The sequence below is a fragment of the Cryptomeria japonica genome, chromosome 5 (assembly GCF_030272615.1).
Source record: "Cryptomeria japonica chromosome 5, Sugi_1.0, whole genome shotgun sequence".
NCBI classification, from domain to species: domain Eukaryota; kingdom Viridiplantae; phylum Streptophyta; class Pinopsida; order Cupressales; family Cupressaceae; genus Cryptomeria; species Cryptomeria japonica.
In genome coordinates, this window is record NC_081409.1 from 775,232,992 (window position 1) to 775,377,170 (window position 144,179).

The following is a 144,179-nucleotide window of genomic DNA, read 5'->3' on the forward strand; positions in this document are numbered from 1 at the left end:
ATTAAGACCCTAGGTACCATATATGATCTCTTGTTGATTGAGTAAAGGTATTATTCAAAAGAATTGTTGTAGAAGAGGAGATACAGAGCTTCTTGTCTTCAGATACAAAGCAAGTCAATTCAGTTGTAGAGAAGATTCCTTCGAGCTAAAATCAAGTTTTCTTGTACTCCTATGCGATAATTGCTTTGTAGTGTTTTAATTAAGGTCTTGAGTTATTGCTGAACCATTTGAGGGTAGTATTTTGATTGCTTGCATTTTCAAAATGGCGCCTAAAAGGGAGTTTTCCAGGAAGGTTAATTATCAGGAGAGAGCCATTTGTGATGACTTTCTTGAGCAGTTGATGTTGTCAACTAACTAGGCATCAAAAGTAAAAGAGTTAGTGCCTAGAGCTCCTCGTTTGAAGATAGGAGAAGGGCTATATGACAAGGGCAACTGGTTGAGAGATCCGTAGGTTGGCTTGTCTAGGTTGGGGTTATTCAAGGTTGGATTTGGAATGAGGAATTCTCCGACCCCACAAAATAGCATCTGGGAATTAGATGTAGGGAAGCTGGTAGTTCCAGGGGTATTCATGGACATGGATCTGTTAACTCAAATTGCACTTAATTATGATCCAGTTACAAGAAGCATTAAGGATATAAATGAAAAAGCCCTTATTGAAATTAATACTGAAGAGTTCAGAAGTGCCTTTGGACTCAATGGGTTTACAAATTTTCTGGAACCCATAAACTTTAAATCATTAGCTCAAATATACAGTGCACAGAGAAATCACCTTAGGAGTGGGCCTCTTAAGGAATTTTTTATGAAGATAGGTGGGTTGATAGTTGTAGGACCCAACACAGAAGAGCCCTTCTTATTAAATTTGTTCACCCTTAGGGCTAAGGGAATGTATTGGTCACTTTGCCAAGTTTTGGGAGAAGATGCTGAAGCAAATATGCCCAATCGTTACTTGCTAATGATTGCTCAGATTTTAAATCCTTCCCTTGCAGTAACATTTGATTATGCTTCTTTCATTGTTGATGCTATCCATGGAGGGTTAGTAGGAATAAAAAATGGGAAGGTGGATAGGCATTTCAGATGGTACTCACTCTTGATGCATCTATTTTTGTTTAAAGGAGGTGATTACTTTGCCAGTGGATTAGACCTCATCAAAGAGAAGGAAGGAGAAAAGATGCCAGTACAACTATGGAGTACTGTGTTGTCATGGGATAGAGAGGATGCTAGCTTTTTAAAATTTGATAAATATTTTGCATCCAAGATTAGGACTCTCCTCTGCTCAAAGAACCCAAGAATCCCCAAGGTTGTTTTGGAATTTATTAGACCAAAAAAATTTGTAGAGAATATAAAGATTGTTCATAATTGGGGTGACATTTATTTGTACCCAGTCTCAACTGATTTCAGAGTTTTTGGTTTTAAAGGCACTCCATTCTTGTTGCCCTATCAGGTCCTCTCAAAGTGGGAATTGCAGAAGTCCTCAGACAGATTGGTAGTGTACAAGAGGCAGAGTTGATAGGCAGGGTTAAAGGGACTATTTTCCCTACGGTTACCATAGCCCATCAATTTATAATAACCAAGGGAGGTTGGAATTGTTTTGAAGACTTTCTCAAACCCTATCATTTGTCAACTGCAATATCCAGGTGTGCAGATCCTGAAGACTTCTTCAATGGCATATTCAGAAAGAGGGCAGTGTGCAGAGGAAGACCCCATCAATTTCAGTTTCCTGAGGACCTCATTAGAGATGAGTTTGATTTGGATGATTAAGAACTGAGAAAAGAGAAATGGGTGGCTTATAAGAAAGCCTTAGACTTTGTGCATCAGTTTGATGCCAGCTATGACCCATTGTCTAGCTTTTTCCCTCTGGAGGAGAAAATAAAGTTTTTAATTGTTTGTTTTGAGGATGTGATGCAGACCTTGAAGGAGAAGAGGGAAGCTGTGATTAAAAGCAACCCTGAAAAAGAAAGAATGACTCTAAGAAGGTCTACCTCCACCAAAGCAATTCCTCCTGGTGATTACACACTACATAAGAAATCTAGTTATAGTGTGCTGATACCTACAACAGGGGAGCCCTCTACCTCCAAAGGAAAGAGGAAGACACAAGATGTCATTGACATCCAAGAGAGCCCTAAAAAGAAAAGAGTAGGAAAAGAAGTACAATCTGATACACCTTTGTACTCTCCATCCCAATCCCCTATCCACATAGGAGATGAGCAAGCAGTAGCTGAGCAACTTTTACAGTTGGGTGGTTTAGGGGAAATTATCTACACATATGATGAGGTAGAGGAAGGAATGCTAGAAGAACCCCTTGCTGCTGAAATGAATATTACTACCACTGAACTTAAAGGCCAGGAGTTGGATCCTAAGATAAAGCAAGCTAGTGATGACTTCTTGGCTGACAACAATTTTGTTACTTCAGGAGCATTTATGCAGTTTGTATGGAAACAAAACATAGATAAATACAATGAAAGATGCAAGAAGAGAAAAGGTGAATAGCCTAGCAAAGATCTAGCTCTGGTAGAGGAAGAAATAAAATAGGAAATGATGGAAGAATTTAAAACCATCACTCCTGAGCAAGGAAGAGATATGGTGGCACAAGCTAGAGTGCTTATTCTCACTGAGTGGGATATAGCAGATGCCCTGGTTCTAGAGGCACTGAGGAAATAGACTAAGCCCTTGGAGGGAATCACTTTCAGCAAGGATAATGCTGCACTCATCATGTGGTCTCTCAAGAGAGATGAAAACAAGAAAATCAAAGATACCCAAGGGTCAAGCTACCTTGGTGGAATGATAGTAAAGAGAGTGCTGAGCATAGGGGTGGTAGAAGCTACTAGTACTATATTAAAGACTACAAAATTCAGTGTTGCAGTAGCAGAAAAGGAGGCCAAGGAGAAAGCAGACCTCCAAGTCAAGTTGGAGACAATTCTGAAGGCCTATAACAATGTTAAGGAAGAGGTAAGAGGTAGAGATAGCATCATTGCTAAGCTGCAAAGCCAGTTGATAGGACAGTACCATCAAGGTGAGTCTTCAACACTAATTATCTCCTCTTCTCCTACAAGACCTCCACCTAGCAGTCCTATCATTGAGTTCCCACCATCTCCAGCACCCTCCAGCTCCTAGATGATTGAAATTACTCCTCGAGAGCTAGAGAATTTGAAATAGGCTCAGGCCCTGTACGCTAAGAAATATGAAGATAAAGTAAGAGCTACTATTTCAAGTTTTGTGGATACAATGAGTGCCTCATTGCTATATAATAACATAAGCAAGATTTTGGATATGAGGAATGAGCTCAATGGAGATAAAGCCATTTTGACACCTATTTTTGACAAATGGAGGCCTAGAGAGCAGGACTTGGAGTTTATTTGTGCATCTTATGATGAAGCAGGGGCCAATCCTATCATCAAATCCACTTGTGATACCACCAAGGATCTAGTGAAATTAGCAGAAGGGGTGGATAATGCTGATAGGAAAATTAATTTGTACAAAAAGGAGTATACTGATCAGGTTTTTGAGTTGCTCCCAAGAGTTTTTGCTAGCCTAGATCAATTGAAGGACAAACAAGTGTGGCTCAAGGAATTAGAGGCCAAATTGTCAGCCAGGATTAAAAGAATTGTTGATCTAGATGATGCTTCCTTCTTTGTTGTGACAATTCAGGAGATTGAGAAAATCAAGTCTCATTATGGTTTTCTCAACTCAGAAGTCGACAAGATGAGAAATTCCTGGAAAAGGTTGACCAAGGCTAAGTTAAAAGTGATTAATTTCACATGGCCCACTGATGATGTGTACAATGAATGGACAACAAAATATGCCATCCAGGATGCATAGCAGTTAGAGGGGGCTCCTGAACAGTTAGAAGAGGTTGCAACTGAACAACAAGTAGAAGAAGCTGCAGAGGTCGAAAAGGATTTGTAACCGTTTTGCAAAAGGTTTTGTAACTTCTTCTTGAGAAGCAACAATTGTAACAAAATTTTCCTAGGAAAGTCTGAAGCTATGTGCATCCATATTGTTATAAATGGATACCAGGACTAAGAGAAAAAGCATTGCAAAGAATTGTAAGAAAACACTGCAGAAATTTATCTGAGCTTTTCTAAGTGTAATGGAGAATACTCAAAAAAAATTTGTAATACTTTCTTGAAAATATATCAATATATAGACCATTGGTTTTGAGTAAAACTTTGTGTCATTTTCGAATGTGTTTGCAGTTGTTTATTGATTCATTCTGAATAACCCAAGGTTATTTTGTTTGAATGGGGATTGTAAGGCAATTTTCAGTAGATGTGCTTGCTAGATTTTCTCTTTAGGAGGGAAATTAAATATGCAGGGATCACCTCTACCAGTAAATTCTTCATAGGATATTTTGAATCTTGATGAGCATAGTTTGATTTGGTGTGCATAAATTCTCATGTATGTCAGGCATATATAGGGATTAATAGAAGCCGAGCCAATGGGATGTGTAGAGATATTCTGTTTGGGGAGTATTGTTTGAATTTTGATGACTCTGTGACCCTGGATAAGGCACTGGTATAAATCAAGGTTGTCTATTGCATGTTTTGTAGATCAAAATACTGAATATGAGTATAATTCTCATTCATTTGTTTCAATTGGTTTCAAGGTGATTAGATCCACTGGTTTTTTGGACTAGTTTGCTGTGGATTTATCTTTTGAAAGTGTGAATTTAGTTCACAAAGGTATACCCGCCTAGACTCTGAGTAAGTCCAAAGTGTAGAAGGTTAAATCAAACCTTGTCATATGTTGTCCTAAGAGTTTCCTTCCCTTTACTATCTCCTCTGCACAGAGTTTAAATCATTTTATTATAAGGATGTTGAGGTGAATCGGATTTTCAAGACAACACCCTATTTATGGCACATGGTAGCTGGAGAGGGGCATTTGTAAGACAAGTAAACTGCAGAAGCAACAATGGTTGAAACCATCAAGCAAATGGCAATTGTTGTAGTCTCTTATTCCTCACGTGGTTGTTTGGAGGCCACGTTAAAACACAAGCAAATGCAGATTTGGTGGGTGTTGAAGAGACTACAAAATGTTTTTTAAAAAAAGCAAATGCAATTTGACTCATGTCTTATGCCTCTTTTCCTCTGAATTGAATTAAAACCATCAAACAAATGCAACTTGTAGCTAACTCACTCCTGTGTAGTGATTGAAAAGTTCAAACAACAAAACCTACAGACTTTGCTGAATTTCCCTACATGGAGTTTGGAGGGCAATAGAAAATTCTTCACTTCTAATGCAAATCGATGTTATCCCCTCCTCCCTCCATGGTGCTGGTTGAGTGTTGGAATTTACAGAAGGCAGCAAGTTTTTTTAGGAAACACAACAATAGAAACCTCCCTCCCACATGACTGGTGAAAGAGGCCATTAAAAATTGCAAATACACTCCTCCTAGTATGGCGTGGTTGAAAAGGCCATCGAATTTCGGTCAAATGCAGAAAAAATCGCCATTAAAGCTCAGGCAAAGCTCCAAAATGCAGTGCCAGGCTTAATGTTTTAATCCCACATTGGCTGGGCGGAGGTCTTTTTGGGTATTTAAATGCAAATTCACACCCATCTATAATGTCAAAGCCATCTGGGCTTTTGATGGACGGTGTTGTTGGGCAACCAAGCTAGACCCCACGTGTGTGGGCATAGATCCCAAGGCAACCAGAGGATGTGACTGAGTGGTGACCAGGTGGACCCCACGTAGGCACACTTCCTGAGGAAAATAGCTGAATTTTGCAGAGAAGGGTCGGCTTAACCGGTGAGCAGGTTCGAGATGATCTGGCAAAGCGCGTTGATTCACAAGCTGAAGATGCACGCGAGTTAAGCCCTATGAAATGGCGAAATGGTTTGGTGAAAATGCAGCATGGTAAAGGTCAAGCAAGTTCAGAGGATCCGATGGCCTGCGCGATTTCGTGACCTAAAGATGCTCACCTGTTAGAGGCCACGGAATGGCGAAATGAGAAATGCAAAAATGGCGAAGTCCAGGTGGCGGTGATGTGGCAGGTATAGTCAGTGTCCAGTAGGTAGGTCCCATCTAGGTGGCGATGATGTGGCACAGAGGTGTTACCTAGGTGGTGATGATATGGTGTTGAGGTGGTGTACACGTGGCGGCCAAGTGGTAGTGACAAAGAGGATGACATGGCAGTGATGAGGTGTCATCCTAGGTGGCGTCCAGTCAACCCCATCAGCCAATCAAGTCCCACCACGTGGCAAGGCGTCAGGCCAAAAGGGAGGCAAAAATCAAATTTAAAATTAGTTAGTGATATAGTTCTGACTATAGAGAAAATTCAAAAATTTAAATGATTGTGCACGTTGGAAGGATTAATTCGCCCAGAGTTGTTTTTTTGCCAAAATATAAAGTATTATATGTTTCCGGAAAGCTCTCAGAGTGAAGAATCCAACTATGTAATCAATTTTGACAAAGATAAGATATTTTGGGAGAAGTTTTGATGGGAATTAATTTCAGTTAGAGAGGAGACACTTGGCAATTTTGGTTGCAGATTTGATTTTCTTCCCTCCTTGTTTTATTCTCAATTCTTCTCAGTTGTAAGGGCTCCAGAAATTTGGAGAATAGCTCCAGTTTTCATGGCTTCCAATTTTGAGTATTCTTGAAGATTGTACAGGACAAGGCTTTCCTTTTAGTAATGGAGTTCAATTCTTTTCTATAGGTGTTCTTAGTTGCAGGTTCTTGTGTATGTATGGCATGCACAAATTCGTACAAAATTTGTCTTTGAAATGTAATCTCATTTTATTCAAATCTAATTCTTAAGGAGGATCATGTTGGTCATGAGCAGCTGTGTCTGTGAGTGTAATGTTGGTTTGTGGGTAGTCTTCAAGGAAGATTTTAAACTCTGTGAGAAAATATTAATAAAATAGGGATTATGTCTCTGGATCTAATATTTTCTGTGGATGAGCTGAGTAATGCATTTATGCAAGGCATTAAATGCAGGAATACTTGAGAATTGAGATGAATCTGTAGTATAAGTTTTCACCTATAGTTTGATTTGTGACTCTGTTGCCCTTGGATAAGGCACTGATTTTGCAATTAAGGGGGTTCTCAAACCAATTTAATATCCAATCAGAATATCTTAAGTGTATGTTATGTTTTGAAATGTTTCATCTATCTCATGCTCAAGCATAGTTGAGTTTTATGTGTAGATCTAGCCCATCTGCAATAAACTACTTGTTTTGGAGACCTGGTGAGATCTATCTGTTTATGTTGATGCTATCATAGGTGTGTAATAGGTTTAATTTCAAGCATCAAAGGTATACCCGCCTAGGTTTTGCAGAGCCTGAAGAGTAGAAGGATTCATATCCTTGTCATGCTGTCCAAGCCCTGAGGTTCTTCATAGATTGAATTGGGTACTTCGTAGATCAATTGCAAGTGTTCTTGGGTTATCACTTTTGGTGAACAATAGAGCCGACCTACTAAAATTGGTCTTAGGTTATGGTATAAATGTAAGATCTTATTTGTAAGATCGAATGTGGAATGCGAAAAAGAATTGTGTGAAGGTATATACGAGATTAAGAAGAGGTATACACAAAGACATTATTTGAAGGTGAAGCTAGGTTTTTGTAGAAGCATATCAGCAGTACACTGGTATTGAATCCAGCATATGAAGATGCTATTTTGTGTAGTACATTCTTATTGGATTTAACCATCCAACTGTAGTCAGTGTGACTCCCATTTTGTGATTGAGCAGTGAGCTCTAGGCTATTGGCCTTTCTACATGTGTAGACCCCATTTATGTACACTTACTATCTGCAGTAGTATCATCTGATTGTGGGTAAGGTTTCCCACCATGGTTTTTCCCCTTACAGGGTTTCCATGTACAAATATTGGTGTTATGTGTTGTGGATGACTCTATGTTTATGTTTCATGCATTAATCTCTACCGGTATAGCAATTTACTGTTAACACTATCTACCGGCACACTTAATTGGTTTACCGGTATTAAGCATTAAGTTGGTTAATTGGTTTTTGGTTTAAATTTATTAGACAACTGATTCACCCCCCCCCCCGCTCTCAGTTGTCTTTGGGACCTAACAATTGGTATCAGAGCCTAGTCCTCTTTTGCAGAAGTTTAACAACTTGAGGAGATCCAATGTCTACTAATTATCTCAGGAAGGACAGTCCTAAACTTGATGGAACCAACTATGGGATATGGAAGATCAGGATGGAGACACATCTGAATTGCATTAGTAAAGACATCTAGGAAATTACAAAGAATGGTTATATTGTTGCTGTAGTTGGTCAGACTGCTCCAACTACCTTAGCTAAAGATGAAGAGAATGATTGGAAAGCAAGAGAAGCACTTTTGAGCGCATTATCAGATCAACAAATCATGGGATTATCAGATAGGTCTACTGCTAAAGCTATTTGGGATCATTTGGAAACACTAAATGAAGGAGATTCCATAGTCAAGATTGCAAAACTTGAAAGCTTCCGAGTCAGGTATGAACATCTGAAAATGGAAGAAGATGAAAGGATTTCTGCTTTAATGGAAAGAGTAAATGAAATTGTTTTGGGTATTAAATGTTGTGGAGGAACCTTGAGTGAGGATGAAATTGTTTCAAAAATCTTAAGAGGATTGCCACCGGCATATAAAATGAAGGTTACTGCTATAAATGAGTTGAGAACAATGCCTAATACATCAGTAATTAGTGATACATTGATTGGAAAACTTTCAGCCTTTGAAATTGAGGAATTTGGTCCTGTTGCTACTATAAAGACTGATTTGGCCTTTAAAGAATCAACATCATCTGCTCTATCATTTGACAAATCAGACTAGAAGGCCTTTTATGCAAGAGAACTTGAAGAAACCAGGAAGGAAAATGAAGAGCTTGGAGAACTTGAAGCACTATTTGCAAGAAAAATGCCAAAAGGTCCAGTTGGAAGTAAGTATGAAGGTAAACCACCCTTTAAATGTTTCAACAGCAATAAGATTGGTCATATGGCTTCGAGATGCCCTGATAGACATGATAGACTAAGAGAACAAGCTAGAAGAACATACAAGCCTAATCCTGAATATCAAAGATATAGATCTAAGAAGAACAAAGACAAATCCTGTTACATTGTTGATGAAGGTGTGACTAATGATTCTGATGAGGATCTAGCAGACAATGGATGGGTTTTTGTTGCTATAATAGAAGATTAACCGACACCTACTTCTCAACCAGTAGAACAAGCCCTAGCAACTAAAGTTGAAGTAAAGGATGAGTGGATCATTGACTCAGGATGCTCACATCATATGACAGGAGACAAAGGTAAATTCTTGAACTTTCAAGAATACAATGGAGGTTTAGTAAGATCTGGAGATGACAAAGCCTGTTCAATCAAAGGTAAGGGTTCAATCTCTCTTGATGGTAAGCTTAACACTGACTATGTCTACTATGTTGAAGGATTAAAGCATAATCTTTTAAGTGTTGTTCAATTAGTTGAGAAAGGATTTCAGTTAGAATTTAAAAATGGAAAATGTAAAATCATGAATAGAACTAGTTTGGAAATTGCAACCGATAATCAGACTAGAGGTAATATCTTTCATTTGAATAACAGTGAAAAGGCATGCTTGATTGCATATATAGATGAAAGTTGGTTATGGCATAAGAGACTATGTCATGTAAACTTTGATTGCATGGTAAAAATCATTATTTCTAAGGTAGTTAGAGATCTACCTAAAATTGTGAAACCTTAGAATACAATTTGTAAGGAATGTCAATTTGGAAAACAAGTTAGAGCTAGTTTCAAAAGTATTCCAAAAAAATCCAATAATGCTCTTGATTTGATTCACACTGATTTATGTGGTCCACTAGAACTAAAAGCTTACAAGGTGATAGATATTTCATGCTAATTATTGATGATTATTCTAGAATGTGCTGGGTTACTTTTCTCAGAGAAAAATCAGAAGCACTTGGAAAGTTCAAATTGTTCAAAGCAATGGTTGAGAATGAAACCGGTAAGAAAATCAACTGTTTAAGATCAAATCAAGGAGGAGAATTCACATCTAAGGACTTTAATACATTCTATGTAGTGAATGGAATCAGAAGATAGTTATCAGCACCTCGGACACCACAACAGAATGGAGTTGTTGAAAGCAAAAATAGACCTATCTTGGATGCAGCAAGAAGTATGTTATCAGAAGCAAATCTACCACATGTGTATTGGAGAGAAGTAGTTAGCACTATTGTCTATACATTCAACAAAGGTCACATCAAAGGTGAAACTGGTAAGACCCCCCCTCTCAGTTGCCTTTGGGACCTAACAATTGGTATTAGAGCTTAGTCCTCTTTTTGCAAAAGTTTAACAACTTGAGGAGATCCAATGTCTTCTAACTATTTTAGGAAGGACAAACCTAAACTTGATGGAACCAACTATGGCATATGGAAGGTCAGGATGGAGACACATCTGAATTGCATTGGAAAGGACATCTGGGAAGTTACAAAGAATGGCTATACTACTCCTACTCCCGGTCAACCTAATCCACCAACATTAGGAAAAGATGAAGAAAATGATTGCAAAGCAAGAGAAGAACTTTTGAGCGCATTATCAGATCAACAAATCATAGGATTATCAGATAGATCTACTGCTAAAGCTATTTGGGGCCATTTGGAAACATTGAATGAAGGAGATACCACAGTCAAAATTGCAAAACTTGAAGCTTCCGGGTCAGGTATGAAAATCTAAAAATGGAAGAAGATGAAAGAATTTCTACTTTTATGGAAAGAGTAAATAAAATTGTTTTGGGTATTAAATGTTGTGGAGGAACCTTAAGTGAAGATGAAATTGTTTCAAAAATTTTAAGAGGATTGCCACCGGCATACAAAATGAAAGGTACTACTATAAATGAGTTAAGAACAATGCCTAATACATCAATAACTAGGGACACATTGATTGGAAAACTTTCAACTTTTGAAATTGAGGAATTCGGTCCTATTTCTACTGTAAAGACAGATTTAGCTTTTAAGACATCAACATCATCTGCATTATCATTTGACAAGCCTGATTGGAAATCTTTTTCAGCAAGAGAACTTGAAGAAAGTAGGAGAGAAAATGAAGAACTTGAAGAACTTGAAGCACTATTTGCAAGGAAAATGCCTAAAGGTCCATTTGAAAGTAAGTATGAAGGTAAAGCACCCTTTAAATGTTTTAATTGTAATAAGATTGGGCATATGGCTTCAAGATTCTTTGATATCCATGCAATATTGAAAGAAGAAGCTAGAAGAACATACAAGCCTAACTCTGAATATCAGAGATACATATTTAAGAAGAATAAAGACAAGTCTTGTTATCTTGCTGATGAAGGAGGCACTGATGATTATGATGAGGATCCAACAGACAATGGATGGGTCTTTGTTGCTATAATAGAACATCAATCAGCACCTATTGTTCAATCGGTAGAGCAGGCCTTGGCAGCTAAAATTAAAGTTAAGGATGAATGGATCATTGATTCAGGATGTTCACATCATATGACTGGTGATAAAAGTAAATTCTTGACTTTTCAGGAATATAATGGAGGTCTAGTAAGATGTGGAGATGATAAAGCTTGTTTGATCAAAGGAAAAGGTACTATATCTCTTGATGGTAAGCATAATATTGACAATGTTTACTATGTTGAAGGTTTAAAGCATAATCTTTTGAGTGTTGGTCAATTAGTTCAAAAAGGATTTTAGTTACAATTCAAGAATGGGAAATGCAAAATTATGAACAGAACTGGTTTGGAAATTGCAAATGGTAATCAAACTAGAGGTAATATCTTTCATTTGAATAACAATGAAAAGACATGCTTGATTGCACATATTGATGAAAGTTGGCTATGACATAAGAGACTCTGTCATGTAAATTTTAATTGCATTGTGAAAATCAGTACAACTAAAGTAGTTAGAGATTTACCTAAGATTGTTAAACCTCACAATCTGGTATGTAAAGAATGTCAATTTGAAAAACAAGTTAGAGCATCATTTAAAAGTATTCCAGAAAAATCCAATAATTCTCTTGACTTAATTCATACTAATTTATGTGGTCCAACTAGAACTAAAAGCTTACAAGGTGATAGATATTTCATGCTAATCATTGATGACTATTCTAGAATGTGTTGGGTTACTTTTCTCAGAGAAAAATTAGAAGCACTTGGGAAATTCAAGATATTCAAGGTGATGATAGAGAATTAAACCAGTAAGAAAATCAAATGTCTAAGATCAGATCAAGGAGGTGAATTTACATCTAAGGAATTTAATACATTCTGTGAAGTAAATGGAACCAGAAGACAATTATTAGCACCTCAGACACCACAACAGAATGGAGTTGTAGAAAGGAAAAATAGAACTATCATGGATACAGCTAGAAGTATGTTATTAGTAGCGAATCTACCACATGTATATTGGAGAGAGACAGTAAGAACATCAGTCTACACATTCAACAAAGTTCACATGAAAGGTGAAACTGGTAAGACTCCTCATGAACTATGGTTATGGTATTACTCCCACTCTTAAATATTTCAGAATATTTGGAAGTAAATGCTATATTAGAAGAGATGAGTGTATTGGCAAACTTGGAATATTTCTTGGTTATTCATCTAAGAGCAAGGCATATAGATGTTTTAACAAGAGATTGCAGAAAATTATTGAGAGTATAAATGTGAAAATTGATGAACAGTTTAGAGGAACTTCAAGGTATATAGACTCTGAACCGGCAACAGAGATACTGAAAAAATGAACCTACATTAAACACTCCGGTACAAAATGAAGATCCAGTTACATCGGTATCATTTGAAAATTCCACTGTAACTGTGGAACAACAACAAACAAAGACACCCCGGTATGTAAGATTGAACAACTCTGAAGATCTGATAATTGGGAACAAGTATCAAGGAGTTATAACAAGAGGAAGACTGAGAAATGAAGAGGTATGTCTTATTTCTCAAATTGAACTAGTATCAATTAATGAGGCATGTGAAGATAAACACTAGATTAAAGCTATGGAAGAAGAACTAGAACAAATTGAGAAGAATAACACCTGGATATTAGTTCCCCATCCTAAAGACAAAAATGTAATTGGAACAAAATGGGTATTTAGAAACAAACATAATGAAGATGGTAAGGTAATCAGAAATAAAGAAAGACTAGTTTTTAAGGGATATTCACTAAAAGAAGGAATTGATTACAATGAAACCTTTGCATTGGTAGCTTGAGGTAGTCAAATTATTCTTGGCTTTTGCAACACACAAGAACTACAAAGTATATCAAATAGATATTAAATGTGCATTTCTGAATGGAGATCTTGAAGAAGAAGTTTAAATTGAGAAACCTGATGGATTTTCTTTGACAGATAACAAAGATATGGTTTGCAAGTTAAGGAAGGCTTTGTATGGGTTGAAGCAAGCTCCAAGAGCTTGGTATGTTAGACTGGATAAATACCTTTTGAAGATTGGTTTTCTTAAGGTAATGCTGACAACAACTTATGCTATAAAGTGACTAATGATGACATCTTGGTTATAGAAGTTTTTGTTGATGATAGAATCTTTGGAGGAGAAGATGGATTATGTAAAGACTTTTCTATTGAAATGTAGCAAGAATTTGAAATGTCTATGATTGGAGAGATAAAATTCTTTTTAGGATTGCAGATTTCACAAACTGATAAAGGTATATTCTTGAGTCAATCAAAGTACTTGATGGAGTTACTAAAGAAATTTGTGATGGAAAACTCTAAACCGGTAAGCACACCTATGATTGCAAATGACAAATTATCACTAAGGGATGAATCTACACTTGTTAATCTAACTAGGTACAAATCTATGAGAGGAGGTCTACTATATTTGACACAAACAAGACTTGATATTATGAATGCAATATGTATTGTTTCAAGATTTCAGAGTAATCCTAAAGAAAATCATGAATCAACAGTAAAAAGGATTTTCCGGTACTTACAAGGCACTACAAATCTTGGCCTATGGTATCCTAGAGATGATAACTTTGAATTATGTGCATACAAAAATGCAAATTGGGTAGGAGATGTAGATGACAGAAAAAGCACCACCGGTGGAGCATTTTTTCTTAGAAGCAGATTACTTTCTTGGTTGAGTAAGAAACAAAGCTGCACATCTTTATCAATAGCAAAATCAGAGTATGTTGCAACAACAACTAACTGTACATAGGTATTATGGCTTAAGCAAATGTTGAAGGACATAAAAGTGAAATGCAAAGAATGTATAACTATCTATTGTCATAATACAATAGGAATTGATATATCTAAGAACCCAGTACTACATTCTAAAACTAAACATGTCTCTATCAAACTGAATTTTTAAAAGACAATGTTGAAGCAAAAGAAGTCAAACTGGTTTATGTGAATACTAAAGAACAGATTGTGGATATTTTTACTAAGCCTTTGCCTAAGGAGACTTTTGAATATCTCTGAGATCAGCTTGGGGTCATACCCCCACTGGTAGAAACTTAGACACTTGATGTTTGTCATCAACCAGTAGAACCAACAGAGAAATCTTTTACTCCGGGTTTGATGAGGAGAGGTACTTCTCAGGTGGAGTAGCTGGTATACTAAATAAGTTGGTATTTTGTATTTGAACCTTGTTTTTGTATTGGTTTGGAATTTTATGTCAAAGGGGGAGAGATTGTTATTTTGGGAGAGATTGATTACTCTCTGTACCTGAATTTTGATTTCTAGTTTTGACCTCTTTTTTGGGAGATTGTTGGTTTTTGGTATTTGGCATTTCTAATTTGGCAATTTGATGGTTTTCCATCTTGTGTTGCCATCAATGCCAAAGGGGGAGATTGTTGGTATTTTGGATATGTTGATATGGTTTTGTCATTGATGTCAAAACTTATCAACTCTGGCACTTGGAGAATTGACAATGTTCACCGGCAAGCTAGTGACTTATGCACAGTCACCGATATCTTTATTCAACAGCAGGATAGATTATTCACCGGCACTTGGAATGACATGGAAAATACTTGGTTATGTCGAAGACATTGTTTGGACACTTTGTCTTGGAGATTTGTTCATTGGTATATTCGTGTTTGCACATTTGTTGTTACTGGCAAATAGGTCCAGGATAAGCACCGACATGCTTATCTATTCTAGATCAGCACAACATGCTATGGAGATGATTTATTATTGTTGTAAATGCATTAAGCCAACATGTTGAATCAAATATTGCATTGGTTATTGTTTTACTTGTAAATTGTTTTTATTGTAATATCTTTTGTAAAGACGACCTATACATTTTGGTCCTAGGCTTCGGTATATATGTAAGATCTTATTTGTAAGATCGATATGTGATTGGGAAAAAGATTTGTAATAAGGTATATGTGAGAATAAGTAGAGAAATACACACAAACATCATTTGAAGGTTGAAGGAAGGTTTTTGTGAAGACATATCAGAATTGAACCGGTACTGAACCCAACATATGAAGATGCTATTTTGAGCAGTACATCATTTTTGGATTTAACCATCCAATTGTAGTCAGTGTGACTCCTATTTGTGTTTGAATAGTGAGCTCTAGGTGCTTGGCCTTTCTGCATGTGCAGACCCCCTATTGTATACATATACTATCTGTAGTAGTATCATCTTATTGTGGGTAAGGTTTCCCACTATGGTTTTTCCCCTTATAGGGTTTCCATGTACAAATATTGGTGTTATGTGTTGTGGATGATATTGTCTTTTTGTTTCATGCATTAATCTTTACCAGTACTACAATTAACTGATAAACTGTCTACCGACATTAACTTTGGATTACCGGTATTAAGCATTAAGTTTGGTTAAGTTGTTTTGGTTTGAATTTATTTGACAATTGATTCAGCCCCCCTCTCTCAGTTGTCTTTGGGACCTAACAATAACATCTATATGCTTTGCTCTGAATTGAAATATCCCTTCATCACATCTAGGATGAAACTTCCCAATTGAATCATCCCTTTTGATATAACATTTACTTCCAAACATTTTGAAATATTTAAGAGTAGATATATGTCCAAACCATAATTTATAAGGAGTCTTATCGGTTTCACCTTTTATATGAACTCTGTTGAGTGTGTAGACTGTTTTACTCACTACTTCTCTCTAGTAGATGTGAGACAATTTGGCTTCCATCATCATGGTCCTTGTTGCACCCAAAATGGTTCTATTCTTCCATTCCACTACTCCATTCTGCTGAGGAGTCTAGGGTGCAGATAATTGTCTCCTAATTCCATTTGTCTCACAATAACTATTAAATTCATGAGAAGTGAACTCACCACCTTGATATGATCTTAGACATTTGATTTGCAATCCAGTTTCTATTTCCACCATTGCCTTAAAGATCTTGAATTTCTCAAAAGCTTCAAACTTCTCCCTTAGAAAAGTCACCCCATCATTCTAGAATAATCATCAATTATTAGCATGAAGTATCTATCACCTTGAAAGCTTTAGGTCCTTGCTGGACCACATAAGTCGGTATGAATCAAATCAAGCACATCATTGGATTTATCATGTATTCTCTTAAAAGAAGTTCTAGCTTGCTTTCCCAATTGACATTCCTTACATACTAGATTATGAGGCTTTATAATCTTAGGTATATCTCTAACTGTCTTTATTGAACAGATCTTAACAATACAATAAAAATTAACATGACACAAACTCTTATGCCATAACTAGATCTCATCAATATGAGCAATCAAACATGTCTTATCACCAGTGTTCAAGTGAAAGATATTACCTCTAGTTTGAGTACTAGTTGAAATCTCCAAACCAGTTCTATTAATGATTTTGCATTTTCCATCTTTGAACTAAAGTTGGAATTCCTTGTCCACCAATTGACCGATACTTAAAAGATTATGCTTCAAACCTTCTACATAATAAATATTATTAGTATTATGCTTGCCATCCAAAGAAATAATGCCTCTACCTTTGATCATGCATGCTTTGTCATCTCCAAATCTGACTTGACCACCATTGAATTCTCGCAAGCTAATAAATTTTATTTTATCTCTACTCATATGATGTGAGCATCCACTATCAATCACCCATTCATCTGTATCTTCAACTTTCACTTCTAGGGCCTTTTCTTCATTCTTTATAGCTGGTTCTGGTTCATCTTCCTTTAAAGCATAGAACACCCATTCCTTTCCATTGACAGATGCACTAGCAGAGTCTTTTGTTGGTTCATCATCATAATCAGTGATGCCTTCCTCATCTGCTATGTAGCATTGTTTGTTTTTCTTGAATCTCTATTTGTTTTGATTAGGCTTAAACAATTTCTTAACTCTTTCTTCAAATCTTACATTCCTTTCAGGACATCTAGATGCAAAATGACCAATCTTATTACATGCAAAACATTTATAAGATGTTTTTCCTTCATACTTACTTCTTGCCGGTCCTTTAGGTACTCTTCTAGAAAATAAGGCTTCAAGTTTCTCAAATTATTCATCAGCTTTCCTCATATCTTCCAATTCTTTTGCATATAGGACTTTCCAATCACTTTTTCCAGTAGATGATGGTGCATGAAAATAAGGTTCATACTTTGTAGCTCTAGAAGGTCCAAATTCTTTAAGCTCAAAAGCAAATAATTTCCCAATCAGAATGTCTCTATCAACTAAAGTGTTTGCCATTGTTCTCAATTAATTAATTGCAGTAACCTTCATCTTGTAAGTCAGTGGAAGGGCTCTCAAAAATTTAGAAACTATTTCATCTTCACTTAGAGATCCTCCACAACATTGAATTCCCATGACAGTTTTATTCAATCTTTTCATAAATGTAACAATTCTTTCATTGTCTTCCATCTTCAAGTTCTCATATCTTACCCGGTAACCATCAAGTTTAGCAATTTTGACAGTAGGGTCACCCTCATGCAGAGTTTGCAATTTATCCCACATAACCTTTGCAGATGATTTATCAGTCAATCCCATTATTTGTTGATCAATGACTGCACACAAGAGGGCTTCTCTATCTCTGCAATCATTTTCCATATTTTTGTCCAAGTTTACAGGAGAAGGATTGCCAGATGCGAGATCATAAGGTGTGTATCCTTTCTTAGCAATCTCTCAAATATCCTTGCCAAGACATCTAAGATGAGTCTCCATTTGGATTTACCATATCCCATAATTTGTTCCATCAAGCTTAGGGATTTCTCTTCTGAAAATAGTTATCGGTGGATTTGAAGTATTAGTTTCCATAGGATCTACCTCAATCGATTAAGATTCTGCAAAAGAGGACCAAAGATCTAATACCAATTGTTAGAATAACTGGTGGACAACTGAGTGGGGGGGGGGGTGAATCAGTTGTCAATAGATTATATTAATCAAATCACTTTATAACCTTTAATAGGAGCATATAAACAATGAATACCGGTAAGCAATAAAACTTAAGAATGAGATAGATAATTAACATAATGCAACCATACCACATAACACCATGATTTATATGTGAAAAACTTGGTAAAGGGAAAAACCACGGTGAGAAGCCTACCCACAGTCAGCTAATACTTCTACAGAAAGTATGTGATACAATAAGGGGCCTACACATACAGGAAGGCACACTTCCTAGAGCATACTACTCATTACAAAGGAGTCACACTGACTATAGAGAGATTATAACCACCTTAATATAATTCGACAACAATCTAGGAGAATGAACTACCAAAGATATCATCTACCATGCCTAATTACAGTCCCGGTTAAGCTCAATACCGAAGGTCTTTGACCTCCTAAATAAACCCAATTCGATCTTCAATGATCGACCAAATCATCTGCCTTAATGATATTACATTATTCATACATTACATTCCACCACCATGATCTACAGTGAGATCTTACATCAATTTATACAAGCCCTAAGGCCTAAACCAATTAGGTCGACCACCTAAAAGATATTACAATGCAATCATTACATATATCCACATTACAATGATATGCCATGTCATCTTTAGACCAAAACAACATTAACCAATCCATAAATCATCTTGGTAACATATACAGAACATGTTACATGATACCGGTCCATAACCTATACAGGTAACAAACCTAATCTAGGTCCACCATGCCAAAGTGATGTCTCCAATCAGTTGAGGCACAAACAAAGATCATCTTCAGCATCCTGAATTCCATCTAGAAGCCACACAATCACCATTTATGCATCATGTCAAAGATTCTCAGTAAAAGCTTTGCCTGTAAATGTTGAAGTTGAGAAAATACAACACCACATGAGCCCAAATGATCTCTGAAAGCTAAAAAACCTGTTACAAGGAGAAGAAAGGAAGCAAATCATAGAAGAAAGAGATACATAGAAAATATGCTCAAAAAGAGAGCTCAATATTCACAAAATTGTGTAATGTAAAAAACCTTCTTCTTCAGTGAAAAGAATGAACTCAACCTTTAATAGGTCAAGAAACCCTAAAAGGGAAAACCTAGATTTGCCCATAATAATTAATAAAAGAATTAATTATTATGCACCTAAAGTTAGCTTAAGTGTAAAAAAGATAAAGGGAACTTAAATAATTAAACAAATATTGTTTAATTAATCAGGTAAATACCCGAATACTCTAACAGTTAAACTTTAAACCCTTACCGGTATAGGCTTACTAGAGTGTATGGTACTATCCAATCACCAATTCAATACCAACTGACCAAAACATGCTCCAAAAACATGTAACACATCAAACCAAACATATTCCATTGATCCAAACATGTCGGTAGTGTCCAACAGATAGTCCCTTCTACTGGTAACTCTCGATCTTCTATCGATAACCAAAACCCATATGTCGGAAACCAATCATAACAGCTAGTGTTGACATCAATGATCAAACACCAATGCAACACATAATCAATTCCTTCATATTGCCAACATGATGAAGATAGGTTTTCAGAGAACTAGTGAGGATAGTAGCATATATCTCAAATTTGAAGAAGATAAGATACTAGTTAGTGAAGTGTTTGTAGATGATATCATATTTGGAGGAAATGATGACATGAGCAATGACTTTGCAAATGAAATGAAAAGTGAGTTTGAAATGTCTCTTGTAGGAGAGATAAAAAATTTCATAGGTTTGCAAATACAACAAATGAAGAGTGGTATTTTCATTTCACAGTCTAAGTATGTGAAGGAGGTATTAAAGACATTTGGTATGAGTGACTGTAAATTAGTTGGGACACTAATGGTTATAGGTTATAAATTGTCTAAGGAAGACAAGGTCACATCTGTTGATGAGAAGGAGTATAGGTCAATAATTGGAAAATTGCACTATGTTGTTCACAACAGACCGGATATAGCTCATGCAGTTGGTCTAGTTGCTAGAGTCCAGAAGAATCTGAAGGAAACACATTTGATAGAAACCAAGAGGATTTTCAGATATTTGAAAGGTACCGTTGACTGTGGATTATGGTATCCATATGAAGGAAACTTAGACTTGAAGGTGTACACAGATGCAGACTAGGAAGGTAATGTTGATGACTGGAAAAGAACAACTGGGGGAGCATTATTTCTTGGAGGAAGACTTGTTTCATGGAGTAGCAAAAAGAAGAGTTGTATTTCATAGTCTACTATTGAAGCTAAGTATGTTGCTACTTATATAAATTGTACCCAGGCTATCTGGATGAGACACATTTTGGAAGGTTTTAAGATGAAGTTTACATAACATGTAAAGATCTTATGTGACAATACTAGTTCCATAAATATTTAAAATAACCCTGCTTGAACGCATGAACTAAACACATTGAATTGAAGTATCATTTCTTGAGAGAAAAAGTGCAGAGTAAAGATGTGATCTTAGAGTATGTTTCTACCAAGGAGCAACTTGCAAATATCTTTACTAAACCTCTTCCTAAGACTACTTTTGAGTATCTTGGATGTCAGCTAGGGGTTGTACCCCTTCATGATGTAAATTAAGCATGATGTAGATTACATCAGTCCCGAAGCTACTTGCAGAATTTTACAGTAGGATTGATGTAAGAGTGGAGTTATTCCATAGGGGGAGCACCAATTTTTAGGTTGTTGATGCTGAGCAATGAAGTTTTATTTTGCATGTTTTACTTTCAATTTGGCATTGTTGTCAAAGGGGGAGAAGAAATATGTGATTATAGGGAGTAGAACCAAAGACGAGTTGAAGACAATGAGAGTACATGGTGAAATGTAAACCAGGATACATATTCACAATCATAACAATCAATGCTATTGATATTTGTATTGCCATCAATTCCAAAGGGGGAGATTGTTGACATGTGCATGAAGATTGCATTGATGATATGTTATGTTGTCATTGATGTCAATTAACCAGTAATGTTATTGCATAATGTTTTGTAATCAGTAGGAAGAGCTAAGTGAAAGGAAACTGTAACCAATAGGTAAGTTTGTGGAGTGAACCAGTATTGCAAGTTGAACCGGTAAACCCTACCTGTTGTTTTGATAAACCCTAATCGATTAAGTTTGGTGAATTGGTTATATTAGTTTATGATCTGGTAATGAGCGGAAATGATTATGACACGTATTCATAATGTATGAAGAGAGTTTCAAAGAGATTTTGGCATGTTGACTTAATGTTTTTTGTCTTGGGAATGAGCGAGTATATTGTATATAATGCAAAGCGCGTGATCAGTTACAAAGTTTGATGAAGCAGTGAGCAAGGAGCGATCGAGGCTTTCTTGAATGATGTGTAGAGATTGTTATGTAATTTAATGATCATACCTAGAAAAAATTATTTGTAATCTCTATGAGATTTAATTTTTTGTTGTGTTACCAACCTAATTGATTTGTTTATAAGGTCGATGAGTTGTTTTAGTTTAAGTGTTGGCAAAGTTGAGTTGAGTGTGTGATTTTTGAATCGGATGGTGTGTTTGCAGTTTGAGTAAAGGCAGATAGGAGCATGAAAAGCATCTGAACAAGCAAGTGAAGTGCTATACAAATAGATCAACAAACCCCTATTGTTTTCTAACAATTACAACAGTTAAATCCCCTAACCGAGTAAGCTCTAACAAGCTTGGTGTTATTCAAATCCTCTAACCAGGTGATCCATTAGCTTGGATTCTAAATCCTTTATAAAGGTTACTCCTCACAAGGTATTGCTTCTAACAAGGCATTATAGTCAATCCCTTAGCCGGGTGGTCCCTAATAGGATCTATTCTTAACATGAATTTTTGTAAAAGCTTTAACAAGCTTGGCTCCTAACAGGGCCAACTTCAGAAGAGTTCAGATAGTTATCTTGTGAGTTCCATCTCACCATGGTTTTTCCCATTTGGGTTTGTATGTCAAAAATATTTTGTCAAGTGGTGAATGTTTTTGTGGTTATGTTTCTTTGATTGATTTGCTTAACTACTTATTTCACTTTGATAAGTTATGGTAACCAGTAACAATATGAAATGAGGTTTTACTTATGTTACTAAAAGTATTTGGATCTTTATGAGTTACAAGTTGTTTACCGTTATCTATTGTGAACATTCAACAAGTTTATCTTGACAATTTTATTCTAACATAGATATTGCATTGATAGTTCTAAGTTTACTTGAGAGGTTATTTCTGAGATTGGTGAAGTTAATATCAGTTTTTCTATATACTGATTCACTCCCCTTCTCAGTAGATGACCAGATCCTTATTCTTTCATCATACCATCAAGTTCCAGTTTAAGCTGTGTTTGTTCTAGTCTAAAACCCTAAACCCTTTACCAAAATAACCCTTACAATAGTTTCCTCACATACATGATCCCTCTGATATATTTCGCATCATATTACATTCGCATCATGATTCATACCTTCTTTTTTCACATTCAAAATGATCTATCAAACTATCCTATATACCCTATTAAAATTTACATGCCTTATGTCGGCTTACAAAGGTATATACATGTTGGTATTTGGGATATGTTGGTATGGTTTTGTCATTGATGTCAACACTTGTCAACACTTATCAGCATTTGGAGATTCTTGGTTATGTTCACTGGCATGTTCAGTGACTTATGCATAGTCACTGGTATCTGGTTCACTGTCAGGTTATATTGTTCACCGGCACTAGGAATGACTTGAATGTTACTTGGTTATGTCAAAGGCATTGTTTGGACACTTTGTTTTGGTGATTTGGTTAATGATTGGGTTTGCATTTTTGTTGTTACCGGCAAATAGGTCTAGGTTATGCACCGGCAAGCATTATTCATTCCATATCAGCATGACACATTATGAATATGATTTGGCAATATTATAAATGCATTGAGCTGACATGATGCATCACATATTGATTCATTTGTAATTACTTTTATTGTAATATCTTTGGTGAGCCGACCTACACATTTGGTCTTAGGTTTTGGTATATATGTAAGATCTCATTTGTGAGATTGATATGATCATAGGAATGTAATAAGTGGTAGAGCATAAGGTATATGCGAATATAAGTAGAGCTATACACATAGACATCATTCAAGATTCAAGGAGGTCTTTGAAGAAGGCAACTCAGAGCTTAACCGATACTGAATTTAGCATATGAAGATGTTATTTTGAGCAGTACATTATCATTGGATTTAACCATCCAATTGTAGTCAGTGTGACTCCCATTTTATGATTGAGCAGTGAGCTCTAGGTAGTTGGCCTTTTTGCATGTGCAGACTACATATTGTGCACACATACTATCTGCAGTAGTATCATCTGATTGTGGGTAAGGTTTCCCACTGTGGTTTTTCCCTTACAGGGTTTCCACATACAAATATCTGTGTTATGTGTTGTGGATGTTATTTGTCTCTCTATTTCATGCATTAAACCTTATAGGTATTGTAATTAACTATTAAACCTGTTTACCGACATAAACTTTGGTTTACCGGTATTATGCATTAAGTTTGGTTAAGCTAGTTTTGGTTTGAAATTAATAGACAACTGATTCACCCCCCCTCTCAGTTGTCTCCAGGACCTAACAATTGGTATCAGAGCCTAGTCCTCTTTTTGCAGAAGTTTAACAGCTTGAGGAGATCCTATGTCTTCTAACTATTTCAGGAAGGATAGTCCGAAACTTGATGGAACAAACTATGGTATATGGAAGATCAGAATGGAGACACATTTGAATTTCATTGGAAAGGACATATGGGATGTTACAAAGAATGGCTTTGTTGCTCCTACTCAAGGTCAACCTAATCCACCAACCTTGGCTAAAGATGAAGATAATGATTTCAAAGCAAGAGAAGCACTTTTGAGCGCATTGTTAGATCAACAAATCATGAGATTATTAGACAGATCTACTGCTAAAGCTATTTGGGACAAATTTGAGACATTGAATGAAGGTGACACCATAGTCAAAATTGCAAAACTGGAATGCTTCCGGGTTAGGTATAAAAATCTGAAGATGGAAGAAGATGAAAGGATTTTTGCTTTTATGGAAAGAGTAAATGAAATTGTTTTGGGTATACAATGTTGTGGAGGATCCTTAAGTGAAGATGAAATTGTTTCTAAATTTTTAAGAGCATTGCCACCAGCATATAAAATGAAAGTAACTGCTATAAATGAATTGAGAACAATGCCTAATGCATCAGTATCTAGAGATACTTTGGTTGGAAAACTTTCATCTTTTGAATTTGAGGAATTGGGTCCTGTTACTACAATTAAGGCAAATTTAGCTTTCAAGGCATCATCATCATATGCAGCATCATCATCATCATCTTGTAAATCTGATTGGAAATCCTTTTATGCAAGAGAACTTGAAGAAATAAAAAAAGAGAATGAAGAACTGGAAGAACTTGAAGCACTATTTGCAAGGAAAATGCCTAAAGGTCCAATTGGAAGAGTTACTGATGATTCTGATGAAGAATCGATAGACAATGGATGGGTTTTTGTTGCTATAATAGAATATCAATCGACACCTACTATTCAACTAGTAGAGCAGTCCCTGGCAGCTAAAATTGAAGATAAGGATGAATGGATCATTGATTCTGGATTTTCTCATCATATGACTGGTGATAAAAGTAAATTCTTAACTTTTCAAGAATACAATGGAGGTCTAGTAAGATTTGGGGATGATAAAGCTTGTTTGATCAAAGGAAAAGGCACTATATCTTTTGATGGTAAGCACAATACTGATAATGTTTACTATGTCGAAGGTTTGAAGCATAATCTTTTGAGTGTTGGTCAATTAGTTGAAAAAGGATTTCAGTTACAATTCAAGAATGGTAAATGCACAATCATGAATAGAACTGGCTTGGAAATTGCAACCGATAATCAGACTAGAGGTAATATCTTTCATTTGAATTACAATGATAAAGCATGCTTGATTGCACATATTGATGAAAGTTGGTTATGGCATAAGAGACTTTGTCATGTAAATTTTGATTGCATAGTGAAAATCAGTACAACTAAGGCAGTAAGGGATTTACCTAAGATTGTTAAACCTCACAATCCGGTATGTAAGGAATGTCAGTTTGGAAAACAAGTTAAAACAACTTTTAAAAGTATTCCAAAAAAATCCAATAATGCTCTTGACTTAATTCACATTGATTTATGTGGTCCAACAAGAACTAGAAGCTTACAAGGAGATAGATATTTTATGCTAATCATTGATGACTATTCTAGAATGTGTTGGGTTACTTTTCTCGAGGAGAAATCAGAAGCACTTGGGAAATTCAAACTATTCAAGGTAATGTTAGTGAATGAAACTGGTAAGAAAATTAAACGTTTGAGATCAGATCAAGGAGGTGAATTCACATCTAAGGAATTTAATATATTCTATGAAGTGAATGGAATCAGAAGACAACTATTTGCAACTCAGACACCCCAGCAAAATGGAGTTATGGAAAGAAAGAACAGAACTATTCTGGATGCAGCTAGAAGTATGTTATCAGAAGAAAAACTACCTCATGTATATTGGAGAGTGTCGGTATTTTGGTTATGTTGATATGGTTTTTTCATTAATGTCAACACCTATTAACACTTATCAACTCTAGCACTTCATAGAATTGGCAATGTTCACTGGCAAGCAAGTGACTTCATGCACAGTCACTGGTATCTGGTACACTGGTAGGATATATTATTCACCGACACCTGGAATGACATGCAAAACACTTGGTTAAGTCGAAGACATCATTTGGACACTTTGTCTTGGAGATTTGTTCATTGATATATTCGTATTTGCATATTTGTTGTTACCGACAAATAGGTCCAGAATAAGCACTGACAGGCTTATCTATTCCAGATCAGCACGACATGCTTTGGAGATGATTTTGTTGTTATTGTAAATGCATTAAGCTGACATGTTGAATCAGATATAGCATGAGTTATTGATTTACTTGTAATTGATTTTATTGTAATATCTTTTAGAGCCGACCTACTAAAATTGGTCCTAGGTTATGGTATATATGTAAGATCTTATTTGTAAGATCGACATGCGATTGGGAAAAGGAATTGTAAGAAGGTATATGCAAAAATAAGCATAGCTATACATGCAGACATCATTTGAAGGTGAAGCAAGGTTTTTGTGAAGACATATCAGAACTACACTGGTATTGAATCCAACATATGAAGATGCTATTTTGAGCAGTACATCATTTTTGGATTTAACCATCCAATTGTAGTCAGTGTGACTCCTATTTGTGTTTGAGCAGTGAGCTCTAGGTGCTTGGCCTTTCTGCATGTGCGGACCCTATTTGTATACACATACTATCTACAATAGTATCATCTAATTGTGGGTAAGGTTTCCCACCATGGTTTTTCCCCTTATAGGGTTTCCACATAAAAATATTGGTGTTATGTGTTGTGGATGTTATTATGTTTTTGTTTCATGCATTAATCTTTATCGGTACTACAATTAACTGATAAACTGTCTATCGGCATAAAGTTTGGTTTACCGGTATTAAGCATTAAGGTTGGTTAAGTTGTTTTTGTTTAAATTTATTTGACAACTGATTCACCCCTCCCCTCTCATTTGTCTCTGGGACCTAACAATTGGTATCAGAGCTTAGTCCTCTTTTTGCAGAAGTTTAATAGCTTGAGGAGATCCAATGTCTACTAATTATTTCAGGAAGGACAGTCCTAAACTTGATGGAACCAACTATGGCATATGGAAGATCAGAATGGAGACACATCTAAATTGCATTGGAAAGGACATCTGGGATGTTACAAAGAATGGCTATATTGCTCCTGCTCAAAGTCAACCTAATCCACCTACCTTAGGAAAAGATGAGGAAAATAACTGCAAAGCAAGAGAAGCACTTTTGAGCGCATTATCAAATCATCAAATCATGGGATTATTAGATAGGTCTATTGCTAAAGCTATTTGGGATCATTTGGAAACATTGAATGAAGGAGATTCCACAGTCAGAATTGCAAAACTTGAAAGCTTCCGCGTCAGGTATGAAAATCTGAAAATGGAAGAAGATGAAAAGATTTCTACTTTTATGAAAAGAGTTAATGAATTTTTTTTGGGTATTAAATTTTGTGGATGAACCTTAAGTGAAGATGAAATTGTTACAAAAGTTTTAAGAGGATTTCCACTAGCATATAAAATGAAAGTTACTACTATAAATGAGTTAAGAACAATGCCTAATACACCAGTAACTAGGGACACATTGATTGGAAAACTTTTAGCTTTTGAAATTGAGGAATTTGGTCTTGTTGCTACTATAAAGACAAATTTATCTTTTAAGGTATCAACATCATCTGCACCATCATTTGACAAATCTGATTGGAAATCCTTTTATGCAAGAGAACTTGAGGAAAGCAGGAGAGAAATGAAGAACTTGAAGAACTTGAAGCACTATTTGCAAGGAAAATGCCTAAAGGTCCTGTTGGAAGTAAGTATGAAGGTAAAGAACCCTTTAAATTTTTTAACTGTAATAAGATTGGTCATATGGCTTCAAGATGCCCTGATAGACATGCTAGACTAAGAGAAGAAGCTAGAAGAATATACAAGCCTAACCCTGAATATCAGAGATACAAATTTAAGAAGAAGAAAGATAAATCTTGTTATCTTGTTGATGAAGGAGTCACTGATGATTCTGATGAGGATCCAATAGAAAATGGATGGGTTTTTGTTGCTGTAACAGAAGATCAACTGACACCTACTGTTCAACCAGTAGAGCAGGCCCTGGTAGCTAAAGTTGAAGTTAATGATGAATGGATCATTGATTCAGGATGTTCACATCATATGACTGGTGATAAAGATAAAATCTTGACCTTTCAGGAGTATAATGGAGGTCTAGTTAGATTTGGAGATGATAAAGCTTGTTTTATCAAAGGAAAAGGTACTATATCTCTTGATGGTAAGCATAATACTGACAATATTTACTATGTAGAAGGTTTAAAGCATAATCTTTTGAGTGTTGGTCAATTAGTTGAAAAAGGATTTCAGTTACAATTCAAGAATGGAAAATGTAAAATTATGAACAGAACATGTTTGGAAATTGCAACCGGTAATCAAACTAGAGGTAACATATTTCATCTGAATAATAGTGAAAAGACATGCTTGATTGCACATATTGATGAAAGTTGGTTGTGGCATAAGAGACTCTATCATGTAAATTTTCATTGCATGGTAAAATTCAGTACTACTAAGGCAATTAGAGACTTACCTAAGATTGTTAAACCTCACAATCCGGTATGTAAGGAATTTCAATTTGGAAAACAAGTTAGAGAATCTTATAAAAGTATTCTAGAAAAATTCAATAATGCTCTTGACTTAATTCACACTGATTTATGTGGTCCAGCTAGAACTAAAAGCTTACAAGGTGATAGATATTTCATGATAATCATTGATGACTATTCTAGAATGTGCTGGGTTACTTTTCTCAGAGAAAAATCAGAAGCACTCGGGAAGTTCAAACTATTCAAGATGATGGTAGAAAATGAAACCAGTAAGAAAATCAAATGTCTGAGATTAGATCAAGGAGGTGAATTTACATCTAAGGAATTTAATGCATTCTGTCAAGTGAATGGAATCAGAAGACAGTTATCAGCACCCCAGACACCACAACAGAATGGAGTTGTAGAAAGGAAAAACAAAACTATCTTGGATGCAGCTAGAAGTATGTTATCAGAAGAAAATCTACCACATGTATATTGGAGAGAAGCAGTGAGTACAGTGGTCTATACATTCAACAAAGTTCACATCAAAGGTGAAATTGGTAAGACCCCTCATGAACTATGGTTTGGTATTACTCCTACTCTTAAATATTTCAGAATATTTGGAAGTAAATGCTATATTAGAAGAGATGATTACATTGGCAAATTTGATCCTAGAAGTGATGAAGGAATATTTCTTGGTTATTCATCTAAGAGCAAAGCATATAGATGTTTTAACAAGAGATTGCAGAAAATTGTTGAGAGTACAAATGTGAAGATTGATGAACAGTTTAGAGGAACCTCAAGGTATATAGACTCTAAACCGACAATAGAGATACTGACAAATGAACCTACATTGAACTCACTGATACAAAATGAAGATCTAGTTACACCGGTATCATCTGAAAATTCCAGTGTAACTGAGGAACAACATCAAACGAAGACACCCCAGTATGTAAGACTGAATCACTCAGAAAATCAGATGATTGGGAACAAGTATCAAGGAGTTATGACAAGATGAAGACTAGCAAATGAAGAGGTATGTCTTATTTCTCAAATTGAACCATCATCAATTAATGAGGCATGTGAAGATAATTGGGAACACATGGACATTATTTCCCCGACCTAAAGACAAAAATGTGATTGGAACAAAATGGGTATTCAGAAACAAACATAATGAAGATGGTAAGGTAATCAGAAATACAGCAATATTAGTGTGTAAGAGATATTCTCAGAAAGAAGGAATTAATTATAACGAAACCATTGGACCGGTAGTTAGAATTGAGGCAGTCAAATTATTCTTGGCTTTTGCAGCACACAAGATCTACAAAGTATATCAAATGGATATTAAATGTGCATTTTTGAATGGAGATCTTGAAGAAGAAGTTTACATTGAGCAACTTGATGGATTTTCTTTGACAGATCACAAAAATATGGTTTCTAGGTTAAGGAAAGCTTTGTATGGGTTGAAGCAAGCTCCAAGAGCTTGGTATGCTAGATTGGATAAATATCTTTTGAAGATTGGATTTTCTAAAGGTAATGCTGATAGCAACTTATACTATAAAGTGACTAATGATGACATCTTGGTTATAAAAGTTTTTGTTGATGATATAATCTTTGGAGGAGAAAATGGATTATGTAAAGACTTTTCTATTGAAATGCAGGAAAAATTTGAAATGTCTATGATTGGAGAGATAAAATCTTTTTAGGATTGCAGATTTCACAAACTGATAAAGGTATATTCTTGAGTCAATCCAACTACTTGAAGGAGTTACTAAAGAAATTTGGGATGGAAAACTCTAAACGAGTAAGCACACCTATGACTACAAATGACAAATTATCACTAAAGGATGAATCTACACCTATTAATCTGATTAGGTACAAATCTATGATAGGAGGTTTACTGTATTTGACACAAACAAGACCTGATATTATGAATGCAGTATGTATTGTTTGAAGATTTCAGAGTAATCTTAGAGAAAATCATGAATCAACAGTAAAAAGGATTTTCAGGTACTTACAAGGCACTACAAATCTTGGTTTATGGTATCCTAGAGATGAAAACTTTGAAATATGTGCATACACAGATGCAAATTGGGCAAGAGATGTGGATGACAGAAAAAGAATGACCGACGAAGCATTTTTTCTTGGAAGCAGATTAATTTCTTGGTTGAGTAAGAAACAAAGTTGCACATCTTTATCAACAACATAATCAAAATATGTTGCAGCAACAACTAACTGTACACAGGTATTATGGCTTAAGAAAATGTTGAAGGACATAAAGGTAAAATGCAAGGAACCTATAACTATCTATTGTGATAACACTACAGCAATTGATATATCTAAGAATTTGGTACTACATTCTAAAACTAAACATGTTTCTATCATACTGAATTTTCTGAAAGAGAATGTTGAAGCAAAAGAAGTAAAACTGGTTTATGTGAATGCTAAAGAGCAGATTACAGATATTTTCACTAAGCCTTTGCCTAAGGAGACTTTTGAATATCTTAGAGATCAACTTGGGGTCATACCCCCACTGGTAGAGACTTAGACAGTTGATGTTTGTCATCAACCGACAGAATTAACAGAGAAATCTTTTACTACGACTTTGATGAGGAGAGCTACTTCTCAGGGGGAGTAGTTGGTATACTGAATTGGTTGGTATTTTGTATTTGAACTTGGCTTTTGTATTGGCTTTGGGATTTGATGTCAAAGGGGGAGAGATTGATATGGAAAAAACACAAGGAAAACACATGTTACTCTCAGGGGGAGAGATTGTTACTTTGGGAGAGATTGATTACTCTTTGTATCTAAATTTTGATTTCTGGTGATGATCTCTTTTGGGAGATTGTTGGTTTCTGGTATTTGGCATTTCTATTTTGGCACTTTGATGGTCTTTCCATCTTGTGTTACCATCAATGCCAAAGGGGGAGATTGTTGGTATTTTGGTTATGTTGATATGGTTTTTTCATTGATGTCAACACCTATTAACACTTATCAACTCTGGCACTTTGGAGAATTGGCAATTGTCACTGGCAAGCAAGTGACTTCATGCATAGTCACCGGTATCTGGTACACTGGCAGGATATATTGTTTACTGGCACTTGGAATGACATGGAAAACACTTGGTTAAGTTGAAGACATCGTTTGGATACTTTGTCTTAGAGATTTGTTCATTGATATATTTGTATTTGCATATTTGTTGTTACCGACAAATAGTTCTAGAATAAGCACCGATAGACTTATCTACTCCAGATTAGCATGACACACTTTGGAGATGATTTTGTTGCTATTGTAAATGCATTAAGCTGACATGTTGAATCGGATATTGCATCGGTTATTGATTTACTTGTAATTGATTTTATTATATTATCTTTTAGAGCCGACCTACTAAAATTGGTCCTAGGTTATGGTATATATGTAAGATCTTATTTGTAAGATTGACATGCGATTGGGAAAAGGAATTGTAAGAAGGTATATGCGAAAATAAGTAGAGCTATACATGTAGACATCATTTGAAGGTGAAGCAAGGTTTTTGTGAAGACATATCAGAACTACACCGGTACTGAATCCAACATATGAAGATGCTATTTTGAGCTGTACATCATTATTGGATTTAACTATCCAATTGTAGTCAGTGTGACTCCTATTTGTGTTTGAGCAGTGAGCTCTAGGCACTTGGACTTTCGGCATGTGCAGACCCCATTTGTATACACATACTATCTGCAGTAGTATCATCTGATTGTGGGTAAGGTTTCCCACCATGGTTTTTCCCCTTACAGGGTTTCCACGTACAAATATTGGTGTTATATGTTGTGGATGTTATTATCTTTCTGTTTCATGCATTAATCTTTACCACTATTGCAATCAACTGATAAACTGTCTACCGACATAAAGTTTGGTTTACCAATATTAAGCATTAAGGCTGGTTAAGTTGTTTTTGGTTTGAATTTATTTGACAACTTATTCACCCCCCCCCCCTCTCAGTTGTCTCCAGGACCTAACAGAGAGAAGGAGTAAGTACATCGGTTTACACATTCACAAAAGTTCACATCAAAGGTGAAACAGGTAAGACCCCTCATGAACTATGGTTTGGTAATACCCCTACTCTTAAATATTTTAGAATATTTGGAAGCAAATGTTATATTAGAAGAGATGAGTATATTGACAAATTTGATCCTAGAAGTGATGAAGGATTTCTTGGTTATTAATCTAAGAGAAAGGCATATAGATGTTTCAATAAGAGATTGTAGAAATTTGTTGAGTGCAAATGTGAAGATTGATGAACAATTTAGAGATAGTTCAAGGTACATGGACTCTGAATGGGCAATAGAGATAATATAAAATGAACCTATAATAAGTACACCGATACAGAATGTTGATCCATTCACATCGGCATCATTTGAAGATTCCACAGTGACTAAAGATTAGCAGCAACTAAAAACACTCCGGTATGTAAGATTGAACCACTCTGAAAGTCAAATAATTGGGAACAAGTATCAAGGTGTTATGACTAGAGAAAGACTGGCAAATGATGAGGTATGTCTAATTTCTAATATTGAATCAGCATCAGTTAATGAGGCATGTGAAGATGAACATTGGATTAAAGCTATGGAAGATGAATTGGAACAAATTGAAAAGAATAACACATGGACATTAGTTCCCCAACCTATAAACAAAAATGTAATTAGAACTAAATGGGTATTTAGAAATAAACTTAATGAAGATGGTAAGATAATCAGGAACAAAGCAAGACTAGTGTGTAAGGAATATTCATCGAAAGAAGGAGTTGATTATCATGAAACCTTTACACTGATAGCTAGAATTGAGGCAGTCAGATTATTCTTAGCTTTTGTAGTACACAAGAACTATAAAGTATATCAAATGGATGTTAAATGTGCATTTCTGAATGGTGATCTTGAAGAGGAAGCTTACATTGAACAACCTAATGTATTTTCATCGACAAATGACAAAGACATTGTTTGCAGGTTAAGGAAAGCTTTATATGGATTAAAGCAAGCTCATAGAGCTTGGTATGCTACTTTGGACAAATATCTTTTGCATATTGGTTACACTAAAGGTAATGCTGACAACAATCTATATTTTGATGATATAATTTTTGGAGGAGAAGATGAATTATGTAAAGACTTTTCTAATAAGATGTAGGAATAATTTGAAATGTCTATGATTGGGGAGATAGAATTCTTTTTAGGATTGCAGATTTCACAGACTGGCAAAGGTATATTCATATGTCAATCAAAGTACTTAAAGGAATTACTAAAGAAATTTGGCATGGAAAACTCTAAGCCGGTAAGTACACCTATGACTACAACTGATAAACTATCATTGAAGGATGAATCAACACATATTAATCTGACAAGATACAAGTCTATGATAGGAGATTTACTGTATTTGACACAAACAAGACCTGATATTATGAATGCAGTATGTATTGTTTCAATATTTCAGAGTAATCCTAAAGAAAATCATGAATTAGTAGTGAAAAGAATTTTCTGGTATCTACAAGGCACAACAAATCTTGGATTATGGTATCCTAAAGATGAAAATTTTGATTTATGTGCATACACAGATGCAAATTGGGCAGGAGATGTAGATGACAGAAAAAACACCACTGGTGGAGCATTCTTTCTTGGTAGTAGATTAATTTCTTGGTTGAGCAAGAAACAGAGTTGCACATCTTGATCAACAGCAGAATCAGAATATGTTGCAGCAGCAACTAATTGTACTTAGGTACTATGGATTAAGCAAATGTTGGAGGATATAAAGGTAAAATGCAAAGAACCTATAACAATTTACTGTGATAATATGGTAACAATTGATATATCTAAGAATCTAGTATTTCACTCAAAAACTAAACATGTTTCTATCAAATTCAATTTTCTAAAAGAGAATGTTGAAGCAAAATAAATGAATTTGGTTTATGTAAATAATAAAGAGCAAATTGTAGATATTTTTGCTAAACCTTTGCCTAAGGAATCTTTTGAATATCTCACAGAGCAGCTTGGGGTTACCCCCACTGGTAGAAACTTAGACAGTTGATGTTTGTCATCAACTGGCAGAATTAATAGAGAAATCTTTTTCTGGCTTTGATGAGGAGAGATACTTCTCAGGGGGAGTAGTTGGATAAATTGATAAGTTGGTATTTTGTAATAAATGTTTTGAATCTAATTTTTGTATTGCTTTGGCATTTGATGTCAAAGGGGGAGAGATATCTATGGAAAAACACATTATTCTTTGGGGGAGAGATTGTTACTCTCTATCTTTATTTTGACTTCTAGTTAATGATCTCTTTTGGAGATTGTTGGTTTTTGGTTTTTGGCATTTCTATTTTGGCACTTAGATGGTTTTTCCATCTTGTGTTGCCATCAATGCCAAAGGGGGAGATTTTTGGTATTTTGGATATGTTGGTATGGTTTTGTCATTGATGTCAATACCTATCAACACTTATTAGACTTGTGCACAATTACTGGTATCTCATTCATCGACAGGTTATATTGTTCACCGGCACTACGAATGGCTTGAAGATTACTTGGTTATATCAAAAACATTGTTTGGACACTTTGTGTTGGTGATTCAATCATTGATCTAATCGGGTTTGCATATTTTCTATTACTGGCAAATAGGTCTAGGTTATGCACTGACAAGCATTATTCATTCTAGATCAGCACGACACATTATGAAGATGATTTGTTATTATTGTAAATGCATTGAGCTGACATGATGCATCGCATATTGATTCATTTGTTATTTGTTATTGATTTTATTGTAATATCTTTGGTGAGCCGACCTACACATTTGGTCTTAGGTTTTGGTATATATGTAAGATCTCATTTGTGAGATTGATATGATCATGGGAATGTAATAAGTGGTAGAGCATAAGGTATATGCGAATATAAGCAGACCTATACATGCAAACATCATTCAAGATTCAAGGAGGTATTTGAAGAAGGAAAATGAGAGCTTAACCGATACTGAATCCAGCATATGAAGATGCTATTTTGAGCAGTACATTATCATTGGATTTAACCATCCAATTGTAGTCAGTGTGACTCCCATTTTGTGATTGAGCAGTGAGCTCTAGGCAGTTGGCCTTTCTGTATGTGCAGACTCCATATTGTACACACATACTATCTGTAGTAGTATCATTTGATTGTGGGTAAGGTTTCCCATCGCGGTTTTCCCCTTACAGGGTTTCCACGTACAAATATCTGTGTTATGTGCTGTGGATGTTATTTGTCTTTCTGTTTCATGCATTAAACCTTACCGGCATTACAATTAACTATTAAAACTGTTTACCCATATAAAGTTTGGTTTACCAGTATTATGCATTAAGTTTGGTTAAGTTAGTTTTGGTTTGAAATTAATAGACAACTGATTCACCCCGCCTCTCATTTGTCTCTGGGACCTAACAATACAATCTGAAATTACATGTCGGCTAGATAACATAAATGCATAAACATTAAAATCAATTTCCAATGCCAGATCCAAGATATGTCAGCCTCCAATACTAATAACCTTTACTAAACTATGTCGGCCTCCATTGATGGTAACAAAATAAATCCTTCTGCTCTGTCGGTGCCAGTGTCGGTGAAATATCTGTGAAGTGCCTGTTGGTACACCATAGAACCTAAACATAAAGCCAAAACACAAAACCATGTTTCCATCAATGACAACATAGTGAAACCAACTAATTAAGTGTCAATTGCCAACAATCTCCCCCCTTTGGCATTGATGGCAACACTCATGTGAAAAATGGTCAAGGTTTCATCTGTCGGTTTCATCCCGTCCTACTCCCCTTGAGCTGAATATGCAAATTACTCCATATCTTCAAGACTTCATGACTCCATAAATCCCCCTAATGTATACAACTCCTTTTATTCTTTTTCACATCTATACTACTCCCCCTTTGACATCAAAGTCGTCAAACTTTTTTTAGAAGGAATGTCAAAGAATAAGAACTGCATAATTAATATCCCAAAAATGTCTTACTAGTGCTTGACAAATTTCAAATTTTTTGGATAAGCCTTTTCTAGTAACTCCAGATAAGTATTCCAGCCACTTTTCAATGTGCTAAAAATAGATACAAGTCTACTCAATAAATGTGCAAAAGACTCTTTCTCATTTACCTCTACTGATGTGGGCTTTCCCACTATATCCATGCATTCTTTCTTATGTACATTGAGTGAATCCAACCAGGGACTCACCAAGCCTCTCAGACTTGTTGCTCTCCTTATTATTTTGTCTCTTTCCTTCTCAAGAACAAAAAATTGATCTTCTAAAATCAAAATTTGACCATCAATGGATGTAGTCAATGAAATCAGTGTGTCAAAATAATTATCTATACTTGCAATTTTCCCCTGAATTTCTTTTATCTTTTTATCAACATTAGCTATAAGAATTTCACTATTACAACGTACCCTATATATATTTATACATTGCTTCAAAATATTTTCTATTAGTATCAGCTTCTCATTAATCTTTTTCTTCTCAGTTTCAATTATCTGATCAAATGCAACTCTCTTAGCTTGAGTAAACCTTTCTAGTGCTTGTCGGTTTGAAATTCGCTGTAAGGATTGAAAATCCTTTGAAATATGTTGAATGATTATCTGAAGCTTCCTGGATGGGCTTGCTTCATTTTCAATCTTACACTCTGGGACTAGTTGATGTAAAACATTGATTAATTGATCTATAATCCCTTTATCCATGGATCCCTCCTTCATCAGTTCAGTGGGACTCATCTCTATGATGTTTTTCTTTTCAGCCTGTGAAGTGTCAATTAACAACAATGATGGACCAACAGCTGTTTCCCTGCCAGATTCCCCTGTCTTCCTTTATGAAGATTTATCCTTTATAACCTCCTCACTTGCACTAGTGGCTTCACCACTTGGTTCAGTCTGTGTAACTATCAGTTCTTCTATAGGAACTGTAACCTCAACTTGTACATTTGTATCTAGAGGAACATTATCCTCAATATTAATATCATGTACAATATTAGATTGTTCACTCTCTGTATTAACCAGTATCTTAATATTTATTTGTACATTTGTATTTACCGGGGGGTCAATTTCCACTATCTTAATGTTTTTTAAAACTGAGGGTGAAATACCCATAATCCCCTTTCCTTTTCCTTCAACCCAGGTATCTATAGTGTCTGTCTTGGTTTCTGGTGAAGTAAAGAATCCCATGTTTTCATTAAGAAATTTAACCCATTCTTTTTGAGTCTCCTTTATTATTTCATTTACTCTTCCTAGCATCAGACTGGTTATCCTATGTTTGCTATTGAAAACTTTTCTAGTTGCCATCTCAAGTGTCTTTTCCAATTCATCAGGAGCAATAGTAACACATATAGATAATAGCTCTTGAATTTTAATATGTTTATCTTCTTGCATAGCTGATAGTCTTCTAGCATCTAACATGTTATACAACTCAGTCGGTATTTGATTTTGTATTTCTATTAAGACTTTCTTATAAATATCCAAGCATAATAAAACAACTTCCTCTACCTCTCTCTGTTCATCACCCTCTAAGTGTTCATAGTTAAATTGAACATTCTTCAAAATGCCATCTTTAGTGATTTCATCTACTAATTTTGCACAAGATTTAGGTGGTATGATATTAATAGATTCAATGTCACTCTTCTTCTTCCTCTTTGTAGTGCTGGATGCAAATGAAGTTGTATCTTTCAGTGCTTGCTTTTGTACCGGTATTTTTATTGCAACCTTCATGATCGGTTGCTTCTTAGCTTTTGCCTCTGTTTTCTCTGGTTTCTTCCTCAGAACCCTCTTAAATGCCAATGATGTGTCATCCTCATATTTTGATTCTACAGTAACAGGCTCAATATGAACTTCAGGATCCTTCCTCTTCCTGTCTTTCTCTGGGACAACATCAATTAGTGATTTGATGTCCTCTGATACCTTCTCCATAAATTTGCTTTCTTTCGCTTCCTGCTTCTCTCTTTTCTTCCTATTGAAATCTTTTCAACCTCTTGAGTTTTTTGTTGTGCAGTACCATAGGGATTCTCTACCTCATCTATTGGTGCATCAAACAACATTTTTGCATAGGCATCAAGAATTTGTGCATCCACCTCATAGCCTATTTCTTCAATCCAAATCTTTTGGGGCCTAACTGCTTCCATGAGTGTCTCATCCTTCTTTACCATGAAGCATATGTCGGTTTAATATTTTTCTATAATATGCTCAAGTATCCTTACCCTAGACCTAATATCCCCATACCTTATAATCTCTCTCACTTCCGAAAGCAGCAATGGACTGTTTCAATTGTCTTCCTACCAGAATGTAAAAATCCCATTGCCTCTTGCCAAAACCGGGTGTATCATTCATGAAATATAGCATCAGGAAAACTATCAAGTTTCCATATCAGAATGTACCATTCTTTTCACCCTTAATTTTCCCTATATTTATTAACAACTCATCAAGCATCCAACTACATAAATATAATTTTACATTCTCTCTCATCATTTTGTATGCAGCCAAAATGCATGAACTAGAAACAAAATTCAGTCGGTTTGACCGAGTTACCTTATACCCAATGATCATGCTACCAAATTTGATGTTTGTGTTGGTGATAGTGCTCACTTTCATGGATCTTTTATCATATTTTGTATCGGTGATCTTCCTCATGAAATAATTTGAGACCTTCTTGTTTAGATGTTGCCCAATCGATGACAAACTAGTGATTGCTCGGATGGCTTCCTTAGTGATTTTGTAAGGTCTGTCCAACCACATAAACTCCCCATGTACTCTACTCAGAACATATCTAATTATCTCATCCTCAAATTCTGGAATATCCAGAATGTCTATAAACCCTAGGTATTCAATATGTTTGTATGCCATTTTTGATCTTTCTAGATTCTCCCATCATCTCACTCATATACATTTCCTTAATTTCTAAAGTTCCCAAGTCCTCAATGTGATAGTGAATATATGTCATAACATCCTCTACATAGACAACTCCCTCCAGAATGTGAAAAAATACTCCAACGGAATCTTCCAGGGTAGCCACATGTGGATACCACTTGAAAATTATCCTTGGGCGGTCCTTGACCTCTACTACAGTCGGGTTTGCAACAAAAATAGGAATAGATGATGATCCCTCTTCCATGTTTAAAGATAAACACCTTTTGATCATCTTGGTGAAAACCTCCAACAAATTCTTCTAGACGTTGGTGAGATTGCTCAAGAAGAAATCTGATTGCTTTGAATTGCCTTTGATCACACTTAGTCACTTTGAATCGCTCTGAATATAAGGTGAATGCAAGGTGATCGATAATGAAGTGTATTCAACCTTTTAACCTTTGATAAAAACCCTAATCTTCCATTGACATAAATGACTATCAATGAAAGATACTGGATCTTGCTCAGAACATATCTATGCTAGATAATCATCTCCAAAATCTGGAACATCTTCCAGAACCTCTTCCCAGGGCATATGAAACATCTTCATGAATTTTGCCTACCCCTAAGGTATCTGCCTCAGTTACCGGATGAGCTACCTATCACTATAGGAGCTACCTCTTCTATCGGATAAGTAATCGGGACATTCCCATCTGATGATTTTTCTTCAATCTTTCTAACCCATCTCTGAGTATGATCTTGCTGGATTTCACTAACCTTCTCTTTTCCTTTCTCATTTGATCCTCCATTATCAACCTGTGGACTTATGCTTCTACAAAACTTAGCAATATGTCCAACCTCATTACATGCATAACATGTAGCATTCTTCCTTTGAATTGCTTTACTAAAACCGATGAAATTTCTTGACCTACATTGATTAGCCATATGTCCAAATTTTCCACATGCATAGCATTTAACATTCATTTTACAATCTTCTATTTTATAACCAAACTTATTGCATTTAGAACATTTACCGGGAGCAGAATCAGGGTTCTGATTTTCTCTGTTTCTACATTGCCTAGCCATGTGACCAAATCTATTGCAAAAAAAACATCTACCATTGAATTTATAAGCATTAAATTGCCTTACCAGTGCCTTATGGTTTTGATCTTTATTAGCAGTATCAGAACTCTATCCTTGCTCAAATCCAAGTCCACTAGAATCTCCAATCTGCCTTTGTCTCTTTAATAACTCATCTAGCTCTGCTGAGCTAATCTTTAATTTTTCTTCGTACTCACTTGTAGTAGTTAAATATTCTCTCAGAATTATCATTTGTCCTTCAAGATCTTGTTAGTTAAATATTCTCTAAGAATTATCATTTGTCCTTCAAGCTCTTGTTCATTACTCTAGGATTGCACCAAATTAGTTCTCAACATATCATTTTCATGAACCAACCTATCATATTCTTCAAATTTGTTCTTCAGGGATATAGCAATATTTTCTTCCTTCTTCTTTCTATCTTCAATCTCCTTAGACATACTCATAGTGATAACTTGCATTTCACTTTTCATAACCATGTTCTCCTGACTCAATTTATTACATTGTTCCTTAAGTGCATCTTTCTCTTCATCATCCTGACTTTGAAAAAGTTCCTTCCTCCTATCTTGAACATATGATAGTCTCTTTTGTAGGACAAGAATGAATTCCTTAGCAGAATTCAATTCATCTTATAGATTTAAGTTCTTCAACCTTTCAGCATCATAACCTTCAAGTGCCATCTCAAGTTGCTTCTCCAAAGCCATATCCATGGATTCCAATTTCAGTATCTTCATCAAGATGTTAAACTTCCTCCGAGGCACAAGGCTCTGATACCAATTGTTGGAAACCAATAACACTAAGAGGGGGGGGGGGGGGTGACTTAGTTTTATATTGGAATGATTAATTTTAGCCTTATTAAAACATGTATACACTAGCCGGTATACCGGTACATACATAATTGAAATAAGTAAAGAAACCAATAAGCCAATAACATAAATGAGAACCATAACACATAGATTTATATGTGGAAAACCTCAAAGAGGAAAAACTACCATGGGATTTGTGATGCACAATATCAATTCACTAGACATATGAAGAGATATTACAAAATATGATGGGCTTGCACATGCAGGGAGGCTTATAGCCTAGAGCACACTGCTCAATCACAAAAGGAGTCTCACTGACGACATAAAATTCTATACTACAATCCAAAGCAGTGTGAACTGCTAAGATAGAATCTTCTATGCAAGAATACATTTCCAGTTTAAGCTCTATCTATTCCGATCTTAAACCCTAAACCCTTTACCAGAATAAAGCTTACAATAATTTCCTCACATACATGATCCATCTGATATATTTCTCATCATATTACATTCACATCATGATTCATATCTTTTTTTTTTCACATTCAAAATGATATATCAAACTGTCATATATACCCTATACAAATTTACATGCCTTATGTCGGCTTACACAGGTATATACAATATCAAATTACATGTCAACCAGATAACATAAATGCGTAAACAATAAAATCAATTGCCAATGCCGGATCCAAGCTATGTCAGCCTCCAATACTAATAACCTTTACTTAACCATGCCGACCTGCATTACCAGTAACCAAAGAAATCCTTTTGCCCTATCGGTGTCGGTGTCGATGAAGTATTTGTGAAATGCATGCTGGTAAACCATAGGACCTAAACATGAAGCTGAAACAAAACACCATTTTTCCATCAATGACAACATAGTGAAAGAAACCAATTGAGTGTTAATTGCCAACAGGTTTTCATTAATTTTAACATATTGGAGTTGGTCATCTAGAAGAAATGTTCCCAAAATTTTTGGTGCTCCAGAAGATGTGTCCGAGTTAATATTCTATTTGCTTGTGTTAATAGGTAATCTAGATTTCTTTGTTTACTAGATATGGTATTGATCAATTGTATTCATGAGTTTATTGGTTCCATTCTTATCTATATTGTGTTGGGTAGAGAATTTTGGGTCCAGATTAAGTCCAGAATTCGAGGATGAGTAATAGTATTTTGTAGTGTATGAGTCATGATTTGGGTCTGAAATTTGTGATGGATGTAATGTATTGATTTGATTGATGATGTGTTGTGGTATGATCTAATTCTCATTCCTTCCCACCACCAAAATTTTTAGTTTGGCCCAACTCCAACAATAATAAATAACCAAGTGGATTCAATCAACTATGACTTGCAACCTATAAGGTTTATTAACCTTCTCCCTTCTCTAGGCTTCACCAAGGTGCCCAAATAGATCTCTCAACTCCACCAACTTGTTCCAACCCTTCCTAGGTTCTTAATATACCCTATTCTATTTGTTCCAATAGGCTTCACCCACCCAATAAACTGGTTCACTCACAAACCCTTATTTGAGTAACTAAATAGACCAATTCCTAGTAGCCCTATTCAGTGGGTAATTTTCCCTTTACTCAAAAATTTTCCAAAGAACTTTCCTCCAAAAATAAATTCTCATACACCCTTTTGGAAGTTGTTTAACATATGTCAAAATATGATATCACTCATTTTGACTAGTGCCCTGCAACCTTCCAACTAGGCCTAATTAGCCCACTTTTCCAAAGGAACCCTATTGTATACTTGAATCAAAATTTCCAAACCCTCAAAAAGTCTTGGGAAATGTTTCAAAAAAAAGGGTTTTTGGGGTTTCCACACTCATCTACCGATTGAAACACCAAACCCTCACTTGTAGGTCTTAAAAACTAGGGCTCCTTCAAAATATCCTCTCTGGTCACTTCCTGAATCAAAAAAAGGTTCTCACACCTTACATTAAACCCCAACAAACATTTTCCAACATAAAATTACCACCTTCTTAAGGAATTTGTTTCACACAATATCAATTCACTAGACATATGAAGAGATATTACAAAATATGATGGGCTTGCACTTGCAGGGAGGCTTACAGCCTAGAGCACACTGCTCAATCACAAAAGGAGTCTCACTGACTACATAAAATTCTATACTACAATCCAAAGCAGTGTGAACTGCTAAGATAGCATCTTCTATGCAAGAATACAATTCTAGTTTAAGCTCTATCTATTCCAATCTGAAACCCTAAACTCTTTACCAAAATAAAGCTTACAATAATTTCCTCACATACATGATTCCTCTGATATATTTCTCATCATATTACATTCACATCATGATTCATATCTTTTTTTTTTCACATTCAAAATGATATATCAAACTGTCATATATACCCTATACAAATTTACATAACTTATGTCGGCTTACAAAGGTATATACAATATCAAATTACATGTCCACCAGATAACATAAATGCGTAAACAATAAAATCAATTGCCGATGCCGTATCCAAGCTATGTCAGCCTCCAATATTGATAACCTTTACTTAACCATGCCGACCTGCATTACCGGTAACCAAAGAAATCCTTTTGCCCTATCGGTGTGGGTGCCGATGAAGTATCTATGAAATGCATGCTCGTACACCATAGGACCTAAACATGAAGCCGAAACAAAAAACCATTTTTCCATCAATGACAACATAGTGAAAGAAACCAATTGAGTGTTAATTACCAATAGGTTTTTAGTAATTTTAACATATTGGAGTTGGTGATCTAGAAGAAATGTTCCCAAAATTTTTGGTGCTCCAGAAGATGTGTCCGAGTTAATATTCTATTTGCTTGTGTTACTAGGTAATCTAGATTTCTCTGTTTACTAGATATGGTATTGATCAATTGTATTCATGAGTTTATTGGTTCCATTCTTATTTATATTGTGTTGGGTAGACAATTTTGGGTCCAGATTAAGTCCAGAATTCGAGGATGAGTAATGGTATTTTTGTAGAGTATGAGTCATGATTTGGGTCTGAAATATGTGATGGATGTAATGTATTGATTTGATTGATGATGTGTTGTGGTATGATCTAATTCTCATTCCTTCCCACCACCAAAATTTTTAGTTTGGCCCAACTCCAACAATAATAAATAACCAAGTGGATTCAATCAACTATGACTTGCAACCTATAAGGTTTATTAACCTTCTCCCTTCTCTAGGCTTCACCAAGGTGCCCAAATAGATCTCTCAACTCCACCAACTTGTTCCAACCCTTCCTAGGTTCTTAATATACCCTACTCTATTTGTTCCAATAGGCTTCAGCCACCCAATAAACTGGTTCACTCACAAACCCTTACTTGAGTAACTAAATAGACTAATTCCTAGTAGCCCTATTGAGTGGGTAATTTTCCCTTTACTCAAAACTTTTCCAAAGAAATTTCCTACAAAAATACATTCTCATACACCCTTTTGGATGTTTTTTAACATATGTCAAAATACGATATCACTCATTTTGACTAGTGCCCTGCAACCTTCCAACTAGGCCTAATTAGCCCACTTTTCCAAAGGAACCCTATTGTATACTTGACTCAAAATTTCCAAACCCTCAAAAAGTCTTGCGAAATGTTTCAAAAAAAAGGGTTTTCGGGGTTTTCACACTCATCTACCCCTTGAAACACCAAACCCTCACTTCTAGGTCCTAAAAACTAGGGCTCCTTCAAAATACCCTCTCCGGTCACTTCCTGAGTCAAAAAAAGGTTCTCACACCTTACATTAAACCCCCACAAACATTTTCCAACATAAAATTACCACCTTCTTAAGGAATTTGTTTTGCACAATATCAATTCACTAGACATATGAAGAGATATTACAAAATATGATGGGCTTGCACTTGCAGGGAGGCTTACAGCCTAGAGCACACTGCTCAATCACAAAAGGAGTCTCACTGACTACATAAAATTCTATACTACAATCCAAAGTAGTGTGAACTGCTAAGATAACATCTTCTATGCAAGAATACAGTTCCAGTTTAAGCTCTATCTATTTCGACCTGAAACCTTAAACGCTTTATCGGAATAAAGCTTACAATAATTTCCTCACATACATGATCCCTCTGATATATTTCTCATCGTATTACATTCACATCATGATTCATATCTTTTTTTTTTCACATTCAAAATGATATATCAAACTGTCATATATACCCTATACAAATTTACATGCCTTGTGTTGGCTTACAAAGGTATATACAATATCAAATTACATGTCCACCAGATAACATAAATGCGTAAACAATAAAATCAATTGCCAATGCTGGATCCAAGCTATGCCGGCCTCCAATACTGATAACCTTTACTTAACCATGCCGACTTGCATTACCGGTAACCAAAGAAATCCTTTTTCCCTATCAGTGTCGGTGCCGATGAAATATCTGTGAAATGCATGCTGGTACACCATAGGACCTAAACATGAAGCCGAAACAAAAAACTATTTTTCCATCAATGACAACATAGTGAAAGAAACCAATTGAGTGTTAATTGCCAACAGGTTTTCATTAATTTTAACATATTGGAGTTGGTGAGCTAGAAGAAATGTTCCCAAAATTTTTGGTGCTCCAGAAGATGTGTCCGAGTTAATATTCTATTTGCTTGTGTTAATAGGTAATCTAGATTTCTCTGTTTACTAGATATGGTATTGATCAATTGTATTCATGAGTTTATTGGTTCCATTCTTATCTATATTGTGTTGGGTAGAGAATTTTGGGTCCAGATTAAGTCCAGAATTCGAGGATGAGTAATGGTATTTTTGTAGTGTATGAGTCATGATTTGGGTCTAAAATTTGTGATGGATGTAATGTATTGATTTGATTGATGATGTGTTATGGTATGATCTAATTCTCATTCCTTCCCACCACCAAAATGTTTAGTCTGGCCCAACTCCAACAATAATAAATAACCAAGTGGATTCAATCAACTATGACTTGCAACCTATAAGGTTTATTAACCTTCTCCCTTCTCTAGGCTTCACCAAGGTGCCCAAATAGATCTCTCAACTCCACCAACTTGTTCCATCCCTTCCTAGGTTCTTAATGTACCCTATTCTATTTGTTCCAATAGGCTTCACCCACCCAATAAACTAGTTCACTCACAAACCCTTACTTGAATAACTAAATAGACCAATTCCTAGTAGCCCTATTCAATGGGTAATTTTCCCTTTACTCAAAACTTTTCCAAAGAACTTTCCTACAAAAATACATTCTCATACACCCTTTTGGAAGTTGTTTAACATATGTCAAAATACAATATCACTCATTTTGACTAGTGCCCTGCAACCTTCCAACTAGGCCTAATTAGCCCACTTTTCCAAAGGAACCCTATTGTATACTTGACTCAAAATTTCCAAACCCTCAAAAATTCTTGGGAAATGTTTCAAGAAAAAGGGTTTTCGGGGTTTCCACACTCACCTACCCCTTGAAACACCAAACCCTCACTTCTAGGTCCTAAAAACTAGGGCTCCTTCAAAATACGCTCTCCAGTCACTTCCTGAATCAAAAGAAGGTTCTCACACCTTACATTAAACCCCCACAAACATTTTCCAACATAAAATTACCACCTTGTTAAGGAATTTGTTTCGGACCATCACCATGGCACCATCTATGCTCCCTTTTTGCAAACAACTCTTCTCCCTAGGGCATCAAACTTCCATCTCATGATCTTTCTTGTACATTCATTTATTAGTTATGTCTATGGTACATTAACCTTGGCCCATTATACAATGAACAATGGTGACAAAAAGTAGGATGGGTCAACTTATATTAAAGACTGTCAAAACTATTTTGACTATTATAGAACACTATATAGGACAATCAATAAAAGACCAATGAAATGGTCCCAATAGACCTGGAAAAAAATTCCTTATATTCTTGGAATACTATGTTATCATAAGCAGAGGAAACCCAAATCAATTTTTAACTTTAAGAAATGGTAACACTCAAATTTTGAATCAGATTTGCAATCAAAATCATAGTTTTTATTGCTTCAAACTTATTGTCCATACAATAGATGTCTTCAAACTTCAACAACCCATTCCAGGGCATGTAACATGAATTATAAACAAATAAAAACCTTCCCAAATGGACCATAACTACCTATTACCTTAACAAACACTTAAATCCCTTGGTTTGCTAACTAACCGTTGGGGTTTGAGTTCAAATTATGAATTTTCCCTCCAAAGCAAATTTAACTATTTCCACCTATGGGAAAGGCTTGAAAATGACTTGATTAGGAAATTTGTGATTGAAAACAACTATTATATGAATCCTAAGCCCCAAATAACCACATTACAACTATTGGGTTACTTGACCCTTATTACATCATTTAGGACATTTTAGGTCCTTTGACTCTAACATCAATACTCATTACATTTTATGCCTCAAAGGCTTCATTGTTGGTATTATGGATGTGTTGAATTCATTTTGTCATTGATGTCAAAACGTATTCTTCTAGATATCTACATTGTTGATTTAGCATTATGGTTATATTGGTTTACTGTTGAACCAACACATTGTGTTCACTGGCAAGGTCAATGACTTATGCACAATCATCGATATATGCTCACTGACAGGTTATATGGTTCACCGAAATTGATGATGACTTGTTATCATCTAGAGATCACTTGATTATGTCAAAGACATGGTTTGAACACTTGGTTTTGGTTTTTTAGTTATTGGTATAATCGAGATGACATATTTGTTGTTACCAGTAGATTGGTCTAGGTTATGAACTGGTATACGTTATCTATTCCAAATCAACACGACACATTATGGAGATGATTTATTGATTGAATATTGTTGTAAATGTATTGAGCCGACATGATGCATTGTATCAGGACACATTTGGTCTTAGGTTTTGAATATATGTAAGATCTCATTTGTGAGATGATAGGAAGGGATATGGTCATGGTATGGTATTGTAACATGGTATATGTGAATATTCAAGATCATATGAGAAGACCATAGAGAAGGTTCAAGGAAGGTTTGAAGGTGTTTATCAAAGCTTAACCAGTACTGAATCCAAGATTGGAGATGCTATTTTGAGCAGTACATTATTCTAGGATTTAACCATCCTACTGTAGTCATTGTGACTCCCATTTGAGCAGTGTGCTCTAGGTGGTTGGCCTTTCTGCATGTGCAGACCCCATTTGTATACACATACTATCTACAGTAGTATCATATGTTTGTTGGTAAGGTTTCCCACCATAGTTTTTCCCCTTATAGGGTTTCCACATCAAAATCGCTATGTTATGTGTCATAGATGTTGTTTCTCTTTCTGTTTCATGCATTAAGTTTCACCGATATTGATATTAACTGCTAATCTGTTAACCATCAATACGTTTGGTTTACTGGCATTAAGTATCAATTTTGATTAAGTTATAATTGGGTTGAAATTAATTGACAACTGATTCACCCCCCTCTCAGTTGCTCTTTTGGTTCCTAACAATTGGTATCAGAGCTAAGTCCTCTTTTTGTAAAAGCCTAGCAACTTGAGGAGATCCTATGGCAACTAACATTTTTAGGAAGGACAGTCCTAAACTTGATGGAACTAACTATGGTATATGGAAGATTAAATGGAGACAAATCTGAATTTCATTGGAAGAGACATATGGAAAGCTACAAAGAATGGCTATGTTGGTCCTACTCTGAATCAACCTAATCCACCAACATTGGGTAAAGATCAAGAAAATGATTGCAAAATAAGATAAGCACTTTTGAGCGTATTATTAGATCAACAAATTATGGGATTATCACACGGATCTACTGCTAAAGCTATTTGGGATAAATTGTAGACATTGAATGAAGGAGATACCATTGTCAAAATTGCAAAACTGGAATTTTCCCGAGTCAAGTATGAAAAATTGAAAATGGAAGAAGATGAAAGAATTTCTGCTTTTATGGAAAGAGTTAATAGAATTGTTTTAGGAATACAATGTTGTGGAGGATCCTTAAGTGAAGATGAAATTGTTTCTAAAGTTTTAAGAGCTTTACCACTGACATACAAAATGAAAGTAACTGCTATTAATGAGTTGAGAACAATGCCTAATACATCGGTATCTAGAGATACCTTGGTTGGAAAACTTTCAGCATTTGAGCTTGAGGAATTTAGTCCTGTTGCTACAATTAAGATAGATTTAGCCTTCAAAGAATCATCATCTACAACATCATCATCATCATCATCTGACAAATCTAATTGGAAAGCACTGTATGCAAAATAAATTGAAGATATAAGGAGGGAAAATGAAGAACTTGTTAGGGGTCCCACAGATAATGAGAGGAGGGGGTGAATCAGTATCTGACCGGTGAATAAATTTTTTTAACTTAAAACATGTAGAACATAATATAACAGTGTACCGATATGCAAGAAATAATGCAATAAATAGAATCAAGTACATCCACATGAAAAGTACACCATAACACAAGATGTTAACGAGGAAACCCGGTGTAGGAAAAACCTCGGTGGGATTTGTGACCCACAATATTCACTCACTAGCCAATAAGATAATATTACTTACAATAGGGGCCTGCACATGCAGGAAGGCCAATTGCCTAGAGCTCACTACTCAATGGGAAGTCTCACTGACTTACAATAAGGATTATACAAATCCAATATCTTGTACTATTTTACAATAGCATCTTCAATGCTTGATTTAGTACCGATTAATGCTATGTTCTTTACATATACCCTTTGACCTATATTTCGCATATTAGGTCTGCCTAATATTTTCCTTAATGATTCTACTTCACACTCTTCACCCTTAAAAATGTCTACAATGATTTGTTTTATATATAAGAGTCATTTTACAATTTGCCAAGTTGGCTTACAATAATAAACAAAATATTATATAACAAAAATCCTGTCGGCCTCTATGCCGGTATACTTCCTTTCTTCTGTGTTGGTGCCAGTGTCCTGAGTGCCGGTGTAGAGTGTGATCTGCTGATGCCGGTATAATGTCTTTGTCGGTGCCATAGGATTGCAAGGTTTCCATCAATGACAAAACCTTCAATCACATACAATGTCTCATTGGAGTGTGCATATGCCAACAATCTCCCCCTTTGGCATTGATGGCAACACTCATGAGAAATTTCAAAAAGTATCCAAAAATGTGTAGTCCAAAAATGTTACCAAAAATGTGTGTGCTCCCCCTGAGAATATGATTCCCATGATTTGAATTTTCTCATCCCACTACTCCCCCTTTGGCATCAATGACAAAGGTTGTCAAGATGTCAGTAGAGTTTGTGGTTTCAACCTTGTAACTGGGTAGTTACAATTTGAAAAAGTTCTCCCAAAATCAAGTTTATACTATCCATAAGCTTCTTGCTATCTTTTATTGTTGTCTCTGTTCTCTTTATTGTACTGGTGAGATGCTGCAAATGCTCTGCCGATGTTTTGCTTCCCTGTATTAATGCCTCAAAAATTTCCTTCTGCAGAGATGCTAGATAGTCCAATATTGGACTTAGTTTAGATCTCAAATGTTTTTCCTTATTTGTTATTCTTTCTTTCTCTCTTTCCAATTTGAGTAGTTCTTCCTCAAAATTTGTTATCTTCTCCTCAAAAACTGATAGTGTATCAAGTGAGTTGACAAAGTTGTCTGCAAGTTTATTTATCTCATCCTGTACCTTGCTCATTTTCTTGTCAATATCTACAGTCAAAAAGTTTGTTTTATGGGTATCTTTATACAGATTTTTGTATTCTTTCAACAAACTACATAGTTCCAGTAGAAGTGTGTCAAAATCTCTATTACACTTCTTTATTTGCTCATCAAAGAATTTTTGTTTTTCAATTTCTACCTTATCCTTCACTGAATCTTCCTTTATTTTCTCAATGTTTTTTGAGATATATTTACACAATGTATCCAATTGTCCTAAAGAATCTTTATTATCTATATTACAGTTGGGAGCAATTACCTTCAAAATTGGTATGGAATCATCAATTGCTTTGTAAGCTTGTGAGTTGTAGTCGGTTATTTTCTTGATAGAATCTAATAACACCTTAGTCACATTTGTTGATTTATATCCTGATGATGATCCAACAATCTGAGTACCAGTGGAAGTAACCAAGCTTGTATTGACCTCTGGTAGGTTTGTTTGTGTCTGCATTTCTTTAAGCACTGGTTTTCCTACTTCACTAGTTATCGGTGGCACTATTTCCTTATGTACTTGTTCTGGTTGTTGTTGTTCCGAAGCCTTTAGCTCTGTTTGTTTCTCAATATGTTGCATTGCCTTAGTCTGTGTCTCAGTCTCTACCTTTTTCTCTTGATCTTCTGTCGGTTTATCTATTTCCCCTGCTACCGGAGGCTCACTAGCCATATCCGACTTAACAGTTGTATCTTTGTCTACTACTATGTTGATCTTCTGAGTATTAACATTCATAGTATATAGGACTTTAGGATTAGGATTATTATCCTCTATATCCATACTCTCAGCTGTCAGTTGATCTTCAGTAGTTGTTGATTTTACTGGTGGAGTATTTAAAGAAGGTGGGGGTAAGTTGTCTCTAACCTTGATACTTGGTGGTCCACCAACTTTACCTTTCCCCTTGTCTCTATCTTTCTGATATACCTTTATAGGTTTGGGGTTCCTGTACTCTTCTTGTTTTTCTTTCTCAACCAGGAATATATCCCATCCATCTTCTATTTCCTTTGTCACTTCATTAACTCTTCCTGCCATTAGTGAAATATGTTGGTGTGCAGTAGAGAATAGTGACTGGTTGGCCTTTGCAATCAGATCATCAATTTCTTGTGAGGAGTTTACCGGATATACAACAAGTAACTTCTCAATTTTTATTTTCTTATCCAATTCTATCACTGCCTGTCTTCTTGCCTCTAGTCTTTTGAATAATTCATCAGGAATTTCATTGACTACTTCCATCAAAAATTTCTTGTACATATCCATGTGCAATATAACACTATTTTCAACTTGTTCTTTCTCATTAGCTGTTAGAGTGTTATAAATTTTCTCTATATTTTTCAGTTTACCTTCCTCTGTGATTTCATTCAGTAGTATATCAAGAGGAGCCAAGTCTTTGTTTGTCCTTTTCTTCTTCTTGGGTGTCAGTTTCTTCTTTGGTGTGGTCTTTCTAACCGGAGATCTCACTGCTTGTTGCTTTTGCCTTGTCCTCCTAGGTGAAGGTGTGGTTGCCGGTGAGGGATCTCTTTTCCTTACAACTCTTTTAAAAGTTGCAGGCATGTCACTTCCTGAAGAAGTACCTACCGGTGAGAGGTGAGTTTTAGGCTGTGGAGCTGCTAGCTCATCCTCTGTTATGCCGGTTTTCTTCAATACATCTTCCTTAATGGCTTTTGCTTGTCTGGACCCTTTCCTTACAACTGCCTCGACCTTTTTCACTCTTTTCTTTGATTGAATTTGGCTTTCTATGGTTTCAGCACTACCAAATACTTCTTTTGTTGGTTCTCTGGGGGCTTCCAGAAGTGCTTTAGCATATGTTTCAACTATGTGATCATCTGTTTCATAGCCCATCTCGGTTACCCAAACTATCCTTGGGATGACCGCTTCCATCTAGATTTCATCTTTGTATTTATCTACAATCTTCTATGATAACCTTACTCTTTTCTTCATTTTGGCTTTTAATGCTTGAAAGAAGTCATTAATATTGTTTTCCTTGTTCTCATCCATGTTATTGAATAGTTCAGTCAATTTTTTGCCTACCGATATGTCATATCCAAGTTCTTTGTAACCTATACTGAGAACCTATTTTGTTATGTGTAGCATTAGGCATACCAACAAATTTCCAAATCTGGAAGTTTCTTTCTTGTCCTTCTTGATCTTTCCAATATCGTCAATTAATTCATCCTTTAACCATTCACATATGTCAATTTTTGCATTATCTATTACCATATCATAAGCACTCTTAATGCATAAACTTGAAATTGAATTTAGTCTATTAGCATGAGTTGCTTTATACCCTAATATCATACTGATTAATCTTACATTGATATCTTTTACATCATTAACCCTTAGAGACCTCTTGTCAAATGTTGCACCAGTTAGGTCTATAACTAGGTCATTGGAAACCTTTTTGGTTTTATCTGGTCTTTTACCGATGGTCGGTAACCCTGTGACAACTTTCGTAGCTTCCTTGGTGATCTTATGGATTGCATCTAACTAGAAAAATTCTCCATGTACCCTGCTTAAAACTATCCTGATCACATCCTTTGGAAATTCAGGAATGCTAAGGATCTCTATAAATCCTAGGGTCTCAATGATTTTGTGTTCATTTTTAACATTGTTGGTATTATCACATATCACGGTTTTATACATGGTTTTAATTTCCTCATCTCCTAACTCTTCAATGTTGCAGTGGATGTACATTCTAGGGTCTTCAGCATATACAACTCCCTTAGGAATTTGAGAAAAAGCACCTAAGGTATCATCCTTCTTTGCTATCTCGGGAACTAACTAAAATACGAGCCTAGGTCTTTTTATTACTTCAACAATAGTAGGGTTTGCTATGTATTCAATTGCAGAGGTGGATGCCATGATTAAATACCTTTTACTACCTTGGATGGATGATTGCTTGGAGTGTGCTTGCTTCTTGCTCAAAATGTCTTAGCTCGGAGTCTTTACGCTCTTCAAAAATTTGAAATCTTGATGAAATGAAATGGAGCCAAAACTTTAATTTTATAATGTCTTTTCACCATCTACCACATTAATTGCATGTTGGTTAAGTATTTACTTAACATTGTTTGCTGGTAATAAGTAATTTTTCAACTTCTTATCTCTAACTGAGGGAATAATAGCACGTGTCATTAGATTGCCAAACCCTCAATTAGATGAAGAACTTCCTGCTAGTGGAGCACTGCTCTATCCTTCCAGTGAAGCATCACTCTGTCCTGTCGGTGAAGCATTGGTTGGTTCTACCGGTGGAGTATGCCCAATATTTAGACCAGCTTTCCTAATCCATTGTTTTGAGAATTCTTGCTTAACCTCTTCAGCTTTTTCTTTACCTTTCAAGCTAGAAATTTTGTTGTCTACCGATGTTCCTTTACTTCTACAAAATTTAGCAATATGCCCAATCTTGTTACATGCATAACAAGTTACATTATTTTTTTGAATAGCTTTCCCATAACCTATGCTAGTTTGTGTTCTGCATTGATTAGATAAATGTCCAAATCTTCCACAAACATAACATCTCACATTCATTCTGCAGTTTTCAGAGTTGTGACCTACTTTGTTGCATTTAGAACATTGACCAGTGGGCGTGTTGATATCCTAATAATTTCTAGATCTACATTCATTTGCTCTATGACCATACTTATTACAGTTAAAGCATTTTCCATTGAATTTATAAGCATTAGGTTATCTTACCAGTTTGTTGTGATCCTGAGTATTTGCAATACCAGAGCTTTCACCAACTTCAAAGCCAATTCCAAAAGTGTCACCTTTAGGTTTTTGTTTCTTTAGCAAGGTGCCAAGTTCCTTTGAGCTTTTCTTGAATTTTTCTTTGTGTTGATTTGCAGTTTCCAGTTCTCTTTCCAAGATTTCTTTTTGTCTCATCAGTTCATTTGAGTCATTCTGAGTATGCATCAGATCTATCTTCAACATGTCATTTTCATAGCTAAGTCTTATATTCTCATTTGTTGCATCACTTCGTCTTCTAGTCAATTCTTCTTCATTCTTCTTCCTATCCTCAATCTCTTTGCAAAATCTCATAGTCATATCCTGCATTTCATTTTTTGTTGTCATGATCTCTTGTTTCAACTTGCTTATCATATCATTAAGTGATTCCTTTTCATCATTCTCATTTTGCAATTTTTCACAAAGTTCTCTTCTCTTATTTCTTGCAACAGTAAAATTTTCTTGAAGTGCCTGAATGATATCCTAAGCTACCCTTAAATCATCTTCTAGTTTGATATTTTTCAATTTCTCTGCATCATAGTCTATAAGAGCTCCTTCAAGTTGCTTCATCAGATTTTCCATCTTTACCAGTGTCAAGATCTTCCTCAAGATATTAGGCTTTTGAAAATAGAGGACCAGGCTCTGATATCAATTGTTAGGGGTCCCACAGATATTGAGAGGGGGGGGTGAATTAGTATCTGACCGGTGATTAGAATTTTTTAACTTAAAACATGCAGAACATAATATAACAGTGTATCGGTATGCAAGAAATAATGCAATAAACATAATCAAGTACATCCACATGAAAAGTACACCATAACACAAGATTTTAATGAGGAAACCTGGTGTGGGAAAAACCTCGGTGGAATTTGTGACCCACAATATTCACTCACTGGCCAATAAGAGAATATTACTTACAATAGGGGCCTGCACATGCAAGAAGGCCAACTTCCTAGAGCTCACTGCTCAATGGGAAGTCGCACTGACTTACAATAAGGATTATACAAATCCAATATCTTGTATTGTTTTACAATAGCATCTTCAATGCCTGATTCAGTACCGGTTCCTACTCTATTCTTTACATATACCCTTTGACCTATATTTCACACATTAGGTCTGCCTAATATTTTCCTTAATGCTTCTACTTCACATTCTTCACCCTTCAAAATGTCTACAATGATCTCTTTTATATATAAGAGTCATTTTACAATTTTCCAAGTTGGCTTACAATAATAAACAAAATATTATATAACAAAAATCCTGTCGGCCTCTGTGTCGGTATACATCCTTTCTTCTGTACCAGTGCCAATGTCCAGAGTGCCGATGTAGAGTGTGATCTGCTAAAGCTAGTATAATGTCTTTGCCAGTGCCATAGGATTGCAAGGCTTCCATCAATGACAAAACCTTCAATCACATACAATGTCTCATTGGAGTGTGCATATGCCAACAGAACTGGAAGAACTTGAAGCACTATTTGCAAGGTGTTGGTTGAAAAGTTTGTACACTTGGGGAAATATACAAAATTGTGGCTTCAACCACAGTGTGTGAGTAAAACTCTCCTAATTAAGGGAAGGCTCCCCTTATCTACAAACTAAACTAATATAATATGGGTGGAACAACAATCTTTCTTCTTCTTTCAAGAAAAATTATACTCTTTTCTCTTCTCAGAAAAGTAATAGCAATTGGAATTAAATAACAGCAAATACAAAAATGAGACTTCTTTGTAGGATTTTTGGAACATAAAGGGAAGCAAAGTTTCCATGAAGGCACAAAGACCTCCGTCACTTCCTCGAGATGAGAAAACAAAAAGAAAGCTCAAAGTCTTCTACTATCTATTCTCCTATCAACCTTTTTAGATGATTTTCTGCTAACTAAGCACAATATGTAGCAGCTCAAAGTCTAACTACATGATGCACTTCAACTCACATGCACAAGTCTTAAAAATAGAAGCAACACAAAGTGTACAAACTATATTCTCACTTTAGCTTTCCACACTAGTTTCAGATATGATAAGCAACTCAAAGTCTACAAGACTAAATCTGAAAACCAAACATATAACTCTAAATACAATTAGCAGCTCAAAGTCTGCAAGATTGAATTTAAATCTCTCTTTCACAATAGAACAAAACTCACAATCAACTCTAAAAAATTTCGTCACATAACAAATTGAATTGGTATAAAGTCTCAACACAACTTGCCTCTTTTATTGAAAATAATCTGATTTACATCTAAACTCAAAGTCTTAGAGTACACATACAAATTGGCAGAATTTTGTTGCATTGCCAAAAAAGATCCTATTTACAAATGAGGGTCCTCCTTATATAGGAAAATGTTGGAGAAAAATGTGGGCACAATTGACTAATTCAATTGCCCAATCCCACTTGACTACAACTTTAGCAGAAAGAAAATATGCAGCTGCGAGAAAACTTGCAGCATCTAACAATGCAACTACATGAAAAGAAAGTGTCAAAAAGAGGACACTTTATTCATCTTTCTCCTCCTCATTGGATTTCTGAAATTCTTCAAACCAAGCTAAAGCAACTTGCATCTTAGCTTTGTCTAGCGCCATATCAGCAATTTCATCAGTGCAACTTCTTTTCTCTGTCAATTTGCTGGGAGAGGGCTCAAACATTTCAACATGGATCACTAGTGTTTTGAAAATGATCACCATTAGAGCAATAAATTTCATTAATTAGAACAAGAAACAGGAGTCAGAAATGACTTAGGAGACAAAAAGGGAAAAACTTGCAGGTCAGACTTTAAAGTCTGAACTGCAAGTTCAAAAAACATCATACGTGTGTTGGACTTTAAAATCCAATCTACAAGGGAAAAACTTGACAAGCAACTGCATGTCGGACTTTAAAGTCCGATCTGCAACCTGGGAAGGAAACTCAAAATTCGCACATTGGACTTTAAAGTCCGATGTGCAAGGAAAATCAAGAAAAGATTGCAAGTCCGATATGTGAGAAGGGCAAAACTTAACTTGCAGGTCGGGAAAAATTCCCCGACCTACACATAAGCAAACTTGCAGGTTGGGAAAAATTCCCCAACCTGCACATAAGCAAACTTGCAGGTCAGGAAAAATTCCCCGACCTGCAAATAGAATTGGCAGGTCGGGAAAAATTCTCTGACTTGCATATGGATTGGCAGGTCAGGAAAAATTCCCCGACTTGCATATGGATCGGTAGGTCGAGAAAAAATCTTCGACCTACATATGGATTGGCAGGTTGGGAAAAATTCCCCAACTTGCATATGGATCGACAGGTCGGGAAAAATTCCCCGACCTGCACATAAGGGCAGACCTGCAGGTCAGAAAAAATTCCCCGACCTGCAGTACTTGGCAGACCAAAACTACACTTCGGGTTTTAAAACCCGACATGCAGGAAAACACAAGAAACATTGCATTTTGAGTTTTAAAACCCGAAGTGTAGACAAAAGATAAAATAAAAGATGAAGGCAAAACCATGAAAATGACAAAAATGAAGATGCAAACTGACACAACTTATGAGGGAAGTCGACCGACCTTGGAGGACATAGGCTACAAAATGAACACATTTCGTAGGGGTTGTACCATGATTTTAGCTGCACTGAAATCGAGGACAACAACTGGCTCTAATTGGGGGAACGAGCTACAACACTTGAAGCTTTTAGAATCCATAACTCCGAGTGCTTGTATCCATTGGGTTATAGAGTCAAGCAACAAAGACACAAACAACAAGACCGACACAAAAACCAATTGAAAACAAGACAAAAACTTATGCAACTACACTTATTAAAAATGGAAACTAACCTAACCTAAACTAACTGACCATAGAAACCTTCCTAAATGAAACCATTCACGGGCTCACAAAAGTAGCTGCCTTTCTTTAGCAGCTTGTATTTCCTTGCATGATCATTAGCAGCCACAACCAATAGAAGCACTAACAATTGTACCAAGACTTGATGCAACACTTCTTGGAAGAGATGAACAAATTCACCTTCCTCTTGAAATGAATCATATGTATTGCTACTCCAAAGTAGATATTTGAAACTAGATTGCTCTTGCTTAGCTGAAAATGCATGTTTGGCCTCTTCCTCAAATGTATCTTCAAGCTCATTTACAAGTGGAACCTCTGGCTCTCCATTTGCTTCCAACCAAGCAAGATGTCTGATTGGACATCCTCTTAATGAAGAAAAATCAAAATTCTTCTTGTTGATTACACCTTTATCAGCTGCTTCTTCAATTACAACCTCATGCTGAAAAGAACGAGTTTCTTCATGTGAGTCAATTGAAAACATGACTGCATTGCTTACCTCAACATGTTGTTCACAAACATCAGATTTGAGATGAGAGGATTGTAAACAAGACTTGAACAAAACTCTTCTATAGTACTCATGAAATGATCTTCATCAAGTGGTGGGGTAGGTCTCTTATGCATGATATGTCCAAATTCATGACCTTGGAATATGAATGCATTCATTTCAACTTGACTGGGATGTTCATGAATGTTCACTTTTTCACATCTAATGATGTGATTTTCTTCCTCCATGGTACCTAACATGGTCTTTTCTTTTTGTTCAATAGCTTTCTGGAACTGCATAAACTAGATTTGAGAGTTGCCAGCTATGTCTGCTTCCTCCTCTTGGAATAGACCAGCAAGATCACTTTGTTCAGATTCAGAGTCCTCCACTACTGCATTTGTTAATGGTGCCTCAAGTGCAAGCCCTGTTGGTGGCAAAGGAAGCTTGTCTTAATTTCTAGCTACATAACTAGGAGTAGTATTTGGATATGGCCTTCTAGGAAAGTCTTCATAAGGGGAAGAAAATACACCTTGAGCTATTTGCTTTTTTATGGCAAGCAACCCATTAGCCAGCCTTTGCACCATGGTATCTGCTCTCTTGGTAGACCATGATCCCAAAGAAGAGTTTTCTTTGGACCCATTTGGCTCTATCTTTATCTTACCCATAAGGATAAGGTCATCTTCAACCTCAACTACTAAGGTTTGTGCAGCTACAAGGTTACCTGGAACTTCTCTTCTCAACCAGAAACTCACCTCAGGTGACTGAGTATTCATGAAGAAGCACTTCAAATTTACAGCAGTAGGCTGAGAAGCAACCGGGATGCAATTATGCAGCTTGTTGAATTTAGCAACAAATTCCCGCATGGGATCTTGTGGTTCTTTCTTCATTTGATTCAATTGCGCCAAGTGCGCATGCTCAACTTCTACAGGTTTGAACCTTGCCTCAAACCTTGTTTTGAGAGTAGCCCAATTGGTGATAGAGTTATTAGGCAAACGGTAAAACTAATCAATAGCTACACCTTGTAAGGTTTCAATAAATAACCTTATAGATACATCTTCATGCCCAACTCCCAAAACACCACACGCAATATAAAATGCAGTGATGTGTTCATTAGGATGTTGAGCACCATCACCCAAAAGCTTGGCAAATTTCTTCCGTGAACCATTAGGAAGAACATGTAAGGGTGGAGTCAAGTTCAACAGACCAAAAGCATTCCCCCAAGGACCTTGAGCTGCCATTTTACATATCCTTAGTGAAAGTTTGATAAATTATAAGGAAAGGAATTACAATGAATAGGATACCAGTATACTTCAAACAAAAGCATGAGGCTTTTGGATGGTATCCCCAGCAGGGTCACCAAAAACTGTTGGTTGAAAATTTTGTACACTTGGGGAAATATACAAAATTGTGGCTTCAACCATAGTGTGTGAGTAAAAATCTCCTTATTAAGGGAAGGCTCCCCCTATCTACAAACTAAACTAATCTAATATGGGTGGGACAACAGTCATTCTTCTTCTTTCAAGAAAAACTATACTCTTTTCTCTTCTCAGAAAAGTAATAGAAAATGGAAATAAATAACAGCAAATACAGAAACGAGACTTCTTTGTACGATTTTTGGAATATAAAGGGAAGCAAAGTTTCCATGAAGGCACAAAGACCTCTGTCACTTCCCTAGGATGGGAAAACAAAAAGAAATCTCAAAGTCTTCAACTATCTATTCTCCTATCAACCTTTTTAGATGATTTTCTGCTAACTAAGCACAATATGTAGCAGCTCACAATCTAACTACATGATGCACTTCAACTCACATGCACAAGTCTTAAAAATAGAAGAAACACAAAGTCTACAAGCTATCTTCTCACTTTAGCTTTCCACACTAGTTTTAGATATGATAAGCAACTCAAAGTCTACAAGACCAAATCTGAAAACCAAACATATAACTCTAAATACAATTAGCAGCTCAAAGTCTGCAAGATTGAATTTAAATCCCTCTTTCACAATAGAACAAAACTCACAATCAACTCTAGAAAATATCATCACATAACAACTTGAATTGGCACAAAGTCTCAACACAACTTGCCTCTTTTATTGAAAACAATCCGATTTACATCTAAACTCAAAGTCTTAGAGTGCACATACAAACTAGCAGAATTTTGTTGCACTGCCAAAAAAGATCCTATTTACAAATGAAGGTCCTCCTTATATAGGAAAATGTAGGAGAAAAATGTGGGGCATAGTTGACTAATTCAACTGCACAATCCCACTTGACTACAACTTAAATAGAAAGAAAATATGCAGCTGCGAGAAAACTTGCAGCATCTAACAATGCAATTGCATGAAAAGAAAGTGTCAAAAAGAGGACACTTTATTCATCTTTCTCCTCCTCCTTGGATTTCTGAAATTCTTCAAACCAAGCTAAAGCAACTTGCATCTTAGCTTTGTTTAGTGTCATATCAGCAATCTCATCAGTGCAACTTCTTTTCTCTGTCGATTTGTTGGGAGAGGGCTCGAACATTTGTTTTGAAAATGATCACCATCAGACCAGCAAATTTCATCAATCAGAACAAGAAACAGGAGTTAGAAATGACTTAGGAGACAAAAAGGGAAAAACTTGCAGGTCAAACTTTAAAGTCCGAACTGCAAGTTCAAACAACATCATATGCAAGTCGGACTTTAAAGTCCGATCTACAAGGGAAAAACTTGACAAGCAACTGTATGTCAAACTTTAAAGTCCAATTTGCAACCTGGGAAGGAAACTCAAAATTCGCACATTAGACTTTAAAGTCCGATGTGCAAGGAAAATCAAGCAAAGATTGCATATCGGACTTTAAAGTTTGATATGCGAGAAGGGCAATACTTAACTTGCAGGTCAGGAAAAATTCCCCGACCTGCACATAGGCAAACCTGCAGGTTGAGAAAAATTCCCCGACTGGCACATAGAATTGGCAGGTCAGGAAAAATTCCCCAACCTGCATATGGATTGGTAGGTCGGGAAAAATTCTCTAACCTACATATGGATTGGCAGGTTGGGAAAAATTCCCCGACCTACATATGGATCGGTAGGTCAAGAAAAATTCTCCAGCCTGCATATGGATTGGCAGGTTGGGAAAAATTCCCTGACCTGCATATGGATTGGCGGGTTGGGAAAAATTCCCCGACCTGCACTTAAACCGTCAGTTCAGGAAAAAATTTCTGACCTGCACATAAGGGTAGACCTCCAAGTTAGGAAAAATTCCCCGACCTGCAGTACTTGGCAGACCAAAACTGCACTTCGGGTTTTAAAACCTGACATGCAGGAAAACACAAGAAACATTGCATTTTGGGTTTTAAAACCCGAAGTGTAGACAAAAGATAAAATAAAAGATGAAGGCAAAACCATGAAAATGATAAAAATGAAGATGCAAACTGACATGACTTACGAGGGAAGTCGATCGACTTTGGAGGACGTAGGCTACAAAATGAACACATTTTGTATGGGTTGTACCATGATTTTAGCTGCACTGAAATCGAGGACAACATAGGGAAAATGCCTAAAGGTCCAATTGGAAGTAAGTATGAAGGTAAAGCATCGTTTCGATGTTTTAATTGCAATAAATTTGGTCATATAGCATCTAGATGTCCTAACAGACATGCAAGATGGAGAGAGGAAGCTAAAAGAACATATAAGCCTAACCCTGAATATCAAAGATATAGATTTAAGGAAAATATAGATAAAACATGTTACTATGCTAATGAAGGAGTTACAGATGATTCTGATGAAGAACCAACAGATAATAGATGTGCATTTGTTGCAATAAAAGAAGATCAACCGACACCTACTGTTCTACCAGTAGAGTAGGCCCTGGAAGCTAAAATTGAAGAAAAATATGAATGAATCATTGATAGTGGATGTTCACAACATATGACTAGTGATAAAAGTAAATTCTTATCTTTTTAGGAATATAATGGAGGTCTTGTAAGATTTGGCGATGATAAAGCTTGTTTAATCAAAGGAAAAGGCACTATATCTTTGGATGGTAAGCACAATACTAACAATGTTTATTATGTTGAAGGTTTGAAGCATAATCTTTTGAGTGTTGGTCAATTAGTTGAAAAGGGATTTTAGTTACAATTCAAGAATGGTAAATGCAAAATCATGAACAGAACTGGATTCAAGATTGCAACCGGTAATCAGACTAAAGGTAATATCTTTCATTCGAATAACAGTGATAATAGATGCTTGATTGCACATATTGATGAAAGTTGGTTATGGTATAAGAGACTTTGTCATGTAAATTTTGATTGCATTATAAAGCTCAGTTCAACTAAGGCAGTAAGGGATCTACCTAAGATTGTGAAACCTCATAATCTGGTATGTAAAGAATGTCAAATGGGAAACCAATTTAGAACAACTTTCAAGAGTATTTCTGAAAAATCCAATAATGTTCTTGATTTAATTCATACTAACTTGTGTGGTCTGGAAAGAACAAGAAGTCTATAGGGAGATAGATATTTTATGCTAATTTGATGATTATTCTAGAATGTGTTGGGTTACTTTTCTCAGAGAGAAATAAAAAGCTTTTAGAAAATTCAAGTTATACAAGGCAATGGTAGAGAATGAAACCGATAAGAAAATCAAATGTTTGAGATATGATCAAGGAGGATAATTTACATCTAAGGAATTTAATACATTCTTTGAAGTGAATGGAATCAAAAGACAACTTTCAGCACCCCAAACACCTCAGCAGAATGGAATTGTGGAAAGGAAGAACAAAACTATTTTGGAAGCAGCCAGAAGCATGATATTGGAAGCAAATCTACCTCATGTGTATTGGAGAGAAGCATTGAATACATCAGTTTACACTTTCAACAGATTTCACATCAAAGTTGAAACCGGTAAGACCCCTTATGAACTATGGTTTGGTAATACTCCTACTCTTAAATACTTTAGAATATTCGGAAGCAAATGCTATATTAGGAGAGATGAGTATGTTGGTAAATTTGATCCTAGAAGTGATGAAGTAATATTTCTTGGTTATTCATCTAAGAGCAAGGCATATAGATTATTTTTAAAAAGATTGCAGAAGATCATTGAAAGTGCTAATGTGAAGATAGATGAACACTTTAGATGAAATTCAAGGTCTCTAGATTCTAAAGCGATAGTTGAGATGATCATAAATGAACCAACAAAGAGTGCACTGGTACAAAATATGGATCTAGTCACACCGGCATCATCAGAGAATTCCACAATGACTGAAGAACAACAACATCTGAATAAACCTAGGTATGTAAGACTGAATCACTCAAAAAATCAGATAATTGGGAATAAGTATCAAGCTGTTATGACAAAAGGAAGACTAGAAAATGAAGAGGTATGCTTAATTTCTCAAATTGTACCAGCATATGTTATTGAAGCATGTCAATATGAATATTGGATACAAGCAATGGAAGATGAATTAGAACAAATTGAAAAGAACAATACATGGACATTAGTTCCCCGGCCTAAAGACAAAAATGTACTTGGAACTAAATGGGTATTCAGAAATAAACTTAATGAAGATGGTAAGGTAATTAGGAACAAAGCAAGACTAGTTTGTAAAGGATATTCACAAAAGGATGGAAATGATTATAATGAAACCTTTGCATCGGTAGCTAGAATTGAGGCAGTTAGACTATTTCTTGCATTTGTAGCCCATAAGAACTATAAAGTATACCAGATGGATGTAAAATGTGCATTTCTGAATGGTGATTTTGAAGAGGAAGTTTACATTGAACAACCTGATGGATTTTCAATGACAAATGTTAAAGATATGGTTTGTAGATTGAGGAAAGCTTTGTATGGATTGAAGCAAGCTCCTAGAGCTTGGTATGCTAGATTGGACAAATGTCTTTTGAAGCTTGGTTACACTAAAGGTAATGCTAACAACAACTTATATTTCAAAGTGACTAATGATGACATCTTGGTTATTGAATTTTTTATTGATGATATCATTTTTGGAGGTGAAGATGGATTGTGTAAGGACTTTGCTAACAAGATGCAGGAAGAATTTGAAATGTTTATGATTGGGGAGATAAAATTCTTTTTAGGATTGCAGATTTTACAGACTGATAAAGGTATATTCATATGTCAAACAAAATACTTGAAGGAATTATTGAAGAAATTTGGTATGGAAAACTCTAAACCGGTAAGTACTCCTATGACTACAACTAATAAATTGACATTGAAGGATGATTCGGCTCTTGTTAATCCGACAAGATACAAATCTATGATTGGATGTTTACTATATTTGACACAAACCAGACTTGATATAATGAATGCAGTATGTATTGTTTCAAGATTTCAGAGTAATCCTAAAGAAAATCATGAATCAACAGTAAATAGGATTTTCCGGTATCTACAAGGCACAATGAATCTTGGTTTATGGTATCCTAAAGATGAAAATTTTTATTTATGTGCACACACCGATGCAAATTGGGAGGAGATGTAGATGAAAAAAAAAGTACCACTGGCTGAACATTCTTTCTTTGTAGCATATTGATTTCATGGATAAGTAAGAAGCAGATTTGTACATCATTATCAACGGCAGAATCTGAATATGTTGTAGCAGCTACTAATTGTACTCAGGTATTATGGATTAAGAAAATGCAAGGACATAAAGGTAAAATGAAAAGAACCTATAATCATTTATTGTGATAATTCAGTAGCAATTGATATATCAAAGAATCTTGTATTTCACTCTAAGACTAAGCATGTTTCTATCAAATATAATTTTCTGAGAGAGAATGTTGAAGCAAAAGAAGTAAGATTGGTTTATGTGAATAATAAAGAGCAGATTGCAGATATCTTTACAAAGCCTTTTCCTAAGGAAACCTTTGAATATCTCAGAGAGCATCTTGGGGTAATACCCTCACTGGAAAAGACATAGATAATTGAAGATTGGCATCAAACTGACAAACAATAACAAAGAAATCTTTTTTCGTCTTTGATGGAGGAGAGCTACTTCTCAGGGGGAGTAGTTGGTTGTATGTTCTGGTATTTTTTACTTGCTTTGGCATTTGATTTCAAAGGGGGAGAGAGATCTATGGAAAAACATTATTATTTTGGAGACATTATTCATTGGGGGAGAGATATATACTCTTTGTATTTGTATTTTGATTTCTAGTATTGATCTATTCTAGAGCTTGTTGATTTTTGGCATTCTACTTTGGCACTTAGATGTTTTTCCATCTAGTGTTGCCATCAATGCCAAAGGGGGAGATTGTTGGTATTATGGATGTGTTGCATTAGTTTTGTCATTGATGTCAACACTTATCCTTCTGGAGATCTACATTATTGATTTAGCATTATGGTTATATTGGTTTACTATTGAACCAACACATTGTGCTCACTGGCAAGGTCAGTGACTTATGCACAGTTACCGATATATGCTCATCGATGGGTTATATGGTTCACTGACACTGGTGATGACTTGTTATCATCTAGAGATCACTTGATTATGTCAAATACATGGTTTGGATACTTGGTTTTGGTGTTTTGGTTATTGGTCTAATCGGTTTAACATATTTTCTATTACTGACAGATTGGTCTAGGTTATGGACCGATATACGTTATCTATTTCAGATCAACACGACACATTATGGAGATGATTTATTGATTGAATATTGTTGTAAATGTATTGAGCCGAAATGATGCATCTGATTAAGACTTATTTGAATTTGATTTATTTGTAATATTCTTAGTGAGCCGACCTACACATTTGTTCTTAGTTTTGTATATATGTAAGATCTCATTTGTGAGATGATAGGAAGCGATATGGTTATGGTATGGTATTATAACATGGTATGTGCAAATATTGAAGATCATATGAGCAAACCATAAAGAAGATTCAAGGAAGGTTTGAAAATATTTATCAGAGCTTAACTGGTACTGAATCCAAAATTAGAGATGCTATTTTGAGTAGTACATTATTCTAGGATTTAACCATCCTACTATAGTCATTGTGAATCCCATTTGAGTAGTGTTCTCTAGGCAGTTGGCCTTTCTACATGGGCAGACCCCATTTGTATACACATACTATCTACAGTAGTATCATCTGATTGTGGGTAGGGTTTCCCACTGTGGTTTTCCCCTTACAGGGTTTCCACATCAAAATCTCTATGTTATGTGTTGTAGATGTTGTTTCTCTTTCTGTTTCATGCATTAAGTTTCACCAGTATTGATATTAACTGCTAATCTATTAACCAACAATAAGTTTGGTTTACCCATATTAAGTATCAAGTTTGATTAAGTTATAATTGAGTTGAAATTAATTGACAACTGATTCACCCCCCTCTTAGTTGCCCTTCCGGTTCCTAACATTCATTACATCATATTTAGGTCCACATGACCCTTGATAAAATATCTTATGCCAAAATGGCTTCTTGGACCTCCATGGATCATATGGTGCTCCTCCACCATACTCCCCTCTACAAAATAACTTTTGCTCCAAGAGAGGAGACATTTGGTCTTCACACCATGCATCCTTTTTCAAGGCTTCCTGCAACTTATCTTTGTATGGGGCATCTATTGCAATAGCGACTCATGAAAAGTGTGAGGCCTCCTCCTCGAACCTACACCAAACTCATTCAAATGATTAAATTTCAAAAACAAATCATGGTTTCCCTATTTTGGACAATCATATGTTGATTGTTGCTGCACTAGTTTCAATGACTTCTTGAGGTTCAAATGACCCCAAATCCATTCATCTTTGAAGGAATATCTCCGTCCTTAGGATTCCCACCAATATGATGCTCAATAGTCCCCACCTTCACACTATGCTACACCACTTTATACTGCAGGTCTTCCTGCACCTTCCTTTTGCTATCATCAATAGAGTTTTGCTTCTCTTTTGACCTCTTTCCACATTCCTAATCATTGCCTTGTGTCCTCTTCACATTAAGAGTCTGAAAATTCAAGCACTCCTTTCTCCTAAAACATATAACACTTACTTCAAATGACTGATTACTCTCTAAATGAGTTAGTTTAAAACTCTTATCATCTTTGTGAACAACATATGTGTTGTTATACCCATCATGTAGTATTCTTATCATATGTTTCCAAGGCCTTCCCAATAGTATATGACAACATGTCATTGGAACAATTTCACATAATACTTTATCATGATAATCACCAATAGAAAACTCTACATATCATTGTTCTTGGACTACAAAATTTTTTTCATCCATTACCCAAGTTGCCTTGTAAGGTCTACTATGTGGTATTCTTACTAAATTCAACTTGTCAACCATATCTTGAGAACAATAATTTTGAAAATTTTACCTTGGCTCTTGCATTGGGTTTTGAAGATAGGTACATTTGGTTGTGTTTTCTGCAACATTTGACCTCTCCTAAACATCAGAAAGTCATCTTCAAGTACTGGAGCAACAATACCAATCCTCTCTTCTTTTGGTTATTCTTCCCCTTGTGCCAACTGAACTCTTTTCTCAGTCTTCTTGCCACCTTGTTCATTCATTGGACACTTGAAAAAAAGGTGCCCAACCTCATTGCATTAAAAACAAATGCTTGTAAACACTCTTGATCCTCTACCTGACCCAAATCTATCTCCACCTCTATATCCTCCTCTTTGATCATATATAGATTCCTTACCCTTATCATTGCCACTTTGTCCTTGCCCATCATTCTTATGTCTGCTTCCCCTACACATATTTGCATTACCTCTACCACTTCATCCTTGTATCTCTTGCTTCCTCTTTACCTTTTCTTCAGCCCTTATAGCCAACTGAAAAAAAACTCTCCAAGTGTCTATGAAACACTCAACGCTATCTCATCTTGCAAGTTGTATGTAAGCCCTTTAAGATATCTTGCAACCTTTTCATCTTCATCCTCTAATCCACCTCTTATACTCAACTTGTGAAATTGCTCAGTATAATTCATGACATCAAGGCCTTTTTGCTTCAAGTTCTACCTCAACCTCTTTGTCTATATAGCATAATCAATTGGAAGAAATTGATCCTTCATCATGGCCATTATCCTACTCCATGTTGAGATCTTAGTCATCCCTCTAGCCACTCTCTTAGTTTTTATACTAGTCTACCAAGTTAGAGTAGTCTCTCTCAATTTTGTTTTAGAAAATTTCACATTCTTCTCCTCATCCAGGTCTTCATACTCAAAGTAGTTTTCTATGGCATCAATCCACCACACTACCACTTCACTATCTATCTTTCCATGATATATAGGCATATCAATGGTTGTCTTACTTCCACCTTCTTGTACCACCTTCAATAGCCTTGCCATCCTTCTCTCTTCAGGGTCTAGTTCCTCTTCTCTATTACCTTCATTTTGATTCTCATCCACTCCATTATTTTCTTCAACATCTTCTTCCTCATTCTCTCTTTGTGGCCCTCTTCTAGATCCCCTCTCCGAGGCTTATAACCTTGCCTGCAATGTTGCATTCTCCCTTCTAATTTGTCTCATATCTCTATCCCTTGATTCTTCTTCTTCTTTCCATTCTCTCCTCTCCATTTCCAAGGTCTCTTTGAACTCTTGGTTCTCCCTTGCTATTTGTTGTTTTGGAGGTATCTTGTCTATACCCCAACTCACTACACAACTTCTCCCTCTTCCTTAATTCCCACAAGAAACTACTAGTGGCTCTACTACCAATATGATCCAGAGCTATCTAGACCAACTCCAATAATAATCAATAACTAGGTGGATTTAATCAACTATGACTTCCAACCTATAAGGTTTATTATCCTTCTTCCTTCTCTAGGCTTCACAAGGAAGCCCAAATAGATCTCTCAACTCCACCAACTTGTTCCAACACTTCCTAGGGTCTTAACATACCCTATTAAACTTTTTCCAATGGGATTCATCCACCCAATCAGTTGGTTCACTCACAAACCCTTACGTGTGTAACTAAATAGGCCAATTCTTGTAGCCTTGTTCAGCAGGTAATTTGACCTTTACTCAAAACATTTCCAAATAACTTTCCAAGAATGATAAAACGCCCTTTTGGAATTTCTTTAACATATGTAAAAACAAGATATCACTCCTTTGGACAAACACACTAGACCAATACCCTGCAACCTTCCAACTAGGCCTAATTAGCCCACTTTTCCAAAGGAACCCTATTGTATACTTGACTCCAAAACTCTAAACCCTCAAAAAATCTTAGTAAATGTTTCAAAACAAATTATTTTCAAGGTTTTAGGGGTTGCAACACTCATCTACCCCTTGAGACACCAAACCCTCACTTTTAGGTCCTAAAAACTAGGGCTCCTTCAAAATACCCTCTTTGTTCACTTTTTGACTCAACCAAATGTTTTCACAGCTTACATTAAACCACCACAAACATTTTGCAACATAAAATTACTACCTTGTTAAGGGATTTGTTTCAGAGCATCACCATGGCACCATCCATGCTCCCTTTTTGCAAACAACTCTTCACCCTAGGGCATCAAACTTCCATCTCATGATCTTTCCTGCACATGAATTTGTTAGTTATATCTATGTTAAATTAACCTTGACCCATTATACAAGTAAAAATGGTGACAAAAAGTAGAATGGGTCATCTTATATTAAAGACCCTCAAAATTGTTATGACTGTTATAGAACGTTGTACATGACAATCAATAAAAGAGCAATGAAATGGTTCCAATAAGACCTCAAAAAAAATTCCTTAGATGATTTTAATATTATGTTATCATATGGAGATGAAATCCAAATCAAATTTTAACTTTAAACAATGGCAACACTCAAATTTTGAATCAGGTTTGCAGTCAAAATCATAGTTTTTATTGCTTCCAACTTACTATCTATACAATAGATGTCTTCAAACTTCAACAAACCATTCTAGGGTGTGTAACATGAGTTATATACCAATAAAAACCTTCCCAAACCAATCATAAGTACCTATTACCTTAACAAACACTTAAATCATTTGTTTTGCTAACTAACTGTTTGGGTTTCAATTCAAATTATGAATTTTCCCTCCAAAGAAAATTTAACTATTTCTACCTATGGGAAAGGATTCAAAATGACTTTATTAGGAAATTTGTGGTTGAAAAAAACTATTCTATGACTCCTAATCCCCAAATAACAACATTGCAACTATTGGGTTACTTGACCCTTATTACATCATTTAGTACATTATAGGTCCTTTGAGTCTAACATACAAACTAGTTACATTTATGCCTCAAAGGCTTGATTACATCACATTTAGGTTCACATGACCCTTGATAATATATCTTATGACAAAATGTCTTCTTGGAACTCCATGGGTCATATGGTGCTCCTGCACCATAATCCCCCCTACAAAAGAACACTTTTCCCAAGAGATGAGAGGTTTCATCTTCACACCATGCATCCTTTTTGAAGGCTTCTAGCAACTTATCTTTGTATAGGGCATCTATTGCAATAACAACTCATTCAAAGAGTGAGGCCTCCACCTATAACCTACACCAAACTCATTCAAATGATTATATTTCAAAAATAAATCATGGTTTCCCTGCTTTGGACTGTCATATGTTGACTGTTACTGCACCAATTTTGTTGACTTCTTGAGGTCCAAATGACCCCCAAATCCATTCACCTTTGAAGGACTATCTCTATCCTTAGGTTTCCCACCAATATGATGCTCAATGGTCCCCACCTTCACTCTATGTTGCACCATTTTATACTGTAGGTCTTCTCGCACCTTCCTTTTTGTATCATCAATAGAGTTTTGCTGCTATTCTGACCTCTTTCCACATTCCTGATCATTTCCTTGTGTCCTCTTCACATTAAGAGTTTACAAATTCAATCACTACTTTCCCCAAATTATATAACCCTTGCTTCAAATGACTGATTACTCTATAAAGGGGTTAGTTTAAAAATATTACCATCTTTGTGAGCAACATACGTGTTGTTATACCCATGATGCAATGTTCTTCTCATGTGTTTCCAAGGCCTTCCCAAGAGTTTATGACAACATGTCATTGGAACAATATCGCATAATACTTTATCATGATAATCACCAATAGAAAACTTTACGATAACATTGTTCTTGGACTATAATATTTTGTTCATCCATTACCCAAGTTGCCTTGTAAGGTCTACTATGTGGTATTCTTACTAAATTCAACTTGTCAATGATATCTTGAGAAACAAGATTATCAAAATAACCTGAATCAACAATCATTTTAGAAATTTTATCTTGGCTCTTGCATTAGGTTCTGAAGACAAATACATTTGGTTGTGCTTGCCGCAACATTTGACCTCTCCTAAACATTAGAGAGTCACCTTAAAGTACTCTCTCTTCTTCTGGTTAATGTTCCCCTTGTGCTAACTAAACTCTTATCTTAGTCTTCTTGCCACCTTGTTCATTCATTGGACACTTGAAAGAAGGGTGCCCAGCCTCATTGCATGTAAAACACCTACTTGTAAACACTCCTGATCCTCTACCTACCCCAAATCTTCCTCCACCTCTATATCCTCCTCTTTGATCAGATGTAGACTCCTTACCCTTATCATTGTCACTTTATCCATGCCCATCATTGTTAGGTTTTCTGCCCCTACCATTGTTTGCATTACCTCTACCACTTCCTCCTTGTATCTCTTGCTTCCTCTTTACCCTTTCTTCAACCCTTATAGCCAACTGAAAAAACACTCTCCAAGTATCTTTGGCACACTCAACCCTATCTCATCTTGCAAGTTGTATCTAAGCCCATTAATATATATTCAACCTTATTCATCTTCATCCTCTAATCCACCTCTTATACTCAACTTGTGAAATTTCTTAGTATAAATCATCAAATCAAGGTCTTTTTTCTACAAGTTCTACCTCAACCTATTTGTCTATATACCATAATCAGTTGAAATAAATTGATCCTTCATCATGGCCATCATCCTACTCCATGTTGAGATCTTAGTCATCCCTCTAGCCACTCTCTCAATTTATACACTAGTCCACCAAATTAGACTTGTCCCTCTCAATTTTGTTTTAGCAAATTTCACCTTCGTCTCCTCATCCATGTCTTCATACTCAAAGTAGTTTTCTATGGCATCAATCCACCCCAATACCACTTCACTATCCATCTTGCCATGATAGATAGGCATATAAATGGTTCTCTTACTTCCACCTCCTTGTAATACCTTCAATAGCCTTACAATCCTTCTCTCTTTAGGGTCTATTTCTTCTTCTCCATTCCCTTCATTTTGATTCTCATCTACACCATCATTTTCTTCAGCATCTTCTTCCTCATTCTCTCTTTGTGGCCCTCTTCTAGATCCTCTCTCCAAGGCTTCCAACCTTGCTTGCAATGTTGCATTCTCCCTTCTCATTTGTCTCATATATCTATCCCTTTCTTCTTCTTGTTATCTCCTTTCTGTCCTCTCCCTTTCCAAGGCCTCTTTCAACTCTTGGTTCTCCCTTGCTATTTGTTATTTTGGAGGTATCTTGTCTATACCCCAACTCACTACACAACTTCTCCCTCTTCCTTACTTCCCATAAGAACCTACTAGTGGCTATGATACCAATATGATGCAGAGGTATCTGGCCCATTTCCAACAACAATCAATAACTAAGTGGATTCAATTAACTATGACTTCCAACCTTTAAGGGTTTGTTAACCTTCTTCCTTCTCTAAGCTTCACCAAGGTGCCCAAATAGACCTCTCGACTTCACCAACTTGTTCCAACACTTCATAGGGTATTTAAATATCCTATTCCACTTTTTCTAATGGGTTTCACCCACCAAATCAAATGGTTCACTCATAAACCCTTACCCAGGTAACTAAATAGGCTAATTCCTAGTATCCCTGATCAACAAGTAATTTGACCTTTAGTAAAAAAGTTTCCAAAGAAATTTTCAAGAAAAATACATTTTGAACACCCTTTTGGAAGTTTTTTAACATATGTCAAAATAAGATATCATTCCTTTTGACCAACACACTGGTCCAATACCCTAGAACCTCCCAACAAGGCCTAATTAGCCCACTTTTCCAAAGGAACCCTATTGTATACTTGACTCAAAAACTCCAGACCCTCAAAAAGTCTTAGGAAATTTTTCAAAACAAAGAATTTTTAGGGTTTTAGGGGTTGCCACACTCATGTACCCCTTGAGACACCAAACCCTCACTTCTAGGTCCTGAAAACTAGGGCTCCTTCAAAATACCCTCTCTGGTCACTTCTTAACTCAACCAAAGGTTCTCACACCTTAATTTCAACCCCCACAAAAATTTTCCAACATAAAACTACCACCTTGTTAAGGGATTTGTTTCAGACCATCACCATGACACCATCCATGCTCCCTTTTTGCAAACAACTCTTCACCCTTGGGCATCAAACTTCCATATCATGGACTTTCTTGCACATGAATTTGTTTGTTATGTCTATGAAACATTAATCTTGACCCATTCTACAAGGAAAAATGCTGAGAAAAAGTAGAATGGGTCATCTTATATTAAAGACCCTCAAAACTTTTATGACTGTTATAGAACACTGTACAGAACAATCAATAAAAGAGAAATCAAATGGTTCCAATAAGACCTCAAAAATAATTCCTTAGATGATTGGAATACTATGTTATCATATGCAGAGAAAATCCAAATCAATTTTGAACTTTAAGCAATGGTAACACTCAGATTTTGAATCAGATTTGCTGTCAAAATCATAGTTTTTATTGCTTCCAACTTATTGTTTGTACAATAGATGTCTAATAACCTCAACAACCCATTCCAGGGCATGTAACATGAGTTATAAATAAATAAAAACCTTCCCAAACTGACCATAACTACTTATTACCTTAACAAACACTTAAATCCCTTGTTTGCTAACTAACCATTAGGGTTTGAATTCAAATTATGATTTTTCCCTCCAAAGCAAATTTAACTATCTCCACTTATGGGAAAGACTTCAAAATTCCTTGATTAGGAAATTTGTGATTGAAAACAACTATTCTATGACTCCTAAGTCCCAAATAACCACATTAAAACTATTGGGTTACTTGACCCTTATTACATCAGTAAGGACATTATAGGTCCTTTGACGCTAACATCAAAACTCATTACATTTTATGCCTCAAAGGCTTGATTCCATCATATTTAGGTCCAGATGACCCTTAATAAAATCTCTTATGCCAAAATTGCTTCTTGGACTTGCTTGGGTCATATGGTGCTCCTGCACCAACCTATTTCAAAGTTTTGTCTTTGCATACTTAAAAGATTATGTTTCTTGGAGATAGTATAAATATGTGGATGATCTGAATGTATGATATATGGAAGATGTGCGAGACTAAAAAAGAATAATCCAATTGATAATGTGTGAAGTATGTTGTTGGTGACAAGGAATCAAAAGGAAATTAAATATTGCAGATTGTGTTGCAGTGGTGGATTCTCTTTTTCTTTCTTCTTCCTTTGGCAATGAGCCTACTCTAGGAGTGATCCCACTTGTAGTGAACATTTTGGCAGTGAGCCACCCTTTGTAAAAATCACCTTAACTAGTGTCAACTTTAATGGTGTTATATATTGAGAACTAACATTCTCCATGGTTTTTACCTTTTTGGGTTTTCCACATCACATCTGGTGTTCATTGTGTGATCTGTTTTGTGTATGTGTTTTCATGTTATATCTACATTAATTAATTTTGTTAATTATTCTACACTCATATGAGAATGGTTGATGTTGTCATTGATGGAAACCAATAGATATTAGGTCTCTACACACACCGGGAATAGGGTCAACACTGATACCATCTACTGACACCGACAAGCATATTCATCGACATCCAAATTACATTGGCAAAGAAGTATACTGACACTCAACTCGACATGAGACAAGTTTTGTTTATGTGAATTGTATTGTAAATAGAATTATCTTTTGTAAGCCGAACTTGGTATATTGTAAAGACCGATATATGTATGAGATCTCATAGGTCATTTTGTATAGTAGGAGATTATTTTATGTATGAGGTGATATAGTGGACAATGAATATTTTTGGTTAAGGTATCTAACTGAGCTTAAACCGGTACTAAACCAGGTATTAGAGATGCTATTTTGAGTAGTACATTGTATTGGATTTAATTATCCTTATTGTAGTAAGTGAGACTCTTCTTTTGAGCAGTGAGCTTTAGGTTGTTGGCCTTCCTGCATGTGCAGGCCCCTATTGTAAGTAATATTTATTCATATTGGCCAGTGAGTAAATATTGTGGGTCACAAATCCCATTGAGGTTTTTCCCACACTAGGTTTCCTCATTAAAATATCTTATGTTATGGTGTGCATTTATGTTGTCTCTATTATTTCTATTTACTGGATTATTTCTTGTTTACCGATACATTGATTTGGGTTCCAAAGTTATAAATAAGTTCAAATATTTCACTCACAGGTTAGACACTAATTTATCTCCCCCTCTTAGTGTCTTTGGGATTGTCATTATATCTAACAATTAGTATCAGAGCTTAGTCCTCTATTTGCAAAAGCTTTACAACTTGAGGAAGATTCTGAAATCGGTACAGATGGAGAGTTTGAGAAAATAGTTGCAAGGAGCTCTTGAAGATTTTAATACAGAAAAATTGAAGAATATCAAACTTGAAGATGATCTGAGGACTGCTAAGGAATTCATTAAAGGACTTTAGGAGAACTTGGTTATAGCACAAAACAAGAGAAAGGAACTTCATGAGAAAATGGAGAAACATGATGATGAAAAGGAAACTCTTAGTGATATTGTAGATAAGTTGAGGCAAGAGAACACTAACATGAGGAATGAAATCCAAGATTTAACCATGAGGCTATGTAAGGATCTTGAAGACAGAAAGAAGAATGAAGAAGACTTGACTAGGAGACTTTGTCATGAGAATGATATGCTAAAGACATATCTGATTCACATGCAACATGATAAAGAGGAGATTATGAGACAAATTGGCATTCTGGAAAATGAGTTGATCACTGCAAATGAACACAAAGAAAAATTCAAGAAAAGTTCAGAAAGACTTGATGACATGCTGAAAAGACAAAAACCTGATAGAGATACAATTGGACATGGATTTGAACATGGAGAAAGTTTTGGGACTACAAATAATCAAGATCACAGTAAATTGGTAAGACAACCTAATGCTTATAATTTTAATGGGAAATGTTTTAATTGCAAGAAGTTTGGTCATAGAGAAAATTAGTGCAGATTTAGAAATAATCAGAATACAAACTTACCCACTAGTCAATGTTCCAAATGCAACAAAGTTGGTCATAATTCAAAAAATTACAGAATGAATGTGAAATGCTATGTTTGTGGTAAATTTGGGCATTTATCTAATCAATGCAGAACACAAACTGGCTAAGGATATGGAAATGCTATTTAGAGGAATAATGTAACTTGTTATGCATGTAACAAGATTGGACATATTGCAAAATTTTGTAGGAGCAAGACTATACCGGCGAACAATAAAGGATCTAGTGTGAAGGGAAAAGAAAAGGTAAATGAAATAAAGCAAGAATTTTCAAAACAATGGATTAAGAAGGGGGATCAAAAAGTTGATGAAACTATCTCTGCACCGGTAGAATAGAGAAATCCTCCACCAGTAGGAGATTCTTCATCCGAATAAAGAATAATCCTTAGGGGGTATTGCAACAAGTTGAAAATCATGCATTCTACCTTCAGTTGATGGTAAGAAGATACATTTCTTCTTTACCGGCAGATGTGTTAAGTTTTCACTTAAACGTCAAGCATTTAATGTGGGTTTTAAATAGCTTTTTGGCTATATAATAGCGAAAAACCCTCATTTTGACTCACCAAGCATTCAAACATTCAGAGAGCACGAAATTGAGCGAAGGCAATCTAAACGCAAAGCAGCGAAGTGATTTTTAGGCATTCAAGGATTTCAAGTTAAGAGGTATTTATCTTTTGAAATGGCATCTTCATCTTCTACACCTAAGTTTATTGCAAACCCTACTGTGGTAGAGAACATCAAGTACCCTAGACCTATATTCAAAATTATCCTTGAAAGTGCTAAACAAGATGATTCTATTGGAGCTTTTTCAAAAATTTCGAAGGGTGTCATTTTTGCCGAAGACCCGATAATCTATATCCATTTCAACATAGAAGACCTAGGGACTGAGGACTTGAAGAAAATATTTAATGATGCTATTACTGATGAGAAAGGTCTGAATTTCTGAAGGAAGTAGTCCGTCTTGTGTTGAGCAGAGTCCATGGAGAATTTATGTGGTTAGAGTTAGTTTGCAAAATAACCAAGGAAGCAATTAAGATAGTTATTGGTTTACCCTCAACCGGTAGTAGGCCTGAAAAAACCAAGAAAATACCTAACAAGGGTGTGATGAGCTTAACCGGAGCTACATCCGATAGTAGATCCCTTAGAGTCAATGATGTTAGAGATGCAAATGTGAAATACATGAGTATGGCACTTGGCTATAGAGTAACACATGCAAATAGATTGAATTCGGTTTCTAGCCTTTGTATTCACAGTGCATATGAGATGGTAAAGAACAACACTAAAGTTGATGCTTGTGAATGGCTTGAGGATGAATTGATTGATAACTTGAAGAATATTAAAGGTGACAAGAAAGGAACTTTTAGCTTTGGCAACCTGCTTGTCTTTTTGATGCTTTACTTCACCAAAGAGATACCCTGCATTGGTCATAAGGATTTTGGATATGACATCTCGGTAGGAAAATAGATTCTGGAAGCTTTCACTAGTATGGGCACTGACTATGACAAGATCATCACAAATTATTTCAAAACTTTTCAACCAAAATGAAGGCAAGAGAGAGGTTACCATAGAGTATAGTTGACAAGTATGACAAACAAATCTCCTTTCTTATTAAACATGATGAGACATCGATGGAAGCAGTTAGCCCTATAACTATTTGGGTTACTGAAATGGGTTATGAAGTTGATTTACCCATTCTTAAAACATATGCAAAAACACTACTTGATGCACCTAGAGAGCCACCTAAAGAAATTTTTAGAAATGCTGAGACCATTGAGAGTGTTGTTTCAATGCAGAAGAACAAAAAAATAAGAGAGAAATTTATCAGAGATGCATCCAAGATGGCTAAGGAGATTAAAGAAAATGTAAGGAACTTAAGTGGTATATCTTCTAGTGAACTAGAAGGACTGAAACTGGAAGAACATGTTTCACCAGTTGTCACTTCTTCTAATATCGACAATGTAAAGGCAGATGAATTCAAGAGAGTAGAGAGGAAGAAGAGAAAACCCTCACCGGTACCTTCTCCTTCTCCCAAGAGAATCAGAACACCAAGGAAGAAGTAGCAAGCAGTTAGGGAACCTAAGAAGAAGCTTACATCAAAGAAGAAACAGACACTAGATACCCCTACTCTACAAGAACTATTGAATGAGATAACATAGGAAGGAAATATGACTAATGTAAACAAATTGTATCATTATTTTAAGGATTCTAACAAGGAAACAATAGAAGAGAGAATTATTTTACATTTAGATATCTATAAGAAGGTTTTCATTGAAGTAATAGATGATTTGCCAAATGATCTGTGTATGAGATTAAAAGAAAAAAGATTATCAGTAATGGAACTTGATAAGAAGTTTAAAGTTGAAGCATTATTGGCGGTACATCCTATGAATTCAAAAGAGGAAATTGATAAATTAATTTATGAGGCAAACCAGTTAGTTTTTGTTAGTGGACACTGACAAGTGAGCCTAATGGCTAGGAGAGTTAAGGAGATTGTTGATGAGACTGTAGACAAATGGGATATATTCTTTGTTGAAAATGAAAAGCAAGAAGAAAGGAGCAGATGAAAAATGGACAAAACCTTTAAGGTATATCAGAAGGATAAGGATAAGGGTAAAGGAAAAGTTGGTGGTGCTCCTACAATAAAGATTATAGATAATCTTCCACCTCTAGTCTAGGATATCCCACCTATACATACAGTCAGTCCACCTGATATGGGAACTGAAGATATTACTCTTGATAATACTAACCTGGATTCTGAGATTATTTTTTCTATGAACATTGACAAACATGATATTAACATTGTTGTAGATAAGGAGACTATAGAAGTTAAGGAAGCCAATTGTGAGAATATCAAGATCTCTAAGACACTGGAAAATATTGTTGACTCTTAGAATAATAAGACAAAATAGAAGATAAAGGAACCAATACTGAGAAACAATTTGAGGCAGAGGTTCATGTTGAGACAGAGAAACCAATAGAGAATGTGAATAAAGAGGAATCAATTATTGGTAATAAGGAAGAAATAATTAAAGTTATTGGAGAAGTATTTGTTGAGAGGAAAGCTATTGCTGAACCAAGCACATCTACAGGTGAATTTAGACCTACTAATGTAACAATTGTTCTTTTGGATTCTATCAAAAGGATAATAGATTGCAATGCCTTAGCATTTAAGGCTATTGATGACACACTACCTATCTTGAGGATGATTGCACCAACATGTAAGATAGATCACATTGACAATTATTTAGGTAAATCAAACACCTTGTCCAAATTCATTGCTGAAAATGTTCTAACTCTAGAGAAGGTGAATAAAGGAATAGTAAGGAGAGAGTTGATAAAGAGAAGAGTGAATTCTTTGAGAAAACCATCAAAAACTATACAGAGCACTTAGATTCACTATTACCGATACTCAATTCTACAATTTTGGAGTATAAGGAGCTATATAGAGAAGCCTGCAAGCCTCACTATTTGACAGAGGACATTGATGAGAAGATTTAAAAGACACAAAAAGAGATTGATGACATAGAAAATAATATGATAGGTTCTTCAGAACTTACATCACTTTTTGTATAGAAAATGGCTTGAAAGAAAAGGCAAGAATAGGGCTGAAGGCCTGAGAGAGGAAGAGAAAACTTGGTCCAAGATTGGACAGTCTTATTACTTAGCAAGTTGAATTAACTAAGGCAACAATTCCTAGAGAAAGATCACCAGAGTAGAAAATTCTCTATCTCACCGGTATGATCCAATAGACTGAGAAAATTATTTTTGACAGTAACAAGTTTATGCAGAGTTTGAACTTAGTTTTGGTGGATATCTTTTAGATTGTAACCAACCATTTACAGACTTTGAGGTAGAAATTTTGTACTTTTTTTGACATCCTTTGTCATTGATGTCAAAGGGGGAGTAGTGAAGAGAAAAATATATGCATAGAGGAAATCACTTGCTCAGGGGGAGCACACTTCTTTTTGGATTTCAGTTTTGGGATAACAGTTTTGGATTTTTCTCATGAGTGTTACCATCAATGCCAAAGGGGGAGATTGTTGGAATTCTACACTCATATGAGAATGGTTGATGTTGTCATTGATGGCAACCAACTGGTATTAGGTCTCTATACACACATCAACAATAGGGTCAACACTGATACCATCTACCGACACCAACAGTCATATTCACCAATATCCAGATTACACCAGCAAAGAAGTATACTGGCACTCAAGCCGACATGAGACAAGTTTTGTTTATGTGAATTGTATTATAAATATAATTATCTTTTGTAAGATGACTTGGTATATTGTAAAGGCTCATATATGTATAAGATCTCATAGGTCATTTTGTATAGTAGGATATTATTTTATGTATGAGGTGATATAGTGGACAATGAAGGTTTTTGGTTAAGGTATCTGACTGAGCTTAAACCGGTACTAAACCAAGCATTAGAGATGCTATTTTGAGAAGTACATTGTGTAGATGGAGGAAATGGGAAACTAAATCATGGATTTAGCTTCTTCCAACATCCAACAATGAAGTTTTTCCTATCAAAAACACACATGCATGTTACATAATCTACTCCATTGCACTCCTTAAACCAAGATCTTATGTAGATACTATTGATCTCAGAAGCACACACAAGAAGCTATGGTTTTTTGGAGATTTGAGATGATTAATGCAAAGGAAGCTAAAGAAAACAAAATGCAAAGATGATGGAGAATACAAACTGACATAAGTTCGATGCATAAAGATGAGATGCTCAAATAAGAGAGAGGGTCTTGTTTAAATAGATTTTCTCCGGGCGAGTTCATGTTGTGGGATGAATATGGGATAATGCAAGATGAGTGGTAAATGGGAAATGGTAAGTTGGAAATGGTAAGTGGTAGGAGGAGATATTTAAGGGTTTTATTAAATAAATAGAGAAATGTGTATAACGTGAATGCATAAATATGATATAATATTTTATTTAATAAATTTAATGGATAAATGGTAAGATATTAATAATAATATAATAAAAGATGGGAATTATGAATAATGAACTATTGAGAAATAATAGTTTAATAATGACTCACCCGATGTTCAGAGAAATTTGAAATTAAATGCAGAGAAATTAATGGAAATTTTTATGTGTCTACATTTTGCCCCTCTTTGAGACAATGCAGTCTGACGCGTTGTTTCAAAGAAAATGATCAACTAATATATGCCCCAAAGGTGTCTTGGTAAGGATGATGATTGATTGGTTATGCCCCCTTGAGAGATTCATAGAACCAAATGATGGGGATTGATCTCTCGATAGATCACGAGAGAGAAGATTGGATGATTGATATTGCACAAGTGATTAGATTGAGATGTACATTTGATAGAAATGCACAATTGATGAGGTGTAACTGAACAATTGATGGAAATGAACATTATAGCCAAATTAATAAGTTGATTAAGCTGATTGAGCTAATTATGCTGATAGGGATTGATGGTAGCACAGGATAAGGTAATCCAATGATTGATTGATTGATCCAGGGCATTGAGATTGCAAGAAGCAAGGTGGTTGATAAAGAGAGTAAAGATTCAAAGACATTGCATCAGTTAGATAAAGTGTTTGATCAATCTCACTACAATAAGAAGAATGATGATGGTGATGAAAGAAATAACAAAAAAGAGAAATGAAAGGGGATATAAAAAAGAGAAAAGTGATGAGAAATAAAATATGAGAGTGATGAGAAAAAGGATATGAAGGTGATGAGAATTCTTGTGCTATTTAAGTGCTTGTATCATCATCGAGCTTATTATAGCAACAGACAAAAAAATCATCTGGATATGACTTAGACCCAAATAAATCAGTCATTCCAATTGCGAGAAAGGAAACATATCAAACAATAAAGGATTGCCTCAATGTGTATCAGACCTTTATGTCCTCGATGATCTTAAGCGATCATGTCCTAGGACGTGTCATCATATTCCTAAGGAACATCCCGCAAGAAGCAAACAAGTGAACATGCCCCATCCTCGCCTTTCTAGTCAGAGACATCCTGGAAAATCTAAAAGACATGTCACCAAAAAGGAGAATCAGAAACAATCAAGAGAAAATAAGCAAACAATATGTTTCATGTCGAATGCTTTTTTTTTCACAATTGATGGGTTCGAGTGTATAAGTTGATCAGATGTTGTTCTGTTTGCTCAATCTAAGTCTCATCCCATCATGAGTCTGTTGAAGTACCAAAGTTTCATTCTTGTCTGAAGTGTTTGTGTCATCACAATGTTTCTTACATGTTTTTGGATTTTTATAATTTTAGGGTTTTTATAAATGTTTTATTTTTTAGGGTTTTTTTCCAAGACAAATTTGTAAGGATTTAGGAAGCCATACAAATTTTGATTTTTCTTCTTTCTTTGTGGACCTTTGTGGCCTTTCGGAAATTTCTCTTTCTTTTTGGATCAATTTTTTCTTTGTTTTTGCATGTCGATTAGATGGGACATGTTGATCCTTTGATTCATGTGGATTTTTAAATATTGGAATTTTAAGCTTGGCATCCAAGTTGCTTCCAATGGAATTAGGATTCATGGATGTATATGAATGATAAGGAGAGCTCGTGTGAGTAGGTTGTTGGAATGTTCTCAAGGATGTGTTCCTTTGTTGATCTTGGATAAGGGATGGAGGGATATAGGGACCTAAAATAGATGGAAGGGGTGAAGGGGAAGGCATGTATTTGGATTTAACTGGAGAAATGTGAGATTTATGAGGGATACCAACATCTTGAGAGTGAGAAATGTAGGCATTATAATCAAGATTTTCTTTTATATCAGGAGGTTCTAATATACCCTATTCTTGAATGTCTAACCCTTTTCTTTGATAAAGCATGCTTTGGAAGATCTTTTTAACAAAGACTTTCTTCCTACTTTTGATGCTAGAGGCAAGTCCATTTTGAGGTGGAGGTGTCTTGCAACGAATGATAGGATCATGAGAGGGCTTTATGGGCATGATGGACTCTTGAGGCAAACATGGACAATTATGACAAGGTAATAAAGGGATACTTTGATCTTGACATGGAAGAGGACCATTGGATAGAGTAGGAAGGGTGTTTGACTCTTCATTTTGAATAGGATCATTTGAAAAGGTGGAAGAGGTATCATGATCTTGTCTAGGAAGTGGATTAGGAATGGCATTTGGAATGATATTTTTCTCTTGAGATGGAAGGGGGTCATCTTGGAAGAAATGGAAAGGTATAAGGGGATCATCATGGGATTCTAGGGAGGTAGGATCTTTTTCAACCATTGGATGGGATTGGAGAGTTTTGGTGTCTTGATCTTGATTTATGATAGAACTCATTTCTCCATTTTTTAGATTATCCTCTTGGCATGGAGCCACTTCTAATGAAGGGGTAGTAATTTTGATATGTGATTCTTGGAAGGTGTTCATGTTTTTGCATGATGGGGAAGCATTTTGGATGGGGCCTTCTAGACTGGGTATGATTTTAATTGAAGTGCATGATGGCATAGGATCTAAGATATCCGAATCATATAAAGGATTTGTATAAAAGAATGGATTATCTTGGATTTGTACCGTGGATAGACCTTGAGGTTCAACATGAGAAGTTTCACCATTAGGTTCATTGTTTGAAGGAGATGATATGGATTGTTGTTGAGAAGTTTTAGGAGATGAAGACATCGTGGAAGAGATGGAGGCTACATATGGAGCCTTGCTAGACATAGGTGTATTATTTTGATCATTCTTAGGAGTAGTGCCTTGTTTCTCTATAGATGAGTCATTAGGATCTTCAATTTCAATGATACCATTATCAAGAAGGTCTTGAATCTTATGTTTTAATTCCATGCAATCTGAAGTCTTATGTTTGTTATGTCTATGATATGCACAATAATTACTCAAAAAATCACATCCCCATGTGGTCTTGTTAGGCAATATGATAAGATTGTTCTCGAGAAGCTCTTTCAAAGATGACTTGATAGATTTTCCCATAGGTATAAATTGTCTATTTGAGGGATATTTTGAAGAAATGTCTTGTTGTCTTGGTGAAGGATTCATGTGATCTTTCTTGAGATTTGGCTTTTGATTTTCAATTATTTGTTGTTCCACCATATAGTCATTTTAGCATTCCTTGAAGTTTGTCACTCTTGATATCATGAATTTGTTTCTCAAAAGGTATAATTGATTCATTTTGTTGAACTTGAATGTCATATATTTCTCTCTTGAGATCTTGAATTTGTTGGGCCAAGGTAGCCATGGAGATTTATGATAGTTATGATCCTTGACCTAGGACAATGTATGAGACTCTAGGAATGACACAAATCCTAAAGTCAAAAGGGGGGACTATATGATATGAGTGAAATTGGGATGCAACTAAGGATCAATGAAAATATGCAATCTATGTGATATGATTGAGATGGGAATGTGCTAAAGAGTTGATGTAAAATGCAATCTATATGATAGGAAATTGTTGTGCAGCTAAACCCTAAATAGGATATGAGGATGAATGATGTTTGATGCAAGGACTAAGGATACTCTAGGTCTGAAAAATATTTGTAATGTGAGGTTTGACTTGTTCTATGATGGATAGACACAAGGATAAGTGATCAAAGAGAGGGAATGCTATGATAGGAGATGGTGAACTCCAAGCGGAATGCCAACTCAAGGAAGATGCACCTCAAGTGATAAGGGTAATTGATGATTGAAAGTTGATGATAGACCTAAGATGAGAAATCCTAAGTGCAAGCAATGCTTATTGGGGGGGGTTTGATTGGATTTTTTATTATTTTTGGATTTTGGTATGCAAATAATAATGAAATGCTAGGACCAATGATGAAATGACCTAAGACACCTATGCAAGGTCTAAGGTTATGTCCTAAAGGAATGATGTAAGGCTATGCAAAGATCATGGGTATTGTGCAAGGGTATAACCCAATGGTGGTATGCAAAGGTTTGATCTAAGGGGGATATGCAAAGACTAGGTATGATTAAATAAGGTATGCAAGGATGAAAGGTGAAACTAGGTGAAGACTATGTAAGGACCTAAAAGGTATGTCAAGCTAGAATCACGTGACTATGTGAGGACCTAAAAGATCAGAACTTCAAAAGCGATATCTCAAGAGATATGAAATGATTGTTTTGAGAACACAAGTTCAACATTTCAAGGACAATGTTGTTTTGCAAGATTTTAGTTTCAAGTGTGGCATTGATTGTGAAATGTTCTTGTTTTTTTGTGCACACACTCAGAAAACATGGTAGACAAAATGTTTGTTTGATTTTGCAATAAAAATACATTCAAGCACAATCCTAAGGCTGGCCAAGACAATAGTTGTTGAATCTCACTTGCGGGGTTACCCTGAGCTATGCAATTCAGAGTGGATACTTAGATGCTTGACCCCACTGGTTCCACCCTCGGCACTCACTTCTCTTGGGCAGTCAAGCATCAGTCCTCACGAAAACTCCCCATGGTGAACTTTGTATCTCTACTAAGAACTGCAAGAATGTGAGCCGCTTCAGAGGTCCAACCTCTTGCGTCAATAGCGAGAAGGTTTTTGGCTTCTAACACAAAAGGTGCGACCAATTGTAGATGGAGGAAATGGGAAACTAAATCATGGATTTAGCTTCTTCCAACATCCAACAATGAAGTTTTTCCAATAAAAAACACACATGCAAAGCCAAAATAAACAAAGAAACACACATGCATGTTACATATTCTACTCCATTTCACTCCTTAAACCAAGATCTTATGTAGATAATATTGTTGTCAGAAGCACACACAAGAAGCTATGGTTTTTTGGAGATTCAAGATGATTAATGCAGAGGAAGCTAAAGAAAATGAAATGCAAAGATGATGGAGAATACAAACTGACATTAGTTCGACGCATAAAGATGAGATGCTCAAATAAGAGAGAGGGGATTGTTTAAATAGATTTTCTCTGGGCGAGTTCATGTTGTGGGATGAATATGGGATAATGCAAGATGAGTGGTGTAGGGAAGATGAGTGGTAAATGGGAAATGGTAAGTGGTAGGAGGAGGTATTTAAGGGTTTTATTAAATAAATAGAGAAATGTGTATAACGTGAATGCATAAATATGATATAATATTTTATTTAATAAATTTAATGGATAAATGGTAAGATATTAATAATAATATAATAAAAGATGGGAATTATGAATAATGAACTATTGAGAAATAATAGTTTAACAATGTCTCACTCGATGTTTAGAGAAATTTGAAATTAAATGCAGAAAAATTAATGGAAATTTTTATCTGTCTACACATTGTATTGGATTTAATTATCCTTATTGTGGTCAGCGAGACTCTTCTTTTGAGCAGTGAGCTCTAGGCTGTTGGCCTTCCTGCATGTACAGGCCCCTATTGTAAGTAATATTTATTCATATTGGCCAGTGAGTAAATATTGTGGGTCACAAATCCCACCAAGGTTTTTCCCACACTGGGTTTCCTCATTAAAATATCATGTGTTATGGTGTGCATTTATGTTGTCTCTATTATTTCTCTTTACTGCATTATTTCTTGTTTACCGATACATTGATTTGGGTTCCAAAGTTATAAATAAGTTCAAATATTCTACTCACCAATTAGACACTAATTTAACCCCCCCCTTAGTGTCTTTGGGAGTGTCATTACATCTAACAGGATCCAACTATAGCTTCTAGAAAGTGAAGATGAGAGGTTACCTGATATCCTTGAGCTATAATACTTGGGAAGCCATGGAAACTAAGTATGCACAACTAGAAAATGGTCTTACCACTCCTGATGAGATTCAAGCCTATGAAGAGAACGAAAAGGCAAGGTATACTATCTTTAGTGCTTTATCAAAGACTGAATTAACAAAGATTATTTCATTAAATACTTCTTATGAGGTTTGGGAAAAGCTAAGAGATATCTATGAAGGAAATGACAGAATCAAAGTATTAAAGAAGCTAATAGGTAAGCGCATATTTGAGAGCTTGAAAATGGAAGGAGAAGATATAACAAGATATTTTCAAAGGTTGATAGTGTGGTAAATGAAATCAGAAAACTTGGTGGCACCTTGTCAGATGAAGAGATAGTTGAGAAGATTCTAATGTCTCTATTGGAAAGCTATAGTGTTAGGATCTCTACTATTGAAGAAACTTATGATTTGAAGAAGTTTACTAGGGAACAACTATATGGCACCTTGTCTACATTTGAGATAAGGAAATTTGGAAAAGACAAAGATAAATATGAATTCCTCCTTTAAAGACTCTAAGGAAGATCTGGAAGATGAAATCTAAGATGAGATGGAAGAAAAATTTGTAAGGAAATTGAAGAAAGGCACCGACAAATACAAATGTATGAAAACTATGATGGAGGTTTTGTTAGGATTGGAGATGATCAGACAATACAAATTGCAAGAATTGGTTCTATTTATTTTGATGGAAAATATAATATTGACAATATTTACTATGTGAAGGGTTTACATCATAATCTCTTGAATTTTGGGAAAATGTGTGAAAATGGTTACAATTTTTTTTTTAGGATAATGGTTGTGAGATTTGGAAGGGTTCTAGAAATGTTATTGCAGTAGGGAAAAGGATTGGTGGAAACATGCATTTGCTAGAAGGAGCTACAAGACATTGTTTTCTATCTCAAATCAATTATAGTTGGCTCTTGCATTGAATAATGTGTCATATAAACTTTGATAATTTGGTAAAGATTAATTCATCAAGTGCAATGAGAGATTTGTCAAGGCAAACCAAACTGGATAATAATATTGCAAAGAATTTCAACTTGGAAAGCAAATGAAAGGAACATTCAGAGGAAAGGATTAGTTGTCCAATAGATTATTGGACTTATTGCAGACAAATTTATGTGGTCCTACCAAAACAAGGAGTATACAAGGTGAGAAGTATTTCATGTTGTTGATTGATGATTATTATAAAATTTCATGGGTTGAATTTTTAAGAGAGAAGTGCAAATGTGAAGGTTGATGAAGACATTTCTAAAGACAGTTCAAATTGGTAGGTTATGAATCTAATGAATTGACTGACATGAGGAGGGAAGAGAAAACTAGAGAAGAAGAAAAATAAAAATAAACTCAAGATGCTCTAGTATATACATCTAAAACTACAAGGTATGTACAAAAGAATCATTTAGTAGATCAGATTATTGGAGATAAGAACAAAGGAATTATCACAAGAAGAAAAGAAGATCAAGAACAAATTATGTTATGCTTACTATATGAGATTGAACCAAAATCAATATAAAAATATTGCAACGATCAAAATTGGATAAAGAAAATGAGAGAAGAGTTGGATTATAGATTGAGAAAAATCAAACATGGGAGCTAGTTCATAGACCAAAAGACAAGAATGTAACTGGAACAAAATGGGTATTCTGGAACAAGTTCAATGAGGATGGAAAAGTTGTGAGAATTAAAACAAGGTTAGTTTGCAAAGGTTACAAATAGGTTGAAGGCATTGACTTTGAGGAGACGTATGCCTTGATTTCCTAGATGGAGGCAATTAGGATGTTTTTGGCTTTTGCAGCTTCTAAGCATTTCAAGGTTTATCAAATGGATGTGAAGTTAGCATTTTTGAATGGAGAGATGAAATAAGTTTACATTGATCAACTGGAAGGATTTAAGTTGAAAAATAATGTGAATATTGTTTGTAGATTGAATAAGGCCTTGTATAGACTTAAAAAAACTCCTAGAGCTTTTTATGGAAGGCTAGATAAGTATTTGATTGATCATGGTTTTTAGAAAGGATCTACTGACAATAATTTATATTTCAAAATTGACTCAAGTAAAATATTAATTGTTGTAGTTTATGTCGATGAAATAATATTTGGATGAAATGAAGGCATGTGCAGAGAGTTTGCTAATGAGATGTAGAAAAACTTTGACATATCCATCATTGGTGAGTTAAATTTCTTTCTTGGTTTTCAAGTAAATCAGAATAGCAAAGGAATTTTTACTTCACAGTCTAAATAGATTATGGAATTATTGAAAAAAATTTGTTGGAGAACTCCAAACTAGTGTGTATGCATATGACCACTGTATGTAAGTTAACTAAATAGGATGAATCCCCTAAAGCTAATGCAAGTCATTATAGATCAATGATTGGAGGATTGTTATATTTGATTGTTAATAGACTAGATATTATGTATGCAGTTTCTCTAGTAGCTAGATTTTAGGAAGAACCAAAAGAATCACATGTTGGGGCCTAGTGAAAATAATTTTCAGATATATTTAAAAGGAACATAAGAGCTTGGTTTGTGGTAGCCGAGAAGTTTAGGTTTCACTCTGACAACTTATACATATACAGATTTGGCTAGAAGTGTTGATGACAAGAAAAGTACAAGTGGTGGAGCATTCTTTCTTGGCTCCTGATTGGTTGCTTGGTCAAGTAAGAAGTAGGATTTTGTGTCTTTATCCACAACTAAAGTAGAATACATTGTAGCATCTTCATGTTGCACATAGACTTTATGGATGAAATATACGTTGAAGGATATTGGTGTAATGTTCAACGAACCCATCTCAATTATGTGTGATAATATTAGTGTAATAAATATTTTTTTAAATATGGTATATCATTCTAGAACAAAGCATATATCTATTCGATATCACTTCTTGAGGGAAAAGGTGTTGAATAATGAAGTAATGCTTGAGTATGTACCTACAAAAGAGTAGATTGCAGATATCTTCACAAAGGCATCATATAAAAATACTTTTGAGTATCTCCGACAGAAGTTAGGGGTATTACCCCTTCCTAATTTGACATAATGTACATTTGGATGTGCATTGGTCTAGTGATCTTCTTGAATATTCTTAGTTGGACTAATGTTTGGGTGCTTCCTCTTAGGGGGAGTAGGAATGAGTTTCATAGGGGGATTTATGCCCACATTTTCTATTGATGTCAAAGGGGGAGAGATGTGATGTGCAGAGATACTAAGTAAGTTTGCAGAATTATATGTTTTTCATTGATGGATGTTGCCATCAATGAAAAAGGGGGAGATTGTTGCAAATGTGATTTTAATGGTTGCCATTGATGTCAACATATTGGATTTAGTTTTTTTAAAGATGCATTCCCAAAATTTTTGGTTCTTTGGAAAATGTATCCTAGTTAATATTCTATTTTCTCGTGTTGATGGTAATCCAGATTTCTCTATTTACTAGATATCGTATTGATCAACCGTATTAATGTGTTTCTTGGTTTAATTCTTATTTTTGTTGTGTCGGGTAGTGCATTTTGGGTCTAGATTAAGTTAATAATTCTAGGATGAGTAACAACATTTATGTAGTGTATGAGTCATGATTTGGGTCCAAAATTTGTGATGGATGTAACATGTTGATTTGATCGACAATGTGTGTTATGGTATGGTCTACTTCTCTTTCCTTCCCACCATTGGAATGTTTAGTGTTGACCTATTTCAAATCTCTTTCTTGGTCGACTTAGAAGATTATGTTTCTTATAGATAGTATAAATGAGTGGAGGATCCGAATGTATGATGTATGGAAGATGTGGGAGACTAAATAAGAATAATTTGATTGATGATGTGTGAAGTGTGTCATTGAGAAGGCAAAAAAAGAAGTTCTAGTATTATAGTATTAAAGTTTGTGTTATGGTGGTGGATTCTCTTTTTTATTTATTCTTCCTTAAGTAGTGAGCCTATTCTGGGTAGTGAGCCCACCTATAGTGATCATTCTGTAAATGAGACACCCTTTATAAAAATCACCTTAACCGATGTCACATTAATTGGTGTTATATATTGAGAACTAGTATTCTCCATGGTTTTTCCCTTCTTGGGTTTTCCACATCACATCTCTTGTTCATTTTGTGCGGTTGATTCACACTAGTGGTTCCCACTTTTACATGTGAAGGAAAATCGTGGGTGTGGGGAATTTTTTTTAAGGATATTTTTATAAACTATAATATTTCACTCGAACTACCCATAGGGGTTCAAACGAACCCCATTTTGGGTTTGGATTCGAATGAACCCAAACCCAAAAAATGGGTTTGTTTGAACCCAATATAATATTATATTTTATAGGGTTTGCTCGAACCCCCCCTTTGAGAAAACCACAATTAAACTATTTTTTTTAACAATCGCTATATAAGTCAAAAATTAAAGTTGAGATGTCATTCTCAACTACCAGTCTGGGCTCCACTAGAGCAGTTAGGGTGAATCTACCTTATACTTTTTATCAGCAACTCTCATTAGCACTCGTCAGCACTCATCAACACTCGCCATTCAACCTACATTGCTCCATGTGCACAAAATTATTTTGTCAATTTATTATTAAATTTTTTTTTAATAGTGAATAAAAGAGTTTTCTTTTTTTTTTTTCAAATAATTAATTATATATTTAAGATTTATTTTGAACATTTTAGAAAAAACGTTAATTTTTTTTTAGGAAAACTTAGATATTAAAAAAAATAGAAAACAAGTTACAAAATTTGGTGTAGTCATGGCAGGAGGATCCTCAAAGAGAATAGTCTGGACCATGTAGAAAATGAAACACAAGAGAAACAAATCAACATGATGGAGGAAATGCATAATCAAACTTATATTATATCAAGAATTCTAATACTACTAGCTACCAACATGTGGCTTACAAGATTCGACACACAAGCCTGATTGCAAACATGCTCAAATACAACATCTGAGCTCAAGCATGAATGCGAGCCAACTCTAGACCCCCTAACCTCTAGATTGATCTTCTATATTCTATATCCTTCCAAAAACTATGTCTAACTTCTTGATTACATTGATTTATATGATATTCATATCTCAAGGATGATCCGCATTAGCCCAAGATGGAACAATTATTGATGAATAAGATGTAACATGCAAAACAACCAGGTCAGTCTCCACCAAAGGAATCCCTTCGAAAAATAAATTAAATGATGTGTGAAACCCAAGGGAAGGTTGACCACAAGCCAAGGAACATTGGAAGAAATGAAATTAGGCTCTGTAAGCTATGAAAATGATCTGCAAGATTATCCATTAGCAAATAGGTCCAAGCGGTTTTTGTTGTCTCAGCTAGGAAACTATCCCAGATTTTGGAAGTGATAACTTGCTAGAAAAAGATCCAAACATCCGATGGAATTAGGATAAGGCAAATAAACATGTCCACAAGAAAAATATAGCTCTACAAGATTCGATGTGCAAATGCAAAGAAATGTTGAAACTGCAAAACAAAATGAAAATACTTTTGGTTGATGCAAGATTGCCAAGAACTAGGGATGCTCCTGTATCAAAATTATTAGAAAAATTTTCAATTTTTTTTATATTACATTACAAAATAATAGAAAATTTTAAACTATGTCCACTTAAGTCAACTTAAACTCAATTTAAACTAACACCTCTATGACCCCTTTTAACATCCTAGTACATGACATGACCCCTTAGGACACAATATGACCCCTTAGGATGCCATATGACCCCTTAGGACAATATGATGTCCTAAGGGGTCATATGGTGTTTCATTACTTGTGTTGCCCCTTAGGACCCCATATGAACCCTTAGGAAATCATATTGTCTTAAGGGGTCATATGATGTTCTAATGCCATGTCTGGCCCATTAGGACTATTGGCAAGAAGGAAGGAAAAATGAAAGGGGGGAGGGGGTGAATCAGTTTTCATTGGATTAAACCAATTAAGCACAATCTCATATTTGATTAACTACAGAAAAAAGAAAGATAACAACAATGATATCAACACACATAACACCGATATTTTTGATGTGGAAAACTTGGTTAAGGGAAAAACCATAGTGGGAACCTACCCACTATGAGATGACACCATGTATTAGTATCCATAAATATTACAATTGGGAATGGACATGCATTCAAGCACACTTCCTAGAGAACCTTACAAAGATGATCAGACTACAATCCAAAAAGAATGAATTGTAAAGATAACATCTGCTAATGCATGATGACATTTTCGGTTAAGCTCATATGTCTTCCCTTCACCAATATATTCTCAACTCATGACACCTAATTATGAATTCACTTGATCACACATACACCACTCTTTGATAATTCAGACTCAACACCAACCACCAATTTACATGAATATTACACCCATTTATACAAATCATTAACCTTGATTACAAGATTGGCCAAACCCTTAAAACCTAATTACAAAATTACATCACATGATACATAAATCAGCCACCAGACCAATACAATGTCATAGACAACATAGCATGGACCTAAACCAACTCCTCAAAAATGCACCACCACCTGAAATCTAACCAAGATCAACTGCAACACATTACACCACCAAAACACCGCATAACATGAAGAATATCACTGGACCAATAAGATCATCAATAACTCACAAAATGATCAATGTGGATCACCAAAACAAATAGGACATGATTAGGAAACACCAATAAGAATGTTAGAACCATCTGCAATAGCTGCATCAATACCACTTATTCAAATCTCCATCAATCAACATGTTAACTCTCAATAACACTTAATCAACAATAACTTAGACAAGAAAGATAGCTTCTAGAGCACAAAGTCATGAACCATTTGAAATGAAGATACACATGAGCATCCCAAACATTCTCCCAAATTCACAACACAAGATATGATCATACCGGAGGACAACGGTGTTGGCATTATACACTCAGATGAGAAAGGTAGATGTTGTCATTGATGGCAACAAGGTTCAACAAGGTTCTACAGGCTCAACCGGCAATAGACTTCATCTACCGGCATCGACAGATACTACAAGTCTTATTCACATCGGCATCTAGATTACACCAATAACAGATCATATCAGCATCCAAAGCCGACTTGGCAATAATATTGTTTATGTAATGTAAATTGTAATTGTATGGCCGACATGATGTATTGTAAAGACTCATATATGTATGAGATCTTGTAGGTCATTTGAAATGTAGTAGGTAATGAAATGTGTGTATGTAAGTGGTATATGTGATAAGATAGGGATATGATACCAGATAATTCTATATGCACTTTGATGTGTTTATCTTGAGAGTGAATAAGAAGCAGAGCAGAGCGACGACTATTTTGTGTAAGCAGGATCATTTACCAGCAAGGTTTTTGGCAAAGGTATTAGACAAAGCTTAAACTGGTACTGAATCCAGCATTGCAAATGCTATTTTGAAATAGTACATTGTTATTGGATTTAACCATCCAATTGTGTAGTCAGTGGGACTCCATTTTTGTTATTGAGCAATGATCTCTAGGCAGTTGGCCTTCCTGCATGTGTAGACCCCTTTTGTATGAAATAATATTTATTCATATTGGCCAGTGAGTAAATATTGTGGGTCACAAATCCCATCAAGGTTTTTCCCTTACTGGGTTTCCTCACCAAAATATCTATGTTATGGTGTGCATTGACGTTGATTCTTTTGTTTCTCTTTATTGCATTATTATTTGTTTATCGGTATATTAATTTCAGTTATAGAATTGCAAATAAGTTTAAATTTTTCATAAACTGGTCAGACACTGATTCACCCCCCCCTCTCAGTGTCTTTGGGATTAACCAAGTATCTAATAATTGGTATCAAAGCCTAGTCCTCTATTTGCAGAAGCCTAACAGGTTGAGGAAGATTCTGAAACTGGTACCGATAGAAAGTTTGAGACAATAGTTGGAAGCGGCTCTTGAATATTTCGATATAGAAAAATTAAAGAATATCAAACTCAAAGAAGAACTCGGATCTGCTCAAGAATTCATCAAAGCACTTCAAGAAAACCTAGTCATGGTACAAAATAAGAGAAAAGAATTACATGTACAACTACAAAAACAAGATGATGAAGAAAAAGAAACTCTAAGAGATATTGTACATAAACTAAGACAAGAGAATAGTAACATGAAGAATGAGACACAAGATTTAACCATGAGACTATGTAAGGATATTGAAGATAGAAAGAAGAATGAGGAAGATTTGGTTAGATGACTTAATGAAAGATCAGAAGAATGTACAAGACTTAGTTATGAAAATGATATGCTTAAAATAGAGTTGGTTCACATGCAACATGACAAAGAGGAACTTATGAGACAAGTTAGCACTCTGGAAGGTGAGTTGGTCGATGCAAATGAATACAAGGACAAATTTAAAAAGAGCTCAAACAAGCTTGATGATATGCTGAAAAGTTAAAAACCTGATGGAGAAATAGTTGGACTTGGATTTGAACATGGAGAAAGTTCTGGAATTGCAAACAATCATGATCATAGAAAATCGGTAAGGCAACCCAATGCTTATAAATTCAATATAAATTCAATGGGAAATGTTTTAATTGCAACAAATTTGGTCACAGAGCAAATCAGTGCAGATTTAGGAATAATCAGAATACAAACACATCCACCAGTCAATGTTCCAAATAAAATAAACATGGTCACAACTCAAACAATTGTATAATGAATGTAAAATTCTATGCTTGTGGTAGATTTAGACATCTATCTAATCAATCCAGAACTCAAACCGGGCAAGGCTATGTAAAAGCTATTCAAAGAAATAATGTAACATATTATACATGCAACAAGATTGGGCATATTGAAAGATTTTGTAGAAGCAAGAATGTACCGGCAAACAACAGAGGATCTAATGAAAAAGGAAAGAAATAGTGAATGAAATCAAGCAATAATTCTCTAAATAATGGGTCAAGAAGACAGATCAGAGAAATGATGAATCTGGCTCTGCACCGACAGGAGATTCTTCATCTAACTAAGGAGTAATCCTTAGGGGTAAGGGAACTAATTTAAGACCATGCATTTTACCCTCAAATGGTGGTAAGAAGTCATAATTCTTCTTTACTGACACATATGTTGAGTATTCACTTAACCGGCAAAGCATTTAATATGGTTGTCAGTTAACTTTTTGGTTACAAAGCATTGAAATTTCTCATTTCGATTCACCAAGAATTCAAGTATTCAAAGAGCGCAAAAGTAGAGCACCAACATTCAAAAAGAGAATCAGGAAATATTTTTAGGGCATCCAAGGTTTTCACTTAAAAGGTATCTGATACTCTTTCCCTGGAAGAGCTTGTTAATGGAATAACTCAGGATGGAAATCTCAGTAATGTTAGTAAGTTTTATCATTCTTTTAAAGATTCAGATAAAGACACTATTGAAGAGAGCATAATTTTGTACTTAGATATATATAAGAAATTTCTTATTGAAGTCATTGATGTTCTCCCAAATGACATATTTGAGAATTGAAGCTAAAAGAATGTCTATTATGGAATTGGATAAGAAATTGAAGGTTGAAGCACTATTGGCCGGCAAAGTAAAGGAAATAGAAGATTAGAAAACAAGTAAATGGGATATTTTGTTTGTGGAGAAAGAGAAAAGAGAAGAAAAAGAAAGACAAAAGGTCGACAAATATTTTACTAAGGTATACCAAGAATGAGATAAAGGAAAGAATAAGGTTGGCAATGTACTTGACTTCACAATAAAGGAGAAGAGAAGAAATTGAATCTAGAACCTATCACTTCTCCCAGTACTTCCACTATGGATTTCAGACCAACCATTGCCACTGATGTACTTTTGGATTCAATAAAGAAGATAAAAGAGTGTAATGCCTTAGAATTCAAGGCTGTAGATTACTCTCTACTGATTTTGTAGATGATTGCACCAGAGTGCAAGGTAGATCACATTGTTAGCTCAATAGGTAAATTGGACACATTGTCCAAATTCATTTCTTCTAACATTCAGTCTTTAGATAAAATAAACGAGGAAACTATTCAAGAAAGAGTAAATAAAGAAAAGGAATAATTCTTTGATAACACCATAAAGGATTGTACTCAACAGATTGATTCATTGCAACCGGCATTGAATTCCACTATTTTGGAATATAAGAAATTATACAGGGAAGCTTGCAAACCTCATCATTTAACTAAAGATATTGATGAACAGATCAGAAAACTCAGAAGGAGATTGATGATATTGTAGATAACTTAATTGGTTCTTCGGAACTAACATCAGTCTTAGATTGGGAAATGGCTATTTATGAAGAAAAGATTGAAAAATATGGAAAATGAAAAGGCTAGATTGAAAATGAAAACCCAGGAGTTGAAGAATAAGCTTGGTCCAAGATTGGACAATCTACTAAATCACCAGAAAGAAATATCCAAGGAAACAATTCAAGGAGGCAGATCACTGAAACAACTAATGCACTATCTTACTAGGATGATCAGGCAAATTGAAGCATTAATTACCGACAATACAAAGTTCTTGCAAGGTCTTAACTTAGTTCTTGTAGATATTTTTCAGATTGTAGATAACAAACTTCAGGTATCTAGGTAATTTTTGAAATTTTGATACTTTTGACATCCTTTGTCATTGATGTCAAAGGGGGAGTGGTATAATGAGAAAAATGTACAAAGTAAGGCATGGTGAAAAGTGAACAAAAGGAGATCAATTGCTCAGGAGGAGCACTCAGTTTTTGGTTTTTGATTTTTCTCGAGTGTTGCCATCAACGCCAAAGGGGGAGATTGTTGGCATTATACAATCAAATGAGAAAGGTAGATGTTCTCATTGATGACAAAAAGGTTCAACAAGGTTCTACAGGTTCAACTGGCAATAGAATTCACCTACCAGCATCGACAGATACTACAAGTCATTCACATTAGCATCTATACTAGCAACAGATCATATCGACATCCAAAGCTGACTTGGCAATAATATTGTTTATGTAATGTAAATTGTAATTGTATGGCCAAAATGATGTATTGTAAAGACTTGTATATGTATGAGATCTTGCAGGTCATTTGAAATGTAGTAGGTAATGAAATATGTGTATGTAAGCGGTATATGTGATAAGATAGGGATATGATACCAGATAATTATATATGCACTTTGATGTGTTTATCTTGAGAGCGAATAAGAAGTAGAGAAGAGAGAAGACTATTTTGTGTAAGAAAAATTATTTACCAGCAAGGTTTTTGGTAGAGGTATTAGACAGTGCTTAAACCGGTACTAAATCCAGCACTGCAGATGCTATTTTGAAGTAGTACATTGTTATTGGATTTAACCATCCAATTGTGTAGTTAGTGGGACTCCATTTTTGTTGTTGAGCAGTGAGCTCTAGGCAGTTGGCCTTCTTGCATGTGCAGGTCCCTTTTGTACTAAGCAATATTTATTCATATTGGCCAATGAGTAAATATTGTGGGTCACAAATCCCACCGAGGTTTTTCCCTTACTAGGTTTCCTCGCCAAAATATTTGTGTTATGGTGTGCATTGATGCTAATTCTTTTGTTTCTCTTTACTACAATATTATTTGTTTACTAGTATATTAATTTCAGTTACAAAATTGTAAATAAGTTTAAATCTTTCATAAACCGGTTAGACACTAATTCACCCCCCACTCTCAGTGTCTTTGGGATTAGCCAAGTACTAACAAATGGATCAAACACCAAAACATTGCAACACTGAACATGAAAACCAATCTCCATACTAGAATCCTCAACTTGATCAAATCATCATAGAGCATCATGGATTAGATAAAGAATTGTGTAGAGACACTAGAGATACTCCATACTGAACCATAAATCCAAATCAATTCTCAGCAATCACTGGAACACCAAAACATTTCTTTGCAATACCAAAACATAGGAATATGTTGACATCAATGACAACAAAATATCCTAGTAGCAACAATATCCAACGATCTCCCCCTTTGGCATTGATGGAAACATATGAATGTGAAAAACAATCAATGCAAAGGAATAAATCGACACCAGCAAATTCCAACAGACCCCCCCAAGATCATGCACACAAAGCTCCAAAAATAAGGCAGTTTTTCACATTCTTCTCTCCCCCTTTGACATCAATGCCAAAGATATAAACTAATCAAGCTTCTATCCCCCAAATGATATAATCTCTCCCTCTTATAATAGATCCACAACTTTGAACAACACTCTAACTACTTTGGCTGAGTAGCAACACCAACACATCAACCGAGATAAAGATATAAGATTGTGAAGTCCACCAGATTGATGCATCTTAATGCACCTAGTTATCATCAGGAGGGGCAAAGACCCCTAAATTGTCTCTCAAGTACACAAATGTATCGGCAGGAAAAGGCTTAGTAAAAATATCTGCAATCTAATCTTTTGTAGGTACGTACTCTAGTTTGACTTCTTCAATACTGACTTTCTCCCTCAAGAAATGACATGTAATTGATATATGATTTGTTTTAGAATGCAATATCGGATTCTTGGAAATATTAATAGCACTTGAATTGTCATAGTAAATAATAGTAGGATCATCATACACAACTCTAATGTCTTTCAAAATTTGCTTCATCCAAACTACCTGAGTACAGTTGCTAGCAACAATAATGTATTCAGCTTCAACAATAGATAGACATATAGCATCCTATTTCTTGCTTTCCCACAAAACCAAGTTCTTCCCCCAATAGAAAGATCCACTAGTAGTTCTCTTCTAGTCATCTACATGACCTACCCAATTAGCATCGATATAGTCACATAGCATGAAATCATCATTCTTCGGATACCACAACCCATAATCAACAGTTCCCTTCAAATATCTTAAAAATCCTCTTAATTGTAGTAACATGAGTTTCCTTAGGATTAGCTTGAAATTTGGCACAAAGACATACAATATGAATAATATTTAGTCTAGCATGAGCTAGGTACAATAGTCCACCAACCATAGATCTGTACAAGGTCTGATTCACCTTCTGAGATTCATCATTCTTAGACAACTTGCATGCAATCATCATAGGAGTTCCAATAGGTTTAGAATTAGCTAATCCAAATTTCTTCAATAGTTCCTTCACATACTTAGATTGAGAAATGAAAACTCCTTTACCGGTATGAGTAATCTGCAATCCTAAGAAGAAATTCATCTCACCAATCATAGACATCTCAAACTCCTTTTGCATAGATCATCAACAAACTTCATACTCAAATCATCATCTCCTCCAAAAATAATGTCATCCACAAATACTTCAACAATCAAAATGTTATCATTCGCAACCTTAAAGTATAAGTTACTATTAGTAGTACTTTTATAAAATCCCATCTTCATCAAATACTTATCTAATCTTGCATACCAGGCTCTAGAGGATTTCTTTAGTCCATACAATGCTTTCTTCAATCTGCATACCATGTCTTCTTCATCTGATTTAATGAAAATCCTTCCAGTTTCTCAATGTAGACTTCCTCCTCAAGGTTACCATTCAAAAAGGATGACCTGACATGATTTTCTGGGACAATAACAGTCAGGTTTCCATATTTTTTTGTCACTTTTGCTTTGAAATGATTGATTTGCCTCATATATTGGATTGTTTTTTAAGTTATATTATCATTGTTACCTTATATTATAACAAAATGATGATCATTTTTTTTTTCTTTGATCATGATTGATTTGTCTTGTATTTTGGTAAGTTATTTTATTATTGTTACTTTAGATTATAACAAAATGATGATCATTTGTTGCTTTTTTTCTATTTGATTGTGGATTGTCATCATCAAGTTATGTCCAGGACAATGGAAAAGAACAAAGAGAGGCAGCAAAGGAAAGACAAAGGGAGCATACAAGGAGATTATGTGAAGGTACGTCATCTAATGCACCTAATGAAAGGGATGAACATTGAACAATTGAAATTGATAAGATGAATGCACCAAATCAAAATGATCAACATACACCAATTCAAATGCATATGATGAATGCAATGAACATACACCATTTGAAAATGATTTGGTGAATGCGCATGTTAATGAAATTGAAGAATATAGACCATTTGAATTTGATGTGATCAATGCACATAATGTTGTTGGCATATGGACACTCCAATGAGACATTGTGTGTGATTGAAGGTTTTGTCATTGATGGCAACCTTGCAATCCTATGGCACCGGCAAAGTATTACACAGGCAACCTTGCAATCCTATGACACTGGCAAAGACATTATACCGGCTAAGCATTACTCAAACAGAACAATGCACCGGCATCAACAAAATCAATGTACACCGACACAGAAGGAAATATGTATACCGACACAGAGGCCGACATAATTTTTGATATGTAATATTTTGTTTATCATTGTAAGCCGACTTGGCAAATTGTAAAATGACTCTTGTATATAAAAGAGATCATTGTAGGCATTTGTAGGATATATAGAGAGTATGTAATAAATAAAATATAAGGCAGACCTAATGTGCGAATTGTAGGTCAAGGGTATATGTAAAGAACAGAGCAATAACCAGTACTAAATCTGGCATTGAAGATGCTATTGTAAAGTAGTACAAAATATTGGATTTGTGTAAATCCTCTTGTAAGTTAGTGTGACTTCTTGTTGAGCAGTGAGCTCTAGGCAGTTGGCCTTCCTGCATGTGCAGGCCCCTATTGTAAGTAATATTCTCTTATTGGCCAGTAAGTGAATATTGTGGGTCACAAATCCCACCAGGGTTTTTCCCACACCGGGTTTCCTCATTAAACATCTTGTGTTATGGTGTTCTTTTCATGTGGATGCTTTTGATTTTGTTATTTACATTAATTCTTACATACCGGTTTACTGTTACTTCATATTCTGCATATTCAGTTTCAAGAAAATATCATAACTGGTTAGATACTGATTCACCCCCCCCTCTCAGTATCTATGGGAACCCTAACAATTGGTATCAGAGCCTGGTCCTCTACTTTCAGAAGCCTAATAGCTTGAGGAAGATCTTGACACCGGTAAAGATGGAAAATCTGATGAAGCAACTTGAAGGAGTTCTTACTGACTATGATGTAGAGAAGTTGAAAAATATCAAATTAGAAGATGATTTAAAAGCAGCTCAGGACATTATTTAGGCACTTCAAGAAAATCTTACTGTTACAAGAAACAAGAGAAGAGAACTTTGTGAAAAGTTGCAAAATGAAAATGATGAAAAGGAATCATTAAATGATATGATGAGCAAATTGAAACAAGAGATCATGACAACAAAAAATGAAATGCAGGATATGACTATGAGATTCTGCAAAGAGATTGAGGACAGAAAGAGGAATGAAGAAGAATTGACCAGAAGACTAAGTGATGCAGCAAATGAGAACACAAGACTTAGCTATGAAAATGATATGTTGAAGACAGATCTGATGCATACTCAAAATGGCTCGAATGAACTAATGAGACAAAAAGAGATCTTGGAAAGGGAATTGGAAACTGCAAATCAACACAAAGAAAAATTCAAGAAAAGCTCAGAAGAACTTGGTACCTTATTGAAGAACCAAAAACCCAAAGGTGACACTTCTGGAGTTGGATTTGAAGTTGGAGAAAGCTCTGGTACTACAAATACCCAGGATCAAAGCAAATCAGTAAGACCCTCTATTACTTACAAATTCAATGGAAAATGCTTTAACTGTAATAAATATGGTCATAGGGCAAATGAATGTAGATCTAGAAATTATCAGAACATCAATCCTCCCACCGGTCAATGCACCAAATGCAACAAAATTGGTCATAACTCTGAAAATTGTAGAATGAATGTAAGATGTTATGTTTGTGGAAGATTTGGTCATTTATCAAATAAATGCAGAACGCAAACCGGCATAGGTTATGGGAAAGCTATTCAGAAAAATAATGTAACTTGTTATGTATGTAACAAAATTGGTCATATTGCAAAATTCTGTAGAAGCAAAGGTACACCGGTAGATAACAAAAGTACCAGCTTGAAAGGTAAAGAAAAGGTTGAAGAGGTTAAGCAAGAATTTTGAAAGCAATGGATTAGAAAAGGTAATCTAAATATTGGGGTTACTCCTCCACCGGTAGAACCAACAAATGCTTCACCGGTAGGACAATATGATGCTCCACCGGCAGGACAGAGCAATGCTCCACCGACAGGATGTTCTTCATCAAATTGAAGAAAATTATCTTGAGGGTTTGGCAATTTAATGACACATGTGCTATTATTCCCTCAGTTAGAGAAAAGAAGTTGAAAATCCTTCATTACCGGCAAATAAAGTTGAGTTAATACATCACTGGCAGACAATTAATGTGGTAGGTGGCAGAAAAGGCTTTATAAATTAAGTTTTTGGCTCCATTTCATTTCCCGAGCTAAGGCATTCCAAGCAAAGAGGCAAAGCACTTCAGCAATCAGTCCATCGAAAGGCAGAAAAAGGTATTTATCATCATGGCATCCTCCTCTGCACCTGAATTCATAGCAAACCCTACAGTAGTCGAGGTTATAAAATGACCTAGGCCCGTATTTGAGCTAGTTCCCGAGGTAGCTAAGAAAGATGACAACACAGGTGCTTTTTCCCAAATTCCAAAGGGTGTTGTTTATGCAAAAGACCCTAGAATGTACATTCATTGCAACATAGAGGAATTAGGTGATGAAGAAATCAAAGACATGTACAAATCTGTTATATGTGACAATGCCAGAAATGTGAAACCTGAACACCAAATTGTTGAAACCCTAGGATTCACTGAAATCCTCTACATTCCTGAATTTCCCAAGGAAGTGATTAGGATAGTTCTCAGCAGGGTACATGGCTCATTCTTTTGGCTTGACTCAGTACATAAAATTACAAAGGTAGCTGTGAAAGCAGTAACAGGGTTACCTTCCACCGGTACCAGACCCAACAAAACCAAGAAGGTCTCCAATGACCTAGTAACTTAACTAACTAGTGCAACATCAGACAAAAGATCATTGAGGGTTAATGATGTAACCGATAAAAATGTAAGATTCATTAGCATGATTCTAGGTTACAAAGCTACTCATGCAAATAGGCTTAATTCTGTTTCCAGTTTATGCATAAAAAGTGCTTATGACATGGTTAAGAACAATGTAAAAATTGAGATCTGTGAATGGTTAAAAGATGAGTTAATTGATAACTTAGCAAAAATCAAGAAGGATAAGAAAGGAACCTTTAGATTTGGAAATTTTCTTGTATGCTTAATGGTACATATAACCAAACAGGCTCCTAGTATAGGCAACAAGGATTTTGGATTTGACATACTGGTAGGAAAACAATTGTCTGACTTATTCAACAACATGGGTGAAAACAAAGAAAAGAATATCCATGAGTATTTTCAAGCACTAAAGGTCAAAATGAATAAGAGGATTAGACTATCACAGGAAATTGTCAACAAATACAAGGATGACATTTGCTTTGTAATCAAAAAGGATGAGATCTGGATGGAAGCAGTTATCCCAAGAACAATATGGGTTATAGAAATGGGGTATGAAACAGATGACCACATGGTGGAAACTTATGCCAAAGCACTTTTGGAAGCCCCCCATGAACCAAAGGAAGAAGTATTTGGTAGTGCTGAGCACATTCAAAGTCAAATACAATCCAAAAAGAGAGTAAAGAAAGTTGAGGCATCTATGAGGAAAGGAAGCAGGCAAGCAAAAGCCTTAAAAGATGATGTACTAAAGAAAACCGGCATAACAGAAGATGAGTTGGCAGCCCAACAACCTGAAACTCATCTATCACCGGTAGATACCTCCTTAGAAGGAGATACACTAGCAACTTTCAAAAGAGTTGTGAGGAAAAGAGATCCCTCACCGGTATCCACTCCTTCACCTAGAAGGACAAGACAGAAGCAACAAGCTATGAGGTCTCCAGTCAAGAAAGCCACACCTAAGAAAAAGATGACCCCCAAAAGGAAGAAGAAGACATACACTGACTTGGCCTCTTTTGACATATTACTGGATGAAATCACAGTGGAAGGAAAATTGAAAAACATAGGGAAAATCTATGACACCCTATCAGAAGATGAGAAAGGACAAATTGAGGAAAGTGTTATACTACACATGGACATGTATAAAAAGTTTTTGATGCAAGTCCTAAATGAAATTCCTGATGAATTATATAAGAGACTTGAGGCCAGAAGGCAAGGAATAATTGAGTTGGATAAGAAAATAAAAATAGAAAAATTACTTGCAGTATACTTGGCCAACTCACCTAAGGAAATTGATGATTTGATAGCTCAGGCCAACTGGACAGTTTTTTCCACTGCACACTGGCAAATATCATTAATGGCAGGCAGAGTTACTGAAGTCTCAACTAAAATAGAAGATGGTTGGGATAGATTCTTTGTTCAAAAAGAAAAACAAGAAGAATATATGAATCCCAAACCCATTTTGGTATATCAAAAGGACAAAGGGAAAGGTAAAGTTGGTGCACCACCAAGTATCAAGATTAGAGACAACTTACCCCCACCTCCTTTAAATACTCCACTGGTAAAAACAACTATAGAAGATCAACCGGCAGCTAAGAGCATGGACACAGAGGATAACAATCCTAATCTTGAAGTCCTATATACTGTGAATGTTGATACTCAAGAAATCAACATCGTGGTAGATAAGGATACCACAGAGAAATCTAATAATAAGGAGCCACCGGCAATAGGAAACCAAGAGCAACCGGCAGCAGATTCAGAGAAAAAGAAGGAATCTGGAACACAAACAGAGCAACCAATAGAGCTAAAGGCTCAAGAACAGATGCCATTGGTAAGAAATGATGCAAGAAAAACTGTGGAGACACAGACAAACCTACCAGAGGTCAATACCAGCATGGTCCCTTCCACCGACACTCAGTTTATTGGGTCATCATCAAATGTAACAGAGGCATTGCTCGATTCTATCAAGAAAATAACCGATTATAGCTCACAAGCATATAAAGCAATAGATGATTCAATTCCAGTTTTGAAATTAATAGCTCCAAACTGTAATACAACCAACAAAGATTCTTTAGGCCAGTTGGATACACTTTGTAAATATATTTCTAGAAATTTTGAGCAATCAAAGGTAGAAACTATAAAAGAAAGTGTAGAAAAAGAAAAACAGAAATTCTTTGAGGAAGGAATAAAGAAGTGTAACAAGGAATTTGACACACTTCTACCAAAACTGTGCAATATATTGAAAGAGTACAAAACTTTGTATAAAGACACCTATAAGGTAAACTTTTTGACCACGGATGTAGATAAAAAGATAAGTAAGGTACAGGAAGAGATCAATAAACTTGCTGATAATTTTGTTAACTCACCTGATACATTATCAGTTTTTGGGGAAAAGATAACAAATTTTGAGGAAGAACTGCTTAAATTAGAAAGAGAAAAAGAAAAAATAATAAACAAGACCAAATTTTTGAGATCTAAACTAAGTCCAAGATTGGACTATTTAGCATCTCTGCGTAAGGAAATCTCAGAGGCACTAAAACAAGGTAGGAAAACATCGGCAGAGCACTTACAGCATCTCACTGGTATAGTACACAGAACTAAGATAGCAATAAAGGAGAGCAAGAAGTTTATGGATGGTATAAAATTAATTTTGGGAGATATTCTTTAGCTAATAACTACCCAACTACAAGGTTGAGGTTATGTATTGGTACAACTACAAATCTACTAACCTTTGTCATTGATTCCAAAGGGGGAGTAGTAGATGAGAAAATTCAAAACACAGGGATCACATGCTCAGGGGGAGCCCTCATATTCTTGGTAACATTTTTTTTGGTATACACATTTTTGGATATCTTTTTGAAATTTCTCATGAGTGTTGCCATCAATGCCAAAGGGGGAGATTGTTGGCATATGGACACTCCAATGAGTCATTGTGTGTGATTGAAGGTTTTGTCATTGATGGCAACCTTGCAATCCTATGGCACCGGAAAAGACATTATATTGGCAAAGCATTACATAGGCAACCTTGCAATCCTATGACACTGACAAAGACATTATACCAGCTAAGAATTACTCAAACAGAACAATGCACCGGCATCAACAAAATCAATGTACACCGGCACAGAAGGAAATATGTATACTGGCACAGAGGCCGATAGGATTTTTGATATGTAATATTTTGTTTATCATTGTAAGCCGACTTGGCAAATTGTAAAATGACTCTTGTATATAAAAGAGATCATTGTAGGCATTTGTAGGACATATAGAGAGAGTATGTAATAAATAAAATATAAGGCAGACCTAATGTGCGAATTGTAGGTCATGGGTATATGTAAAGAACAGAGCAATAATCGGTACTGAATCTGGCATTGAAGATGCTATTGTAAAGCAGTACAAAATATTGGATTTGTGTAAATCCTCTTGTAAGTCAGTGTGACTTCTTGTTGAGCAGTGAGCTCTAGGCAGTTGGCCTTCCTACATGTGCAGGCCCCTATTGTAAGTAATATTCTCTTATTGGCCAGTAAGTGAATATTGTGGGTCACAAATCCCACCAAGGTTTTTTCCACACCGGGTTTCCTCATTAAACATCTTGTGTTATGGTTTTCTTTTCATGTGGATGCTTTGTATTTTGTTATTTACATTAATTCTTGCATATAGGTATACTGTTACTTCATATTCTGCATATTCAGTTTCAAGAAAATTTCATAATCGGTCAGATACTAATTCACCCCCCCTCTCAGTATCTGTGGGAACCCTAACAAATGCACCTAATGAAAATGAAGATCATGCACCAATCTTAACACATCTTATAATAATTCATAGAAAACCAAAGTTCCTAATAAACATTGATGAAAATATTGTGAAGCCAATGCATGATAAAATTTCTGGAAGAACTTGTAGAAGAATGGTTAGAAGAATTTGGAATAACTATTTTGAAAACATAAATCAAAGTGGAAGATGGCAATTAGTTGTTGAAATGATTAAAAATTTGAAATTTAAAGAGACAATGAAAATTTTGGGGTTAAGAACATCTGAAAATAATAGTGAAAGAACCATTGTGAGAAATATTTCTGATGCATACCATCCCATTAGTTTGAAATCAAACACTAAATATGCTAATGTTACTCGTTGTGTCCTCACATCAACCATAATGGGAAAGGAAATGAAAAAATCTTGTTTAATAAGAAAAACAAGCAAGTCATTAAGGATAAGTAGAACCACATCACACTATGCCTTAGAGAGGTGAGAGAAAATTGAGGATCCTACCAATAATTCTCTTTGGGAATTCTTGGGTACACTCCCATGCAAAGACAAGGTTTTTGTTGATGTTAGACACAATGCACCACTGAGAGGGGGGCTGAATTAGTGGTTCTTAATCTTTGTCCCTTTAACTAATTTATGTGTGTATATCGGTTATGGGATCTAACACAATAGAGACATACCGGTTTGTGAGGAGACCAACTCAAAACAATCACACACAAAGAGGAATCTCATAAATCCAAGATGTATGAGGAAAACCCAAGATGGGAAAAACCTCGGTGAGCAATGTTGTTGGAGTCTAATACTCCAATCCAGCCTCACAATGAAACTTTGTTACAATGTTTAGGGCACCAACCCCTGATTTAGGGCACCAACCCAAGGAGCACCAACCCTTAACTTGTTTATGGGCTACAACCCAAAGGAGCCACAACCCCTGCACGAAGCTAAAACTCACTGATCACAAAGTAAACTTCAATTACAGAAGTAGTTACCTTGTTACAAGTGAATCTTGCAACCATTTCATATATCTTACTCTGCTGGTGAAATACCTTCTCTGCTACATTGACTCACTCTTCTGCTACTCTCATCAGCTACTTTACTTGCCAATAAAGTCTACCAGTTCACCTATCTTCTGTTCTTCTCTCACTAAATCTCCTCCTCACTGCTCTACTCTTCACTGGTACTACACTTTTCTTGTTCTTTGTCTACCTACTCTGCAACTTCCTTCACCTTTGCTCTACCGGTATGGACACTACCGGTTCTGGTCTTCTACCGGTTGAACACTTCAACTAGGTTCTCCCTCACTCTTACACTCTTCTCAAATACTCATTGAGCACTTGGCTGATTTGATCTCATATGCAGAAGTAACACTTAATTACTTTGCAACATCACACTCTTCTTTTATTTAGCAGCGTCCAACTATCTCTTAGGCTTGCATATTTATAGCCTTGGCTTCTCGCCAAAAACCAATTCAAAATTGGCACCTTAGGGTTTTCTCCACTGAACATGAGGCACATTGAATCTAATTAGATCTGATCGGATCACAACTTTGAGATGACTGCCTGCACATTTTTGCCAATATCATGTCTTCCAAAATATGCCTTCCTTCTTCAACAACCTGCAATCAATCTGTCGGCTTTTCTCAGTCAATCGCCATAAATGGCTTGGTTGTTTCCTTCACCTACTTCGATCTACACAATCAATCTATCCTGGATCTCAAGTCGCATAATTTTTAAACTCTACCTTGAGCTTTGTAGTCACCATTAATGTCGGACCAATCACAACTACCTCACCGACCTCACTGCACTAACCTATGCATGTATCATCTACCACTTCATGCAAGTTTTCCACTTCATCTTCATGTGGCATCACATTTTGTATCCACCTCATCATACTACTCTATCGGTTTAGCTTGGTCACTGACCACACACATAATCAGTACACCCATACCGATTCACTAACCCTGCAGGCACTAACCACCTTGCCAGTTGAACTTCTTGTCATGACCTTTTATGATCTGCCGGTGTAACCCTTGTGTCTACACTTCACTGCTCTACCAATGTAACACTCAAACCGGTCTTCAGACATGTCAAATCCAAAACATGCACATTCTCATTACATAGGAGTCTTCTGCACTTGCACCTTGTCCATATTACCGGTGATCTTTCATACTGGTAACTACTCTTGATGACACCATGTCATCAAACTTCAATGAACTCCATCTTTATTAGGTGATAACCTTATCTTTCTTGTCTCTTCTTTGTTGTTTCATCGACTGACATAACATGTCAACTATCACCAATGAAAAATCAGGTAGATGTGTCTACCAATGGACAACATACTTTCCTTCTTTCCTGTGAGACACATTGATGACACCAAGTCATCACACTCCTATTGTTCTGCATCAACCTCCCTTCAGCATCTTGATAACACCATATGTATATTTTGATGGTATGATGAAAGAATAAGTATCCAGTAGAATACTAAGAGGGGGGGTGAATTAGTATACTAAAAAAACTAATACAAAGTTCCCAAACTCAAATTCAACCACACAAAGTAAAATTATCACAATTAAGATCAATATTCATAAGAATACTTGACATCAACCGGTTTGACTATTATGACAACTTAACAGCAAACAACTTTAATCTTGTAAACATCAATAATTCTTAATCATAACTCAACATATTCATCTCTCAATGCTTCCAGTTATCATGCCTTAACAAAAGTTAATCAAATCAACAAATAAGATCATAACCACAAAAGAATTCACCACTTGACACAAATGTTTATACGTGGAAAACCCAAATAGGTAAAAACCATGGTGAGATGAGACTCACAAGGATATCTATCTAAACTCTTCTGAAGTTTTCCCTGTTAGGAGCCAAGCCTATTAAAGCTTTACAATAAGTCCTGTTAAGAACTAATTCTGGTTAGGAATCACCCGGTTAAGGGATTTACAAATATGCCTTGATGAAAAACACAATACCCTATTAGGAGTAACCTCACTAGAGGATTTAAGAATCCAAGCTTGTTAGAGCTTACTCGGTTAGGGGAGTTGACTCTATTGTAATTGTTAGAAAACAAAAGGTTTTCTTGATTTGTCTGAATAACACTACATTTGCTTGATCAGATCCTTTTAAGCTTCAATCTGCCTTACTCAAAGTACAGATCCATTCACTGGTTAGGCAACCACACGCTGAACAGGTTTCTACCGATCTTGCCAACAACTTTTATAAACAACTTCATCGACCTTAAATACAAATCAATTAGGTCAGTAACACAACAAAAAACTAATTCTCATTATCAAGATTACAAACAAGTCGGTAAAATCTTGACCATTAGAAATCATAACAATCTCTTCACATTCTTCAAGAAAATTCCAACCGCTCCATGATCACTGCTCCATCAGACTTTGTAACTCATCACGTATTGTGCATTAGATGCAATCCACTTTTCTCCTTCCCTAGACATCAAACAAATGTGCCAAAACAATTTGAACTTATCCTCATACAATGATCACACGTGTCTCCATCATTACTGCTCATCAGATAATAAACCAACAAACTTGATCAGTTAGGATTTAACAACTGATAGGGTTTACTAGTTAAAATGCATAGAAAGGTTTAACCCTTTACACTGGTATACCGGTTGAACTCAGAAACTTAACATACTAGTTTACAACATCTTCCACAAATCTCTTCTTACGAGTTACTAGCCAATATCAAAAACAACAATATCAACAATAAGATGAATACAATTAGTAGTTTAATTGACATCAATGACAACATATCATTAATGCAATCTATATTCAAAATGCCAACAAACTGCAAATGCCAACAATCTCCCCCTTTGGCATTGATGGGAATACAAATATCAACGCCTCTGATTGCTACTGAGATTGGTGAATGGGAATCCTAGTTTACATTACCAAGTATTCACCTTGCTCTGTCTGTCTTCAGCCTGCCATTGGTTCACCTAAATAGACACGTAATTATTCTCCCCCTTTGACAGCAATGCCAAAGTGAAAGAAAAAACATATAATTATGCTCTCACTATGCATCAACATCATACTGCAAATCAAGGCCCCCCTTGTGGAATACATCCACTTCTTCATCAATCCATGTAAAATTCTGCAAGTCATTTAGGGATTGATGCAATTGGTATCATGCTCAACTAACTTCATGAAGAGGGACAACCTCCAATTGACTTCTAAGATACTCAAAAGTGGTCTTAGGAAGAGGTTTGGTAAAGATATTTGCAAGCTACTCCCTGGTAGAAACATGCTCCAAGATAACATCTTTACTTTGAACTTTTTCCCTCAAGAAGTGATACAATTCAATGTGCTTAGTCCTTGTGTGCAAAATAGGATTTTTTGAAATGTTTACTACACTTGTATTATCACACAAAATCTTTATAGGTTCTGAGATTTTCATCTTAAAACCTTCCAAAATGTGCCTCATCCAAATAGCTTGTGTACAATTCATATAAGCTGCTACATACTCAGCTTCAGTAGTAGATTGTGAAGTACAACTCTGCTTTTTACTACTCCATGAAACTAGCCTTCCTCCTAGAAAGAATTCTCCACTAGTAGTACTTTTCTAGTCATCAACATTTCCTGCCCAATTAGCATTTGTGTATGCCTTCAAATAAAAATTTCCACCATATGGATACCATAACCCATAGTCAATAGTACCTTCCAGATATCAAAAAATTCTATTGGTTGCCATCAGATGTTCTTCCTTTGGATTCTTCTGAAATCTAGCAACTATACCAACTGCATGGGCAATATCCGGTCAACTGTGAACAACATAGTGTAATTTTCCAATCATTGACATGTATTCCTTTTCATCTACAAACTTAGATGCATCTTTCTTGGACAATTTACAATCTGTAACCATTGGGGTTCCAACTGGTTTATAGTCACTCATACCAAAAGTCTTCTAAACCTCTTTCACATACATAGATTGAGTAATGAAAATACCATTCTTCATTTGCTGTATCTGCAAGCCTATTAAAAATTTTATTTCCCCTACTAATGAAATCTCAAACTCATTCTTCATTTCATCTGCAAAAGAATTACTCAGGTCATCATTACCTCCAAATATAATGTCATCAACAAATACTTCACTGACCAGTATTTCATCTCCTTCAGACTTCAAATAAATGTTGTTGTCATCACTGGTTCTAGCAAAGCCTATCTTCATCAAATGTGTATGAAGTCATTCATACTATGCTCTGGGTGCTTGCTTTAATCCATACAAAGCTTTATGCAATTTTCATACCATGTCTTCCTTATCTATCAATGCATAACCATCAGGCTTCTCTATATAAACTTCTTCTTCCAATATCCCATTCAAATGTACAGACTTAACATCCATCTAGTATACCTTGAACTTCTTATGAGCTGCAAATGCAAGTAAAGTTTTGACACCTTCTAGTCTTGCTACTGGTGCAAACATTTCTCCATAATCTTCTCCTTCTTCTTGAGCATATCCTTTGCAGACTAATCTTGCCTTGTTGCGAACTACAACGCCATCTTCATTTAACTTGTTTCTGAACACCCATTTAGTACATATAACATTCTTGTTTACCGATTGGGGTACTAGGATCCAAGCGTTGTTCTTCTCAATTTGATCCAATTCCTCCTCCATAGCTTTAACCCAATGATCATCACCAAATGCCTCCTTAGCACTTCTAGGTTCAAAGATGGAGATCATGCAAGAGTTTTCTCTTATTCTCCTTCTAGTTAGTAATCCAACATCCTTATCCCCAATAATTTATTCAGGATTGTGATTCAGTCTCACATACCTAGGAATAACATGATCATTCTCTTTAGGTTTAACTTATTCATTATCATCTTCTTCTAAATTTATTTGTTCCAATTGAACAAGTAAATCAGGATTTGCTTTACTGGTTTCTGATTTAATAGTTTCAGGTTCCAAAAGCAAAATGCAAGGATATTCATCCTTTTTCTCATAAATTGGTTCCTTCTGAAACTTTGGGACATTCATCTACATGAACATCAGCACTTTCAACAATTATTTGTGTCAAGTTGTTGAAGCATTTATAGGCCTTACTCTTGGTGGGATAGCCAAGAAATATGCCTTATCACTCTTAGCTTCAAACTTGCTTATGTAATCACCTCTTTTAATAAAACATTTTCTTCCAAATATCTTAAAATAGCTAACATTAGGTGATCTCCCATACCAGTATTCATAAGGGGTTATGTCCTTACCTCTTTTCACCAGAACTTGGTTTATTGTGTAGACAGTTGTACTTACAGCTTCTTTCCAAAATGTTTTAGCTACACCTCCTTGTATCAATAGAGTCCTAGTAGCTTCGACCACTGACCCATTGTTTCTCTCTGCTATACCATTCTACTATGGTGTCCTTGGTGCAGAAAGTTGTCGCTTGATACCATTCTCATCACAGTACTTACTGAATTCTTCAGAAGTAAATTCACCTCCTTGATCTGTTCTCAGACATTTTATCTTTTTGCCACTCTCTTTCTCAGCTAAGGCTTTGAATGCCTTGAATTTCCCAAAAGCTTCATTCCTGTCCTTCAAGAATGTGACCCACATCATCCTTGAACAATCATCAGTGAAGATCATGAAATATCTATCACCTTGAATGATTCTTGTTCCTATTGGTCCACATAGATCTGTATGAATCAAATCTAACAAGTGCTCTGTTGAGAAGGACTTTCTCTTGGAAGTTGAAGAAGTCATCTTTCCCAACTGACATTCTTTACAAAGAGCATTAACTAGTTTGTCTAGCTGAGGTAGACCTCTAACTATCTTAGACTTGCTCACTTTAACAATATTGTCAAAATTTATATGACAAAATCTCCTATGCGAAAGCCAACTATCATGTATTTTTGTAATCAAAAAGTTGTTAACTTTAGGATTAAAATGAAATAGATTACCTTTGGTCTATTTCCTGGTTGCAATCAATTCACCTTTGTTATCAAAGATTATGCACATACCATTTCTAAACTCCAGTGGGTATCCTTCATCATTAAGTTGTGCCACACTCAAAAGATTGTGCTTTAGGCCTTTAACCCAATAGACATCATTAGCACTGCTCTTCCCATTAAGAGAAATAAATCCCTTACCTTTAACCATATAGGGTGAGTCATTTCCAAATTTGACAACACTACCATCAAATTCTTTAAGGGAAAGAAATTAGTTCCGATCACTAGTCATGTTATGTGAACAACCACTATCAATGATCCAATCATCAAAGGTATCCATCCTGGATACTAGTGCCTTCTGATCTGATATTTCTTCTTTAATAGCTACAAACACAATATCTTCACTAGCATCATCATCAGATTCTTCATCTGTAATACCACTGTCAATAGCTACAAGACAATCTTGTTAGGATTCCAAAAGATACTGAGAGGGGGGGGGGTGAATCAGTATCTGACCGGTATAATAATTTTCTTAACTTATAACATGAAACACATATCAAAACTATGTACTAGTAAACCAAAAATAATGCAGTAAATAAGAATAGAAACCACAACATAAGAGACTCACCATAACACAATATTTTAACAAGGAAATCTGGTGTGGGAAAAACCTCAGTGGGATTTGTGACCCACAATATTCACTTACTGGCCAATAAGAGAATATTACTTCTTACAATAGGGGTATGCACATGTAGGAAGGCCAAGTGCCTAGAGCTCACTGCTCAATTACAAAGAAGTCACACTGACTTACAAAATGGATTATACTAATCCAATGTCTTGTTCTACTTTAGATTAGCATCTGCTATGCTAGATTTCAATACAGGTTTAAGCTCTGCAATATACATAAACCCTTATCCCAATAATTCGCACATTAGGTCTGCTACCTTCTTTTCATACTTCACATTCTCTTTTTTTCATAAATGATCTACAATGATCTCATACATATATGATTCATATTACAATTCACCAAGTCAGCTTACAAAATATTTTAAAATTAAATATAAAATACATTTAAACAAAATTCCTGTTGGCCATGGTGCCGGTGATCAATCTTTTTGGTGTCGGTGATCTGCATGTCGATGTAGAGTCTGTCGGTGTCAGTGTCTTTGTCTATCTGCTGGTATCACATGATTGTAAGGTTGCCATCAAAGATAATACCTTCAATCACCTACAATTTCTCATTGGAGTGTTCATTTGCCAACAATCTCCCCCTTTGGCATTGATGGCAACGCTCATGAGAAAAATCAAAAAGTATCCAAAAAATGATGTCCAAAAAGAATCTCCCAAAATATCTTACCAAAACTATGTTGTCAAAAATGTATGCTCCCCTTGAGCTGATGATGTCCTATTCTGATCATTTTTTTCTCATCTTACTACTCCCCCTTTGACATCAATGACAAAGGTTGTCATTCGATGTTAGTGGAGTGTGTTTCTTGCCTAGATCCTTGTATCCGGTGGGTTATAATCTAAAAGAGTTCAACTATTCCAGATTTAGACTCTCAATGAAATTTTCACTGTCTTTCAGTGCAGCCTCTGTCCTCTGAATAGTACCAGTGAGGTGATGCATTTGTTCCTCCGGTGTCTTCAGTCCTTGAACAAGTGCCTCAGAGATCTCTTTACTCAAAGAGATGAGGTACTCCAATTTGGGGCTGAGTTTGCATTTAAGGTCTTTTGCCTTCACTTTTATTCTGTCTTTCTCGTTTTCAAATTTCTCAAGTTTTTCTTCAAGACTGTGTATCTTTTGCTCTGTAACTGATAATGGTTCAGATGAACTGATGAGTTTATCAACTATATTGTCAATCTCCTTTTGTACCTTACTTATTTCCTTGTCTATAACTATTGTCAAAACATTTGTCTAGCATGTATCTCTATAGAGTTCCTTAAACTCCATTATTTTTTTGTTTAGTGCTAGTAAAAGTGTGCTAATGTGTCCCATGCACTTCTTTATTGTTTCATCAAATAATTTCTCTTTCTCTTTATTCATTTTCTCCTTAACTGTGTCCTCATTTATTTGATCAATTGTCAAAATGTTGCTGGTGATGTATTTAGACAAAGTGTCTAATTGACCTAAAGAGTCTTTATTATCCACAATGCACTTGGGTGCTATCAATTTAAGAATGGGGATTGTATCATCAATAGCTTTATAAGCTTGTACACTACACTCTATGATTTTCTTTATTGAGTCCAATAAGACCTCTGTTACATTTGTAGGTCAGAATTTTGCTATAGAAGTACCAGATGTCTGTCCAACTATTTTTACAATTTCCATGCTGCCGGTTGTAGTGATAACCTTGCTTTCCTCTTTCTCAGGAGGATCTGTTTGGGTATGCATTTCTATCAAAAAAGGTTTATGCTTTTCAGTTTTTGCCAGTGGCATTGTCTTAGTTTGAACTTGTACATCAACCTATTTATGTTCCAGTGCCTCAGATGGTTTCTCTAAGCTCCAACTGTCGCTTTCTCAGATTTAGCCTCTGAAAGTACTTCTGGTTTGTGTGTATTTGCCTCTGCACTATTCATTTATGGTTTCTCTGATTGTTTCTCAGTAGAGTCCTCTGCCGATTTCTTTGTCTTTGTGCTAATATTGATTTCCACATCTACAGTCGGTGACTCAGTAGTCACATCTTTCTTCTTATCTTCAGTGGTTTCTTTATCTACCACAATATTCACCTCTTGTGTATCAATATTCGTGGTATACAAAACTTCAGACTCGGGATTTGTATCCTCTAGAGGAGTCTCCATACTCTGAGTAGCTGGTTGTGTGTCAACTATTTCTACTGGTGGAGTATCAGAAGGAAGTGGGGGTAATTTGTCAGTTATCTTAAGGTTCAAAGGTCCACCTTCCTTGCCTTTCCCCTTATCCCTATCTTTTTGATATACTCTAATAGTCTTGCGTGTTTTGAGTTCTTCCTATTTCTCCTTTTCAACAAAGAATATGTCCCATTGATCCACAGTCTCTTCTAAAATTTCATTCATTGTCCCTGCCATCAATGCTACATGCTGGTGACCGGTTGAGAATACAATCTGATTGGCCTCACTGATTAATTGATCAATTTCTTCCACTGAGTTCACTAGGTGAATTTCAAGTAATTTTTCAAGTTTTATTTTCTTGTCCAACTCAACAATAGCTACCCTTCTAGCTTCAAGTCTTCTGTAAAGATCAGTGGGTATTTCATCAACAATTTCCATCAAAAAATTCTTGTAAATATCCAAGTGTAAAATTACACTATTTTCTATGCTCTCTCTGTCATCAGCTGAAAGTGTATTGTATAGTTTGCCAGTATTCTTCAACTTTCCATCCTCTATTATTTCACTAAGGAGCTTATCTAGTGGAGCAATGTCTTGTTTTAACTTTTTCTTCTTTGGAGTCAACTTCCTTTCTAGAGGCCTCACTGCCTGTTGCTTTTGTCTGGTTCTCCTAGGTGTGGGTGAGGGTACCGGTGAGGGTTTTCTTTTCCTTTCCACCCTTTTGAATACTACCTATATATCACTCTCAGAAGAAGTTCCAACTGGTGAAAGATGAGCTTCCAGTTGAAGTCCTTCTAGCTCACTTTCCTTGATACCAGTTTGTTTCAAAACATCTTCCTTAATTGGTTTTGCCTGTCGGGTTCCTTTCTTCACAGTTTGTTCAACTTTCTTAACCCTTTTCCTTGACTGAATTCCACTTTCAATTGTTTCTATATTTCCAAAGACTTTCTCAGTGGGTTCCTTTGGTGCTTCAAGGAGGGCTTTTGCATAGTTTCTATGATGTTATCATTTGTTTCATAGCCCATTTCAGTTACCCAGATAGTCCTAGGGACAACTGCCTCCATCCAGATTTCATCTTTCTTAATTAAAAAACATATTTCCTTTTGATATTTATCCACAATTGCCTGTGACAGTCTTGTTCTAGTTTTCATTCGATCTTTTAGTGCCTGAAAATGTTCATTTAACTTTTTCTCCTTGTAATCTCCCATGTTGTTTAGTGTATCCAAAAGTTGCTTTCCTACCGGTATGTCAAAACCAAAATCTTTCCTACCAATACCAGGTACTTGCTTAGTAATATACAGCATTAAACATACAAGTAAATTTCCAAATCTAAATGTTCCTTTCTTATCTCCCTTTATCTTCTTCAGATTGTCTATTAATTCATCTTTGAGCCATTCACACACATCTATTCTAGCATTGTTGTTAACCATGTCATATGCACTTTTAATACATAGGCTAGATACTAAGTTTAACCTATTTGCATGTGTATCCTTGTAGCCTAAAATCATACTGACAAATATGACATTGATATCCTTTACTTCATTTACCCTTAGAGACCTTTTGTCAAATGTTGTGCCGATTAGGTCCATTACTGTGTCATTGGAGATCTTTTTAGTTATGTCAGGCCTGCTACCGGTGGAAGGTAACCCTATTACTGCCTTTACTGCTTCTTTGGTGATATTATGAATTGAATCCAATCAAAAGAATTTGCCATGCACTCTACTTAGCACAATCCTTATAATATCCTTGGGAAAATCTAGGACACTAAGGATTTTAGTAAAACCTAGGGTTTCCACTATCTTATGTTCTGGTTTGATATTTCTAGATTCATCACAAATCATAGTCTGATACATGTTCTTGATTTCATCATCTCCTAATTCCTCTATATGAAAATGTATGTATATCCTAGGGTCTTTAGCATATACTACTCCCTTAGGAATTTGAGAAAATGCACCTAGGGTATCATCTTTCTTTGCTATTTCATGAACAAGCTTGAATATGGGTCTAGGATGCTTGATTACTTCAATAACAGTAGGGTTTGCAATAAATTCAGCAGTGGATGAGGAAGCCATAGTTATAACTACCTCAATCTACCTTTAGGATGAGTGCTTGGATGAAATTCTTCACTTCTTCGCTAAGGATGCCTTCACTCAGGAATTTTTGTGCTCTCGAAGATTTGAATGCTCAGTGAGTGAAAAAGGAGCCAAAACATTTGCTTTATAATGTTATTTTCTCCAACTACCATATTTAATGCTTGCTTGTTAAGTCACAACTTAACTCATCTGTCGGTAAAGAAGTAATTTCAACTTCTCACCATCAACCAAGGGTATGTTAGCATGTTTTTTCAGTTTGTTGCTAAACCCCCAAAGGATTTTCCTTCAGTTAGATGAAGAGTCTCCTGTCAGTGGAGTGTCACTCTATTCTACCGGTGGAGGAGTATTCCCATCAACATTCTGCCCTGACTTTCTGATCCATTGTTTTGATAATTCTTGCTTTACTTCTTTAACTTTTTCTTTACCTTTCAAACTAGGACCTTTGTTATTTGCCGGTGGGGTCTTGCTTCTACAAAATTTTGCAATATGTCCAATTTTGTTATAAGCATAACAAGTCACATTGTTTTTTTGAATAGCTTTCCCATATCCTATGCCAGTATGTGTTCTACATTAATTAGATAGATATCCAAATCTTCCACAAACATAACATCTTGCATTCATTCTGCAGTTTTTTGAATTATGACCAATTTTGTTGCATTTAGAACATTGACCGGTGGGTGTATTAGTGTTTTGATAATTTCTAGATCTATACTGATTTTCTCTATGACCATACTTGTTACAATTAAAGCATTTCCCATTGAATTTGTAAGCATTAGGTTGTCTTACCGGTTTACTATGATCATGATTGTTTGCAGTACCAGAGCTTTCACAAACTTCAAAGTCAAGGCCATTTGTATCACCATTAGGTTTTTGATTCTTCAGCATGTCAACAAGTTCTTCTGAACTTTTATTGAATTTCTCCTTGTGTTGATTTGCAGTAGTCAATTCATTCTCCAAGATTCCTTTTTGTCTCATGAGTTCAATTCTATCATTTTGTGTATGCATCAAATCTGTCTTCAACATATCATTTTCATGACTGAGTCTTGTGATTTCATTTCCAGCATCATTTAGTCTTCTAACCAAATTATCTTCATTCTTCTTTCTATCTTCAATTTCTTTACAAAATCTCATAGTCATATCTTGCATCTCATTCTTCATTGTACTACTCTCTTGTCTCAATTTGTTTACCAGATCATTAAGAGTTTCTTTTTCATCTTCATCATTTTGCATCTTTTCACAAAGTTCTCTTCTTTTATTCCTTTCTATAGTGAAATTTTCTTGAAGTCCTTGAATAATATCCTGTGCATCCTTCAGGTCATCCTCAAGTTTGATATTCTTTACTTTTTCTGCATCATAGTCTGAAAGAGTTGTTTCCAATTGCTTTCTCAAATTTTCCATCTCTACCAGTGTCAAGATCTTCCTCAAGCTGTTAGGCTTTTGAAAATAGAGGACCAGGCTTTGATACCAATTGTTAGGATTCCCAAAGATACTGAGACGGGGGGGGTTGAATCAGTATCTGACTAGTATAATAATTTTCTTAACTTATAACATGAAAAGCATATCAAAATTGTGTACCGGTAAACCAAAAATAATGCAGTAAATAAGAATAGCAACCACAACATAAGAGACTCACAATAACACAATATTTTAACAAGGAAACTCAATGTGGGAAAAACCTCAGTGGGATTTGTGACCCACAATATTCACTTACTGGCCAATAACAGAATATTACTGCTTACAATAGGGGCCTACACATGCAGGAAGGCCAAGTGCCTAGAGCTAATTGCTCAATTACAAAGAAGTCACACTGACTTACAAAATGGATTATACTAATCCAACATCTTGTCCTACTTCAGATCAGCTTCTGCTATGCTAGATTGAGTACTAGTTTAAGCTCTACAATATACATAAACCCTTATCTCAATAATTCGCACATTAGGTCTGCTACCTTCTATTCATACTTCACATTCTCTTTTTTTCATAAATGATCTACAATGATCTCATACATATATGATTCGTATTACAATTCGCCGAGTTGGTTACAAAAGATTTTACAATTAAATAGAAAATACATTTAAACAAAATTCTTCTCGCCCATGGTGCCGATGATCAATCTTTTTGGTGTCGATGATTTGTATGTCGGTGTAGAGTCTGTCGATGTTGGTGCTTGTGTCTGCCTACTGGTATCACATGATTGTAATGTTTCCATCAATGACAATACCTTCAATCACCTACAATTTATCATTGGAGTGTTCATTTGCCAACAAATCTCTTTTTCCTTTACCCTTATACTTCTTAAATTTGTCTCTCTTGTATTCATTTTCACCATTAGGGCAATGAGCTGCTATAAGAGCAATCTTGTTGCATGCAAAACATTTTAAATGTAGCTTACCTCTATATTTACTAATGCCTCTAGGAAGTCACTTTGCCAACAATTCTTCAAGTTCCACTAAGTTGTCTTCATCATCAGCATCTCTGCTGGATCTAGATTCATAACCAAGATAGGTATCTTTACTTCTTCTCACAAATGGGTTAGAGACAAAAGCTCTGAATGCAGATTCTGATTTTTGTACACTACCATCATTTAGTTCAAAAGCAGTAAGTTTGCCAATAATAGAGTCAAGATATACCTTTGTCTTGTCAATGGATTTCAGCTCCTAAATAGCTGCATCTCAAATAGCATAGACTGGTAGCAGGGTTCTTAGTACCTTACTGATCACTGTGGCATCTTCCACTTTCCTTTCTGCACTCTTTATTTCACCAACTATCTCTTTTATACTTTGACCATACTGTTGGATATTCTCACCTTTATACATTCTAATGTCATCAAACTTTCCTCTTAGACTCTCCTCTTTAGCAATCTTAACATGTTCATCACCGCTATAAATATCTTCAAGATTTTTCCACACTTCATATGCAGTTTCAAGACCATGAACATCTACATATTCAACATCAGACAAGGAACTGATAATAGCCTCTAATGCTTGGTGATTTTCTTGCTATGTCTTCTTCTGATCATCAGTTAGGGTTCCAGTAGGTGTAATATAATTAGTTACTATATTATCCCAATACTCACTACCAAGAATCTTAATGTAAATCTTCATTTTGTTGCTCCATATTCTATAGTTATCTTTGTTGAACTTCGGACCTTCTTTCTTCATCATGATATACAAGATCTTTTCCTCAACATGTTAGGCTTTTAGATCAAAGAGGACCTGAGATGCTCTAATACCAATTGATGGGATGATGAAAGAATAAGTATCCAGTAGAATACTAAGAAGTGGGGGTGAATCGGTATATACAAAGTTCCCAAACTCAAATTCAACCACACAAAGTAAGCTTATCACAGTTAAGATCAATATTCATAAGAATACTTGACATCAACTGGTTTGACTGTTATGAAAACTTAACAGTAAACAACTTCAATCTTGTAAACATCAACAATGCTTAATCATAACTTAACATATTCATCTCTCAATGCTTCCAATTATCATGCCTTAACATAAGTTAATCAAATCAACAAATAAGATCACAACCACAAAAGCATTCACCACTTGACACAAATGTTTATACGTCGAAAACCCGAATAGGTAAAAACCACGGTGAGATGAGACTCACAAGGATAGCTCTTTGAACTCTTCTAAAGTTCACCCTATTAGGAGCCAGGACTGTTAAAGCTTTACAATAAGTCCCGTTAAGAACTAATTCTGGTTAGAAATCACCCGACTAAAGATTTACAAATATGCCTTGATGAAAAGCACAATACCCTATTAGGAGTAACCTCACTCAAGGATTTAAGAATCCAAGCTAATGGACCACCTTGGTAGAGGATTTAATAAGTAACCAAGCTTGTTAGAGCTTACCTGGTTAGGGGATTTGACTCTGTTGTAATTGTTAGAAAACAACAGGTTTTCTTGATTTGTCTGAATAGCACTATGTTTGCTTGATCAGATCCTTTTAAGCTTCAATCTGCCTTACTCAAAGTGCAAATCCATTCACCAGTTAGGCAAATAACACTCAACAGATTTCTACCAATCTTGCCAACAACTTCGTCGACCTTAAATACAAATCAATTAGGTTGGTAACACAACAAAAACTTAATTTTCATCATCGAGATTACAAACAAGTCAGTACAATCTTGACCATTAGAAATCATAACAATCTCTTCACATTATTCAAGAAAATTCCAACCACTCCATGATCACTGCTCCATTGAACTTTGTAACTCGTCATGTGTTGTGCATTAGATGCAATGCACTTTGCTCCTTCCCTAAACATCAAACAAACACATCAAAACAATTTGAACTTATCCTCATACAATGATCACACGTGTCTCCATCATTACCGCTCATCAGATAATAAACCAAAAAACTTGATTGTTTAGGGTTTAACAACTGATAGGGTTTACCGGTTACAATGCATAGAAAGGTTTAACCCTTTACAATAGTTTACCAGTTCAACTCACAAACTTAACATACTGGTTTACAACATCTTCCACAAATCTCTTCTTACTGGTTACTGACCAATATAAAAAACAACAATATCAGCAATAACATGAATACCATTACCGATTCAATTGACATTAATGACAACATATCATTAATACAATCTATATGAAAAATGTCAACAAATTGCAAATGCCAACATATTCCTGCAAACTCACTAGCATCCTTCTTCATCAAACCGGTTCTCCTCTCAACAGGTTTGTTAGGATGAAAAACACATTGTTGGTATTATGGATGTGTTGCATTGGTTTTTTCATTGATGTCAACACTTATCAAAACTTGTGAACATTTATCAGCACTGAAGATCTTTGGTTATGTTCACCGACATGTTCAATGACTTATGCATAGTCACCAGTATCTGGTTCACCGACAGGTTATATTGTTCATCGGCACTGAGGATGATCTGTTATCATCTGGAGATTACTTGGTGATGTCGAAGACATTGTTTGGACACTTTGTTTTGGCTATTTGGTTATTGGTCTAGTTGAGTTTTCATATTTGCTATTACCGGCAAATAGGTCTAGGTTATGGACCAACAAGTGTTATCTATTCCAGATTAGCATGACATGTTATGGAGATGTTTTATTGATTGGTTGTAAATGCATTAAGCTGACATGATGCATCACATATTGATTTATTTGTAATTGATTTAATTGTAATATTCTTAGTGAGCTGACCTACACATTTGGTCTTAGGTTTTGGTATATTTGTAAGATCTCATTTGTGAGATTATAGAGAAAGTGTGAAAGGGAATGTAATAAGGTATATGCAAATATGAGTAGAGCTATACACACAGACATCATTTGAAGATTCAAGGAAGGTATGAAGAAGACAATTAGAGCTTAACTGGTACTGAATCCAACATATGAAGATTCTATTTTGAGCATTACATTAAATCATTGGATTTAACCATCCAATTATTAGTCAGTGTGACTCCCATTTTATGATTGAGCAGTGAGCTCTAGGTTGTTGGCCTTTCTGCATGTGCAGACCCCATTTGTACACACATTCTATCTATAGTAGTATCATCTGATTGTGGGTAAGGTTTCCCACTATGGTTTTTCCCCTTACAGGGTTTCCACGTACAAATATATGTCTTGTGTGTTGTGGATGTTATTTGTCTTTTTATTTCATGCATTAAACTTTACCGATACTATTATTAACTATTAAACTATCAACCGGTATTAAGTTTGGTTTACCGGTATTATGCATTAAGTTTGGTTAATTTATATTTGGGTTGAAATTAATAGACAATTGATTCACCCCCCCTCCCCTCTCAGTTGCCTCCGGGTCCTAACAATTGGTATCAGAGCTAAATCCTCTTTTTGTGGAAGTTTAACAGCTTAAGGAGATTCTATGGCAACTAACTATTTCAGGAAGGATAGTCCAAAGCTTGATGGAACTAAATATGGTATATGGAAGATCAGAATGGAGACACATCTAAATTGCATTGGAAAAGACATGGAATTTTACAAAGAATGGCTATGTTGGTCCTACACATAGTCAACCTAATCCACCAACCTTGGCTAAAGATCAGGAGAATGATTGCAAAGCAAGAGAATAACTTTTGAGCACATTGTCAGATCAACAAATCATGGGATTATCAGACCGATCTACTGCTAAAGCTATTTGGGATAAATTGGAGACATTGAAAGAAGGTGATACCACTGTCAAAATTGCAAAAATGGAATGCTTCTAGGTTAGGTATGAAAATCTAAAAATGGAAGAAGATGAAAGGATTTATGCTTTTATGGAAAGAATTCATGAAATTGTTTTGGGTATACAATGTTGTGGAGGATCCTTAAGTGAAGATGAAATTGTTTCTAAAGTTTTAAGAGTATTTCCACTAGCATACAAAATGAAAGTAACTGCTATTAATGAATTGAGAACAATGCCCAATATATCAATATCTAGAGACACTTTGGTTGGAAAACTTTCAGCTTTTGAACCTAAGGAATTTGGTCCTGTTGCTACAATTAAGATAGATTTGGCTTTCAAAGCTTCATCATCTACATCATCATCATCATCATCTAAAAAATCTGATTGGAAATCTCTCTATGCTAGAGAACTTGAATAAATTAGAAGAGAGAATGAATAACTTGAAGAGCTTGAAGCACTATTTGCAAGGAAAATTCCTAAAGGTCCAATTGGAAGTAAGTATGAAGGTAAAGCACCATTTAAATTTTTTAACTGCAATAAAATTGGTCATATGGCATCTAGGTGTCCTGATAGACATGCAATATTGAAAGAAGAAGCTAAAAGAACATATAAGCCTAACCTTGAATATCACAGATACAGATTTAAGAAGAATAGAGACAAATCACGTTATTATGTTGATGAAGGAGTTACTGATGATTTTGATGAGGAACCGACAGACAATGGATGGACTTTTGTTGCAATAACAGAAGATCAACTGGCACCTACTATTCAACTGGTAGAGCAGGCCCTGACAGCTAAAATAGAAGAAAAGGATGAATGGATCATTGATTTCGGATGTTGATATCATATGACTGGTGATAAAAGTAAATTCTTAACCTTTCAGGAATACAATGGAGGTCTAGTAAGATTTGGGGATGATAAAGCTTGTTTGATCAAAGGAAAAGGCACTATATCTTTTGATGGTAAGCACAATACTGACAACGCTTATTATGTTGAAGGTTTGAAGCATAATCTTTTGAGTGCTGGTCAATTAGTTGAAAAGGGATTTTAATTACAATTCAAGAATGGTAAATGCAAAATCATTAACAGAACTGGTTTGGAAATTGCAACCGGTAATCAAACTAGAGGTAATATCTTTCATTTGAATAACAATGAGAAGACATGCTTGATTGTACATATTGATGAAAGTTGGTTATGGCATAAAAGTCTTTGTGATGTAAATTTTGATTGCATTGTGAAAATCAGTACAACTAAGGCAGTAAGGGATTTACCTAAGATTGTTAAACCTCACAATCCGGTATGCAAGGAATGTCAATTTGGAAAGCAAGTTAGAGAAACTTTTAAGAGTATTCCAGAAAAATCCAATAATGTTCTTGACTTAATTCATACTGATTTATGTGGTCCAGGAAGAACTAGAAGTTTACAAGGAGAGAGATATTTTATGCTAATCATTGATGATTATTCTAGAATGTGTTGGGTTACTTTTCTCAGGGAGAAATCAAAAGCTTTTGGGAAATTCAAACTATTCAAGGTAATGGTAGAGAATGAAACCGGTAAGAAAATCAAATGTTTGAGATCAGATCAAGGAGGTGAATTCACATCTAAGGAATTTAATACATTTTGTGAAGTGAATGGAATCAGAAGACAATTATCAGCACCTCGGACACCTCGGCAAAATGGAGTTATGGAAAGGAAGAATAGAACTATTCTGGATGCAGCTAGAAGCATGATATCAAAAGCAAACCTACCTCATGTATATTGGAGAGAAGCAGTCAATATAGTTGTTTATACATTCAATAGAGTTCACATCAAAGGTGAAATTGGTAAGACCCCTCATGAACTATGGTTTGGTAATACTCCTACTCTTAAATATTTTAGAATATCTGGAAGAAAATGTTATATTAGAAGAGATGATTATAGTGGCAAATTTGATCCTAGAAGTGATGAAGGAATATTTCTTGGTTATTCATCTAAGAGAAAGGCATATAGATATTTTAACAAGAGATTGCAAAAAATCATTGAGAGTGCAAATGTGAAAATTGATGAATAGTTTAGAGGTAATTCAGGGTCTATGGACTTTGAACCGCCAGTTGAGATAATCACAAATGAACCTACAATGAGTACACCGGTATAGTATGTTGATCTAGTCACACCGACATCATCTGAGAACTCCATAGTGATTGAAGAACAACAAAAAATGAGTACACCCAGGTATGTAAGATCGAATGACTCCGAAAGTCAGATAATTGGGAATAAGTATCAAGGTGTTATGACTAGAGGAAGACTGGCAAATGAAGAGGTATGTCTAATTTATCAAATTGAACCCACAACTATTAATGAGGCATGTGAAGATAAACATTAGATTAATGCTATGGAAGATGAATTAGAATAAATTGAAAAGAATAACACATGGACATTTGGCCTAAAAACAAAAATATAATTGGAACTAAATGGGTATTCAGAAACAAACTTAATGAAGATGGTAAGGTAATCAGAAACAAAGCAAGATTGGTGTGTAAGGGATATTCATAGAAAGAAGGAATTGATAACAATGAAACCTTTGCACCATTAGCTAGAATTGAGGTAGTCAGATTATTCTTAGCTTTTGCAGCACACAAGAACTATAAAGTATATCAAATGAATGTTAAATGTGCATTTCTGAATGGTGATCTTGGAGAGGAAGTTTATATTGAGAAACTTGATGGATTTTCTTTAACAAATGACAAAGATATGGTTTGCAGGTTAAGGAAAGCTTTATATGGATTGAAGCAAGCTCCTAGAGCTTGGTATGCTAGATTGGACAAATATCTTTTGAAGCTTGGTTACACTAAAGGTAACACTGACAAAAACTTATATTACAAAGTGACTAAATATGACATCTTGGTTATTGAAGTTTTTGTTGATGATATCATTTTTGGAGGAGAAGAAGGATTGTGTAAAGACTTTTCTAATAAGATGCGGGAAGAATTTGAAATGTCTATGATTGGGGAGATAAAATTCTATTTAGTATTGTAGATTTCATAGACTGATAAAGGTATATTCATAAATCAATCAAAGTACTTGAAGGAATTACTTAAGAAATTTGGCATGGAAAACTATAAACCGATAAGTACTCCTATGACTACAACTGATAAACTATCATTCAAGGATGAATCAACACCTATTAATCCGACAAGATATAAATCAATGATTGGAGGATTACTATATTTGACACAAACAAGACTTGATATTATGAATGCAATATGTATTGTTTCAATATTTCAGAGTAATCCTAAGGAAAATCATGAATCAGTAGTGAAAAGGATTTTCTGGTACCTACAAGGCACAACAAATCATGGTTTATGGTATCCTAAAGATAAACCTTTTAATTTATGTGCATACACAGATGCAAATTGGGCAGGAGATGTAGATGATAGAAAGAACACCACCGACGAAGCATTTTTTCTTGGTAGCAGACTAATTTCATGGTTGAGTAAGAAACAAAGTTGCACATCTTTATCAACAGCTGAATCAGAATATGTTGGAGCAGCAACTAATTGTACACAAGTATTATGGATTAAGAAAATATTGAAGGACATAAAGGTAAAATGCAAAGAACCTATAATCATTTACTGTGATAATATGGCAGCAATTGATATATCAAAGAATTTGGTATTTCACTCTAAAACTAAACATGTTTCTATCAAATTCAATTTTCTAAAAGAGAATGTTGAAGCAAAAGAAGTGAGATTTGTTTATGTGAATACTAAAGAATAGATTGCAAATATCTTTACTAAGCCTTTGCCTAAGGAAACCTTTGAATATATAAGAGAGCAGCTTGGAGCTATACCCTTACCGGTAGAAAATTAGACAGTTGGAGTATGGCATCAGACCGATAGAATTAATAGAGAAATATTTTTCCGGCTTTGATGAGGATAGCTACTTCTCAGGAGGAGTAGTTGGATAAATTGGATAAATTGGTATTTGTAATAAGTTCTATGAACTGATTGTATTTAGTTTTGTACTTCTTTGGCATTTGATGTCAAAGGGGGAGAGATTATTCCTAGGGGGAGAAATATTATGTATTTTGATTTCTGGTAAATGATCTCTTTGGGAGATTGTTTTTTTTTTTGGTTTTTGGCATTTCTGCTTTGGCACTTAGATGGTTTTTCCATCTTGTGTTGCCATCAATGCCAAAGGGGGAGATTGTTGGTATTATGGATGTGATGCATTGGTTTTTTCATTGATGTCAACACTTATCAACACTTGTGAACACTTATCAGCACTGAAGATCTTTGGTTATGTTCACCGGCATGTTCAGTGACTTATGCATAGTCACCGGTATCTGCCGACAGGTTATACTGTTCACCGGCACTGAGGATGATGTGTTATCATCTGGAGATTACTTAGTGATGTTGAAGACATTGTTTGGACACTTTGTTTTGGCAATTTGGTTATTGGTCTAATTTAGTTTGCATATTTGTTGTTACCGGCAAATAGGTCTAGGTTATGGACTAGCAAGTGTTATCTATTCCAGATCAACACGACACATTATGGAGATGTTTTATTGATTGGTTGTAAATGCATTAAGCTGACATGATGCATCACATATTAATTCATTTGTAATTGAATTAATTGTAATATTCTTAGTGAGCCGACCTACACATCTGGTCTTAGGTTTTGGTATATATGTAAGATCTCATTTGTGAGATTATAGAGAAGGTGTGAAAAGGAATGTAATAAGGTATATGTGAATATAAGCAAAGCTATACCCGCAGACATCATTTGAAGATTCAAGGAAGGTATGTGGAAGACAATCAGAGCTTAACCAATACTGAATCCAACATATGAAGAAATTATTTTGAGTAGTACATTATCATTGGATTTAACCATCCAATTGTAGTTAGTGTGACTCCCATTTTTTGATTGAGCAGTGAGCTCTAGGCAGTTGGCCCTTCTACATTTGTAGACCCCATTTGTACACACATACTATCTGTAGTAGTATCATCTAATTGTGGGTAAGGTTTCCTACCATGGTTTTTCCCCTTACAAGGTTTCCACATACAAATATTTGTGTTATGTGTTGTGGATGTTATTTGTCTTTCTGTTTCATGCATTAAACGTTACCGGTACTGTTATTAACTGTTAAACTATCAACCAACATTATGTTTGGTTTACCAGTACTATGCATTAAGTTTGGTTAAGTTATATTTGGGTTGAACTTAATAGACAACTGATTCACCCCCCCCTCTTAGTTGCCTCCGGGTCCTAACACACACCATCTCAACATCTCATTTGTCCTTTAGTGTCTCGGTAGCACACTTTGTTTTCTCTTGCTTATTTGGTGTGCATTTTTTATCCCATGCTCTGGAGGCTTCCTCATCTTCCACTTGTACATCTGGTCACTGGATTCAATCACATGTCTATCTCAGGGAATCATTCTATCAGTGCAAGTGTGACTTTACCGAGGGGAGGATACATTATCCACATGACAAATGTCATCCTGCACATAGAGGGAACATACTTTGTCAACCTATGACCAAGCCTGTGATAGCTTCTTCATTAGGTTGGAGTCTTGCTAGTTATTCTTATACTAGCAATCTGGAGGCCTCCTCACACTTCTCCCCTGGTGTTTATGTGAACCAAATAGCATCCTACCACTTCAACACAATCACTGCCCATCATATAATCTCTTCATCATGGTAGTATGCAACACCATATCCACAACCCTTTTTACAGAGTGGTCACAATAGTGCACATCAAACATACCGATACATGTCAGTCCTTTCATCTGCAAGAAGATGGTCACTAATTACAACAAATCAACTCTTCTCCCATACCAGTCCATCTTCTATACCAGTTGACATCAAACTCTAATGCTAACAACCTCTTGTTCACTAGTTGACATCAATGTCAGTGATACCAGTAACATCATATACCGGTTGACATCAATGACAACACAATGCCAACAATCTCCCCCTTTGGCATTGATGTCAACACATGTAGTATCCGATATACTACAATATCTTTCTCCCCCTTTGAGAACAATGGCAAAGGGCACTGTTAGGATAACATTTCTCCTTGTATCTACCGAGCACAGACATGAATATTTCTCCCATTGTTACCAGGTCCATCTCCCCCTTTGAATATTATGCACAACATCATATCAATCATCTATACTTGAGATGGAAAGCTCAAGTACCAAACAACCCTTAACAACTAACATGGGTTTCTCTCCTTCTTTGAGCATCTTCTTGATCTTCTTTTGTGCTCAGTATATCTAATATCAATATGAGGATATAGCTCTGAACTCCCCCTGAACCACAGATCTCTGGTCTTCATTTCTCATCTACCAGATTCCAAAATGATACTTACCTCAATACCTATGACATCTACCATCATGACCACAATGCCAACTATAGGTCACATATCCAACCCAGCTTATCAGAGTTACTGCAAGGATCCCTCAATTTATTGACTTATATATCTTGCAGTACTGATTAACATCTATGTCAATAACATATTGCTCATACCGATCTCTCATCTCTACAAGGACACTTTCCTTTCTACCTTTAATTCATGGTTCCTATTTCCTCTTCTACTATTCATTTCATTTGTAGTAGTAAACCATCTTCCATGGGTAGTCAGGGTAACTACACATATTGCTATCATATTTTCTTCCTCTTACCGGCAACAACTTGTTCATCTCCTTATCCACATTCAAGTAAGGGGTGAATGATCCGATCAATATGTAACTCCCCCTAAGTCCTGCATCTCCTTTAAGCCATAGGAGATAACACTTGTGCATTTAATGCACAATGCCAGTCTATAGTCCTATTTTCTTGCTTCTTCCTCCATGTCTTCTTGATCTCAGTTTTCTTCCCCTTTTCAGTCCAGGGAGAAAATTTCTTCTTCTCTTGCTGATTGATCCTTACACTTCCAGATTCTCCATTACAACTGGAAGTAGTGCTATAGTATCACACAATATCCATCCCAACCTTATGATTGGGGAACCTTCTAACATACTAGTTAGATCTTCCTCTTCTGATCATTCTATTTTGGTTGGTTACCAGTTTCCTTGAATTCATTGATTTTGAAGGAACATTTCTCCTCTTGTTCCAAGCTGGTCTATGCTTCTCATATCCCTTGTAACTGCTCTTATACCAAGCATGATTGATATTGTGGTTGCCATAGGACTGCAAGCCCTTTCGCCTGCAATAACAACTTTTATGGTCGACTCTATTGTAGTTATAACATACAACATTAGCAATACCAGGAGAGGGGGTATGCATGCTTCTACCCCTAGATGCATTATACTCATAGGCATGAAATCTATAGCTATGTGATTTATTATACCTAGGAAGCACACTCTATCTATTCCTAGACCTTACTTTATAATCTTTTTCCCTATGGCCATAATATTTACATTGAAAACAATAATCAGAGAGAGGAGGCTTATTACTTACAAATTGATTTTGTCAAACATGAAGTGATCTTTCTGGTTTGCCATATGTATTTCTGCTTCTCCAAGAATGGATCTAGGGTTGTCCATTTTCTGCAGATCTTCCATATGATATCTTCTTCTGCCATGCTCGTCTTGACTTGGTGGCACCACCATTTCTTTGTCTTCTATCTGTCATGCCCAAAATTTAGGGCAAAAACGGAACAAATTTTTTTTAAAAGATACTGATTTAATTAACAAGCACACTCTTGCGACAAGCGTTAACGAAAATTCCATTAATAAATTCGAGCTCATTCTGAAACGAACGAAGCATCGACAATCGGTTATATTCTAATCGCGGAATAACCTACTGGTTTAAATTTTATCTCCAAAAGATATTTAATTAATAGTTTTATTAAATTATTCATACTAAAAGTATTAGGAGAGATATTTTAATTTATCCTCCAATATGACTTTATAGTCTTTTTAATTCTTTTATATTTCTCTTTATAATTTAACCAAAGTTAAAATCGGGATTAATTAAATATATACATATATACATAATTGATTATGCATATATTTATATATTTAAAATTTAATTACTTATACAAAAATGCTCAAATTCATACATTTACATACATATATATAATTTCCATATGTATTTATGGAAACATATATATATGTATATTTACTAAACTGGTAAATATTTTAATAATTATTTTAATTAACTGCCCTAACCTCCACTCGGTTAGGGTTTTAAACCCTATAAATTATTATATTTCTTTTTTAACTGTTAAACATCTTAGCTGGGCCGAAGCCCTTGGCGGCCATAAAAAATAAACCCCTTTTTTGCAGGTCATGGAGAGAACACAAGTTTGGCCGCGCGCGCGCCACTGTGTGGGCGCACAGTGGGCGCCGCGGCACCACTGTGTGCCCACACAGTGGGTGCCGCTAGCGGCACCACTGTGTGGCCACACAGTGGCGGCCGTGGCCGTCCACTGTGTGAACACACAGTGGAGCCCGCGGGGACCCCAAAACTCATTTCCCTTTTTTTTTTTTTTTTTAAATTAATTTTTTTTAATTAAAATACATAATAATATTTATATGTATATATATATATAAATATATATATATTTATATATATATATATATATATATATATATATATTTATAAATAACTTAAATAAGCATAATAAAAATAAAAATGAAATTTATTTCAATATAAATTTATATAAGGTTTTTTTTGAAGAGAATTTTACATACAAAATTCTAAACTAATATAATAAAGAAAAAGATAACATTAAGTTTAATCAAAAATAGAAATATATATTTATAAAGCTACCTTTTAAATCAATGTTAACAAAAATACAATTCAAAGTATTTTATAAAGATACATTGTACTTTTTTTTTCTGGAAATAAAGATATCCATTTATATAAAAAATAGAATATTTACTTAAAACAACTTTTTTTATAAAAAAAATACATAGAAATCTTTCAACAACAATAATCTTTTATTTGCCACAAGTGAAATATAATTAAAGTCAAAATAAATAAAAAACCAATCTTTTATTTCTTTCCATAATACAAGAAGCTGTTTGCATGCAACACAATTTAAACCCCTTTTTTTTTATAAACCCGAAATAGAAATAACAAGCTTTTCTTTCTTTAAAACATCTCTAAAATATTCTACCAAATTTACAGAATGATTTCTCTGAACAGTCACAACATTAAGATTTCAAGTCTACTATTACAAATTTCAACTTGCTTCTCCTTTCTCTTGAATTTGAGGCATTTATTTACAACAACTTTAAACATACATCTGCAACTGAATTCAAATATCTTCAAATACAATCTTCTGAATATCCTTCATGAATCCTATCCTCTTTCTTCTGAATTTCCTGCATAATAGAAAACACAAAACTGACCACGGAGTGCTCACCTCCCAGCCTAGGCTAACTGGTAGCCACCCCCGAGCTCGGAGAACCAATTCCTAGACGGGTACAAACAGGCAAACACAAAGAAACCCAAAGCATACAAATATTCCAGACACATTCCCAACCTGGCTTTCACAGCACCACACTCTGGTGGTGAACATTTTCAAAGGGTGGTAGTGGACCAAATACCCTGAGGAGAATCTGCAAGTATGTAATAACAAGAAAGCCACCTCATGGCACAAATAAAATATCAAATCTCAACCCCATAATCCTTATGCCCCCCAAAGGCATTCTAGCCTTATAACCCTCCTTATGACCCACATTGCACAAACAGGCCATGCAGCAAGGGTCACACAAAGATCCCTTGTGATCGCTCTCAAAAGAGAGTCTCTCACTCGAGGGCTGTCACTGCTACCACCCTCAAGATCCTCTTCTCTCCCAAGAGAAAGAGAGATCTTGAGAAAACTCCCAAAACACATTTATTCACAAAACAAAACCAAAAGGATTTTCAAAACATTCATTCTCAAGATTATAGATTTTCTTACTCAACAACTTTCAGAATAAACAAGAACAAGACATTAAAAGTAAAAATGAAACCAACCTTATTCTGCCCCTAGGTTATAATGATATCTGAAGAAGAGCAGCCCAATCCACAATTCTTTATTTTCCTTAATCAATTTCTTTATCCCATAACATTATTTTTCTTCCAAATTTTCTTCTGTCTCCAAAAATGGAGAGTGGGTGATTAACCAGCTATTCCCAAAAATCTTCCTTAAGAAGCTCACTCTCTGAGTTCTCACAGGATTCTAAAAAAAAATCAACAAAAAGAAGGAAGAAAGCAAAAATGCAAAAAGACTTTCCTTCCAAGAGGGAAAATCTTGATTTGATTTTCACTTCAATTTTCAATTTTCGCTCAACTCAAAAAAGCCAATTTTTAAAGCGTTAAAAAGATCATACTAAAGTAGAAACTTGCCTAAAATTACCCCTAACCCCTAGGTATACCTTATGGGCTTCAGGAAACCCTAATAAACTACCCCTAGGTGTTCATTTAACCCATTTTAAACCCCTCTGAAGTTTATTTTCGGGTCAAACATAAGTTGACCACACCAAATATTATATTCTCAAAATATCTTTTTGACAACACATTATTTTATTTAAACTTAATAATAATTAACACTTTCCCACCAAGAGACAAGATAAAATATTTAAATTTACATCCACACATGTGTCAAGTGACACTAATAAAATACTTTTACAAAAATAAACATGAAATTGTCTCTTGAGGTTTTTTTTTACACAAAAAAATTTAAATAACACATACCACACATGCAGCATATACTGATACGAATAAAATACAACACAAACGGGGTTTTGTCTCTCCAAATAGACAAACCCTGGCTTTACGAACATACATAAGCCTAGGTTTGATTCTCCGTAATTTTCCATGGTCACATGGTAAATTTTCCTGCGCATCTCAATTTACACATTAGTACTCCCAAATATTCATATAAAATATAATTCAATAATATAACAATGCACATCATTACTTGCATACAATTTCCATCTGCACAGATTGAATACATCTTTTGTCAAGCAAATTCACATAAGCAATTTTCATCCCAATTCACATAAACTAAACATACATCATAGTTCTATATTCAAAGTAAAGTCCTGCAAATTCAATAATGACATCTATCATTGCAATATCATTCTTTCTAATAATCATGTAGTGTTCTATCTCATAAAGCATGTAAGTAAAGCATCAATTCATAGCAATGTTATCCAATATCCTGAAATCATATAATTTCTAAGTCTCAAAATGCATCAAAACAAAGTATCCGTAGTAGTCTAAAATATAAAATCCACTGAATGTCAAACTGAGTCGAGGTGAGGCCTCACATCCTCCCCCTCTAGGCATGAACTTCCTCCTGGAGTTCATCAAAGAGGTGAGGGTACTCTGATCTCATACGTGCTGCGTCCTCCCATGAAGCCGTAACCTCATCATAACAATTCCACTGGACCCTAACCTGGTCCAGCTCTCGACCTCGAAGGGCCAATGTCCGGCGTGCCAAAATGCGAATGGGCTCCAAAGCTAGCTGCCCATCCGACTCCACCTGCAAGGCATCCCAATCTAAAAGGTGAGACTCATCATAGATATATTTTCTCAAAACTGAAACATGAAACACATCGTGGATGCGTGACAGGCTAGGTGGCAAAGCTAAACGGTAGGCAACTGGGCCTATCCTCTCCAGAATCTCAAAAGGTCCTACAAAGCGAGGTGCGAGCTTAGAACCCTTTCCATAGCGGATCGGACTCTTATGCGGTCGCACTCTCAAGAAAACTCTGTCTCCAACCAAGTAACTACGGTCAATCCTCTTTGCATCGGCATACTTCTTCTGTCTATCCTGAGCCTCTCTGAGACGCTGCCTAATCAAATCCACCTGCTGTTCCATATCTCGAACTAACTCAGGACCAATAGCAACTCTATCCTCTATGCGATCCCAACTCAAGGGTGTCCTGCAAGGCCTGCCGTATAATGCCTGGTAGGGTGGCATTCCCAAAGAAGTGTGATGCCCATTGTTATAGGCAAACTCCACTAAGGGAAGATACTCCTCCCACCGGGTCTGATGATCCATGACGTACATACGAAGCATATCCTCTAACACTTGATTGACTCTCTCTGTCTGACCATCTGTCTCCGGGTGATAAGCTGTACTGAAATTGAGCTTTGTGCCCATAGCTGCCTGTAATGACTTCCAAAAGGTAGAAGTGAAAAGAGAATCCCTGTCAGAAATAATCTTGTGGGGTACGCCATGTAGTCTAACAATGTCTCGCCAGAACACTTGTGCTACTGCAGGAGCTGTGAATGTAGTACGGACTGGTGAAAAGTGAGCTACTTTGGTCAGCTTGTCAACTGTCACCAAGATAGCATCATGGCGACGAGAAGACATAGGGAGACCAATGATGAAATCCATGGATATAGTATCCCACTTCCACTCTGGTATAGCATGAGACTGAAGCAACCCACCTGGATGGCGGTGCTCCGCCTTTACCCTCTGACACTCGAGACACCGAGCTACTATCTCAGCAATGAGCTGCCGCATTCCCGGCCAATGATACAACTGCCTCAAGTCTACATGCAACTTCTTAACCCTAGGATGCACAGCATAAGGAGCTCTATGAGCTTCCGAGACAATGAACTCTCGCAACCCTCCGGAGGAAGGTACATAAATGCGCCCTTTGTGGCGTAATAGTCCATCGGACTCCAAGGAATAATCCATATATTTCCCTTCTAGAGTGACCTGAGAACGTAATACCTGACAAACCTCTGCATACCATCCATCCTCAGATAAGTGCCGAAGTATACGGTCCCTCAAGTCTGTGCCCATGGATATGGTGCAAACCTCATGACGTCTCCTGCTCAAGGCATCTGCAACTACATTTTCCTTTCCCTTGATGTAGTGAACGTCAAAATCATATTCGCACAAAAACTCCATCCATCTCCTCTGACGTGCATTAAGGTTCGGCTGAGTGAAGATATACTGAAGACTCTGATGATTTGAATGCAACTCAAAGTGATTTCCTAAAAGGAAGTGTCTCCACCTCACAAGTGCATGCACTACTGCTGCGAGCTCAAGGTCGTGAGTGGGATAATTAAGTTCATGAGTCTTAAGTTTCCTAGACTCGAAAGCTATGGCCTTACCACCTTGCATAAGAACTGCCCCTAAACCCTCTAGGGAAGCATCTGTACAGACCATGAAATCAGCTGAAGGATCTGGTACAACAAGGATAGGAGCGCTAGTAAGTGCCTTCTTGAGTTCCTGAAAGGCCTTCTCGCACTTCTCTGTCCACTCAAATTTCTTCCCTTTACGCTGAAGAGAGGTAATAGGGTGTGCGACTCTAGAGAAACCTTCGACAAAACGTTGGTAATATCCTGCTAGACCCATAAAACTCTTGACCTCTGTCACACTGGTAGGCGCTGGCCAATCCATAATAGCCCTAATCTTTGATGGGTCAACTGAGATCCCATCACCGGAAATAACGTGTCCAAGGTACTTGACCTCAGATCGAAAGAAAGCACACTTCGATAGGCTGCCAAACAACTGGTTATCTCGCAAACACTGCAATACCTGTTTCAGGTGCTCCTCATGCTCCTTCTCATTCCGAGAATATATCAATATATCATCGAGGAACACAACAACAAAACGGTCCAGAAAGGTACTGAACACCCCATTCATGAGACTCATAAAAACTGTTGGGGCATTCGTAAGTCCAAAGGGGACTACGGTAAACTCATAGTGACCATATCTAGTGCGAAAAGCGGTCTTGTGGATATCACTTTCCACTATTCTCAACTGATGGTATCCTGACTTTAGATCTATTTTGGAAAAGACTTTGGCACCCTGAAGCTGGTCAAATAAATCATCAATTCTGGGCAAGGGATATCGGTTCTTGATGGTTACTTTATTTAGCTGTCGGTAATCCATACACAATCGGAGAGATCCATCCTTCTTCTTAACGAAGATAACTGGTGCACCCCACGGGGATACGCTAGGACGGATATGACCCTTCTCAAGAAGTTCCTCAAGCTGAATTTTAAGTTCATTAAGCTCATTCGTGGTCATTCTATAAGGTGCTCTGGAAACTGGCTCGGCTCCTGGTACTAGGTCTATATGAAAATCAATCTCTCTGCGGGGAGGCATTCCCGGTAACTCTGAAGGAAATACATCTGAATATCCCTGAAGGATAGGATGGTCATCGAGCGATGCTTCTTTTTCCTCCTCTTCTCCTCTGTCACTGATAGTGATAGCAAAAAGCTGACATCCCTTCCGCATGCTCCGCTTGAGCTGCATTGCGGAGATCATACGAAGAGACACGGGCCTCTGAATCCCGGTGATAACTATGGGCGAACCATGATCATCCTCACACTCGATCTTTTTCAGGCGGCAATCCATCTTGGCTCTGTGGGCATAAAGCCAATCCATGCCAAGTACGATTCCATAAGATCCAAGTGGAGTCACTCTAAGGTCTACTACAGTGGTGGTCTTGCCAATCTGCAACTGACATGCCCTAACTTCTGATTCCACTGACACTCTAGCCCCTGAAGCTAATTCCACTTCCCAACTGACACCCTGCCTAGTTGCCACTAGCCCGCAACGCTCCACAACCAATGGAGATATAAAGGAGTCAGTAGCTCCTGAATCAAACAAAATAGATACATTGCTACCTCTGATTATACCTGAAGATTCGATAACTGTGGCCTAATGGTCGGCCTGGCGGTTGTCAACCGCTGTGAATACTCTATGGGACCTGCCCATATCACCAACTGTCGGCTCTGAAGCGGCCATCCGCTGACTCCCTGCTACCTGTCCCTGAGGGCAATCCCTCGCCAAGTGCCCCCTGGCTCCACAAGTAAAGCAAGCACCCCGTGCCTGGAACTGGGCAGCCTGAGGCCTAGAAAAACCCTGTCCTCCTGTCCTACTGGATCCGCTGTACCCACCCCTGGAGGACTGCTGAGTCCCCGCCGGCTGTGTGTACTGCCCCTGTGCTCTCTGATCACGTTTCTGTCCCTGAGTCTGCCACTGCTTGGGCTTGGAGCCCTGCGGATACTGTGGAGGCTTCTGCCTCTGGTTCTGTGGTGTCTGTTGTGGAGGAGGGGGTTTGGAGAACCCCTGAGAATTTCGGTTGTTCCCCTTCCAATGTGGTTTCTGGAATCCATAAGTCTGAGGTGCGGGATTTTGGTTCTGATACCGATCCCTATTGTCCTGTGGTCTAACCTGAATTTCCTCGGCAATCAGTGTCTTCTCTACAGCAACCCGAAGGCTCTCTGGAGCGGACATCCTAACAGGCCCGGCTATACCGGCATTCAATCCCCTGATGAAGCGGTTTACAAGAAGTTTCTCATCCTTTAGATAATCTACATATGGCAACAACTCAAAGAATTTACTCTCATACTGGGTTACTGACAAGCCTTTTTGTTGGAGATCATGAAATTCGTCTATACGATGCTGCCTGAAGTGCTCTGATAGGTACCTCTCACGGAACCTCTCGGTGAATATCTCCCAAGTGAGTGTATCAGGAACTAATCCGCATTTGTACTCTTCCTGTCTCCACCAGGTGGAGGCTGTTCCTCTCAGAAGATGAACTGCAACACGTGCTTTCAAGTTGCTCTCATAAGAACGCAACGCAAAGCACCTCTCAAGACTCAGAAGCCATGCCTCGGCCTCTACTCCATCTGTAGAACCTCCGAAGGATGGTGGTTGGAGGCGCATGACCTCCCTGATGAGATCCCCTGGATCTCGACGACCTCTCTCAAAATAGACTGGCTCCACCGCAGGAGGTGGTCCTGGCATATGCACTGACTCTGGCTCATTACCACCCTGGCTCTCTACAGGAATCGGAGCCGGGCTCCTGCTTCGTTCTCTATCAACAGATCTATGACTCCCAGAGTCATGACTCCTAACCGGAGGGTTCTCTGCTGGAATCCTTTCCTGAACAATGCCAATAAGATTCTGAATGGCTGCTAGAAGGTCACGGTTAGGTTCATTTGGCTGTTCGGGAGGTGCTCCTGGGTTCTCCTCAGGAACCGATGCCTCCCTCTCTTCCTCGTCGCGAGCTAGGCGCTCACGTCTAGGACCCCGTCCGCGCTTGCGAGCTTGTCGCGTCAACGGAGGCATCCTAAGAGGAAAATAATACAAAACAACTAATTTATTTCTTTTAGAATTAAATTTATTTAAATCCAAAATTCCATTAACAAAATAATTTAAAATATTCTAAGGCGAAACGTAAGTGAGTAAGGCTCCTAGTGTGGAAACCTTGCTCTGATACCAAAATGCCATGCCCAAAATTTAGGGCAAAAACGGAACAATTTTTTTTTAAAAGATACTAATTTAATTAACAAGCACACTCTTGCGACAAGCGTTAACGAAAATTCCATTAATAAATTCGAGCTCATTCTGAAACGAACGAAGCATCGACAATCGGTTATATTCTAATCGCGGAATAACCTACTGGTTTAAATTTTATCTCCAAAAGATATTTAATTAATAGTTTTATTAAATTATTCATACTAAAAGTATTAGGAGAGATATTTTAATTTATCCTCCAATATGACTTTATAGTCTTTTTAATTCTTTTATATTTCTCTTTATAATTTAACCAAAGTTAAAATCGGGATTAATTAAATATATACATATATACATAATTGATTATGCATATATTTATATATTTAAAATTTAATTACTTATACAAAAATGCTCAAATTCATACATTTACATACATATATATAATTTCCATATGTATTTATGGAAACATATATATATGTATATTTACTAAACTGGTAAATATTTTAATAATTATTTTAATTAACTGCCCTAACCTCCACTCGGTTAGGGTTTTAAACCCTATAAATTATTATATTTCTTTTTTAACTGTTAAACATCTTAGCTGGGCCGAAGCCCTTGGCGGCCATGAATCCATCTATTTTTTTTTAGCAATGTTTTGGCTGGGCCGAAGCCCTTGGCGGCCATAAAAAATAAACCCCTTTTTTGCAGGTCACGGAGAGAACACAAGTTTGGCCACGCACGCGCCACTGTGTGAGCGCACAGTGGGCGCCGTGGCACCACTGTGTGCCCACACAGTGGGCGCCGCTAGCGGCACCACTGTGTGGCCACACAGTGGCGGCCGTGGCCGTCCACTGTGTGCCCACACAGTGGGAGCCGCAAGCGGCTCCACTGTGTGTGCACACAGTGGGCGCCGCGCGATCGTCCACTGTGTGAACACACAGTGGAGCCCGCGGGGACCCCAAAACTCATTTCCCTTTTTTTTTTTTTTTTAAATTAATTTTTTTTAATTAAAATACATAATAATATTTATATGTATATATATATATATAAATATATATATATTTATATATATATATATATATTTATAAATAACTTAAATAAGCATAATAAAAATAAAAATGAAATTTATTTCAATATAAATTTATATAAGGTTTTTTTTAAGAGAATTTTACATACAAAAATTCTAAACTAATATAATAAAGAAAAAGATAACATTAAGTTTAATCAAAAATAGAAATATATATTTATAAAGCTAGCTTTTAAATCAATGTTAACAAAAATACAATTCAAAGTATTTTATAAAGATACATTGTACTTTTTTTTTTTCTGGAAATAAAGATATCCATTTATATAAAAAATAGAATATTTACTTAAAACAACTTTTTTTATAAAAAAAATACATAGAAATCTTTCAACAACAATAATCTTTTATTTGCCACAAGTGAAATATAATTAAAGTCAAAATTAAAAAAAAACCAATCTTTTATTTCTTTCCATAATACAAGAAGCTGTTTGCATGCAACACAATTTAAACCCCTTTTTTTTTATAAACCCGAAATAGAAATAACAAGCTTTTCT